The 144,179-nt window shown below is 39.8% G+C and overlaps 4 protein-coding genes across 6 annotated transcripts in view; 2 read left to right on the top strand and 2 right to left on the bottom strand.

Moving 5' to 3' along the window:
- The window catches only part of LOC139445076 (uncharacterized), an 18,952-nt gene extending 4,882 nt beyond the window's left edge, over positions 1-14,070 (top strand). The window contains exons 2-3 of the mRNA XM_071226161.1: positions 11,396-11,845; positions 13,781-14,070. Of these exons, the coding sequence (XP_071082262.1) occupies positions 11,396-11,845; positions 13,781-14,070 (740 nt within the window). The remainder of the gene's footprint in view (positions 1-11,395; positions 11,846-13,780) is intronic.
- A 16,590-nt stretch (positions 14,071-30,660) lies between these two features.
- On the bottom strand, positions 30,661-62,626 carry LOC139453962 (cystine/glutamate transporter-like). Of its 3 annotated transcripts, XM_071235417.1 has the most exons (12): positions 62,495-62,626; positions 58,356-58,514; positions 42,973-43,561; positions 41,769-41,894; positions 37,278-37,377; positions 36,759-36,803; positions 35,588-35,711; positions 34,307-34,410; positions 33,138-33,234; positions 32,214-32,363; positions 31,482-31,659; positions 30,661-30,945 (listed from the first exon to the last, which is right to left on the bottom strand). In XM_071235417.1, exons 3-12 carry the CDS (start codon positions 43,478-43,480, stop codon positions 30,893-30,895), a joined length of 1,485 nt encoding a protein of 494 aa, XP_071091518.1. In that variant the 5' UTR covers positions 43,481-43,561; positions 58,356-58,514; positions 62,495-62,626; the 3' UTR covers positions 30,661-30,892. The 3 variants fall into 3 exon arrangements, with proteins under 3 accessions (XP_071091518.1, XP_071091519.1, XP_071091520.1); XM_071235418.1 differs by lacking the exon at positions 58,356-58,514; XM_071235419.1 differs by lacking the exons at positions 58,356-58,514; positions 62,495-62,626 and adding an exon at positions 60,606-60,631.
- On the top strand, positions 62,439-72,339 carry LOC139453961 (2-hydroxyacylsphingosine 1-beta-galactosyltransferase-like). Its single transcript, XM_071235416.1, has 5 exons — positions 62,439-62,635; positions 65,787-66,634; positions 67,479-67,698; positions 69,139-69,358; positions 69,764-72,339. The coding sequence occupies exons 2-5, from the start codon at positions 65,804-65,806 to the stop codon at positions 70,041-70,043; spliced, it is 1,551 nt and encodes a 516-aa protein (XP_071091517.1). The 5' UTR covers positions 62,439-62,635; positions 65,787-65,803; the 3' UTR covers positions 70,044-72,339.
- An 11,014-nt stretch (positions 72,340-83,353) lies between these two features.
- LOC139445066 (uncharacterized) lies at positions 83,354-99,422 on the bottom strand. Its single transcript, XM_071226149.1, has 7 exons — positions 99,357-99,422; positions 95,747-95,783; positions 93,755-93,932; positions 89,290-89,495; positions 87,502-87,750; positions 84,843-85,709; positions 83,354-84,142 (listed from the first exon to the last, which is right to left on the bottom strand). The coding sequence occupies exons 1-7, from the start codon at positions 99,420-99,422 to the stop codon at positions 83,850-83,852; spliced, it is 1,896 nt and encodes a 631-aa protein (XP_071082250.1). The 3' UTR covers positions 83,354-83,849.
- Positions 99,423-144,179: the final 44,757 nt, after the last annotated feature.

Here is a 144,179-nt window from a genome sequence, read left to right as displayed (position 1 = left end):
TACGATCGCCTTGTGGAACGGGGCCTTGCACCTCAAAGTTTACAATAACGTCACAACACCCGATGACGAAATTTGTGACATTTTGTTGCAAGATCCTTCGGCAAAACAATGCCATGTGACGTCAGCCTAGCAACAAGGTTGCTGGGGTCATCGAGTGTGCATAAGCTCCTCTCAGTGATCTATCATCTCCACACGCAATGTCGTTGAATAAGCCAAGGGATGTTGAGAGCTTTCAATATTTTTCGTGAAACGTGTTCCGAGAGTACATAAGCACGCGTTTTGGTATTACACAATGTGTATGTATACAGCTGTATGTTTATTTAACGGGTGTTGTCTTCACGGGGAAGTAATAAATGATAATAGTTCATTGTGTGGCACTGGTTTTATGAAAGTAAATATTATTGATACTCTTAATTCTCAGTATCATTGGTTCTAAATGTAAACAAAATGCCTATATCTATCAATTTCACCACCCTAAGCAACGACAATAAAAAGAATATGTTTTGGGAAAATCCCGTTCAAAGGCAACTGTTATGAACTTTGGACCCTCCGGTGATATTAAATTGAGCATGGCTACAAAGCCGTCATGTTTGATGTGACGCCACAACCTTCCAACATTGTTTACAATCTTTGACTAAAAATTAGATTAATTTCAGTAAAATGTCTGTCGTCCGTCATTATGTCAACCATTAGCTGATTTTTAAGTGCCCGAAATCCAGTCACTCTCAAACAGAAATATTATTGAAAGATTTAAAGTTTAACAGGAAACTATTTCTTCCATAAATAATTGAGAAATTGAGGAATCGATTATTTTCAAGCTCGTTGGTACCGACGTTACAACGGACACAAGGTTTATTTGATAGAGTACCTGTATTTGGCAATGTATCTCTCTCATGTGCAATTATGTGGCCTTAATATGGATTTGGCCATGTTAGATGGTCTTGTAATAGCTCGAGGGGCGGTTGGGTAGCCTAGTGGTTAAAGCGTTCGCTCGTAACGCCGAAGACCCTGGTTCGATTCCCGACATGGGTACAATGTGTGAAGCCCATTTCTGGTGTCCCCCGCCGTGATATTGTTGGAATTTTGCTAAAAGCGGCTTAAAACCATACTCAATCAATGTAATAGCTCGGTAAGGGTGTGGTGTGGTGTAAGGGGCATCTAATCAATGTGTATCTCACAACAGACAGTCCAGTAACGTTTTGATAACGTCTGTAATGTTTTGGTCCAAGGCCATTTTCAAGTGTATACTTTCATTTGGTTCTTCAGTTTAGTTAGTCATGGGCTTCATGTGGGTTTTGTCAAAATGTTTGTTAAGTATCTTTTGTGTGATGAAGAAAATCATTGATCTGCAACCCATGCATCGTGGAATGTTTTAATGCACGGTTCGTTACAAGGACTCGAACCCTTCAGGGAAATTAATGGTGATTGATTGACTAGGTTTATGATGCAGTTTCGTATGAGAAAATGTATTCAGAATTGGTTATGTGTCAAAGTTGCATTCATAAGTGAGTAATAAACGATAGTGGTGATGATGTTGGTAATTGTTTCGCTAATACATGTGACGTAGGCCGTCTCGGTGCTAATGAACCCCCTGGGGTTTCTGTATTAGGGCTGCACCCCAGTGACCTGTACATGATCTTGTCGTATGATGTGATTAAACGACGCAGTGATAACGTGAGACATGTGTTTCTGTCAATGCCACCTTTTCAAAACAATCATTTCTTCAATGAACAGAGGGGGCGGTTGGGTAGCCCAGTGGTGAAAGCGTTGGCTCGTAACGCCGAAGACCTTCTGTCAATTTCGCCCATGGGTACAAAGTGTGAAGCCCATTTTCCGGTGTCCCCCGCCATAATATTGCTGGAATATTGCTAAAAGCGGCGTAAAACCATACTCAATCAATGTAATAGCTCGGTGACGGTGTGGTGTGGTGTAAGGGGCATCTAATCAATGTGTATCTCACAACAGGCACTTACAATGGACAAAGATCATCCTATTTCTGTACAAAAAGCCTTTTACTTGCACAGGAAGTTGTACAGAATGGAGATGTACGTTCGAAAGTGCTTTTTAAACTGCAAACCACTCGACTCTCATATCATCAGCAGCTTATACCGAGCAATCAAATTGTTGCTGTGTGTATCGGATTCACTATGGACATCTTTTCAAACATCCCGCCCAACACTCTGTCTTGCAATTCCACTGCAGCATTTTATTCAAGTTGAAAACAGCGACAGTGTAGATGACTACTGTAATTCCTACACTGCTATTGCATGCTGACCTCCCATTTATCATCTTTGCAACATTATATGAGCATGTGAAATATCTGCTTGAAATGATGTATTATTGCAGACCCAATTCGGTTTGGTAAAAGTGTATATTTGACTGAATAATAAGATATGTATGTTGGGGTTTAACTTTACAAGCCAATTATATCCCCCGTTGTGGGGTAATATAGATGATTCAAGGTTTCGTCCAAGTGGCTTTTTAAATGTGTAAAAAAGCCTCCTTAATAACGTCCAAAGAATGGAAACTTTATAGATACTTCGAAGGTCCTTTCTAATACAGCGGCATGACGTGAGCTAATTTCCAGTCAGATGAAATGGAGAAAGATTTATTAAAGATAATTGATAATGGTATTGCAGTTTTTCACATTTTTAAACGCATTTCTTTGTTGTTGTTTTTTATCATTCGTTATACCAACAATACTAACAGCACGGGTGACCTTTTCTCGGTCCGATACATGTCAGATACATGTAGTCGAACGGTTATAGCTGTATGTGACAATTATACATTCGAATGGAAGTAATCACGAATGCCATTAGCGTCCTCACATTCAGCAATCACTCAATTCCTGTGCATTTGCGAAATAAGATTGTTGATTTTAACAAACATAAACCATGTTTATGTAACCAAACCTTTCTTTCATATGAACCTTTATTGTTTTGAAAAAATAATAAAAATAATCAGTGTAGCGAACATTCTTTAGTGCTCAGAAACATCAGGTGCAACATTGTAACCTGGAAGTGTATAATTATCATCATTGCCGATGAAGATAGGATATGTCAAGATGGCCGTATTTGATGTAATTCGTGTACGTTCTGTAATCTTATTTCGTAAATGGTTACTGGTGATGAAATTATGTAAGTGGTGGACGGTGTTCCTCAACAAGTCCTCATTAGGGTCACCAACAAGAACGATATCACGAGAACCACCACGTGAGTTTTCTAGCATGTGTCCAAGGACAGGCCATTGTACAGTGGGGTATTCGGTGGGCATTGGTGACAGATAAGTGTAAATATCGAATCGGAAGAGTGATTTGAAACCACATGGTTTTAGAGTTAATACTTTCTTGGTAAGGTCTGCTTATAACACTAATTGTATCGACGAATTATACTGTCAGTGTGATTGTGTTAACAATGAAATGTTGTTGTGTGATGGAAGTATACAAAAAATGAAACATGTATAGTGGTACATGTGTCGTGCATCATAATAAGCATAAAGTATATACATGTTTGTAAGATTATACGTTAATCAGGGTCACACCCAACATGATTGTGAACAAGGGCATTTTGTTCAATGTGTGTGTTCTCCATATTGAGTATTTTTATTAGGCATATGGATATTTTGCAGCAACTCAATCCAATCAATTACTTTGAGAGCGTGTGGCAATATCAGCTACAGTTTCAATGCAAACTCTGTCGCCTTGTTTTACCGTTGCAAATCATGAGTTGATAATACGTTCAGTTTACCCACATTTAATACATTTAAGACACCCCTCATATGCAGGAGTATCATAGTTGTGTGTTGGACCTAATGTTTGCAGTGTTTCAGCTACTGTTTTAAGCCTAGTAACGTTTTGATAACGTTTGCATATTTTTTGTCCTGCAGTTTACTAATATTTGGTGGGTCGTGTTATGACATATTTCTGCAACAGGGAGATGGAACACAAATATAATTTTATTGCAAATTGTCACGTCTGGCTGACAACGCAGAAGAGAGTAGTCTTGAAAACCATGGTAATCATTCACCCCTGAAATTTGCACAAAGACTGGAAATCAACGGAATACTTTCGTAAAATATCGTGGTAACAGTGAGAGGGTGGGTGTGTAGGGCTAAAGGTTTTATGGTAGACATGTGGAGGACAATCCATATTTGACGTATCATTGACAAAAACGATGTCCAATCATATATCCTATTTTAACTTGTACCGAACGTGTCCGGGTTTTTTTCCCATTTGAAGATATTGACTTTGCATGTTTCCCCAAATTATGGGGTATGATGCCATCAGTAAAATATGTACACCGATAGATGTCATCACAGAGTAGATCACCACAAGGCAACCGTACACCACAATAGGACATCACCATAGGAAATCACATCACATCACATCAGTACATCAAAGTACATCACCACATGACATCACAGTGCATCACCACAGGACATCACGACAGGGCAACACAATGCATCACGACAGGGCAACACAAAGCATCACGACAGGGCAACACAATGCATCACGACAGGGCAACACAATGCATCACGACAGGGCAACACAGTGCATAACCACAGGACATCACGACAGGGCAACACAGTGCATCACCAGAGGACATCACCATATGACATCACAGTGCAGCACCACATGACGACACGACAGGATATCACAGTGCATCACCACATGACGTCACCAACGGGAATCACAATACATCACCACAGAACATCACAGTGCATCACCAAATGACATCGGTGAACTTTCTTCACTGTGTGGTGTCATTCATCAGTGTACATACTTTCCTTTGTGGTATCATTCAGCAATGTACATACTTTACTGTGTGGTGTCATCCATCAGTGTACATACTTTACTGTGTGGTGTCATTCATCAATGTACATACTTTACTGTGTGGTGTCATTCATCAGTGTACATACTTTACTGTGTGGTGTCATCCATCAGTGTACATACTTTACTGTGTGGTGTCATCCATTAATGTACATACTTTACTGTGTGGTGTCATTCATCAGTGTACATACTTTACTGTGTGGTGTCATTCATCAGTGTACATACTTTACTGTGTGGTGTCATCCATCAATGTACATACTTTACGGTGTGGTGTCATTCATCAGTGTACATACTTTACTGTGTGGTGTCATTCATCAATGTACATACTTTACTGTGTGGTGTCATTCATCAATGTACATACTTTACTGTGTGGTGTCATCCATCAGTGTACTTACTTTACTGTGTGGTGTCATCCTTCAGTGTACATACTTTACTGTGTGGTGTCATTCATCAATGTACATACTTTACTGTGTGGTGTCATTCATCAGTGTACATACTTTACTGTGTGGTGTCATTCATCAATGTACATACTTTACTGTGTGGTGTCATCCATCAATGTACATACTTTACTGTGTGGTGTCATCCATCAATGTACATACTTTACTGTGTGGTGTCATTCATCAATGTACATACTTTACTGTGTGGTGTCATCCATCAGTGTACATACTTTACTGTGTGGTGTCATTCATCAGTGTACATACTTTACTGTGTGGTGTCATCCATCACTGTACATACTTTACTGTGTGGTGTCATTCATCAATGTACATACTTTACTGTGTGGTGTCATTCATCAATGTACATACTTTACTGTGTGGTGTCATTCATCAATGTACATACTTTACTGTGTGGTGTCATTCATCAGTGTACATACTTTACTGTGTGGTGTCATTCATCAGTGTACATACTTTACTGTGTGGTGTCATCCATCAATGTACATACTTTACGGTGTGGTGTCATTCATCAGTGTACATACTTTACTGTGTGGTGTCATTCATCAATGTACATACTTTACTGTGTGGTGTCATTCATCAATGTACATACTTTACTGTGTGGTGTCATCCATCAGTGTACATACTTTACTGTGTGGTGTCATTCATCAATGTACATACTTTACTGTGTGGTGTCATCCATCAATGTACATACTTTACTGTGTGGTGTCATTCATCAATGTACATACTTTACTGTGTGGTGTCATCCATCAATGTACATACTTTACTGTGTGGTGTCATTCATCAATGTACATACTTTACTGTGTGGTGTCATCCATCAGTGTACATACTTTACTGTGTGGTGTCATTCATCAATGTACATACTTTACTGTGTGGTGTCATCCATCAGTGTACATACTTTACTGTGTGGTGTCATCCATCAATGTACATACTTTACTGTGTGGTGTCATTCATCAATGTACATACTTTACTGTGTGGTGTCATCCATCAATGTACATACTTTACTGTGTGGTGTCATTCATCAATGTACATACTTTACTGTGTGGTGTCATCCATCAATGTACATACTTTACTGTGTGGTGTCATTCATCAATGTACACACTTTACTGTGTGGTGTCATCCATCAGTGTACTTACTTTACTGTGTGGTGTCATCCTTCAGTGTACATACTTTACTGTGTGGTGTCATCCATCAATGTACATACTTTACTGTGTGGTGTCATTCATCAATGTACATACTTTACTGTGTGGTGTCATCCATCAGTGTACATACTTTACTGTGTGGTGTCATTCATCAATGTACATACTTTACTGTGTGGTGTCATCCATCAGTGTACATACTTTACTGTGTGGTGTCATTCATCAATGTACATACTTTACTGTGTGGTGTCATCCATCAATGTACTTACTTTACTGTGTGGTGTCATCCATCACTGTACATACTTTACTGTGTGGTGTCATTCATCAATGTACATACTTTACTGTGTGGTGTCATTCATCAATGTACATACTTTACTGTGTGGTGTCATTCATCAATGTACATACTTTACTGTGTGGTGTCATTCATCAGTGTACATACTTTACTGTGTGGTGTCATTCATCAGTGTACATACTTTACTGTGTGGTGTCATCCATCAATGTACATACTTTACTGTGTGGTGTCATTCATCAGTGTACATACTTTACTGTGTGGTGTCATCCATCAATGTACATACTTTACTGTGTGGTGTCATTCATCAGTGTACATACTTTACTGTGTGGTGTCATTCATCAATGTACATACTTTACTGTGTGGTGTCATCCATCAATGTACATACTTTACTGTGTGGTGTCATCCATCAATGTACATACTTTACTGTGTGGTGTCATTCATCAATGTACATACTTTACTGTGTGGTGTCATCCATCAGTGTACATACTTTACTGTGTGGTGTCATCCATCAGTGTACATACTTTACTGTGTGGTGTCATTCATCAATGTAGATACTTTACTGTGTGGTGTCATTCATCAGTGTACATACTTTACTGTGTGGTGTCATCCATCAGTGTACATACTTTACTGTGTAGTGTCATCCATCAGTGTACATACTTTATTGTGTGGTGTCATTCATCAATGTAAATACTTTACTGTGTGGTGTCATTCATCAATGTACATACTTTACTGTGTGGTGTCATCCATCAGTATACATACTTTACTGTGTGGTGTCATCCATCAGTGTACATACTTTACTGTGTGGTGTCATTCATCAATGTGCATACTTTACTGTGTGGTGTCATTCATCAATGTACATACTTTACTGTGTGGTGTCATCCATCAATGTACTTACTTTACTGTGTGGTGTCATTCATCAATGTACATACTTTACTGTGTGGTGTCATTCATCAATGTACATACTTTACTGTGTGGTGTCATTCATCAATGTACATACTTTACTGTGTGGTGTCATCCATCAATGTACATACTCTACTGTGTGGTGTCATTCATCAATGTACATACTTTACTGTGTGGTGTCATTCATCAGTGTACATACTTTACTGTGTGGTGTCATTCATCAATGTACATACTTTACTGTGTGGTGTCATTCATCAGTGTACATACTTTACTGTGTGGTGTCATCCATCAATGTACTTACTTTACTGTGTGGTGTCATTCATCAATGTACATACTTTACTGTGTGGTGTCATTCATCAATGTACATACTTTACTGTGTGGTGTCATCCATCAGTGTACATACTTTACTGTGTGGTGTCATTCATCAATGTACATACTTTACTGTGTGGTGTCATCCATCAATGTACTTACTTTACTGTGTGGTGTCATTCATCAATGTACATACTTTACTGTGTGGTGTCATTCATCAATGTACATACTTTACTGTGTGGTGTCATCCATCAGTGTACATACTTTACTGTGTGGTGTCATCCATCAGTGTACATACTTTACTGTGTGGTGTCATCCATCAGTGTACATACTTTACTGTGTGGTGTCATTCATCAATGTACATACTTTACTGTGTGGTGTCATCCATCAATGTACATACTTTACTGTGTGGTGTCATTCATCAATGTACATACTTTACTGTGTGGTGTCATCCATCAATGTACATACTTTACTGTGTGGTGTCATTCATCAATGTACATACTTTACTGTGTGGTGTCATCCATCAGTGTACTTACTTTACTGTGTGGTGTCATCCATCAGTGTACATACTTTACTGTGTGGTGTCATTCATCAATGTACATACTTTTCTGTGTGGTGTCATTCATCAGTGTACATACTTTACTGTGTGGTGTCATCCATCAATGTACATACTTTACTGTGTGGTGTCATTCATCAATGTACATACTTTACTGTGTGGTGTCATCCATCAGTGTACATACTTTACTGTGTGGTGTCATCCATCAATGTACATACTTTACTGTGTGGTGTCATTCATCAGTGTACATACTTTACTGTGTGGTGTCATCCATCAATGTACATACTTTACTGTGTGGTGTCATCCATCAATGTACATACTTTACTGTGTGGTGTCATTCATCAGTGTACATACTTTACTGTGTGGTGTCATCCATCAATGTACATACTTTACTGTGTGGTGTCATCCATCAATGTACATACTTTACTGTGTGGTGTCATTCATCAATGTACATACTTTACTGTGTGGTGTCATCCATCAGTGTACATACTTTACTGTGTGGTGTCATCCATCAATGTACATACTTTACTGTGTGGTGTCATTCATCAATGTACATACTTTACTGTGTGGTGTCATCCATCAGTGTACATACTTTACTGTGTGGTGTCATTCATCAATGTACATACTTTACTGTGTGGTGTCATCCATCAGTGTACATACTTTACTGTGTGGTGTCATCCATCAGTGTACATACTTTACTGTGTGGTGTCATCCATCAGTGTACATACTTTACTGTGTGGTGTCATTCATCAATGTACATACTTTACTGTGTGGTGTCATCCATCAATGTACATACTTTACTGTGTGGTGTCATTCATCAATGTACATACTTTACTGTGTGGTGTCATCCATCAATGTACATACTTTACTGTGTGGTGTCATTCATCAATGTACATACTTTACTGTGTGGTGTCATCCATCAGTGTACTTACTTTACTGTGTGGTGTCATCCATCAGTGTACATACTTTACTGTGTGGTGTCATTCATCAATGTACATACTTTTCTGTGTGGTGTCATTCATCAGTGTACATACTTTACTGTGTGGTGTCATCCATCAATGTACATACTTTACTGTGTGGTGTCATTCATCAATGTACATACTTTACTGTGTGGTGTCATCCATCAGTGTACATACTTTACTGTGTGGTGTCATCCATCAATGTACATACTTTACTGTGTGGTGTCATTCATCAGTGTACATACTTTACTGTGTGGTGTCATCCATCAATGTACATACTTTACTGTGTGGTGTCATCCATCAATGTACATACTTTACTGTGTGGTGTCATTCATCAGTGTACATACTTTACTGTGTGGTGTCATCCATCAATGTACATACTTTACTGTGTGGTGTCATCCATCAATGTACATACTTTACTGTGTGGTGTCATTCATCAATGTACATACTTTACTGTGTGGTGTCATCCATCAGTGTACATACTTTACTGTGTGGTGTCATCCATCAATGTACATACTTTACTGTGTGGTGTCATTCATCAATGTACATACTTTACTGTGTGGTGTCATCCATCAATGTACATACTTTACTGTGTGGTGTCATTCATCAATGTACATACTTTACTGTGTGGTGTCATTCATCAATGTACATACTTTACTGTGTAGTGTCATCCATCAATGTACATACTTTACTGTGTGGTGTCATTCATCAATGTACATACTTTACTGTGTGGTGTCATCCATCAGTGTACATACTTTACTGTGTGGTGTCATCCATCAATGTACATACTTTACTGTGTGGTGTCATTCATCAGTGTACATACTTTACTGTGTGGTGTCATCCATCAATGTACATACTTTACTGTGTGGTGTCATCCATCAATGTATATACTTTACTGTGTGGTGTCATCCATCAGTGTACATACTTTACTGTGTGGTGTCATTCATCAATGTACATACTTTACTGTGTGGTGTCATCCATCAATGTACATACTTTACTGTGTGGTGTCATTCATCAGTGTACATACTTTACTGTGTGGTGTCATTCATCAATGTACATACTTTACTGTGTGGTGTCATTCATCAATGTACTTACTTTACTGTGTGGTGTCATCCATCAATGTACATACTTTACTGTGTGGTGTCATTCATCAATGTACATACTTTACTGTGTGGTGTCATTCATCAATGTACATACTTTACTGTGTGGTGTCATCCATCAATGTACTTACTTTACTGTGTGGTGTCATTCATCAGTGTACATACTTTACTGTGTGGTGTCATTCATCAATGTACATACTTTACTGTGTGGTGTCATCCATCAATGTACATACTTTACTGTGTGGTGTCATCCATCAATGTACATACTTTACTGTGTGGTGTCATTCATCAATGTACATACTTTACTGTGTGGTGTCATTCATCAATGTACATACTTTACTGTGTGGTGTCATCCATCAATGTACATACTTTACTGTGTGGTGTCATTCATCAGTGTACATACTTAACTGTGTGGTGTCATCCATCAGTGTACATACTTTACTGTGTGGTGTCATCCATCAGTGTACATACTTTACTGTGTGGTGTCATCCATCAATGTACATACTTTACCGATGGTGCCATACTTTGAGGAGATTAAGAACAAAATGTTTCTTCGGTTTAGGGAGGCCTTTTTGACAAATACTGATGCTACACGTGACAATCCAATTATCATAATCACATTTTTGACAAGGCGGCCATGTAAGCATTTTCATGACCTAGGTCTGGTCTGGGTGGGATGTCCCAGCTCCTATTGTCTATACTACAAGTCACAATCGTACATCCGACTCTTCTTTTGTTCTTTTGGCTGAGCTTTCTTATGAATATAGAAAGGGTTTTGTCGCTTATATTTACCAATGCAGTATGACACAGTATGTATGTTTGTAGTGTAGTGTTTGTTCACGGCAGTTTTGTTTATATTTTAGGTACTCTCAGCAGTACTAAACAACATAACTTCTTCTTAGAACCTGCCGGCTTCAAAATCATCGGCCTCTGGTCAGTATACTTTGAACTGAAGGGATGTAAAAACCTACAGGTGGGCTTGTGGGGGCCGACCAAGTCAACATCCAATGGCTACAACATCGAACTGAATACCGAGACGGGTGGACAGTATTTCTCAGCTGTCAGGAAAATATGCTTCGGTTGCCCCGGGACACCAGAGGTTGAGGTGAACCAGGGCGGTTCCTTCTTCACGTGTGGCAGCACGACCTATCACCCCTACTGGGTCAGCTGGGACCAGGCCACTATCAAGATGGGCAAGGGGACAGTCATCGGTGAGGAGGTCGTGGTCAGTTGGACAGACCCTGATATTATTGAGATCAACTACTTCACTATCGGTGCATCAGACGGATCAACTCGTGCCTCAATCAATTTTGGTGAGTTCTGTAGGCTGTATAATCCCTAACGAATGTGATAAACATCTCACATATGTTTAGGCCAGTTTGACTGTTTCAAAGTCTCCCTGTTATTGCAAGATTTCTATTTCAAGATTTCTATTTCAGTTCGATTTAGAAAATTCGATATAACAATCTCTTCACTTAAGCCTATTCAAAGCACACAGGGGAACATATAAAAATAAAAAGCAGCACAGCTGATTGGTGAAGTCAATGTGCGCGTGCAAATAAAATAGTTAAAAGACACATGGGTGAATACACCGAGAACAACCAAGCTTAATTTCATTTTCATTTAGAACTGTTTCTTTATTTGCTTGTTGTTTTGTTCAGTCCTATATATGTTTTCCCATGGCCGCCTTCGTGGTCGAGTGGACTGAGGGAGAGGGAAGGTCGGAAATTCTATACCCGGTTGTGTCATAGCAAAGGAGGTTGTCCTGTCTGGCGCTCGGCATTAAGAGGAATAAATAGTCAGTGCTCAAAATAGCGTTTGCCCGTAGGCCCGTGACAGGTAGATCTCGTGGCGGGCTCGTAGTTCCAATGTGTATTTGTCCTTATGGCCTGCAGTTAATGTACGCGTCAATGCATTTCAAAAAATAAGCTGCAGCTGTTTGTTTTTGTTTTTTTTAAAATCAGGGCATGTCGTGTTTAGTCAGGTACTGCAGCTTCTGAAGTCTGTGGGTCCTGTTAGAAGCCTGGAAAAGCTCGGAGTCAGTATACTGTGGCTGAGGAGGGTATCCGTGTTAAACAACATCATGATATCTCGGTGGGCGAGCATTATAAAAACCAGCATCAGCTTGGAGTAGTACAAGCAGTAAAACTCACACACATGCGCACACATACACGCAGGCACGCACGCAGGCACGCACGCATGCACGCACGCACACACACACGAACACACACACGCACGCGAGAACACACATACAGACACGCAAGCGCGCGCACACACACACACAAACGCACGCAGGTGCGCACACACACACACACACACACATGCACGCACGCACACGGCGCTATATGACTTCAATAAACTTGAACCCCATTTCGCCTCACCTGATGGACGTTTTTATGCTTCCACTTGGCACCATTGACAAGATTTAGGTGAAGATACAGGTGAATTCCATAATACGAGCAGTGAAATAAATGAAAGAATGAGCGATGTAAATATTTATTTCTGACATTTTTTTCAATCAGAGTAGTACCATGTGTGCATATACCACCTATATAATAAACTATGATAAACTGGTTGCATCATACGTGAATCTTTGTATTTCAAGGTTACATTAACGTTTTAACAAGAAAACAGTTTCCTAGAATAATAAGATGAAGGCTCTAATTTTAGCCTAAACCCTATGGTTAAAAAGATGACTGTATTTGGAATAAGTTGGGAACTATAAGCTATATACATCTTCGTATCGTAGTTTACCACAATGCTATTTTACAGGAAGGCCGAAACACAATATTGTAGCAATAAATAACTTTGTAATTGGAAAACATGCAAAGGCAAATCAACTACTCGCATGAAAAAAACAGGGGAACATATTATACAAGTCAAAATAGGAAAACTTTACTGTAACCTTGGTCCAACAACTACTGAGCAAGAGGTATTTGAAATGTTGGAAGAAAGAGCACGATCGATTGTACCTCAAAAGTTGTGAAATGCTGTAAACACCAAATCAGACTAGAGCTGCTGGAATTTTGCTCGACATGAAGGGAAAACGACTTATTGTTTGGTCTTTTATGGCCACGACAATAGGTACATTCATGACAAAGTTGATATTATTCTCACATTACCCGTGGTCTTTGGTATATCTTTGGCTTTCTGACATGCGATGTACGTGTGCCTGAAGAAAGAGATGTCAAGCAGCGTTACAGGCAGGCCTTTCCACTCACTCACCCAACGGCAATTCTATTTTTCAGACGAGACGTGTGTTGCTAAGACAAGACCAGCATTGCCCCAATCAAGCATTAGATTTGTGTTCCAAATGTCTGACGCAGGGAAGACGATTAACTACAGTCCGCACGTCATCTTCCAGGCAACAGGGATGACAAAGTCTGATTGTAGCTACAAGTGTCTCTCCACCACTGCTTGCTTCGGGTTCAGCATCTCCACAACGGGCACCTGCAAGCTGACCGACAAGTGTGTTCCAATGCTTGCGGATGAAGCAGGCTCCAATGTCTACACCCTCAGGTCCTTTGGTATTTCGTAAGAGTTTGTTCATTTGGAAAAATCAGTAGCCTTAACATCTAGTAATCAGTTTCCTAAATATGGCTAATTAGAATTCTCCGGATCCAAAGTGAAAATCGCTGCTTAATATATCCTTTACTAAATTAAGCGGGACAAAGTTATTTCAATAATCATAAGAAATCGGTTGTGCTGTATCCGACAATAATCCTACGCATGTGTTTATGAATCATAAATAATGAATTAGTTATGACACCAGGTTTTCGCAGTAGCACCCGTCACAAACACATACAGCGGCAAGTCAAGTGTTTACATTAACAAATACGGAAGTATATGCGACAAGTCATAATAAGGAACTGCATTGGACATGAACTTTGGAGATGTTCTCCATACATCTACCATAATAAAAAAAGCGACAAAACCTTTTCGATAATCATGAGAAATCTTTGCTAGAGGCAGCCTGCATGTCCACTTCAGACTATATCATGACCATGCGTTTACGATGATACCGGGTGTTCGCGATAATGTGAGGGTATCATGTCCCACTGATGGCACCCGTAACAAACACATGCAAAGGCAAGTCAAAAGTGTTCAACTGAAAAAACATGTGAACAAGTAAAACAAGTCTGATATCATTTTGGTTTGAACTTGTGTCAAATTAAATCTGAAATAGAGTCTGAATCGTGCAATGCCCTCTGCTGTTAGCAGATATATTTTTTCTAATCATGGAAATGATTATCACTGTAATGCATCGTTTCATACCTTTTGTTACTTCACTTATTGGATTAATACTGTCAATAATTCTAGTAACTTGTTTTTTAAACAAAATACGACCCTACAAGTGTGATGTTCTTTCTTGTACTGCACTTACTGTCTTACATATTGTACTTGCATATATTGCATATTGTATTGCATATTGTACTTCTTGCATTTGCATTGCTTTGTGCATGTGTGCATGCGGCGTATAAATACACGTGTGAAACTGTAAAGGGCACCGATGAGTGCTTTGAAAAATGTATCATAACCTAGGAACAGCAATGTGTGTTTTCATTATGTTTGACGTTAAGCAAGTGATCATTGTTCCTTCAGCTATCACAGAACATGTACTACTCCAAATTCATCGATATCCCCGCAATGGTAAATACTGAATATATAAAACATGCTGCCATGGAAACGCAAAATATATTTATTTAGTATTCCAAACAATCAAATAAACCAGTTTACCACTAGACCTATTTATGTACCATGTTGGTCAAGAAATATTGTTCGGTTTTCAATATCTGCTCCGGAAGCACAAGTCAGAGTTGTTGTCATGGGAAGTTGAAGAATATTTTCAAAAAAAATCCCAAACCATCAAATGGTACCAGTTCCCGAATAAACCTATCTATGTGCAAAGTTTGGCAAAAGATTATTGTACGCTTTTCACGACATCTTGCACAGAGGGACGAAAGGATGGACTGAGAGTGTCCATTGCGGGGGATAATTATCCTAATCAAAGGTGGAGTAGTTATTATCCTTATCCTTAATATTACTGTGTGTTTTGTAAAGCAACCAGGAAACCATTATTGCAGAGGTTTAGGAATAGAAGTACTAACGGAAAATAACAAATGGTGACGATGGATGTGCAGGCCCTGTGATAAACACAGTTTAACCCTGATCCAGACGTTCAGGGCGGATAACAGAAACCCATACAATAATGTCAGTAGGCTAGCTTTATTGCTACTGTCAATCAATCATGCAAACGAATGATTTTGAACAAATCAGATGTGTTTCAAGATACAATCGGTAACTGAAAGAATCAAAACATATATCTAAATTAGAAACATATATAACCTCTATAACACTTTACGTGAAAAACATCAAATGTATCTATATATTCAACACGAAATATAACATTAAATGCACAAAGAACTTAGTTGAATGAACATTTATGCAAATTATGTGATAGTTATGACATTGGAGGTGAATTCAACTATATTTTCAAATGTACATATTTCAATGAACAAATGGAAATTTTTATGTTCCAAAACACAACTAAAAAAGATCAAATATGTACTCCAGTAACTGAAATAAGTTACGATATCTGTAAAACATTAAAACTGAAATTGTAAAATCTCCCGGTTAACCTCTCCATGTAAAATAATGTTTATACCTCAAATGCCGATGACTGGGCCTTTGGAGAAATAAAGTGCGGTTCTGTTATGTTCTGAAACAAAGTTACCAGAGATATTTTTCTTAGCTAAAAAGCAACTTCATCAATTATTAACCTGATCAAAATTGCTGACTAGAAAAACAAGTATTTTCAAAATTCATTTTGTAAACTTTTGGCACACAAACCTGTCTTTTTAACAGAAATCAGTACACCATGTAAATATAAGGCCAAAGCATTTGCATAAAAGGCCAGTCACATCTACAGATCAAGAAATGCCTTTGTGATAATGTAATCTGAATTAACTGGATTACTGTTGTCCTGGCAAATGTTTACTCAACATTTCTAATCAAGGTTCCTGGAAAACTGAATCCCTCCCCAGATCGAGGACACCAGTGTTTTCTTGCTGGATATATCCCTTGTCCTACTACTGGCTTATGTGTTGTACAAACACATAGACTGAAACCATTCAGTAAATTTATTAATGTTCTCATTGCACCGTGTTGTAATCTCATGTCTAAAATGGAAGCAACAATGGAGAAAAGGGAGAAGAAACAATGTTCAGTTATTTACTAAAATTAAGGCCAATATTTTCATAATCTGAACAGCTGTTCATTTGGATAATTCGAGTTTGAACTTTGGAAGTTTGATTAATGGGTTTCCATGGTGCAGGTAGATAAACCTGCGTCATAGATCTCAACGAGCCTTAATGAATACAATATCATAGAGTTTCATTCACATAATATGTAATGAATAGATTTCTGAACAATAAAGTCGGTTGCTTCACAGACGGTTTGTCCTTTTTTACTTCGAGAAGTGCAACAATTGTCGGAGTTTTCATCATTTCCTTTATAGAAAAAACGATACATATCTCATTATATTTGGTTGTATTACTGTTAACCACGTACAGAATATTCAAATATGTGTAAAAAAACTTTATACCCTTTTGAGATGAAACATTGCATCAATGTCAACAAACAAAGCTTTTCATTTTGTTTGATAGGCATCACTTAGAAGTTGGCGGATGACAAAGAAGACACAATTTTTGGATAATGTATCTTTAATACTGTAAAGGCGACGTGTCGGTACAGATCCTTACTTGACAATCTATACCGAAACATCACACCTTTGACTAAAGGTGTCTATTTTGGTCCTTAGCAAATGTTGAACAGTATAAAATACTATGGCTAATACTATATATATATAGTAATAATTAAATAAGTGGAGTTAGATTGAACACAGTTTTAAACGGCTAGCGCTTTCAACTCGTACCACGTACGAGTCTCATCAGGCCATAACTGAATAACGGACATGAAGTAGTAACATATAGTTACGTGACGTCATAACATTTAGGAAACTATGACGTCACAATACCAAGGTGACAATGGACAAATAACTTACGCCTTTACATTAACTAAGGCGCGTATTTATGAATGAAATGTTGCTCTTTTTGAAACAATGTAGGTTCATGATCAAAATTTAGCTTATATAGCGGGAAAACTAAAAAGTTGTCGTTTCCACATGCTTCTAAATGCTCACTGAGTGGAATCGTGCGGTTGTGTGGCTGCTTTATTTGTGAACGGTGAAGATTCATTCTTCTTTTTAATCTAAGTTCTGTCTTTCCGATGTACTTTTCATTGCATCCACTACAAACAATCAAGTAAATAACATTTCTAGTATCACAAGTCAAATTTTGTTTTACAGTAAATTTAGTGTCCTTGGTAATTTGGACTGAACAGCCTTCAATTATATTGCTGCAAGTAAGGCAACGTTTGTCACCGCACTTAGAAACCTGTGGAGTGATGACAACAGAATCAAATTTAGAACTTTTCAAAATCTTTCTAAGATTTTTGGCTTGTCTTTGGCTGTTGATAATTTTGTATTTGCTTAATATCTTCTCCATTTTAATACTTTGATTCAAAATAGGCAGGGATCGTTGAACCATGGATAATGTTTTTTCATGATTAGGGTTGAAGGTAGATACTAGAGTTAAATTATTCCCCATATTGTTTTCTTCAGACTTTTCTCTCAGTTTTAGTTGCTTGATACTTAGCGCCTTCTGTATGCTATCTTCAGTTAGCTTTGCGGGATAATTTTGACGCAGTAGGAAACTCTTAAGTTCAGCAAGGCGAGTAGTTTTAACATCATTCCCGGAAACAATGGTACAAATACGTCTTGCGAGACAGTAAGGGATATTTCGTTTTGTATGATACGGGTGACATGATCCAAAATCCAAATATTGGTGCGTATCAGTATCTTTATAAAAGATATCAGTTTGTACAAATCTCCCAGATATTAAATTGATTCTTACATCGAGAAAGGTTAAACTGGATTCGCTTTTTTCCATAGTGAAATTGAGTGACGCATTAAGTGAATTTAAAATTTCATGAACAGCGGTAAGTTGACTTTCACTGGTTTTTAATATGATAAAACAGTCGTCTAAAAACCTTTTCCATGAATATTCAATTTGTTCTTTCATAGATTCACCAAGAGTATCTCTCACCTTATCATAAAACATATTCTCTAAAAATCCCAACACAAGGGCTGCATAAGTAGGGGCTACCTTAGTACCCATGGCTACTCCTTTCTTTAGTGAATAATAAGATCCATTAAAATAAAACATGTTATTGGTAATAACCAACTTCAATGCATCAATGATAAACTCATCCCAAAATCTATCTGATATTTCATGGCAGTATTCTTTCAGCCAGTATCTGATAGCTTCCAGTCCGAGCTCAGTTTCAATATTACTATACAAACTAACAACATCAAAACTAACTAACATAGATCCTTCCGGTACCTCAGTAGGTAATTTACATAAAAAATCAATGTCATCCCTGAGAAAACTTTTTACATGTTTACATAAAGGCTTAAGAATAATATCTATGAAATTGCTAAGACGCTGAGTACAGCTCTCGGGTCCTCCCACAATTGGTCTAAATGGTAAATCTTCGGGATTTTCAATAGAAATGACTTCAAAATTTTTATCATTAATTTCCTTTTGAATATATTTACTTTTATGTACTTTGGGTAGGTCATACAAATTAGCGGTTTTAGGTTCAAAATTGGTAAGATAGTCCTTTTCTTTGTCTAGAATTTCGTCATCACACTAATCTAACAATTTCTTAACCTTATTCTGGACAGATTTTTCTTCTCTTTTACTAGAATTGCTATAATATTGATCATCATTTAAAATGGACATTATCTTTCTTTGATAAAATGATTTATTCATAATAACAATAGCACCCCCTTTATCGGCTTCTTTAATAACGATGTCTGTATTATTTTTAAGATTAGTAAGGCCTTTCAATTCATATTCAGATAGGTTTTGTTTTGTTTGTTTTACATGAATAGGAGCACTTTCAAGTCTATCACAAAAGTCTTCCAAATATTTTTCTCTCCCGCGTGGAGGTATAAAATTGGATTTATTTTTCACCAGACTTTCACCATATTTCCTATTGCCTGTGTCATCATCCCATTTGATGTCGTTGTCCTCTTCAGGTTCAAAATATTCAGCCAGTCTCACTTTTCGAGTAAAGTTCTTTAAGTCTGTTTTGATAGCCTCCGGATTGGGCGTAGGTGTAGGTGTAAACTTTAAACCTTTTTTCAGTAAACTGACTTCATTTACACTGAGGGGATGACAAGACAGGTTTATGATTTTAGGATCTTTTATGTGATTCCCTGCCTTTTCCACTTTGGGAGGCTTGGCTTTTCGTGGAAACTGCCTCTTCCTGAAAAATATTTCTTTATTGCATTGCCGATGTAGGTAACGTTGTCACCATCACACTTGTTTCCAAACGATTTGTTTTTATGATCACGTCCTGGTCCGTTGGGACCCCGTTGTCGGCCATATGTTTTAATATGTTTTAGTTTATCCCCACCTTTGTATCTATTACTAATGCGCCTTCGTATCTCTTTTTGAGAAAGGGGTTGCTGTGGTGAATGAACTGTTTCAGAATTCCCAACTGTAACTCCATCGATCGGCAAAGGTTTCCCCGCATTTAACAACCTTGACGTGCTGTTATTTGTCTTAGACATTTTTATCTGGGATCCTTGATTCCTCATCACAACGGGTTTATTAACAAATGCATGACGGGGTGTGATCTGTTTGCTTCTTATTTTTGAAAAAACTGTTCCCATATCTTTCTTGATATCTCAGCAACCAGTTTTCTTTTTGTCGCCACTTTTCAAATGCGTTTTCTTCATCTTTGTTGCCCTCATCTTTCCAGATTTTAAGAAGTTTGTCAAGTACATGCCCTGAATTTCTTCTATGTAGCAGTTCCCGCATATGTTCATCTGTGTCATCAAACTTACGGCGATAATTATCCGCGTTTATTTGCATCAGCTGAATGTTACTACGAAATCTCTGAACTGCTAGCTTGATACGAATATCTTTTGCTTCATCACTCTCGCCTTCTATTGGTCGAATGCGATATTTAAGAGGCAGCATAATGTGTTCTTCGTTCAACCACGTTTCATAAATGATGCAGTGGTTTCTCACATTTAGATAGTTCCAAAAAGCTTTACTCCGTGCATTACGGTTAGATTTCCATAGGTGTTCCATTAACTTCCTCTGTCTATATGCTTCCCTTTCTACCGTAAGATTCTGTATTTCTGCAATGTACGGATGTTGAATGGGCTCACCTTTATTGTCTGGAGGATGTCCAACTGAATCCCGTGAATTCGGCGTTTCCATACGGGTGCCTACGTGCTCACCCTTCATTGTCACTGCTAAATCTGTGATCAGCTCACTTGTGATGTTTTGCTTCATCTGTGATTCCTTTGCAACCGTCAATAAATCTTTCAACAGTTCGTTTGTTGTTTTAACCTTCCCAGAAAGCACAGTGATCTTCCCTTGGATTTCTTTCACTTCTTTAACGAGGCCGTCACAGTCGGACTTTTTAGTCAGACTTCTCAATGCTACTCCATCCATGAGAGCGTTCATGTATAAAACACACACACACACACACACACACACACACACACACACACACACACACACACACACACACACACACACACACACACAAAGGCCTATATTAATGCTTCTCCTGATATTGTACATCATACATGTAGATTGTAATGAAGTCCATAGAGCAGACATTAATGAGTAACACAAAATGAAATAAAATGGAAAGCAAGATACCAAATTCATTTTATATTCTTAAGTTGACACATAACTTACGTAAAGCGGTTTGTTTCAATGATGTAATTGTGAACTGATTTTATAATGTGTTCATTGTCTGAGGGAGATAACCCTTCATTGCCGTGGAGTATAGTATGTATGCTGAGCTGGTTAACAAAAAAGTATTTATCAATTCTAAACTTGGCTTAGCGTGGACAAGATAGAAAAAAGTGGGAAGCATCTTCTCTTTTTAGGCCACATGGACAGATGAGATTATCAATAAGAAATCTGTCAAATAAATGTGATTTTAAATCACTACAACCTAGCCTAAGTCTAGATAAAATCACTTGGCATTGCCGCTGGCCATAACTAGCAAAAGATGTAAAATTTGAAGTAAGCTTAGTTTCCCTAGAAATATATATATATATGTGTGTGAGAGAGAGAGAGAGAGAGAGAGAGAGAGAGAGAGAGAGAGAGAGAGAGAGAGTGTGCGTGTATATGTGTGTGACATGTACAATAGGTGACACCAAAATAAATGATTTTCTTCATCTTCTTGTAAAGTTTGCATTGACAGTGTGAATCATGTTTATAAAAATATTTTTTATTTGGTCTTTTAAGGCTTTGTCAAAAGGTACAATCGTGACAAGTTGATATTACAATCACTTCCCATGGTCTTGGCTTTAATGTGGATTCTCTGACACGTGGTATACGTGTAACTGAACAAGGGTGTTTAAAGCAGCGTACATTCAGCCACACCCACTCACTCACCCAAGGACAATACTATTTTCAGAGGAGCCCTGTACTGCTCAGAGCTGCAAAAGAAACTAACCATTTTAGTCCACTTGTCCTCATAATGATAAATGGCAATTTTCTACAAGTCAGTGTGATAAATTAAGCATTGGGCTGTTTGGCAAGAACTATAGGACTAGTGCAAATTTCTAACACTGTAGTCGACCAGCATTGTCCCCAGCGTGCAAGACCCTTGTGTTCCTAATGTCTGATGCAGGGGAGATCAACAACGTTGGCCACGTCTTCTTCCAGGCAGGGATTACCAAGAATGCCACAACAGGCACCTGCAAGCTGACCTTCAAGTTTGTTCGATCACTTGGGGATGAAGCAGGCTCCCCTGTCAACACCCTTGAGTCCTTCTTTGGTCCGTAAGATTTTGTTCATCAGGAAAGATCAGTATCCATACATTAACATCCCGTAATCAGTTTGATAATTATGGCAAAAATTTTAAATCTCCCCCCAAAATGGAAAATGTTTCTTTATTTATTCTTTATACTAATTAAAAGCGACAAAACCATTTCTATGATCATAAGAAATACCTTGTACCATTTCTGACTATATACCATAAGCATGTGTTAATAAATCACTATCAAATAGTGATCATTGCAGCTCTTTACAAATAGATAAGCACATCATGCTCTACCGATGGCACCCGTCACAAACACGTGCAAAGGCAAATGATAAGTGTTCAACTGAACTGACACAGGAACATATTCTACAAGTCATAACAAGAAATGGCATCAGGCATCAAGTGGAGACAGACAGAATCATAATATGGATATGTTTATGATTACGGAAAGAGTACAGTCACCATCATAAATAACTTGGAATTAGTAATCATTGTAATGCATTGTTTCATACATTACTTTATTTCAATTATCAAATTATTACTTTCAATTGATTTATTCACTTGTTTTATAAAGAAAATATTGTTTTTCATATCATACTTACTTTCTAATTTATTGTATATGTTACTATTGCATCTCTGTCGCTTTTAGCTTTTGTGCGTGTGGCGTATAACAAACATTTTATAACGGTAAAGGGAACTGTTTGACATAGGGAAGGACACCAATTCTTGTTCGGCTCTTACAGAATATATACAACTGTACTGTTGGTAAGGATAAATAGTGTTCAGACATGTATAAATATGCACTTGACATATCATGATAATCAATTTTGTGCATCAGGGATAGATAACATTATCCAAATCAAAAGAGGAGTAGTATCTTATCATTAATATTGCCGAGTGTGTTGTGCAACAAGGAAACCATTGCTGCAGAGGTTTCAGAAGAGATGTAACTAACAGAAAATGACAAACGGCGATGCGGATGAGCAGGCCATGTGATAAACACAGTTTAACCCTGATCCAGATGCTCAGGTGGGATAACAGAAACCCACACAATATTGTCAGTAGGCTAGCTTTATTACTGTCAATCAATAACATGAAGGCATGATTTTGAACAACACAGATGCATTCAAAAATACATTCGGATACTGTAAGAATCAAAACATGTATCTATATCAGAAACAGACATATAACATGTCATATAACTACTGTAGAAAATTACATTAAATGTATCAAATGTATAGATTCAACACAAAGTATAACAATAAAAACACTAATGACTATTATAGAGTATAGAGTTATTAATGTTGAAATGTATCAAATGTATATATATGTCACATAACCACAATAACACATCAATGAAATGCATCAAATGTATATATATGTCATATAACCAGTATAACACATTACTGAAATGCATCAAATGTATATGTATATGTCATATAACCACAATAACACATCAATGAAATGCATCAAATGTATATATATGTCATATAACCAGTATAACACATTACTGAAATGCATCAAATGTATATGTATATGTCATATAACACATCAATGAAATGCATCAAATGTATATGTATATGTCATATAACACATCAATGAAATGCATCAATGTATATATATATGTCATATAACCACAACAACACATTGATGACACGTATCAATTGTAAATATATGATATATAAACACAATAACACATTAGTGAAATGTATCCAATGTATATATGTGTCACATAACCACTATAACACATTGATGGCATGTATCAATTGTATATGTGTCATATAACCACAATAACACATTGATGACATGTATCAATTGTATATGTCATATAAAATTCATAACACATACATGAAATTATAAATTGTATATATATATGTCATTTAACCACTAAATCACATAACAAAAAATGTATACTAAATGTATCTATATATTCAACACGAAATATAACATTAAATGCACTAAGAACTATTCTGACTTGTAAAAGTATGATAGTCAGAAAATTACATTTTTATACATACATCAAACTTTGTACTGATATGCTCAATGTTAGTGTAATGTGTTCATGTGAGAAAAGAGGAAAGATATTTCTCTGATTATGCAAATTCTGGATACTTTCCTTAAACAGGCCAGGGCTTCATGACTGCCGAAGATGAGTAAGCAAGAGTCAATGTAAACTTCCTCGCGATTAAAATGCCATGTGCTTTTTTTTTAAATAGATTAGGTTGAAACAAAATTACCAGTGATATATTTCTTACCTATTACCCAACTTCATCAATAATTCAAGCTGATCAAAATTTCTGACTAAAAAAACGTCTTATTCACACAAAACAAATAAATAAAAGGCCAAAGCTTTTTCATGAAGTCAAACAGTTACATCTAAAACAAGGATAGCCTTTATGATGATCTTCTATACTCTGTCAAATTGACTGGAAAATACTGTTGTCCTGGCAAATGTTTACTCATCGTTTCTAAGCAAGGTTCCTGGAATAACTGATTGTCTCCCCAGATCGAGGACACCAGTTTTTCTAGCAGAACATATGTGATGACCTACTGATGGCTTATATATTGTACAAACACATCGATCGAAACATTTCAGTGAAGTTAATAATGTTCTCTATTGCACCTTGTTGTAATCTCATATTTGAAATGAAAGCAACAATGGATAAAGTTAAAGTGGAGAAAAAGAAGAAAAAACAAAGCTCAGTTATTTACCAAACTTAAGGCCGATTTTTCCCTAATCATAACAGCTGTTCATTGGGGCAATTCTAGTTTGAACTTTAGAAGTAGTACATACCAATACACCTGTGTCATGGACCTCATCGAGCCTTACTGTATTAAATATCATACAGTTAAATTCACATACCATATATTGCTGTGTATATGGCAAGTTTTTTCGTACTTAGAATATGGGGGCTTTCAAGAGGGGGTCGTCTTATACACAGGGTTGAAGAGTTTTGATGTTTATTTTGCCAACATACATATTACTGTGAGCACGGAGCACCGGAAACACCAGGTCAACAAATCCATACTGAAGTACACTAATTAATCATGGAATTACAATGTCTGGTTATAAAAAACATTCATTGTATATCTGGACTTATGTTTGTAACACATTTTATATTTTATTCAAACTTTCATTCAATATTGTTTACATTCATTTCGGCAAAAATTTATGTGAACTGATCTGAAGATCGCAGAACTGACCGTTATTTAAAGTAACCACGGTCAGATTGCCATAATTGACGCCTTGAATCGAACTTTAGCGGATAGTGAATATATATAAATCTCATAAATGCTATACATTTACTTGCTGAAAGTCATATTTGTTGTAGTTCAACTGGTATATGTCAACATAGAGTATTCCCTATCGCGAGCGCGGGAGCATCGACGGTGATTGGTAAAACTGTGCCATACAAAATAAATATCTGGCAATAGCGATCAGCTGCACCAAAGTGTGATGTTTATGGTTATTAATTTATTTCAAATCAAATATAAAATGTGGATATGTTTTAACAATAAAATCAGTTGTTTCTCAGACAGTTTTTCCATTTTTACCTTGTGTATTGCTACAATTGTCTTAGTCTTCCTTTTTTGTCTTGAGTAAGCCCCAATCAATAACACATTATGCTTGGTCATATTGCTTGAGTTAAAACACTAGGACTGGGACGAGTCAACATTTACTACCCGGGTACCCACCACCCTATTACCCGACCCTACCCGGTGTCAAATGTCAATAAAGCTTCTCTTGAGTTGAAAAGTAGAAGGAGGTAAAGTTCAGAAAGTGCTTGCTGCATGTACTGAGTGCAGGAACCATCACCAACAACAGGTCAGGCTGCCTGCACAACAAGGAGTATATATTTTACAATACTATAATAAGTTTGCATAACTTGCTAACACAAATAAGAAAAACACCCTGATCTAGTGTAAATATATAATCTAGTGTACAGAATATATCTTTCAGTATACATGTATAAGCATTCCAAGTTCTAGAGTGAATGAGTGAGTATGTTTTTACGCCGCTTTTGGCAATATTCCAGCAAAATGACGGCGGGGGCATCAGAAATGGGCTTTGCACAATGTACCAATGTCGGGAAAATCAAACTCAGATGTTTGGCGTGATGAGCGAATGCTTTAGCCACTAGGCTACCAGTTCTAGAACAGGAGGATTTTACAAGAACATATGTACAGGATGATAATGATAATGACAATAATGGACATACATTCACAAAAGTGCACTGAAACAAAATAACTCCCCAGGAAATCTGTTTTGTAAGACATTTAAGACTAATTATTCTCTGGATTTAACATTTTTAAATTCTGATAAACTGTTATTCAACACAAATTTATAAACTGTTATTCAACACAAGTTTTCTGTTGAGCCTTATATAGATGCAGTAACAGTAAGTAAACTCCGGTACGCTATTGCACAGCTTCACTGAAGCCCACATGAATTATGTATTGAAACAGGTGCATGAACACGTTCCTAGAGAAGAAACACTGTGCAAGGTCTGCAATCTGGGCTACGTTGAGACAAAGTACCATTTTCGCTAATCTCCAATCCAATAAAGATCTCTGCCAAATGTACTTCTTCCAGAAATTTCATGTCCACCCATCACTGGTAGAATTTAATATACTCATGTCTATTTCAAATGTCTCAAGACATTTTGCTACCTTTGTTTACCATGCAGTGAGTGGCAGAAACCTTATGTTATAATGATATGCACTCTACACAAAATGTATTACTTGACAGAGCTGTATATATATCATGAAATTCAAACTGACTCAAATTTGCAAGGATATGAACATTTTCAAATTCTTACAATAAATGGATGTCTGAAAAATATCATGTATTAATACACATTGTCAAATAGAATGTTCTTGACAAAATGAAAAACACAGCCTCTCCTGATACAAAGGCACAATATGAGGTATCAATGTTGAAAGTGGGAAGGCACCAAGTGTGAGTGAGTGTGGTTTTACGCCGCTTTTAGCAATATTCCAGCAATATCAGTGGGGAACACCACACACATTGTACCCATGTTGGGAATCGAACCCGGGTCTTCGGTGTGACGAGCAAATGCTTTAACCGCCTTGGTAAGGCACCAAGTAGCCAGGAACAGTGAGGCACCAGCTACTACGTATTGTCTGGATCACAGAACAGTCATTTTGTGCGTAAGGCTGTAGGTAATGACTGGCTGAAGTACATATCAATCAGTTTCATTCTGTGGGAGGGCCATAGTAAATGATGATCTGAAATATATGACATTGATCACAGTTTCATTCTGTGGGTGGGGCTCCAGTGTCGGAAATGAACTTGACATTACTGCAGTATAACATGTCCGTAAAGTATGCATTAAAACAATTCAATGCAGTCAATATATAAACAGCTGATTGGTACAAGTTTAAAAACTAAGAATTATTACTCTGAATGTTAAAAACTCACCCCGTTTCGGTATGTTTTAAGGACATAATCATATCATAGTACATACAAATTTTAGCTTCCTACAGTCAACGGTTTCTGAAATGTCAATACTGGGTTTCAAATTGGGAAGTTTAAGAGTTACTATTTCTTATAAATGCACACACGAAATATCTTTAAGTTACTTTTACACATACTGACCAGATAATTAATTACACATTGACATATGAAAAAACAGCTAACCAGAATGAAAGTTCCAATATGGCCGTCATGGTATACACGTTTTACATGTTTTGCAAGACTTATGCTGTGACCACACACATGAAGAGATCCATCACAGACATTCGGATTTCAAAGATGAAGTGACAAATGTAGACACAGCTGAACAGAGTGATGAACGACGGATGGTGACATGCTATGTGAACCTTCAGTAACAAATATAAACACAACAGAGTGATGAACGACGGATGGTGACATGCTATGTGAACCTCAAGTAACAAATATAGACACAACAGAGTGATGAACGACGGATGGCATAATGCTATGTGAACCTTCAGTTAAGGTACAATAATGAAAAGAAAAATATGCACATATATCTTGGTCATTGAAATACCAGCATCACCAATGATCTATTTGCTAGTGTTTCATAAACACATGCCCATGATATAGTTGGATTTCTTATGAATAATGAAAGGGCTTTGTCCAAAATTGGGAACTCCATTACTAGTAAAATAACAATCATAACTGATTTTAAAGCACCTCATACCCAACAAGTTCTTCTCAGTGGCATGTGACATACTGCCTTGAATCTTGCGTACTGTATTTAAACTTTGCACCACTTCATATTCTGGTTTAATTTGAAAACTACCCACTATGTCTAAATATCCAAGCTCGGCATCTTGCAGTTTCAACAAACACATTTCATGTATTTGATTTACCATAAAAAACAAATAACAATCATGAAACATAATCCGTAAAATGATTCATGAATAGATTTATTTTTAATTCATTACCCATAATCAGTGTCAGGACACTCATTCCATTATGAGACGGATGCCACACAGAATCTTCTGTGACATCAGGAACATTGCAGACGAAGTGGTCATCATTATTCGTGGCAACAAATGGATCTATGATACGTTGCAAAGGACATTTTGCAAACAATGAAACAGTAATTGTGCACTAGCCAATCAATTTGTAGAAAAATTATGATTTTTGTGAATTTTATACTCCATAATATCCCTGCGACTCACGTCACTGGTGTGCTCTTATGAATGTCCTGTCAATGATTACTCAACCATATTAGAAGTGATATATTAAACAGCACTGTATTAACAAATACAGTAAAAATGTGGCATACTGAAAAAAAGAAATGACACAACCAGAAATTTCTGGTGTATATCAACAAAAATAAAATAACAATATATAACATCACTGATTAAGTCACAATCAGCTACTATAAGAGAGACCAAAGGGACACAACTGGTTTGGAGACAGACACCTGTGTATCAACATGTAGCCTTGCACCAAGAATCGGTGTTTGGGACAGTTTGTCCATTATTACACTCTTATAAAAAATTAACAGACACAGCATCTCATTAATATACTCCACCAAAAAGATGGGCAACAATTTCATCAACATTGAAAACATTAAATCTTGTTAAGGTATGGGTACGATAAGAACACTTTTTGGGCCCGTCAGATCGGAATAATTTTAGAAATAAGAAACAGTAGAAAATATTCAGAAGTTATCCAATGTGTTCAAAGGGCAGTTCAGTCTTGGTGTTCAACATGCTCTGGATCTCAGGCTTTCAACGTAACCAAATGAAGCGGTGAGGTTAGATTTGTCAAAGATGCTGCTCATAGAGGTTTTCAGGAAATGTTTTTCTGACATTGAATACAAGAAAGTCTTTAATCCAAGAATATTTCCTGAGTAGATATAGCTATAGGTTAAAGCAATACAACATATTGCATACAGCTTATCGTGGGTCATGGACGTGTTCATAGCTAATTTTCTCTTGAAATATTGAAGGAAAATCCTATTTCTCTCATTTTAACACTACCTATGTCCTGAACAATGTCTAGGAAACAAAAATGGCTAGAAGTCAATCATAACAGCAAGCTTACAGTAATTTTATGATAATTTATTTGACATTTCCAGTGGGTCAAAGAGAGCTCTTATCATGCCTCTTCCCCTTTCTATGATTTTGAGCAAAAACAAACAAATCCTTCATGAGATGAAACACCCTGAGCCGCAGTCTCGGGTGAAATTGGTGCTGAGACTGTGCACGCTGTGATGGTTTGAGGGACATGGCCGAGGACCTGTCTGAGACTGTTGTAACCCTCACACATGTAACACTTCAGGACAAACATGTGGAGACAAGAGTTAGGTTCCAATACATGTATATACCAACATATCAGGCACTAACACTGGATGCTGATACTTAGGTATACTTTTTATGACTGTATCAGGCACTTATTCTGACTGTACTACTTATTCTGACTATACTACTTATTCTGATTGTGCTACTTATTCGTACTATAGTCCTTATTCTGACTATAGTCCTTATTCTGACTATAGTCCTTATTCTGACTGCACTGCTTATTCTGACTATCGTCCTTATTCTGACTATAGTCCTTATTCTTACTATAGTCCTTATTCTTACTATTGTCCTTATTCTGACGTTAGTCCTTATTCTGACTGTACTACTTATTCTGACTGTACTACTTATTCTGACTATAGTCCTTATTCTGACTATCGTCTATATTCTGACTGTACTACTTATTCTGACTGTACTACTTATTCTGACTATCGTCCTTATTCTGACTATCGTCTTTATTCTGACTGTACTACTTATTCTGACTTTAGTCCTTATTCTGACTGTAGTCCTTATTCTGACTAAACTCCAGTCTACTAAGTACATCCTAGAGGCCTATTGGTATGCAGATATAAACATGTATGTGTGCAGTTCAAATATTTTAAGTGTACATCTGTCCCCATAATATATCTTATACACTATGATGTCTTCACAACAAAAAATATCTTCTGGACGGCAATTGTGAACTTTTCTGAAATGAAAAAGAAGCCAAAAGTGTTAAGTGTTGTATTTTAGTCTCAACAAGGCAAATGTCAAATATAGGAAGTGGCGCCTCATTCAAAACTGGCAAGACATACAATTTCCTATTATCAGCAAATTGACTTGACACTGTTGAGAATTTGAAACTTATTGCTCAACCTATTACTACTAACTGCAGCCTTTTTGAATTCTTCATGCCTCTTAAGATACTACACAAGTGGACCCATGAACATCCGGGGTAGAATAGGTCTTCAGCAACCCATGCTTGCCGTAAAAGGCGACTATGCTTGTCGTAAGAGGCAACTAACGGGATCGGGTGGTCAGGCTCGCTGACTTGGTTGATGCATGTCATCAATCCCAATTGTGTGGATTGATGCTCATGATGTCAATCACTGGATTGTCTGGTCCAGACTCGATTATTTACAGACCGCTGTCATATAGCTGGAATATTGCTGAGTGCAGCGTTAAACAACAAACCAACCAACAAACCAACCAACCAACCAACTATACAAGTGAATCATAACCAACCTATAAATGTTGTTATGAATCTCGGCTTGTTTGTCCAGGTGACCAGGAAGAGGTACGCTGGCACGCCCAGGCACAGGATGAACAGAGCTGTTCCCATCTCGACTGGTCTCTGATACACAGCTAGTGCCAGGATGAAAGTGACCACAAACACTTGTAATACTGGCACAAACAACGGTACCTGAAATAAAGGGGAGATTACTCTCAGTGGAATTGGTTAGGTTGGCAGATAACTATCTCTACTAGGCATTGTCATATATTTGACATTTGTCATTTACTATGTCACAATATATTACACTGTGATGTATGAACAATAATCAAAATTGTTTAAGTCAAGAATCCAAAGTTGAAGCAAATACAATCATCTATTTCCCAACTGACAACTTATTATAAGATCAAAATTGTCATTTTTCAAAGAAATGAACACACCACTAGATTCCAATATGCATTAAGGGACTGATCATGTATTACAGAAGTCTGGGTTAGAGGTTTTTGATGCACCAATGTACTGAAAATAATGACCTTCTTATGTTTGTCATACTTTTGGTTGACCCTCCACATGTCCTTGTCCAATTTTTCATATCTTCCCCAACCCTGTGTCTATGTTTATATTTTTTTTATGACCCTTCCCTAGCGACTGTCACATGATTTGGGGACCCTCCACTGAGTCCCACCCCCTATAATGAATGACCGGTCCCTAAAGTATGATGTGCTTGATAAACAGGTGTAACTGACCCTGAATGGACGTGGTTCATCAGGCTTCACCCAGCGCAGGTACAGCAAGGCAATGACAACACTCATGCTCATTGTGTTGGAGAACAAGGTGATGTATCGCATCATTGTGGTGAACCCTCCAACAAACAGCATCACCAGAGACCACACTGCCTGTAACAGATGGATAGGAAACATAACAGAGACACCAAGCCTGTAACAGATGGATAGGACACATACCAGAGACACCAAGCCTGTAACAGATGGATAGGAAACATAACAGAGACACAATGCCTGTAACAGATGGATAGGAAACATAACAGAGACACCAAGCCTCTAACAGATGGATAGGACACATACCAGAGACACAATGTCTGTAACAGATGGATAGGAAACATAACAGAGACACAATGTCTGTAACAGATGGATAGGAAACATAACAGAGACACCAAGCCTGTAACAGATGGATAGGACACATACCAGAGACACAATGCCTGTAACAGATGGATAGGAAACATAACAGGGACACAATGCCTGTAACAGATGGATAGGAAACATAACAGAGACACAATGCCTGTAACATATGGATAGGAAACATAACAGAGACACAATGCCTGTAACAGATGGATAGGGAACATAACAGAGACACAATGCCTGTAACATATGGATAGGAAACATAACAGAGACACCAAGCCTGTAACAGATGGATAGGACACATACTAGAGACACAACCCCTGTAATACAGATAATTGGACCTTCAACATCATCCACTTATATGTCAGAAAGCATAACAAGGATGCAATATTTATACAGGAAATATCAATGATGCCACAGAAGCTGCTGTGGTTGCTGACTTTTGACACTGCTGAATTCATGTACAGGTGATACACAGGTCAACACCTGATTGACAGACAAAACTCTACGAGCTCACTCATAGCTTGTACATACCAGCATTACTATAGAGGGTCCAGGAGTCAGGTACTTCTGGTGGATCATCCCAAACAGAACTGAGGCATGCCCCACCCTGGAGCCAGCAAACAGCAGTCTGGAAGAACAACACATACTTACTATCACATTGACAATATAGTGCTCCTGTTTCTGGGATGACTCCTACCTAGTGCTTGTGTTACTGGGATGACTTCTACCTTGTGCTTCTGTTACTGGGACAAGATGATGCCTACCTTGTGCTTCTGTTACTGAGACAAGATAAATAATACCTTGTGCTTCTGTTACTGGGACAAGACGATGCCTACCTTGTGCTTCTGTTACTGTGACAAGATGATGCCTACCTTGTGCTTCTGTTACTGGGACAAGATGATGCCTACCTTGTGCTTCTGTTACTGGGACAAGATGATGTCTACCTGGTGCTTCTGTTACTGGGACAAGATGATGTCTACCTGGTGCTTCTGTTACTGGGACAAGATGATGCCTACCTTGTGCTTCTGTTACTGGGACAAGATGATGCCTACCTGGTGCTTCTGGTACAGGGACAAGATGATGCCTACCTGGTGCTTCTGTTACTGGGACAAGATGATGTCTACCTTGTGCTTCTGTTACTGGGACAAGATGATGTCTACCTGGTGCTTCTGTTACTGGGACAAGATGATGCCTACCTTGTGCTGCTGTTACTGAGACAAGATGACTCCTACCTAGTGCTTCTGTTACTGAGACAAGATGACTCCTACCCCGTGCTTCTGTTACTGGGACAAGATGATGTCTACCTGGTGCTTCTGTTACTGGGACAAGATGATGCCTACCTGGTGCTTCTGGTACAGGGACAAGATGATGCCTACCTTGTGCTTCTGGTACAGGGACAAGATGATGTCTACCTGGTGCTTCTGTTACTGGGACAAGATAATGCCTACCTGGTGCTTCTGTTACTGGGACAAGATGACTCCTACCCCGTGCTGCTGTTACTGAGACAAGATGACTCCTACCTAGTGCTTCTGTTACTGAGACAAGATGACTCCTACCCCGTGCTGCTGTTACTGAGACAAGATGATGCTTACCCCGTGCTGCTGTTACTGAGACAAGATGATGCCTACCTAGTGCTTCTGTTACTGGGACAAGATGATGCCTACCTTGGTGCTTGTATTCTCACCATTCCTGACACTCACCTGGAATGTCCAAGAATCCCTGCATTCAAAGCACCGACTGTGATGGTTCCAACTAGGAATGATATCACAGGCACCAATGGAGGATACAGCCTTTCAACAAACAACTGGAATCAAGATCAAACATATGTAACATCACTGGCCAACCATGGTGGTCTTGGGCACATTATATGTCAGTGAAGATTTACAAGACCTGAATTGAACGATGCCTCGTTTCTTGAGAGTGCTAATGCCTCCTTTTGGAACATAAAATGATCTATTCCTAGCTCTACGTATTATCTATCTTTTACAATAAAGATTGTCAATTACAAGATCAATTCAATCATGACAGATAATTTGCAATTATTCGTAAATGGTAAGCAATTCTAGAATGTCTTCAGATTCACTGAACCCCATACTATCAGTAAATGATTGAAATAGCCATTTGACAGTTATCTCATAGCAATAAAACTTTGGACAGATCTCAGCCAGTCATACCTCAAATCAGCCAGTCATACCTCAAATCAGCCAGTCATACCTCAAATCAGCCAGTCATACCTCAAATCACCTATCATGCCTGTCAACCATTGGCCAAAATTGTAAATCATATTACTGGTGTTATACTCAGTGTCTTGAGAGATTGTTGAGACTAGTATTTGTGTCTTGGAATAATCAGACCTGTGGGATACTCACAGATTTATCAAGGATTTCCTCTTACTATCTGGCGCAGACAAATTTGACAAAAATTGTTATATTTGATTTTTTTACAATCCATAATTTCTTAAATTCAGAGGTATTAGCACGGCCATCTATCAAAAGCACAAAACTAAGTTCTGAGGCCTTTTTCTCCTCAAAGATCCTGGGATGAGTGAAACAAGTGACTGTTACAAACAAAAACAAGTCATCAATATCACCCGCCCTTTTAAACATGTCACAACTTCACAAAAAAGTGTATTGTCATGTATCTCATTATACCAAAAATAGTTAATCCTAAAGTTTGTGACATTATAATTGATAAGACTACACCAAATGATTTCCTCTTTTCTTAAAAAACTTTCTATACACTCCAGTGATTTGAATTTTAACAGAGTATGAAACAACATGAAATGAATTGGGAATTCTGTGTTTCCAATTCAGCATTTTTCAACATTAACTGTCGGCGTGTTGTAGAATATCAGCCTCTGAGACTGCCAAGATAAACCCATGATAGGAAGGACACACTAGTCCTCCAGATTGATATTGTTTGCTATGACACACACTGGATACTATGAATGGGGTAGCGATCATTACGTGTCTCCTACATACCAGCCCAACTGCTCTGGAGGCAGCCATTTCTTCTGGAGATATCAGTGTGAAGTAAGCAGCGTTCACCAGCACTGTTTTCAGGATCACAATGAAGAACGCTGTGAACACCGACATAGGGAGAACTCTGAAACATGAGGAGAGTCATGAATATCATGTCAATGTCTTCCCACTGGTGAGGGGGCATGGGCCAGAAGACTCAAGCGCCGCACTTCGCTGTGCAGAGTACTGTCCCTTGGGCATGCCAGAAACCTATTAACGTGGGTTCAAAATCCAGGTTTGCCCTGATTTTTTCCAGGTGGTAAACATCTGAGACCTGCATCACTTCCTGGCGTTCCTCCCACATTAAGATAACATGTGAAGACACAACTGGAATACTTTTGAAAGCAGTGTTAAAACCTCGCTAACTCACCCAATAACTGATCCCCTCATTCACTCATTCAACCCCTCACTCACTCAACCCCTCACTCACTCAACCCCTCACTCACTCACCCCATCACTCATGCAACCCCTCACTCACTCAACCACTCACTCAACCACTCACTCACTCAACCCCTCACTCACTCACCCCATCACTCACTCACGCAACCCCTCACTCACTCAACCAATCACTCACTCAACCCCTCACTCACTCAACCACTCACTCACCCCATCACTCACTCAAACACTCACTCACTCACCCAATCACTAACTCTATTACCACTCACTCTCTCACCCCATCACTCCCTCAACCACTAACTCACTCAACCACTCACTCACCCCATCACTCACCACCTTACTCAACCCCTCACTCACTCACTCACTCCTACAGGGTGACTACAGCACAGTTTCCAGACTCACTTGCAGAAGGTGACCTCCCTCCAACTGACAGGGTGAGCAGGGTGTACACTGTTGGGGATCAGATGGTCCGATGGTCGTCTTTCACCACATGCACTCACAAGCATGAACAAATTGTGGACAAATGAGGAGCATTTACACACTTTACACTGTAAATAAATGTGAGACCATTTTCATATGACTGTGGTGTTATTGTTGTTGAAAACATATCACCAAATGATTATATCAAATGTAATTCTCTATGTTTCTATGTTAATTATCACTCATGAACAAGAGGTGTGGATCCCTGCACTCACTCAACCCCCCCGCCCCGCCCCCCCTCCCCTTATTGCCCTACCTTCCTGGGTTTTTCACCTCTTCAGACAAGGACAGCAGCACCTGCCTGGAACACAGACCACACACTTCACTCAGATTCCCTACGGTATCAAGATATCTTATTTCACATCACTTCCACATAAATATATTTAAATAATGAAAACCACTTCATGCATACCATTTAGAAATACCTACATGGAAAGGCATTTGTAAAAAAAGGGGAAATATACTTAATGAATCACTTTCAATGTGACCTTCACCTTATATGTAGGTCATTCATGACCTTTTCAGTCTAAAATTAATGCATTTTGATATAGACAGTAAACAAATTTAGACATAAAGATGATCTGAGCATTTCAATAGACCGATCAATTCCTTGAAATAAATAGCTCAGAGCTAGAAAGAAGTCTGGGATATCACTCAGATGCTATGGTTTCAGAAACAAAGTACCAAGGCAGTCAGGTTCTGTTAAGAAGCTCAAAACATGCCCGTTTAGATAAAGCTGCTTAGCAGCAATGTCCCCGTACTGAAGTCTACCTACCAGCCACCGTAGCCAAACAAGGCGAAGAAGATTGCCAGGGACAAGTCTCCGGTATCTGTGGTAGTATCTGCAAAGGGACTCTCAAAGTGTTCCGTGTTTCCTGCAATCACACATTGCTCTACTCCATCATCTCACTGTATTGTTTGGGGCAATGGTAGTGGTCAAAGTGTTCGCTCGTCATGACAAACACCCGGGTTCAATTCCCGACATGGGTACAATGTGTGAGGCCCATTTCTGGTATCCCCCGCCATGATATTGCTGGAATATTGCCAAAAGCGGCGTAAAACCATATTCACTCACTCAGTGTATTGTTCAACACGAGTGAAGATTATGGTCACAATGTTCATGGAATATAATACTGTCTCAGTGTACAAACACATATCATCCCACATTGGCCTCCACAGGAGATAGCGATTGGGTGAGAGCAAGTGATACTGTAAACAGGGAATTTTTTGCAACCGTTTTATTATTGCGAGTTTTGCGAACGAGACTCAATCGCAAAAATTAAAAACGCAAAAATAAGTATAAATAATACATACATACTTTATTCATTGCAACACGTCATCAAATGTTGAAATCATCAACCAAAACCACAAGTTACTCAATAAGTTAAAAACACAAATGAATGCAGAATGGTCACACAATACTTCACACATGCCAGTGTAAACAGACCAATTAGTGTCACTGTTACCCCATGCAATCCCTTCCGGTCAACTTTCCGGCCACCTCAGATTAACTAGCTTCGGAAGAAGCTGTCTATTGTTTGGTAATCGAGGGGTCATCTCAACACGGCAACTCGCAAAAATTTCTCGTCGCAGTTTGGCTTTGGTGTGGTATTCGCAATATTTTAACGGCGCAGAAATAAAGCTGTTTACAGTATCTCCTGGGAGATATTGCCACAATGAAATTGCATCACAATGCTTTGCTGATCATTGTGACATCATACATTGTCATCACTTATCTCTGCTAGTGATGCTGTAGCTGTATGTTTTACATTCAAGACACTCGATATCTCTATTTACAAACTGAAGATGTTGGAAGGATGGTTTGGATGATAAACAGAATCTTACCCACAATGTATTTTGACATTAAACATATCGACACTTGTCATAAAAGTTTATAAGCCTCAAAATTTTTAACTTTAATGGACTGGTGTTAAAATATTTAATATAAAGGACACGAGCGTGAGATTCTTTTTACTGACAACACAGTGACCTGGGAACAGTTTTATACCACGACAAACTACAGATATTAAACACAGAAAAATAGAATTTAGCTACTGCAATAACATCCTATGCTGGTTAAACTGGCAGTAAAACAACGTCTACAGTAGATATTAGTACAAAATGATATTCCCTGCTGCAATGTGGGAGTGGAGAGTGGGGGCACAAAGCCAAACACAGCATGCTCACCGAGCACCAACCAAACACAGCATGCTCGCTGAGCACCAACCAAACACAGCATGCTCGCTGAGCACCAACCAAACACAGCATGCTCGCCGAGCGCCAACCAAACACAGCATGCTCGCTGAGCACCAACCAAACACAGCATGCTCGCTGAGCACCAACCAAACACAGCATGCTCGCCGAGCGCCAACCAAACACAGCATGCTCGCTGAGCACCAACCAAACACAGCATGCTCGCCGAGCGCCAACCAAACACAGCATGCTCGCTGAGCACCAACCAAACACAGCATGCTCGCTGAGCACCAACCAAACACAGCATGCTCGCTGAGCACCAACCAAACACAGCATGCTCGCCGAGCACCAACCAAACACAGCATGCTCGCCGAGGGCCAACCAAACACAGCATGCTCGCCGAGGGCCAACCAAACACAGCATGCTCGCTGAGCACCAACCAAACACAGCATGCTCGCCGAGCGCCAACCAAACACAGCATGCTCGCCAAGCACCCACCAAACACAGCATGCTCACCGAGCGCCAACCAAACACAGCATGCTCACCAAGCACCAACCAAACACAGCATGTATACAGAGCGCCAACCAAACACAGCACACTCACCGAGCGCCAACCAAACACAGCATGTATGCAGAGCGCCAACCAAACACAGCATGCTCACCGAGCACCAACCAAACACAGCATGTAGGCAGAGCGCCAACCAAACACAGCATGCTCGCCGAGCACCAACCAAACACAGCATGCTCGCCCAGCACCAACCAAACACAGCATGCTCGCCGAGCACCAACCAAACACAGCATGTATGCAGAGCGCCAACCAAACACAGCATGCTCACCGAGCACCAACCAAACACAGCATGTAGGCAGAGCGCCAACCAAACACAGCATGCTCGCCGAGCACCAACCAAACACAGCATGCTCGCCGAGCACCAACCAAACACAGCATGCTCGCCGAGCACCAACCAAACACAACATGCTCGCCGAGCGCCAACCAAACACAGCATGCTTGCCGAGTACCAACCAAACACAGCATGCTCACCAAGCACCAACCAAACACAGCATGCTCGCCGAGTACCAACCAAACACAGCATGTACGCAGAGCACCAACCAAACACAGCATGCTCACCGAGCACCAACCAAACACAGCATGTAGGCAGAGCGCCAACCAAACACAGCATGCTCGCCCAGCACCAACCAAACACAGCATGCTCACAGAGCACCAACCAAACACAACATGCTCGCCGAGCACCAACCAAACACAGCATGCTCGCCGAGCACCAACCAAACACAGCATGCTCGCCGAGCGCCAACCAAACACAGCATGCTCGCCGAGCGCCAACCAAACACAGCATGCTCGCCGAGCGCCAACCAAACACAGCATGCTCGCCGAGCGCCAACCAAACACAGCATGCTCGCCGAGCACCAACCAAACACAGCATGCTCGCCGAGCACCAACCAAACACAGCATGCTCGCCGAGCGCCAACCAAACACAGCATGCTCGCCGAGCGCCAACCAAACACAGCATGCTCGCCGAGCGCCAACCAAACACAGCATGCTCGCCGAGCACCAACCAAACACAGCATGCTCACCAAGCACCAACCAAACACAGCATGCTCACCAAGCACCAACCAAACACAGCATGCTCACCAAGCACCAACCAAACACAGCATGTATACAGAGCGCCAACCAAACACAGCATGTTCACCAAGCACCAACCAAACACAGCATGCTCACCAAGCACCAACCAAACACAGCATGTACGCAGAGCGCCAACCAAACACAGCATGTAGGCAGAGCGCCAACCAAACACAGCATGCTCGCCGAGCACCAACCAAACACAGCATGCTCGCCGAGCACCAACCAAACACAGCATGCTCGCCGAGCACCAACCAAACACAGCATGCTCGCCGAGCACCAACCAAACACAGCATGCTCGCCGAGCACCAACCAAACACAGCATGCTCGCCGAGCACCAACCAAACACAGCATGCTCGCCGAGCACCAACCAAACACAGCATGCTCACCAAGCGCCAACCAAACACAGCATGCTCGCCAAGCACCAACCAAACACAGCATGCTCGCCGAGCACCAACCAAACACAGCATGCTCGCCGAGCACCAACCAAACACAGCATGCTCGCCGAGCACCAACCAAACACAGCATGCTCGCCGAGCACCAACCAAACACAGCATGCTCGCCGAGCACCAACCAAACACAGCATGCTCGCCGAGCACCAACCAAACACAGCATGCTCGCCGAGCACCAACCAAACACAGCATGCTCGCCGAGCACCAACCAAACACAGCATGCTCACCAAGCGCCAACCAAACACAGCATGCTCGCCGAGCACCAACCAAACACAGCATGCTCGCCGAGCACCAACCAAACACAGCATGCTCGCCGAGCACCAACCAAACACAGCATGCTCGCCGAGCACCAACCAAACACAGCATGCTCGCCGAGCACCAACCAAACACAGCATGCTCACCGAGCACCAACCAAACACAGCATGCTCACCAAGCACCAACCAAACACAGCATGCTCACCGAGCACCAACCAAACACAGCATGCTCACCAAGCACCAACCAAACACAGCATGCTCACCAAGCACCAACCAAACACAGCATGCTCACCGAGCACCAACCAAACACAGCATGCTCACCGAGCACCAACCAAACACAGCATGCTCACCAAGCACCAACCAAACACAGCATGCTCACCAAGCACCAACCAAACACAGCATGCTCGCCGAGCACCAACCAAACACAGCATGCTCGCCGAGAGCCAACCAAAGTAACATAACAAGTCAGCAAGTCATGTTTGTTTGTTTGATTGTTTGTTTGTTGTTAAACGTCTAACTCAACAATATTCCAGCTATATGACAGTGGGCAGTAAATAATCAAGTCTGGACCAGACAGTCCAGTGATTGACATCATGTGCATCAATTGGAAGTCATGTGTCAACTCCAGCAGGTAAAATACACGAATGTCTCAATTAAAAGTACCTCAGTCCTGAGGCCACCCATTCATCACAGCACTGACACATCACAGAAGCGATGATCATCTCTGCTTACCCTTAGCCACCATGGCAATACCTCCAGCGATGATGATGAGCAAGGCGAGCATCTTGGTGCTGGAGAGAATCGTCTGCACCCGGGTCACGTACTTCATGTACACACAGTTGAGAGTCACTAGGGACACTGTAACAGGAGTGGACATTATTGTAAACTCTGGCAGTGATCATGATGCCAGTAACCATGGTAACAGCTGTCAACATAACACAAACTAAACACATTGAACAGGATTATTTCTGTCACTAGCTAAAGGTGAATTAGTTTGTTCTTACTGTTTCATTTTGGAGGAACTAGACATGGTGCTGATAACATGTCCGAGTTTCATCAACACTTGTCATAAAAATTTAAAAGCCTCAGAATTTTTAATGTTCATTATGGGAAACAAACCATTTACCTTATCTTGTCCACCTAACCAAAGAGGTCAAGCTGATAAGGTATGTTATGTTCAATGTCTCTACACCCTGCTACATTTAACAAGTAAATGTAAATATTTTTGAATGAAAGTTGGATTAAAATTAATAAAATGGAGTCCAGACATACAATTAAACACTTTTTATTATCAATGGTGTAACGACAGGATTAACTTGCATAATTCAATACAGATTTTTTTATTTCCGATGAAAGATCATGCATGATGAGACATAGTTTTTTATGTTGTGGGTCCAGCTTAGCTACTGCACATAACATTTTGATACAGATTACAAGGACCAAGTTAATACCTAGTCTTATCTATGTGAGTGAGTGAGGTTTTCTTTTAGCAATATTCCAGCAATATCACCGCAGGGGACACCAGAGATGGGCTTCCATATTGTACCCATGTCGGGAATCGAGCCTGTGTCTTTTGTGCGACGAGCGAACGCTTTAACCACTAGGCTCCCTGACAGCCCTTGGCTTATCTATGAGATCGGCTTATCTACAATCATACACAGCATCGCTAAATATGTATTGTTAGCCAATAACTGTACAGCATGTACCCTTTGTTAAACATTACATGTTGCTAAGAAATGTTCAAATGGGCCCTGATTAAACGTAAACATAATACAAAACTGACATTGCCGAGGATAGTACCTGAGAGAGACAAAACCACCTGTGTGACATCCCAAGAAAAATAGGAAAGCATTCCCTGTTTAAAATACATCTGCAGCGGTTCAATATCAATTCTCATAAAGTCTGAGTGTTTGAAAACTCATTAATAGTCACCCACCTATAATCCATGCTGCAAAAAGTTTGATACCCCATTCCATTTCCGGAACATCACATCCTGGAAAGATAGCCTTCACAATGTACACCGCTGCAGTCTTGGACTGGAAGGCCCAGAAGGGTCCTGAGATCAGTACGATATAACCCCACAGGATCAGGAAGCCTGGCAGGGAGCCAAATGTGCTGTAGATGAAAGCGTATGGTCCACCTGCTTTAGGCATCATGGTGCCAAGTTCGGTAAAACACAAGGCCAAACTGAGATTTATTAAACCACCAACCATCCAGGCCACCAGAGACATCCCCACGGAGCCGGAATACTTGATGATCGTTGAAGGTGCTATGAAGACTGCTGAATGGCCTGTGATGGACACTAGGAGAGCTGTACAGTGAAACAAGTTCATGGACCGTTTCATCTGGACCTTGGACTCAACAATGACCTCAGGAGCATCTCCATCCCCAGGGCTTGCAACTCCGTCTTGGATGATGCTGTCTGTCTCTCTCATGTCTCCCATGGTGCAGATGCTGAGGTGATCTACGCTGTTTCAGCGAGGTTACTATGAACTTCTGTCAAGTTATTATTCTGGATTTGAAACCTGTAATAGATAAAACATGTATTTGAAACCTGTTAAAGACAAAATGTGTATTTGTAACCTGTAATAGATAAAACATGTATTTGAAACCTGTAATAGATAATACATGTATTTGAAACCTGTAATAGATACAACATGTATTTGAAACCTGTAACACACAAAACATGTACGAATACATGACATCTTCTGAAAGTTTGGTTCAAGAGCGAGTGAATGCACTTGAATTGCCTCAGTCAACAATGTCACGGCGACCTGTTGCCGAGCCTGGGTGACATAGACAAACATAGCATTTGAAAGATGATCTTGTCAATCTATCCTCTTGTCACTATACCCAAGGAATACTCCGCACCAGCTGTTGACACAAAGAGGGTGTCAGTAATGTATGTTTCCTGTACACATATGGACAGTGTTCCTGCCAGTTTGTGACACTGCCACTATGGGTAGACTGGCAACTCTAAACATTACCATTCCCCCAAAGTTTTTGTCAGGCCCAGCTTTAAAGAAATATATAAAAATATACATGTATGAAAATTACCAATGATTACTTTCTTTTACTTCTGAACTTAGTTAGATCTACACATCATCCACAATTTTCTCTTTTTTAATTAATATTTTGAGACAAAGTCACTAAAAATATATATCTAACCTAGAACCAAAGCGAAATATTATTCCCTTATAGATGAGGGAAACCCTAATGGTAACAGACAAGGTGACTTCGTTTGAAAATATATTTATATGGATATTATCGATGTTTTGTTCAACAACAAAGATTTAATAGGTACTTTATTTGCCGGTCCATTATATGGGACTGGCAGTTACATGAATTACCAGTCCACGTCTAATTTTGCTGGCAAAAAACCTGGTAATTACCGGTAAATGGGAACACTGATGGATAAAAGTATTTGGGAGTTTGGGGGCCTATCTATCCAGGATTAACAGGGTCTATTTATCCAGAATTTACCTGGGTGTCTCTGTTCAGGATATACTATGACCAAGGTATTTTGGAAAAAGGGGTTTTAAAATTAACTCAAAATGTGGTTTATGAAATTCTATCAGGCTCTAGGTTAAAATACGAAATGGACATGTGAAAGGTTACTGTACAGGGTGAGGCTTCAACCAAGAGGTCAAAATGTTATCGGTTCTTAATACAAATTCTTATCTGTAAAAGGGAATTAGGATCTGGTCTTGTAATATAAGTACAAGAGAGCAAATGAAAAGATGATATAGATAATCAGTCTTGAAGTGGCCAAATATTGTATGAATTATTGCTTGATTGGAATCTGATTAAGGATATCTTGGTAAATTGGTAAATACCATTTTGACATAGTATCTGGCTTTCATCCTAGGTTCATGAACTATGTTCGATTTACTGATGAATTTAGAGAGTTAACTGAGTTATTTTAGACAAGAAGAGTTTGATAGCACAAACTGAATCTGCCATTTGGGGATTGGAAATTAGCTTCTATTGAAATGAGCGTATGAGTCATTTCGGTATGACTTGGAACATTATTTTGGTGGGAGGAGCTAAAATTATCATCGCTAGTATTTTGTTAGTTGTCCGGGAGTGGTATGGGGATTCGGAAACTGACGGCTAAACAGAGAGGTTCTCGCTGTAGATTGCGATTCCGGGGCAGAAAAGTATTAGAGTGAACAGCTGATCAGAAAGGCTATCAGGCTCTTCTTCCTTTAGGTATGTGTTATACCAGCTACAAGAAAATATCTGAGGACCATGTGTGTATATTTATGATTAATTCCATCATAAATTAAAAGGACTTGAGCAAACCAGCTGGCTTGTGATTTTGAGAGCTACATCATCCCCAGAACAAAGGAGTGGTTGATAAGTACAAGTGACCAAAGGTAGAAGGGTATAGTACACGTCACCTAATTTACAATACCTGGGTCTGTCCATCCAGGGATTCACCTGGGTCTATCAATCAGGGATTAACCTTGGTCCATCTATCAAAGATTTACCAAGATCTGTTTGTCCAGGATTAACCTGGGTCTTTTTTTCCAGAATTTCCCTGGGTCTATCTATCCAGAATTTACCTGGGTCTATCTATCCAGAGATCTACTTGGGTCTATCACTCAAGGGTTAACCTGGGTCTAACCGTCCAGGACTTACCTGGGTCAATCTATCCAGGATTTACCTAGGTCTATCTGTCCAGTATTTACCTGGGTCTATCGATCCAAGATTTACCTGGGTCTGTCTATCCATGATTTACAGGGATCTATCTATCCCGATCCCGTTTGTTGCCTCTAACAACAAGCATAGTCGCCTTATACGTCAAGCATGGGTTGCCGAAGACCTATTCTACCCCGGATCTTCACGGGTCATCTTACTTGTAACAGAGCCTACCATAAGGAAAGGTTATAAATACATGTACATGTACTTTTTACATGAATTAATTCAATGCAACATTGAAGATATCTGAATTTAAGTAAACAAAAAAAAATGTAATTTAATCGACTCATTTAAAGAAGACTAATTAGTGCATATTTATTCAATGTTGACTAATTTACCAGTATTGCCTGAGCAAATACTTGTCATATCTGCTGCCCATGAAAAACTTAATACCGGTAACTTCTATTAACATCACATTATCAACTGTGCAATCAGTTGTGGTGATACACAACATTGATTCTGCAATTGCGCCTACATCTGTTACAGGAGTCGTAGCAGTTCGATCACAATAATGCCGCAAGCTAAGTACATTGCAGTTATATAAATGCATAATCCAATGCTTCATTCCAATATTTGATATTCACACTGTTTTGAAAAACTTAATAAAATGCAGTTTGCACGTAATTTCATATTCATTGCATTACTACAAAATTACCACACACATTTCAATGAAACAGACATTGATACATAATTCATGTTCATATGTTCACAATACACTGCTCCAAGCTTCAGTGATTCGTTTCATGTATATGCACGTGAAAACTTTGAATGGTGATCAATCTTTATAAAACTGATGCTGCATAAGAGCAAATAATATCAGTTCATTTTTATATAGATTGCATATTCACATTTGAAACTACATCCTCCTTGACTAGTGAAGATTATACGCCTGGTGAAAAATATACTCATCGACAAAAGAAACGTGAATACCATACATGTTTAATATTTGAAGAATTACTCATATTCAAGAGATATTAGATTGGTTCGAAGCGCAAACAAACATGCTGGTATGTTGTGTGAACCAACACTCATGAACGCATCACATGTGATGTTATAGATCCATGACTCGAGATGCACCATCTGTCTCGTGGAGGATTACAGTGTGAAGTTTGGAAATCACGTGCAGCATATTGTGATAAGAATAAAGACACTTGACTGATTGTTTGTTTTGTCATTAATTGGTACACATTGGAAACATCTCTTCTTAACGTACATACTTCTCTATGTTTCTATGGTTTGTGTTTCTTTTGGCATTGAGTATAGTTTACTTCTTGCTAAGACCCGTGAAGATCTGGGGTAGAATAGGTCTTCAGCAATCCATGCTAGCTTGTAAAAGGCGACTATGGTTGTTGTAAGAGGCGACTAACAGGATCAGGTGGTCAGGCTCACTGACTTGGATGCATGTCATCATATCCCAATTGCATGGATCAATGCTCATGATGTCAATCACTGAACTGTCTGCTCCAAACTCAGTTATGTACAGAGCATCATCATATACAGTTGTGCCTCGTTTATACGGACACTTGTGTCATGTCACAATTCGTCGGTATAAACAAATTTCCGTATAACTGAAACCAGCTTCTTACTGGAAGAGTTACTTCCCTTCAATTATGCAACTCATGACAGATGACAGAGCAAACAGATACATCCACTCAGTCTTTATTCAAGACATACACCTTTCAAAAAATCTGTCATGGAAGTTTCAACTTTACCACATTTTGAGGTTTGAATTTTAAACGATAATTCCAAATTGTCCAGATTGCCTGTGTTCTCGTAATATGTAATCAAGGTCTCTGTACAAGCACTTCCGGGAGATTAAGCCACTTCTGTTTGTCTTTTAAAATGGGATGGGATTACATGTACAATAAACAAGCTCATCTCAAACGTAACTCAGAGTCACTTGGTTAATTGACTTCTCACGAACCAAAGGATTTCCACCAGCGGAAGGATAACCACCAGCGGAAGTGTATTGTCTGGGTAAGTGAGACAATTTTGTCTGCATTTCAGTGTTTTGTGTATGAAAATGACCATCCGGTTCCGGAAACTGAATTTCCGTATATACGGGTAAATTTATATAGTAATTATTTCGTTTTGAATGAAAATCGGCAGGGAACTGAGGTTTCCGGATATCTGAAGTCCGTATAAGTGGGGCATGACTGTAGCTGGAATATTGCTGAGTGTGGCGTTAAAGAGCCTATGCATAGTCCAATCAAAATCACAATGAAATCAAAATATGAATCCTGCAGAATGGGTTGTGGAATCATGACTGCAATGATTTTAAAGCGGCACTGATCTCAAGCAATTCCCCAGGACTGGTTTTGCCTCTGTTATTGTTTTTTCCCCGTGAGTACCCGGATGATACGCAACATAACTGAGCATTTTGGATCACTGATTGGTTAACCGTGATCTATAAGGATTTCGAAAAAGGTCGCATGTCAATTAATTCCTTCAGCCTAAACAAACAAAAAGAAATGCGGAGCTCATCAGATGTCGTCATTTGGAAATACCTCAGATGGTTATAGTTTAATCATAAAAAAAGCATCCAGACTTTTTGGATTTCAGATTGCGTTGATAATACGATTACTACCCCCTTGTTGTCATCCACGTTTTCTGGTAAAACCCCTCACTTGTGTATTTGTCGTCATTCATTTGATGCTCAGTTAATGAATTTATTACAGGTCTAATTAGTGGTATCACCACTCAGATTACCTGACAAAGGTTCCCATTTGGCATTTATTGTGACCCGGGATATTATTCAATCTAAATACAGGTTTGAAGTGAGGTGAAATGTGTGTTAATAATATGCACATGGCAGCCCAGCAAGAGATGAATCATCAGTTGATTTACTTTTATGTGAATCAACGGATCGTTCCTTGTCACCAAAGGATTTACAGAAAATACGTTGATTGATTTATCACTGTTATCTTGCACAGTGGATATGTCAAAAGTGAGTGTTTACATGTCTAGATTTACTAAAACAAAGGGAATACACTCATATCATGGTGTGAAGTGACGATGTAAAAACAACATACTTTGGTCAAAGGGTTAACCCATATTACGTTGATTGATGGCTCATTGTTATCTAACTCAATGGATTGTTTAGGAAGCGGGGACGTTATGAAAATAGTTGTCACATGGGCTTTATCAGCCGACCTTTGAGACTTGACACCTATGTGAAACAACTGAAACAATCAAAGTGATCAGTTGAGAAACGAACACAGGTTATCAATATCCCGAAATGATATATATCTTTTAAAATATTTGATTGTTACAGAGACACGTGACATCGAATAAGTTTCTTTGTACAGCTGCAGACGAGTGGGATATTGTTCCTTTGTGTGGATATTCATGGATACATTCCTCCAACAAGGAAGCTGCCTAAAATTATACACATTTGGTAGGTTATAATTATGATACGTGCCTTTTGTTTTCCTTCATTTGCTGAAGCATTGAACTGATTCATTCTGTTCCTCTATGTCTTGGTTGGGAAAGACGTTGGGATAGACGTTGTTTTCACAAGTCTTATTTTTGTAAGCGTGTTTATATTACAGTCAATTTGTAAAATGTGATTCTCTCAGGCAATTTATAAAAATGTGTTAATATTTCAGTCATTTTGACTGAAAAATCTGTCCATTTCTTTAACAGATTGACTAAAATTGATTAAGACAATCAAAAGGGCCTAAAAACATCACAATAGATTATTATGTAGGTTGGATTAGAAGCAAAACAATATAGAGATGTACTTTTCATTGTGACATTTACAGTCTCTTGGTGATGATATTAAACATAAAAATCTTTGGAATTCGTTTTAAAATAATACAGATGAACATATTTTTCAGTCAATTTGTAAAATAACTGACTATTTAAGCCTTTAATATATTTCCTAACTGAAAATTTTGCACATTTTGACTCTAAAAATATAAACACAATAAAATAAGCAATACTTAGGAGAAATATTTTTGTGTGTTGCAAGTCAAAATAGCGTAAACGAAAATCGCACAATTACCAAGCAAGTGACTTAGCAAAACTTCGTCACCATTACCGATGCTACCCACAAAGATACCAACATTTCCTTATTATTTCCCAAACTGTATTTCATTTTGTTGATCAATGTGACCATACGCCGTTATACTTTCAATAAAAGTGACAAATGCGCTTACGAATTGCGCAGCACAGGTCGATAACTAGTCTACATTTCTACTGTATCATCTGGGTACTCACGGGAAAAAAACAATAACAAAGGCAACAACCAGTCCCGGGAATTGCTTTAGATCAGAGCCCCTTTAAGCTGTGCATCTGTTGTAATAACATATGAAAGGAAATATATCTTGGCAATCACCAGGTATAATTGCATTTGTCAAGAAACAGCCTTGAATGGCAGTCAATGGAATATATATGACACCATGCTGCATAGCAGCAGATTGCCTAAAAAACCATGCATTATGGAATTCAGAAATAGCGTGCACCTTAATGTCATATTGGCACAGGTCCCCTTGCAAAGTGGATCAGCTGTGAGATAGAAGCTGTTGTTTAAATTGATTGACTTGTCCCTGGTAACATATGTGCGTTTGTTATTTAACGGTGTACGGTGTAACGGTGTAACGGTGTACTAAGTAATATTCAAGCTACATGATGGCAGCCTGTAAATACTTGATTCTGATTCAGACTATCCTGCAATGGATATTATGCACAACAATCCAAGCCGGTGATGTATCATGACATTCATCAGCCAAGCCACCGTTCCTGATCACCTCTGGGGGAGATCCGTATAGATTCAGGGTACAATAGGTGTTCAGTAACCCATGCTTGCCGTAAGTGGCGACTGCCAGGATCGCTGACTTGGTTGATGCATGTCCAATAGCGTGAATTGATGCTAATATCAATCACTGGATTGTCTGGTTCAGATTTGATTATTTACAGACCGTCGTCAAATAGCTGGAATATTGCCAAGTGCGGCATTTAACAACAAACAAACAAGTTGCTGGGGACCATGAATCTCCACTGTCACCATGTTGCATCACTACAACATGAGTGAGTGAGTGAGTATGGTTTTACGCCGCTTTTAGCAATATTCCAGCAATATCACGGCGGGGGACACCAGAAATGAGCTTCACACAATGTACCCATGTCAGGAATCGAACCCGGGTCTTCGGCCTGACGAGCGAACGCTTTAACCACTAGGCTACCCGACCGCCCTCTACAACATAAGCTCAACTATAAGCTGAAGCATCTGTGTTGATAGCAGTCTGCTTGCAGTGTTCCCGCTGGCTTCATCTTCCCGAGGCAAGAGACTTAACTGACTTTAAAAGTCCAGTTTCCACCCTTGCCGAACTAGGCTGGAATTCCTAGGCTCAATCGTAGCGCCACCAGTGGGTATTACGAGTTATGTCCCGTCTATGCCTCTCCTATGGACCAATCAGATTCCACCACTCGTATCACTTGCATTTGCACATAACGGCGGTGCCCAGTCAAGATGATCTGATCAATAATCACGATCTATATTGTGATAAAAACGGGTCTTACATTGCGAAATGCATCAAATCATGTGAGCACTTTGATTAAAAACATGAAAAGATTTAGAAAATGTCTGTTGACAACTAGTTAGCGGTGCACATGCTTTGCAAATTTTCCAATCGACCGAAATCTGCATGACAGTTTACGAACCAGATTTCGATTTCAGAGCGCGATTTTGATTGGACTATGCATAGACTCGTTAGTCCAGCCAAAATGTAACTCCATAATACCAGCCAAGTTCGGCAAGGGTGGAAACTGGACTTTTATAGTCAGTCAACTCTCTTGCCTCGGGAAGATGGCTGGCTTTTGAAACTGCCAGTCCTGGCTGACTGGTAACTCTAATAATGACCCGTCCTCACTAATTTTTGTCAGTCCCAAATTTCAACAAATAAAAAGTAACTTCGGTAGATTAACACCTCCTTCACATAAAGTTCAGTCACAAGTTTCTCTCTCTCTCTATAAATTTCTTTTTTTAAACTAATATATACTTAACCTTGTAGCATAGTGAGGTGATATTTCCTTTCACTGAAAAAAGACAAGGGAAAACCCTGATGGTAACAGACAAGCTGACTGTCGATGTTTTGATCAACAACAAAGATTTATAAGGAACTCTATTTGCCGGTCCACAGGGACTGGCAGTCACATGAATTACCGGTCCAAGGCTAGTTAAATCAGTAAAAACTGGTAATTACCGGTAAACGAACATTATTTATTCCACTGCGAACATTAAAAAAATATTACAATAACATTTTTAAAAATTTCATTGGTATTTCTGTTCATTGTTGACTTTAGGAGGAATAATTTGCATGTACAAATATAGATTGTAAATTATTGCCAATGAAAACAGCTGTTTCCGCTGTGCTGGTAGCTTGAGGCCATACCCCCCTTCTGAAGGAGAACCTACATAAATATTTAGAAATTCTGTTCATTGTTGACTTTAGGAAGAATAATTTGCGTGTACAAATATAGATCGAAAATTATTGCCTATGAAAACAGCTGTTTCCGCTGTGCTGGTAGCTTGAGGTCATACCGCCCTTTTGGAAGCCGATTACGGAGCATGAAGTCATCACTTTCATTAGGACATTTAAATACAGTGAGCCCTCGCTATTGGGCTCTTCGATTGTATTGTTGTTCTTTGTTCATTTGCACATAACGCTTCTCATTGCATAATCAACAGTTTATTGCTGAATGGAGTTCTTATAATCTGTTTGAAAACATCCGCGGCAAGTCCCGGAAATACGATTGTTCTACTAGTTAACTTTTCACACTATACATCCTTATCTTAGAAGCGCATGCATGCAATAAAAGAGAACCACAAGTTTATTTTCTTAATTAGTGGGCAATCCAATTTGAGGCAATACTGTACTTGCTTCGAATATTATGAATTGTTTTCTCTCATAATGACAAAAAGAATCATTTTTTTCACTTTACTTGCCCTTTAATGTGTACAATGTCTACTTGTCCTCCTCAGGAAACCATGCTTTTGAATATCATTTACTTCAGTAAAGTTCCTGTATTCGAGGACTTCACTGGATGAGTAAATAACAAAGTACTGAAAGACCTACAATGAAATACAGTAACTTCTTTGATAGGCATTTAGAAGTTGGAGTACTAAGTAAGGATAAGAAATTTATTGATGAACAACTTCTTTATTACAATCAACTCATCAAAGACCCCAAATACCCCAATCAGCCATAATCCCGTAGTTTACATTACTGGCTTCATCCTTTGTTTAAGGCACTGACTTCACCCATGGTCATCATCACTGCCCTTGTGTGTACACAACAGGCTTCTCTACTCCAGTATACAATATCTACCCTACTGTATAAACATTGCCTCCTACGTGTATATATACTTGCTTACTGCACTCTGTAAATCACTTGCTTGATAACGGTGTTAGAACCTACACCGAAACGTCGCTCTTAATTGTAATAAAGAAGTTGTTCATCCATAATTTTCTTATCCTTACTTAATGAAATACAGGTACCCAACCAATGTTGTTATATTACTGCATTGTACAATGGTCTATACACTTAACCAGTAGGTACACTGGATCCTCGTTCAGCGCTAGAAACTAACAGCTTTAGTCCACTAGTCCTGATAATGGACAGCAAAACCCTTATAAAGGGCAAATTTCTACTGGTCCGATAAGACCTGTGAAGATCCGGGGTAGAATAGGTCTTCAGCAAACCATGCTTGCTGTAAAAGGCGACTATGCTTTTCGTAAGAGGTGACAAACGGAATCGGGTGGTCAGGTTCACTGACTTGGTGATGAATGTCATCGATTCCAATTGCGTGGATCGATGTGCATGATGTCAATCACTAGATTGTCTGGTCCAGACCCGATTTTTTACAGACAGCCATCAAATAACTTGAATATTGCTGAGTTTGGCGTTAAACAACAAACAAACTAGTCCTAATGATACTTTAACTATTGGGCAGTGTGGCAAGGACTATAGGACTAGTGTCAATGTCTAACGCTGCTTGTTGCATGAATTTATTGACCTAAAAAATGGAGGACATTCTCTTCACAGTTTGATATGTAAGGATATCACCTTTTTGTTTTTATCATATAATAATTTCATACTTTAAAGTATAAACTGTATCTTTCATGCTGATTGGAAGAATGGGTAGTCACCTGATGTGTTATTTGGAGTTCACACACCTCTGAACAAACAGAAAAGTTCACACGATGTGAATTTTTGGGGGTGAAATTGATAGTGTGAACTTTTGGCGGAATACTTTCTAGGGTTTCCCCTGACTCTAGGTGTTTACAGTCAACTCGTTTTTCTATTCTATTTTTCATTTTTAACCCCTGCATTTATCAGTTTGATCTGCAAACACCCTGGGCTGAATTGTTTGGGATATCTGTATCTTCAAACACAGGAGTCCATCAGCAGGTCCACAACACTAAAATCTGTATCTTCAAACACAGGAGTCCATCAGCGGGTCCACAACACTAAAATATTTGTGACATAACGATTACAGCAGCAAAATAATCATGATAATAATAACAGGACAGACATGGCCAGGCAGCATCTCGGAGGCGTCAGAGAGCCAACCTGCCTAGCCGCTGTCTGTTGGTGCACTCCACTTACCCAAAGCATTCTAACTTTTTCTTCCAGTCAAATCATTGACAAGATGCCAGGTAACCAATACGATACCCCTCGGTATGCAGTATCCAGCACCACAAAGTTAAGCTTCAGTGGCCAACCAGCTATTCTCTAGTGTTAATTACAAGCCGCTGACCCACACATGAATCTGTGCTGCTTGCTATGGTTATAATAGATCAGCTGCTGTTCTAATTTGTATCAGGAGCCTTCTGAATATTCATAAAGATATATTTAACTTACTTAACTCTGAGAACATATAATGTATTAAGTCCCTGATGAAACCTACGAGGGCTGGTCAAAAGGTTCTAACTTTCAACTATGGGCCATAACAACATGAACTAATCATTGCAATACAGTGTTTGAGTAGTTCATTGTGTATTTGGTCTGTTGAGGCTGTTTGTATATTAGTGTTTGTTTGTTTGTTCGTTTGTTGTTTAATGCCAAACTCAGCAATATTCCAGCTATATAATGGCAGTCTGTAAAGAATTGAGTCTGGACCAGACAATCCAGTGATTGATGTCATGCACATCGATCCACGCAATTGGAATTCATCACCAAGTCAGTGAGTCTGACCATCCGATCCCGTTAGTCGCCTCTTACGACAAGCAGAGTCGCCTTTTACAGCAAGCATGGGTTGCTGAAGACCTATTCTATCCCAGATCTTCACAGGTTTTGTATATTAGTGACAGCAAGTCAGTGCCGAAGTTTCTAAATTCTGGTCTAAAAAGAACAAACATTGCCTGAAAAAAAATTAGAGCTAATTGAGGAGGATTTTGTCAAATTCAAAAAGAGATTAGTAAGGGTGATGAAACATGGGTCTACCACTATGATCCTGGGTGTGTCAATCCACGGAATGGCACCATTTCACTTCTCCGGCACCAAAAAAGTTCAACTCTTCAACTTCAGTGAAGAAGGTTATGATCACTGTATTCTCGGGGTGCAACGGGTGTGATCCTTGTTGATTACTAGAAAGTCAAAAGACTGGTGCCTACTATGCTGAATATCTTCATCGCCTGAGAGATTCTATCAAAGAAAAGTGGCGAGGAATGCTGACTGCTGGTGCTCTACTATTTCATGACAATGCCTCTCCTCACACATCTCGACTTGCAAAGGTTGCTGTGCGACAATGTGGAAGAGCTTCCTCACCCTCCATACTCACCAGACCTGGCACCAAGTGATTTTGACCCGTTTCCTAAACTGAAAGAACTCCTACATGGAAAGCACTATGATGACAAGCTGACATGAAAGCTGTCGTGAATGGGGTTTTCAGGGTGGCTTCAAAAACCTCTTCCTGACTGGAATTGAAAAGCTTCACTATCGATATGAGAAGTGCATTCAAAGGCAGGGAGATTATGATGAAAAATAAAATATAAAAAAATATCACAATTGTTGGTTTTGTTAGTTAGGTGTAGAACATGTTGACCAGCCCTCGTATACCCTACAAAGTGCCTACGACATACACCCTTTGTGTTAAGAAGGACATGTCCCACATCCTTATAAAGCATTGTGAATGAGGTTGCAATTATATAACACTATACATGATACAAGTTAAATACTACCATATTTGACGTAATAAGCGCCCCACTCTAATAAGCGCCCACGGCGACATTTGCTAAGATATTGGCTAGTGAACAATCTCAATTAGCACTCCTTCCAATTGATCAATGTACACAAGACTTATTTATTCGCATATAATACGCACTCGTGTGTTTAGGCACCCTTAATTATGAGCATTTAATTCTGGAAAAATATATCTGTCGTACATAAACATTTCAGGCTGTCAGCATAAACCACGAAATTTATCTTTCAACTCTGTATTTTTCTCCAAAATAACATTCTAATAAGAACCCCCTATTTCTAATTTTGGGAGCGCCCTGGGCGCTTTTTACGTCGAATATGGTAATACATGAAATATCTTATAAAATGAATACAATAGGGTAGAGATTGCATGGTTATACCATTCAGATTGTACTGATGTGACACATGATACAGTATTAGCATTAGGGCTTCAACTCGGGGCCGGGTCGGTTTTACTGGGACTCAAGTCCGTTATCAAGGACTCGAGTACTCAATAAGGGGAGATCACTCTGTTTCAATGTTCAATTGTTCATCAATATATTGATTAAAGCTATTGTTTGAATAATGTATTCTTTGTAAAAAGTAGATGTACATTAGAACAATTGAGAATGTCACATAAAATAGACGTAATTATTGTTTTTCCTTCCTGACATAAGCATAAGAAATTGAATGTATCAAGGCGATCATTGCTTCTTTGCTCCGACATCAAATGCCAAGTGTATTCCCTTACACAGATTAACAACTGATTAGCTGATATATATGTGTTATTTCAGTGCTTACAAATCAAGCGACAGGTCGACAGTTTGGTACAGTTTGAAAACGTGACCAACTCATGAATGAATGAACTTATAGTACTACATTTCCATATTTAGCGGCCTTAGTCTTGCAGCCCAGCAGCTGTGTATACGTGTATATCTTGATGCACATTATCGATTTTCTTCCTGTGAATTATTGTTCGTGCTTGTTGGCAGGTGTCGAAAGAAACGCTGATCGTCAGAAAAAAACAAACTTGGTTTGTGTTCAATATGTATTGTAGTATTTGTAGACGTGGCGTAATGTTTTTGAAGGTCGTGATTAAGATAAGTGCAGTTACAAGCAAACATTAACACTGAACACTTCCATACACTTTGACAGATAAACAAGTTCCGTGGACGCTTTCTATTTACATTTACAGTGCAGTTCGGTTATACTTATAACATGTTTTAATATGTTTAGATGTCAATTTTGATCTAATGAATCAATATTCTTAAAGGACGTCCTATTTCGGGTACTCGAGTACGAGCCAAGTTTCAGCCCTCGGGTACTCGAGTCTAAAAATTTGGACTCGTGGAAGCCCTAATTAGCATTTGATTTTAAATGATGAATTGATTATAAATTTAACATCTGCTGTAAACATTAGGCTTGCATGATAAACTTTCTGGTGTGATGGTGTTTGTGGATCAGTCTGTTAATTGGGGCTGGTACAAGTCCAAATTTACTACCCGGGTACCCGACCATGGGCGGTTACAGCTTTTTTTAAAAGGGGGGGGGGGGGGGGGGTGCTCAATTAAGATCTATTTATTGTCTTTGGTGGTAATTTATACAGAAATAAAGATTTTTTTCGAAATAAAAAGGGGGGGTGCGCACACACCCCCTCTGTATCCGCCCATGCCGACACCCTAGATCTATTACCCAACCCTAGATCCATGACAAGTTGCAGTAAATCTTTAGGCTTAACATATCCTGCTATATCTGGAATTTTCTGAATCATGACAAGTTTCACTATATAAATTTATAACTTATTGTAGTTTTTTTTTATTTTTATGTGTAGGTTAGTCATGAACTGGTGTCTAAAATATGGTTTGAAAGTCAAACGGCCTTGTCAAATTTAATGCAGAGAATAGGGTAACACGACAAAGGGGGCGACATCTGCCCGCTTCCCCCTCTAAAAGTTATAGCCTATATGATGCACTGGCGCTCAATCCTTTTAATTATATATAGGCCTATTTTTGAGAGGGGATAAAGGCGGAAGTTTGATTAAACGAATCTACTTATAATAAATGAGTCCTTATTTAGGCCTAGTAGTATCACACGGAAGAGCCGGAGTTAACTTATCTGGCTATATTTTTCTTCCTCGACTTATCAATAAGCATAGATAAGAAAACTGACGCTGCAAAAGACATCCTGTACCGGCTAGATCTACCTGTAGGGCTAGAATGAGACACTTAAAGTAATAACTTTTCATTTCAATTCCAACATCACCAGCTGATCGCCGTCATCGATGACAATGTAGATAGGAGATACGATCAAACTGCCATCGGTTTAAAATAGCTGATATGTATCGATAGGGCGATAGGGATCATGTGGACATGGCGTTACTGAGTGGTTTTAGCATGGTTCTGTATAACATAATGTATTGTTAATCACTTACTGTCACCATCCCCGCCTCGAAGCATAAGTTACATGCGTCCCTCGGGCACAACCGCAAGTTCTGTCGCCCCGCTGTCAACAGCTTGTTTATCACTTCTCGGTGAACTTGCCCGGATTAGAGTTACCTCCCTTGGAAGTTACGCGTCAGAATACGCGTCAGCTAGAATAATAGAAGGAATGTAAGGAATCAAATTTATCATCCAAAACTGGTTCCAATAAGAGATAAGGTTTGGGTGAAATCAAGCGATATCTACATTGTAGATATTGTTTTTATAAATTACTGATTTTTTTCGCGTATTTCGATTTAAGAATGATATTGGATGATAAATAAAATCTCACCCTCGTGTCCTTTGATTTAAAATATATCAACATGTTGATAAAAGTGGAATAACGTCATGCTCTCCTTGTAAATGTACATACTTAATTAATGTCCCGTTTCTGTTTATCAGCATGCATGTACTAAAACCCACTGCAGATATCGTCATTTGATTAGGGCGTTGTTTCACTGCTGTCTGCGAGAGAGAGAGAGAGAGAGAGAGGGGGGGGGGGGGGGGGGGGTACCTTAAATTAATTATGATTTCGGTTGATAAAGAGAAACTAACCCAGGTGTCTTTTGATATTTCTCTTTCTTTCTTTGTTGGTTAACGCCGCACTCGGCAATATTCCAGCTATATGACGGCGGTCTGTGATCATTCGAGTCTTGATCAGACATTCATTGGGGTACGATGACATGCATCAACTAAGTCAGCGAGCCTGTACACCCGATCCTGTTAGTCGCCTCTTTCAACAAGCATGGCTTGCTGAAGATATATCCTAACCTGGATCTTCACGTGTGGTCTTTATATACCAAATATACTCACCGCCAAAAGAAACGCGAACTATAACAACATAGAGAATTGTGTACATTGAGAAGAAATGTTTCCAATGTGTACCAATTAATGACAAACTAACAATCAGTCAAGTGTTACCACAGCGTCTCTCTATGTATTCTTATCGCGATTTGCTGCACGTGATTTCCAAACTTTACACGATAATCCTCCACAAGACAATTTAAGTGGTGCATCTTGAGTCATGGATCTCTGACGTCACATTTGATGCATTCATGGGGGTCGGTTCACACAACATACCATGCAGTATGTTTGTTTGGGCATCGAACCAATTTTATTATCTCATGAATCTGAATAATTGTTCAGCCATTAACCAACATGTATGGTATTCGCGTTTCTTTTGTCGGTGAGCATGTGTCAACACCCATGCAGCAAGTCTCAGGGTCCTTGACTTTTATCGACTCGCAATCGTGTTGAAATATTTGATATCAAATTGAAAGACACAAGGGTGATCGAGATTCTCAAGTTATACCCCATGTATTGGGCTATATATACTGAACAACAAAAGTTCCTGTGACATTGAATAAGATTTAATGCAAAGTTATGTTTTTTACCAAATCTGAAACAATTTCGGTTTGCAACAGATAAAAGACTCCTGTAAGTGTTCAAATGGTTTAATTTGCCATACTGACTTCAGAAAACGCGTGATTTCATAAAAAACAAAAACAACCATGAACATGCCATGCCCAGCCTCTGTTATCAACGGGATACACCCGACTCGCCTAAAAAGATTTTGACCCGACTCGCCTAAAACTTTTGAGCGTACTACGGTCGGTTTTGGTATTTTAGAATAAGTATGTAACTATCAGAAATACATAGTAATGCATTTTATACACATAATGTACCTAAATGTTAAATATATTTTTTAGGCGAGTCGGGTCAGATTTTTTTAGGCGAGTCGGATTTTAGGCGAGTCGGGTGCAACTCTTATCAACAGTATGCATATAGAAAACAGGTCTACACCAGGAAAACATCTTTTGTAAAACAATTGTTACTTGAACCAAGTTGTATCCATAGATTCTCTATAAGCGTATCCCCAAATCATATTACCTTTATATTTACAGTATATGAATACGATTTGGGTTTAATAAATGGTGGTTAGGGAAGATATCAGGATATGAATTGTCTGAGAACTCTATAAATGTGAAAACATGCCTTTTCGAGCAGTAATGAAATGGTCTCACTGGCTTTGAATCAAATTAACACTGACGTAAATATGACACCTATAAATACTTGAAATTGTGAAATTACTGACACCTCGATGGCTTCGTTATCTGGGTTATATAACCTGCCCTTAACTACAAAGAAATTCAAAGGGGTCATTCTTCGCCGTACCTACAATCTTACAATGACTTGTGACTTACCTGTTAATATTTAGGCTCCAGCCACCTATTTTCCCGAGAGGATCTGACTGAACGATCTCGGAGACAACTGCCTATTCATTACTGTGTTCCGGCTCACGAACACCGCCCGCCACCCCCCCCCCCCCCCCTCCCAAACAATATAACGGAACAATGCACACCTGAATAAACCATTATAGATTATAGGCGTTCTTGGAAAACCGGATGTCAGATTATAACTGACAACAACAAGTAATAGAAAACAGGTGTATGTGTATGCTACTTGTATATGATATGATACAGTCCTATGTATAACTAGAAGCAGTTTTGTCACTGATGCGTCAAATTTGGAAATGTCTTCCACATGTCTTCCAAAATATATTTTGTGAGCTTTGAATGTTGTAACATTTATCAAACAACTTTGAAATCTTGGTAGAAAGAGCATGCTCGGTTGTGTCTCAAAACATTGAGCGACTGGCCTTGACTGCTGTTCGACGCACAAGGAAGTCGACAATTGGAACGTTGAAGACATCTCTCGTCATACACGTACAGTCACACGGAGAGTGTTTTTTACCACTCTGAATGAATCTTTATGCACAGATCTAAATATGAAACAGATGAGGCGGTCTCACTCGTCTCTTTTCTAGTTCATGTGGGTAAATCAGTGGAAATGAATTGGCTATTTGATGGTTAATTATTGGTGGTTATAATTTATTGAACGATAACCATTATATATATGTGCCATACATTTTAATTACTGCTGCACCATATGTCCGGAGATATCCATTGTCCTACATCAATAGCAGCCACGTGGAACACATGTCTACACACATGCACCATTCAGAGCTTAAATCATGAATGTAAGCTGAATTAAATCCATTTCACTATGATATCAATCAATTAGTCTGAACCGGCTGACAACAAGATCACAACCAAATTGGTCGTTATTACAGAGCATTCAGCCATTACAGAAAGTATGCAATGCTAATATGGTATAACCGATGCGTCCAGTAGTTTAGTTCAAACTAATTTAATTATTTGATTTACACTCCCTCTCTCACGTGTCATCTGCTTGTCGACCGCCTCCGTGGTCTAGTGGTTGAGCATCCACCCGGAGAGCGGAAGGTCTAGGGTTCGATTCCCAGCCGCGTCATACCAATAGACGTTAAAAGGTGATATTTGTTGTTACCCTGCCTGACGCTCACCTCACTTCATTTTTTTGCTTGTTTCCAATTTGTACCCTGACCCGTGAAGATCAAGGGTAGAATAGGTGTTCAGCAACCCATACTTGCCGTAAGAGGCGACTAACGGTATCGGGTGGTAAGGCTCGCTGACTTGGTTGATGCATGTCATCGTATCCCTATTGCGTGGGTCGATGCTCACGATGTCAATCACTGGATTGTCTGGTCCAGACTCGATTATCATCTTTCAACTAATTCCAGTTATGGTCGATGGAGTGATCGAGTACGGTTTCAAGCCGCTGTTCTCACTATTCCAGCAATATCATAGCCAGATATTGGCTTACACATTGTTCCCATGCAGGAAACAAACCCGGTCCTTCTATATGACGAGCAAACGCTTTAACAATAAGGCTACCCCACCGCCCATATCCGGGTGAATTAAACCCTCACATATGTTGCTGACCAAACACTATATCAGTGTTGTTAAATTATAACTCAAAGTGATATAAATTAATAAAAATAATACCAACCGGATAAAATATTATGACACAACCATGTGCGGGTTGGTATGGATCGAGGCCCCACGTGTTCGGAAAGTAAACATATATGACCCCGACCACCCGACTGCCTTATAAGGAAATCATAAGTGTTGGTCCGGCGTGAGCAGAGTGTGTACGTGTCATAGATATATAGTGTGCAGTGACTCCAAGAATACAGTTTAGATTCTCCTACCTTGTTTAGACGTACAGTTCCGCGGCTTGTATATATAAACCTACTGAGGTGACCCACTCTAGTGTGCACTGACTGAGGACGCTCGATCGGTCTTGACTGACGAGTGCACAACGCGGAAGTAGAGTGTGAGCTGCGTGAAAGGTAATCTCTCGTAAAACAACACATGCTGTTTGTGTTAATACAACCACTCCTACAGATATAACCTGTAGCCATTCTCGGAAATAATAATGATTGATCTTTGTACGAGGAAACCATCTGCGTTAGGCGGATGTTGAGCGTTGTCAAACGGGTTGCTGTAGTGTTGGTGTCGCAGGTCAGGGTACATATCGACCCAGGGTGACTCACTCAATATCGGTTGGACACTACATCGTGTAGTATATCTTATATATCTGATTATAGACGTGATTGAATTTGTATTGCCTTTTTTATGAATGGACCACAAACCCGGACGTTGCGAGGCACATACATATCTATGAGACAAGTGCCTTCTTTATGTTCAATTCATGGTCAACTCGTGTCCTTCCGGGACATGCCGAATCCAGGTTACGGAAAGGGGCGAGTGGTGACGAATGCTCTTGTAAACATTTGATTGTGGAAGCTTGCGAATCGATGCGTAGGTCTATATTAAATACGTGGAAGATGTAATGTCCGTATTGTTTACAGTAAAATATGTATTTCGCAATGTGACCTTCTCTTACAAGGAAATCGACCCCTGAAGATCCGGGGTAGAACAGGTGGTCAGCAAGCCATGCTTGTCTCCACCGTGAAGATCCGGGGTAGAACAGGTGGTCAGCAACCCATGCTTGTCTCCACCGTGAAGATCCGGGGTAGAACAGGTGTTCAGCAACCCATGCTTGTCTCCACCGTGAAGATCCGGGGTAGAACAGGTGTTCAGCAAGCCATGCTTGTCTCCACCGTGAAGATCCAGGGTAGAACAGGTGTTCAGCAAGCCATGCTTGTCTCCACCGTGAAGATCCGGGGTAGAACAGGTGTTCAGCAACCCATGCTTGTCTCCACCGTGAAGATCCGGGGTAGAACAGGTGTTCAGCAAGCCATGCTTGTCTCCACCGTGAAGATCCGGGGTAGAACAGGTGTTCAGCAAGCCATGCTTGTCTCCACCGTGAAGATCCGGGGTAGAACAGGTGTTCAGCAACCCATGCTTGTCGTAAGAGGCGACTAACGGGATTGGCTGGTCAGGCTCGCTGACTTGGTTGATGCATGTCATCGATCCCAATAACGTGGATCGATGCTCATGATGTCAATCACTGGATTGTCTGTTCCAGACTCGATTATTTACAGACCGCCGTTATATAGCTGGAATATTACTAGGTGTGGCGTTAAACAACATACCAACCAACCAGCCTAGTGGTAGAGCGTCCGCCCGGAGAGAGAAAGGTCCGCGTTCAATCTCATTAAAATCGGATGTTAGTTCTCGCTACGGCTAAACAAAGATCTGAGGATATCCCATAAGGGGTCACGTCAGAACGACCTTTCATCCGACCAATCAAAGCGTCGCTTACCAGATCATGAAAGTGACAGTCGGAATGTGATTTCTGATCATGCAGCCTCGAAAACTTTAAAACGGGGTATTCCGAACGATAGTTACGGGCTTAACAACTGAATCTTTACAATCTAGACCCTATATTAGCCATTCGAGAATGTTCTTTCGTTCAGGTTTCAAATTTTTAAGAGAGAATTTGTCAAAATATGTTTCGAAGCGTAATCGCAGATTTGCAATTAGTGCCGTAAAGCACGAGAAAGCTGCCATCTGATTGGCTAATGTCGACTTCTTGTCAGTTATTCCATTGGTCGGTCAGAGTTCGTGAAAGGTCGGTTTGGCGTGACCGGTAATGGGATGTCCTCAGATCTTTGTTTAGCGGCACCGAGAACTGAGATCTGAGTTCAATTTAAGGGGTTAGAACAAGGACTGGTCGGCTCGGGGTCAGTACACTGTGTTTGAGTGGGGTATCCATGTTAAACTGCGGCATGGTATCTCCGTGGGCTAGCACTTTTAAACCGGCATTAGTCCGGACTAGTACAACACACACACACACACACACACACACACACACACACACACACACACCTATACGTAGCTATATCAGTGCAGTAATCTTGGAAGCTACGCTAAACCCCATTTCACCTCACCTCACCTGCGTTTTTAGTGTTTCGTCCTTGTGAGATGGCGTGAAAATGTCTCCCACTTATGCCCATCAAGTGTGTTTGTGATTTGGTAATTTCAGCTGTTTATGTCACTTATGAGAATATCAAGTTTGTCAGATTACTCTGTTCGCCAAGAAGTGAATAGGACAAGAGGGTAATGTGGGTGGTAATCGCTAGGCTCACATTGCAGCTTGGATTGTATACCCCACATGGAGCTGAGAATGAAAATCGAGCGCACATTGACCCGGGAAATACATTGCATACATTGCGTGTGGCGTTCCACAAGCGGTCTATAAAGAATCGAGCCTGGACCGGAAAATCCTGTGATTGACGTCAAGACCATATCGATCTAGGCAACTGTTATACGATCACTTGCATCGATCATCCCGTTAGTCGCCTCTTACTGAAAACCATTGTGGCAAAGAGATTTGAAAGTAGAAGTGTTATTACACTCAAGTGGAAGATTGATTTAATATTTTCATATCATTTAAGCATTTCACCAATTGACATTGATTTTTTATCTATAGGCACACATGTATTTTTATACAATCCAAAATGCAACATACGTATTTACATATACTTTTAACCGTGATGAAACGAAATGTACGCGGCGCCGTTCTACTATTTATTCCTGATTCTACGATATCAATTATTCATTTATTGATATCACAAAGTTGATGTTTGATATGACAAATTCTAATTTATATTCTGGAATAATTATTGATAACATAAGATAATTGTGAATATAAAAAATACGAAACTTGGATATCATAAAAATGATTTGTGACATCCAAACGTTTTAACTATTTTTTTCAATATCAATCCAATTTAGTTATCAATAAATACATTTTTAGATGTCCAATAATCGAATTTGGGATATCAATAATTATTCGATTTTTTATTTGATAAAACTGTATACAGTGAATTTTAGAGAAAGAAATCTAAATTATTTTGAATTTATTTTATCTACATAGGTTATATTGGCATCTAAAATACAATCTATAATATCTATAAAAACATTCATTAATATCTAAAATCGGATTTGTGATATCAATTAATGAATTATTAATATAAGAAAATAGGGAATAAATATTAAAACGGCGCCACATAGATATGTACTTTTTTTCAGGCAGAAGAACCTGCATCATGCTGCAAACTAGCCTCATCCTCATCCTCCTGTCTCCGATCTGCCTGCACGGAGCTAACATTCTCATGTTCCCTGGCCCCTTCAGCCATTTTGGGGTCATGTCTCACATTGCTCAGGAGCTGAGCAAAGAAGGTCACAAGATTACATTTATTGCATCAAAAGGCCAGTGGGTGAAAAAAGCAGACCATTTCGATCTGTGGACGTACGGTAGTGAATATTCCGATTATGAAAAGGCGATGGAAGATTTTTTTGCGGACACTCTGGCAGGAAAGAGTCAGTATGACAGTGATAAGATGGCCCGCGGACAAGCGGCTGTTGAAAAGATGATCAGTGAATTTTTCGAATCTGTACCCAGATTTCGAGCCGCGGCAGCGAAAGAGAAATTCGACCTGGCGGTGGTGGATGGTTTTATTGTTCACGGTATGCATTTGATAAAGTCTCTAAATATCCCATTAATTGTATTCGCATGCGGAGCATTTGACGCCGTTCAACATGGCCGGCTGTCACAGACACCGTCCCCGTTGGCGTATGTACCTGTTGGTTTCACACCTTTACAGATGACGGATAGGATGTCCTTCCTGGACCGGTTGACCAATACTGGGATGTACTTCATCACTCAGCTCGCACTTAAGTACTACTTTTCAAACATAAATGGTTACGTCAAGACCTATTTACCGGATGTGCAGCATCTGTCGTATGAAGACGTTATGGCGGACGCGGAGTTGTGGTTGGCAAATACTGACTTCACCCTGGAGTTCCCGCGACCTCTAACCCCAAACGTTGTGTATGTGGGCGGTTTAACCACGAAGGACCCAAAGCCTCTGCCGAAGGTAATTATATTATGTTTGTTTGTTGTTTTACGCCGCACCCAGCAATATTCCAGCTATATGACGGCGGTCTGTAAATAATCGAGTCTGGATCAGACAATCCAGTGATTGATATCATGAGCATCGATCCACGTGATTGGGATCGATGACATGCATCAAACCAAGTCAGCGAGCCTGACCAGCCGATCCCGTTAGTCGCCTCTTACGACAAGCATGGGTTGCTGAAGACCAATTCTACCCCGTGTCTTCACGGGTGTAATTTATTATAACATGGTGGGCCTGTTTTTTAATGTTTTAGTCTTCAAGACCATAAAAAACCATACTTTAGTCTTTGTTTTTCGTTTGTTTGTTATTTAACGCCGCACTCTGCAATATTACAGCTATTTGACGGAAGTCTTTAAATAATCGTCATGAGCATCGATCTAAGCTCGTCCATGCCCGGGGAAAATTTACTGCTCAATACCACACCACGACACATACAAATTGGCGTCAATAGGCTAAAGTGTTAATAATCGAACATATACCGGTAATAAATATCTCTTTTTCCATCCTCGAATATCCAGTATATTACATCCTCATTCTTTTACGATAAATAACCCAGACTCATTCCTTGCCGTGGCTTTCTTTAGTTCTAACACCGATTAGTGGGCACGATTCTAAAAATAACCACCCAATCAAATAACTCGAATGGGCTAGAGACTTTCTGTGCTAAGTCACTGATTCGGTTTCGAAACGTAGTTATGACGACGAATAGGTCCAGGGCAGTTATTGTTATCATAATACCCCGGATAACCGAGGATGACTATTCTAGCTCTGTCATGACGTGTGTTTTCCTGCCTTCTGCTAGGATCTGGAGAGTTTCGTCGCAGGATCTGGAGACGCTGGCGTCATCGTCTTCAGCCTCGGCACCACCGTCAAGGATCTAGAAGCAGCAACTGCTCAGGCCTTTGTTGACGCCTTTAAGTCTATACCACAGCGCGTTATCTGGCGTTACGGGGGGAACAATTTCCCCACAGTGTCGGACAACGTCAGGATCATGAAGTGGATACCACAGAATGATCTACTTGGTAAGTTCTAACACGAGGCAACACCTAACCTCAAGCTTTGGGTACAGCTAAGTTAAGGCAAAGGTTTATCTGGCGAGAGTGAATGACCCCAATCCCATATGATGAAGGGGCACCTAGAACTGGAACACCTCTCTTCCCCTCGCAGTTCACAGGGGCCAATTCGTCCCCGGATTTCCCACGGAATGGTTCAAGAAGTCGAAAGGATGTATTTCTCTTTTCCTTCTGTAGATGTGAAGATGGTAACAGTGTGTATAATCATAGTTTTCGATTAAGGTTACACACAACCAAATGTTTTCCCATAGACTTCTATAGTAACGTTATATTTTTTTTAAATAACTAAGCATTCAGCAGCTATTACCTTTACGTGTATGCACAGTTTGGCCTTAGAGCAGCAATAAAAAAATAAAAAAATGACTAGCTCAGCTAGCTCTTTAGTACCGGAAGCTAAACACACCACCCCCAGATTCGCACCAAATGTCAATTACTTCAAAATAGCTGTGGTCACATTCAGAATAAGTCATCATGTTGAAAAAGACAGTACTAAATATAGAAAAACATGGTCAGTTTTAATAACTGGATGGATGTACATTTGAAAGACATAAAAATCGTACAGAATATCCTCCAATCACAGCCTGCAGATATCTCTCGGTCTGCACTGAAGGCTCCCTACGAAAACCACACTGTCCAAACTGGTTCTGATTTGGTGTAGTAGAACCTTACGAGCTTTCATGTTCTGGGTTCTGCCCCTCACGTCTGTTCATCGGCACGACAAGTTCCAAAGGATGTCGGTTATTTGAGAAATAAACGACGAGTGGGAGTTGTTTATCTTACAATAAAAACACTGCAGGAAGAAGCCCCTCATGGTTTATTCTCCCTGCAGTGTTTTATTGTCCGACCACGAGTCGTTTATTGCTTATATGAGATATCAACATTATTTACAGCCTCTTTGAGGATGATGTTAAAATGTACAAGCTTTAAAAATAGTTGCCCGTATTTAAATAATGATGACTCCATCAATAGAATCCAATCCGGCAATGTCGGACAAATCCATTTTATCCTCACAAAAATCTCGTCCATTAGCTGTACCTGTTCTCTTTGTCATATCATCCCGCTTTGGGATCATTCGTCCATCGCAATATCTGCTTTGCCCAGCAACTCACTAGACACACGCCTCTAAAAGATAACGTCGTCCAATATACCACGTCATTAAGTTGCGAACGCATGTTCGAATTTCCAGAAACAACGTCACGATACAACAATGTTTTATCGTGAAACAAACCACACTTCGTTCTTCATTGTTCTTTGCGATTTATTGCTTAGCTATCTTATGTAAAGTGTTATATAGAGAACCTCAAGTGAGGTTATTTAACCTCGTATTGTATTTGAACACTTAAATTAGTTCTAAGCATCATGTTATACGTTTATGCCCTTTCCTGACAGGTCACCCAAAAGTCCGATTGTTCTTGAACCACGGTGGCATCAGCGGAGTTATGGAGGCGATATACAATGGTGTTCCCATGGTGAACATTCCGATATTCGGCGACCAGTTCGACGTCGTTGCTAGGATCGTTGCTAAGGGCATGGGTGTGAAAATTGATGTCACGAATATCACAAAATCGAACCTTTTGTCCTCTGTACAGCAGGTGCTTGGCGATGGGAGGTAAGTGTGTGTGTGTGTGTGTGTGTGTGTGTGTGTGTGTGTGTGTGTGTGTGTGTCTCGAAATATTCCAGTTGTATGATGGCGGCCTGTGAATACAGTAATATTGGATCAGACAATCCAGTGGTCGATATAATGAGCATATGGACCTGCCGGCGGGGTTCGATGACACACTATCAACCACATGATCCAATAAACCGCCTCTTCTTTCCCTGAAATTATATTAAAGATAATAAGTGCTGTCGTACCTCATAATCCTCAGCGATCCTTATCACGTAGTCACATACATTTTAACTGATATGTCAGATTATATGAAATTGTGAAAAAGATGTCGGCCATAATAAAGTCACCTCACAATCCCTAGCGACCTGTATCACTCAGTCACATATCTTTTAACTGATATTTCAGATTTTATGAAACTTCGAAAAAGATGTCGGCCATAATGAAGTCACGTGACCAGCATCCCATGAGGAGAGCTGTCCACTGGATCAACCATATCATCGACCACGGCGGGCAGCATCTGCGTCCGGCGTCCCGGGAGCTGAACGTCATCCAGTATTTCCTCCTTGATGTTGCTGCGTGTGTTGTTGGTGTCGTCGTTCTGTTCCTGTGGATACTGAAATGGTTATGTTGCTGTTGCCTGCGACGCTGTTGTAAAACGAAAAGTAGTAAATCAAAATTAGAATAGAATTTAGGAATTTATTGTTGCGTACTTAACGAAACAGTGTTAGTATGGAAACCCGGCATCGCCATGATAACCTCAAGGGAACAATAATCTGTAGCACTGTGAAACGAATAGGAGTGTGTGCTGCAATATGATCAGTTAAAGACCGCAACCCCAAAATGTACAGTAGTTTGTACTTTACTAAGAAAGTGTTACATTTGTTACATTTGACCACTTTCTAAAGTGCATTCATTTTGTGTGTTCATAGCTTTCGGCCATTGGAGCTGTGGCAATTTACACATGTCAGAGGGGTACACAAAGTACGCGATCTAGACTACCAGTTGTCGGACTTTCATTTTTATGGAAGCCTCAGTGGCTGAGTGGGTTAGATCGCTGACTTTGTTTGCTGGCGATTAGGTGCCTCACTCTGGCAAGTGTGTTTCCATCCCGGATGGGACTCAACACCCGGGTTAAAAAATGGGTACAAAAATTGTACTTTACTGAGAAAATGTTATCCCAAATATATCATTTGTTACATTTGACCACTTTCTAAAAGGCATTGTGTATTCACAGTGATTTAATGGGATTCGAAGCTCGGAAATCTGAACTATTCACAGCGCATAAATAATTTTCCTGTGATCACCATTTTCTTTCTTCAATCCCAAACTTGAAGAACGTGCCATTCGGCTTGTCGACATTGATATACTACGCAAATGAAATATTAGGTGTGATCGATATTTATCAGAAGAACTTCGATTTGGTTGTGACTGGACGTATATGTCTTCGGATCCCAATTGAGTCCATGCTCTGTAATGCTCATGATTTTAGTTGCTGGATTGTCTGATCCAGATTCGATTATTTACAAACCACCGTCGTATCTGGCTGGAATAGTTCCCACCGCGGCGTCAACAACAAACAACCAGGGCCCCGTTCCACAAAACGATCTTAGCGCTAAGGCGATCGTAACTTCTATACTTAACATAGACTTACGACGATCGTATAGCACCCAGGGCCCCGTTCCACAAACCGATCTTAGCGCTAAGGCGATCGTAACTTCTATACGTAACATAGACTTACGACGATCGTATAGCACCCAGGGCCCCGTTCCACAAACCGATCTTAGCGCTAAGGCGATCGTAACTTTTATAACTTCGTCGTTGTACAAAACAGGGCGGTCGGGTAGCCTAGTGGTTTAAGCGTTCGCTCGTCACGCCGAAGACGCGGGTTCGATTCCCGACATGGGTACAATGTGTGAAGCCCATTTTTGGTGTCCCCCGCCGTGATATTGCTGGAATATTGCTAAAAGCGGCGTAAAACCGTGCTCACTCACTCACTCACACGTTGTACAAAACAACCTTAGCGCTACGACTTCGAAAGGTATGGTATTGCAGTTACGATCCAATTAGCCCTAAGATCACTTTGTACAACGGCACCCTGAGCCCCGTCACATACAACTATTTTATCGCTATGGTGAGCGTAATTTCTATAACTTTACATAGACTTACGGCGATCGTAGCACTATGATCGTTTTGTGGAACGGGACCGAGGGCCCCGTTACACAAAGCGGTCGTAGCGCTATGGCAGTCGTAAGTCTATACTAAAGTATGGGAGTTACGATGATCTTAGTGCTCCGATCGCTCTGTGGAACGGAACCCAGGCGAATATTGTTATCACAGAAACAAGTTACGTCACCCATTTTAATATATACTTCAGTGTGAAAGGCTGAGTCTTCTTAAGCTGAGAAAAATGATATTTTCATTGCAGTGAACATGACACTTGGACGGAACAATTGTCATTCAAGAGCTACCTCCCCGCAAATAGTCTTCCTTTATCTGTCCAGCCCGTACACAAACTGTTGACTTTTTACGTTTGTTTTACATTGACAAGGCAACATAGTGACAGATAGTTATTGTTGGAGTTAGTGACGCTTCGTACTGTTTGCTATTTTCGTTATAAACTGTTCATTTCACAAATTTTGTTTCTTGACCAGTGTGTATTCCTTTACTTCCAACAGCGGTCTCGTAGCTCTTTAAAACTATTTTTGTAAGGTTCACTTTGTATATAATCATATCCAAATGTATGCTAAAGAATTGTAGTAATTTCAAATATTTTTTATAACGTTTGTTTATATTTTTAAGATTTTACAAATTCGGAACTACTTCTTAACTCGCAATTACAAGCGGTGGTGAAATGTCCCTGCGTGTTAGGTAGGGAGAATTTATGTTTCAAGGTTTTACATTTGAAATGAATAATAGTAATTTTCTACTACACAAAAAGTACATGTATATAATAAATAACATATTCCATGTGTCTCGTGAAATATCCTTTCCACCGTCACTCGATGAACACGTTATTTCACTCGAAACATGAAAAATCCTTTGAGTATCATGACGTCATCATGTCATTCTGATGATGTGAGTTCATGTCGACAGGGAGAGCTTCAGACAATGACTGATAACCCTTGTGTTTTACAATGTCTTTTAAGAGTATGTGATTTCAGATTTGCTGGTTTTATTGCGTATTCGATGCTCGGAAATTAAAACTTCTGACGAAGGCCGTCGGTTCAAAATGGAAATTCCGGGCATTGACTACTCAATAAAACACATGTTTCGTTAATCCAGACACTTGTTAATCCGGAAGGTTGTACCGATAACAGTACAACCCTGTTTAATCAGTATTTCATAATCATAATAATAATAATAATAATAATGATTGTGTTTGTGGAAGCTTTAACGGATGTATTCCGCATACAAATATCCACTATTTATTAAGCTATACCTCAAGGTGCGGGATCTGTTTCTGATGAAGTTTATTTTTCTATGTTCTATGACGGGGTAAACAGATCGCGTCCATTTTTCCTTTTTGTAATGTTTGTCTTTGTCAGGTCCCATGAGAGTTATTGAATAAGATATCATTGTGCTGGCCCTGTGTATCATTTGTATACACACAAACAATGAACACATCAGGGCGCATCATTAACTGAGTATTTTTGTCTACATGTCATGTGATTTTGGAAAGTGTTTTTTCATTTTTATTTAGAATTTATTACACATTACGCTGTAAAATAAAAAAAGACTTTTCGAGTGGATGTCCGAATTTTTTTTCTTATAGACAGAAACGCGCAGGTCATAGAAAACAAAACTATGCAAATTTGATCTATATATAGATTGTTTGTTTGCGGCCGGGGCGTTTCAGACGTGGCGGTGAAGGGTCTGCTTCTGTTTTTGCAGGTACTACGTTTATAACGAATACGCTTATGACGAACCTATTTATCACCCCCGGCCATTGGTTGTTTAAATGCTGTATGTATGCTTATAACGAACTACGGTTATTACTAACTAAAATTAGTGGTCCCTTTGAGTTCGTTTGCACACAGATATCTAGTTCACATGCACGTCGCTGTATAAATGCAATAATCTTGAACGCACCTTCTCGAGGCAAGGGAGTTAACTGACTATAAAAGTCCAGTTTCCACCCTTGCTTAACTAGGCTGGTATTATGGAGTTACATTTTGGCTGGACTAACGAGTCTATGCATAGTCCAATCACAATCACGCAACAAAATCGAAATCCGGTTCGTAAACTGGCATGCAGATTTCGGATCACTGCAGTATTTACAAAGCATGTGCACTGCCAACTCGGTGTCAACAGACATTTTCCAAATTTTTCCATGTTTTTAATCAAGGTGCTCACGTGATTTGATGCACTTCGCGATGTAAGACCCGTTTTATCACAATACAGATCTTGATTATCGATCAGATCGTCTTGACCGGGCGCCGCCATTTTGTTTGAAGCAAATGCAAGTGATACGAGAGGAAGAATCTGATTGGTTCAGAGGAGAAGCATAGAAGGGACATAACTCGTAATATTCACTGATGGCGCTACGGTCGAGCCCAGGAATTACAGCTTAGTTCGGCAAGGGTGGAAACTGGACTTTCACTTATCTCTCTTGCCTCGGGAAGATGTCTTGAACGTGACGTTACACCCCTTTTCACCTTACCTGACTAGTGACCGATTTCCTGTCATAGTGCAGATGTTGAAGAACATATTTACATGTATAATGTCATGGCTTATCTTTCACAACTTGGAAATCCTTGTGAGATAAATTGAAATATAAGCGACAAAACCCTTTCCATATTCAATAGAATCTCTGCCAAAAGCTGAATCGACCGTAAGTTTACGACTATATTACGAGAATGTGTTTACAATATAAATCACTATCAAATAGTGATGATACCAAGTGTTCGCGAAAAGAAGAGCATATCCTGCCCCATCGCTGGCACTCCTCGCAAACACCTGCAAGGCAAGTCAATTATTCACCCGAAAGAGCACGGGAACATATGGTACATCATCTTTGTCACTGATGCGTCAAATTTGGAATTGTCCTCCACACGTTGACCATAAAACTTCCTGAAAGTTTTACCCAGGCTATTAATGCTGTAATGTTGAATAGTGTAAGAAATACAGACACAAAGGTTTAGCCTGATGCCGTTCACCAGCGTATCAACCACCCGGTTATTTCCATGAGGCAGATTGGTACACTTCTACCCTCACGAAGTTAGGATTGTCAAAATATTTAACAAATACTCATACGTTCATTGTAACAATGCCTACACACACTAAACGTAGCCAGCGTGGACGTCTTTCATGTAACCATGAACAACCACCACTACCTCCAGACTACAATATTTGATAATAAATAAATAAACGTTATCTTCAGTCATAATCTTTAGACGAAAGACGTGCTTAAACAATTCCAAGTCCACAATTTACCACAAAGCTATTACGTTACGTGACATGAAATGTATTAATACCGCATTGGTACCTTTTCGGTTTTCGTCTATTCCGAAATGACACACACGGAGAAGACCTCGCTATGCCCGGTCTTGGTCACTGCTAGGGCGTTTGCCTTTGAACCTGACAATGTAATTCTTGTTCCCGTCTCTACACAGCCGGCCGATTGTTCTCTGACAAAAGGGAACCAAAAGCGAGATAATTACTGACTGACTTGCTCACTTCCACCTTTTAGCGCAGTGTCTTCTTGCTTCGCTTAACCGTGAAAGTCATTTCTAAATACTTCCTGGTATTATGAGTAACAAAGTAGAAATACTTGATGTATGAAAAAGGTTTTGCAGGCAAGATATATCAACATACAAACCTTGATGGCCACAAGTTACTGTAATGTACTCAGGGCAACATTGTCTTTGGAGTCCGGGATCTTGTTAAAGAACAGTATGTGTTTTTATCGTATGATTGATGAAGATTTATTTTTAGCGCTAAAGCATTTATCCATACGCCTATGGCTTAAACTCATGTATGCCATGCCACGATGACATAAATATGCAAATTATATATCCGGAACCGGCACTTTTTTCACTGGTGAATATATAAGACATCCGGAACCGGCACATTTTTCACTTGTGAATATATTGGACATCCGGAACTGGCACTTTTTTCACTGGTGAATATATTAGATATTTGTCACTGGTCGACGTGAACTGGTGTATATATATACGACATGGACTCCTTGGATCAGGTAGGTGTTGGCGAAACGTTTTATAGATAGAAGGGAAGTGGTACAGTATTAACAGTGTTGCCAAATCGCTATTATAGGTTATCAGATGGTAACAGACCGATGTATCAAAGTTGATTTTGTTTGTTGTTTAACGCCGCACTCAGCACTATTCCAGCTATATGACGACGGTCTGTAAATAATCGAGTCTGGACCAGACAATCCAGTGATTGATATCATGAGCATCGATCCACGCAATTGGAATACGATGAGACGCAGTAGATGTAACTGTATAAGTTGGTGTTGTGGTAGTAGTATTAGTATTAGTAGTAGGTGGTGTTATAGTAGGTGTAGTTGTAGTCGTTTGTGTTTTAGCAGTAGTAGTAGTAGTTGTAGTACTTGTGGGTTGTGTACAAGTTGCAGTTAATTCTAGGATTTTTGTCGCTGTTTCTGAATTTTGAAGAAGAGGTCTCTGGTTCAAATGTTCTAAACCAAATAAAAAACAGCTGACTAAAATCAGTATGAAGTGAACGCTAAATATTCCCGACATATACCTTCACAGAAATTACCTCAGGTGCAAGAAAAAATCCATACAAGTCTCCTAAACCCCATTCTGGCGGTGAAGAGGAGCCCCAAACAGGGATTGGGCGTCATGTAGGTAAACAGAGTGAATGGTCACTCAGGAAAACCATTTCAGGATGCGACTGCGGGTAGCCTATATTACGTCTTTCTTGCCCATATGCATAGATAGTATTAAGCTTCAATATGCCCATGAAATAGTTTCAATTATAAGCATGTACTTTTAAAAAAACCCGTGTAAAACAGGTGTAAAACAAGTCCGTGCCTTGGCTACTGTTGATGCTGAAGGACTCCAGAAAGTGCTGGTTCGCCTTTGTCCCTCCGATAACCCGATGTCCCTTCAATCAGTCCAATCCAAAAATGATCTTGCCTAGGTTAACAAAACCGTTCATTTGAATACATCACACACAAATCACATTTAATTAATTTAAAAATATGCTACTGAACACCGGACCAACCAGCCTAGAAAATGATATATTGAATATATCATTATGGAAACTTTTCATTTACCTTTGTAGCAAATTTTGAATTATTTAAATATAAAATGTAAACACCAGAGAATAACCCAGATAGGATCCCTTGCGCGGAAAAAGCAAAACAGCGGTGAGGATTATACGAGCGTTTCCTTCGTTTACGTTGTATATATACTTACTGTGGTAGCGAATACTGCCGACTGAAGCCTCTGTGATTGTAGAGGACTGTAGAGAACTGATAATCAGTTTAGGACTTCCGTTTGAGACTTGGACATGATCAAAAACGTACGCCACTATGACAAGTGAGTGAGTATGCTTTTACGCCGCTTTTAGCAATATAGTGAGTGAGTATTATTTTACGCCGTTTTTAGCACTATTCCAGCTATATAACACGGCGTTGGACACCAGAAATGAGCTCCACACATCACACCCATGTGGGACATCGACTCGGGCTTTCGGCGTCATTGTCACTGTGACAGTTATCTGATGGCACGAGGGTAGAGTGATCCCCACACAGACAGAATTGCGTGACAGAGAAATCGTTTCTTGTGGACATGACATGATGTCATAAAGACATATCAATCAAAACCTGCGTCAGTTGACCAAACTACTTCTATCTGACAAGTCAGTAAAATAATCGGGTGTCTGTGACCTTTCGAAACTGGAAAAGTTGAAGTACGTGCAATGATGATCAATAACCCAAAAGAACGTCCCCGATTTACGCTTACATGAAACGTTATTCTATATGGAAATAGTATATTAGAAAACATACATGTCGTTTTCCCAAAGACCGCTGCCTGTAAAAGCTAAGATAAGATCATCCACAGTTTCACTATTGTCTATCTACGCCAGGAGTTTTTTCATCGTCCTCGCATATAACCTTTGCTTCATTCCATGTTTTCTTTCCTCATAAATGGAGAATGAGTTTCACAAGGGACAACTGGTGGCAGACAGCATCGATGTACTTGAGTCGTTTTAATTCTAAATCCCACTAACAATAGGTTGTAGAACAAAAGACGGGACACAAAATTTAATGCAAAGGATCATCATTTTTAAATTTGTTGCTGTTGTTCTATGCCGCAGTCAGCAATAGCCCAGGTATATGACGGTTGAATTTTTTTTATCGTTTCTAATTTCTTAATTAATGTTAAGAAATAATCTAACAAACTCTTCTTGGAACATCGCAGAAATCCGTTTTCTCGCCCAACATAACATTTCATTTTTCTCAAGTTACATATTTATGTATCACATTTCATGCACACATCTCTCCTTCATCTATTCCTTGATAACCTTGAGTCCGGACGTGATGAGAGTCATCCGGACTCAGCACCCTGAAGTCTATGATTTGCTCAAACAGAGCTTATTTAGCCTATTGTTTGCCTGACTTTGTTTTAGGCAAAGGAGCAACACAATCAATGATCTGAAAGGTTCTTCAAAAGCTGGAATGGGTTCCAAAAGGTGTGGCTGGGATTTTCTGATTAGGTTTGCCAACCATTTGACACAGATGGCATGGTTTGCAAAATTCGGCCACATCATACTGCAAATTAGCCGAGGAAATGGGACAACATTTTGTCACATATATTGTTCACACCCAATCATTATATGCAGGTACAAGAGCAAGTCTACACCTTTAACAGGTAGAGTTTCTACAAAAATCACCTTGACCAGCCAAGGCACCAAATCTGTCTTTCAGAGTAAACCCAGGAGTCGATAGTTCGTATAATGATGTGTGGTTTTGGCAGATTTCGTCCTCAGGTAACAACACACTACATATATAAGGCATTTATTGATTCTATCGATGCAATGCTTCATAATTAGGGTCTTTATAAGGTTGGGACGTCCGCTTGATTGGACGATGTTGTTGTATCCACAATGAAAACATAATAATTGAGTGAACCGGAATCTAATAGAATAAAAGCATCATTAAAAGAGGCATTCATTTACTCAAATAGTCATGATAACACATTATAAAAGTTGAGCACATGTATTCGAAAAATATCCATAAGCCTTTCATTGTTTCTCTGTCCTACATCTCACTGACCACAAAGGGGCTGTTTCCCAGATGTATTCACAACTAAAAGATAAACAGTCATGTAAAGGTGCTTGGCTAATATTTTACTTGGTCCAACTCGGTTTGTAAATATTATTTATGACTTGGAAATATCTGGAAATAAGTAGATTCGTTTAAGTCATTATCCCCGTTTCAGACCTTCAGTCACATTTGTAAGTAAACCCTTTCGAACATTTTGTACAAATATATTAAAAACGGGCAGGATAAACGCGGATAAACATAGAACTAGTTGTTTTCTGAGCCATAATCTTTTTTTCCGTATTTCGGTATAATTTTGTCATTGTAACATTCGCGTTGTTGTCAGTGGACGCTTGGAATATACAAGACTTCTTGTACAAAGACCCTTTGTATAAATAACGTTTCTTTCGTAGTAGCCTGGGGACAGTCAACATCTGCTGAGAGATTTTTGCAGGTACTCTGTCTTGGGGCTCGGCAGTGAAGGTTTCTGTGTAGATACACTGTGCGGCTCCAGGCAACACACAAACACGTTTTATGTAAAATTGGCGGGTGATATCGCTAGGTCAGTACATGCATACTCTGTTGGTGCCATCACTGATTTTCAGTGATCGATTCCTATAATTTTCACCTCAGTTTTACCTTTAACGCCCAATGGAATCTATTTCGTCGGATTGTCGAGACTGGTTATTCTCAGGCGTTGACGTTTTATAGTTTTGTTAATGGACCCAAAGAGACAAGTTAAGTGTGCCGCTATGCTTCATTGTGTGGTATTCGGTGCTCGCGTGGATACTCGGTTGAAAACAAATAGGATGGGTACCCGTATGAAATCAGTATTTGCAGATTGGGAATTGATTTCAGTATCAATATAAGCATTTAGGTAAAATACACAACTTCATACACTGTCTTTCTGCATTGGACAGATGAGAATCATTTTATAGTTAACAAACCGCAAATGCAATCACTAAAAGGTGAACAGGGAGGGGCTTTAATGTTTGGTATCATTGCTCTTCTGCCAAACTGTCTGTCTCATTATTTTGTTCTGTCCATAGTAGTGGCGGGTGACCTTTAAATGCTGAATAAAACCCGTCCATCTGTCTGTATTTGTCATCATTTTTATAATATTAATATGTATTAAAATAAATGTATTTCTTCGCAATGTAGTTTTGTAGTGACTGCTGTGTTAAATATGACAGTGGATAAAAAGTTCAGGAGCAAGAGTAATCATTTAAAAACACAACCGTAATTATATACGTGAGTGAGTGAGTGAGTGAGTGAGTGAGTGAGTGAGAGTGGATTTACGTCCCCTCTAACCTAGCGGGCCACATAAATCGACTTCACACAATGTGCCGAACGGCCTACACCTTATCCATTGAGCTATGCCATCGCCAATATTGTTTAGAATATCAATGTTTATATTAATTCTGCAACGGATTATATATAACATGTATATACGATGAAATGCATGGGTCCGTCTCACGTAGCTGTTGGGTGCTGGGTCTGTTCTGGTGAAAGGGCCACTGGTGAACTCATGTCAGCCTGGTATCAATTACTGTCATTAATCAACAGATGTGAATTTAAAATCAATAATTCAAATACTCTTACTTTTGAGTTAACACATTTTATACATGTAATAAATTAATATATTTTGAGTGAACGAATTTATTCAAACAAAGTATATGTACAAGATGGTCACAGACTTACATAGCAGAGCAATATTGAAAACGCACAAGTGCCTCGCTGTATTCCAAACGAATGTGGATGACAGAATTTGGTCTACTTAGGCTACAAATTGAGCATCACGTTGTGAAACAGAGACATAATCCACTGGTGCTGTTGTTTGAGAACATGCAGTTCTACCATCAACACTCTGAACATGCTCGTGACCTTCTACAACTCTGCATGCTTTTGACCGGAACAAAGACAATTTCTTGCTGGGGAGAAATGTGCAGTCTGGTACTTTGATGCCATCTCACATCTCACCGGGTAGTGATCTGAATGAATTGTAAATGGAAGTATTTTGTTTGCTGTTGAACCTTGCACTCAGCAATATTCCAATATTATTGTACTTAATCGAGCCTGGACCAGACATTCCAGTGATTGATTTCATGTACATCGTGCATGCAATTGGGATACGGTGACATGCATAGACCAAGTCAGCGAGTCTGACCACCCGATCCCGTCAGTCGCCTCATACGACAAGCACAGTCGCCTCTTACGACAAGCATGGGTTGCTCAAGACCTATTTCAACCCGGATCTTTACTGGTCGTGGAACATGTATTAATGTGTACATGAATATTATGTCAATAACAAATTGTATATGACCTATATTTCACATCCGGGTTTATATGTCATACAGACTATAATCGGTACATCAAAGAAGCCGTCACAACATACTGATTATCTGTCGGCATATCAAAGAAAGCGTTTACATGGGATGATCCCGGTTAAATCATATACACGTTATTGACATATTACCACCCATTCGTGACCAACTCGTGTTATTCCGGGACGAGCCGAATAGCAACTCGTGCCCCTGTCATAGCCATTTTTGCGACCGGGTTCCGTCTTAGCGCAAACGGGCATACCTAAAACAATTGTCAACTTGTTGCGTAATGGTTCACATACATTTCCCAGTATATTATATATGTTTCAGATGCAATTTAAAGCACATCTGGACATGCGGAATTATACAGTATGTTTGAGCACATTTAATTGTGTCTTGGGTGTATTTTTAGATGCATGACATATGTAAAATCAAAAATTATTTCTGAGGGATTCTTTGACGAAGAAATTGAAATCATACGCGCATTCTGATTGGTTTGTCGTATTTTCGCACATAACATTCATTGAGTGGTGACGAATGATTACTACCAATACTAAACTGTGTTCCTGTCAAATATAAACGAGGAGACAGGCGAGATACATTTCCTCGCCGGGGCAATGATTGGACAATAGTTTCGAGCTTTAAATATTAATATCATAACTATAAAGTGAACATAAAGCGCGATCCGCAACTGCTTGTCTGTCATTTATCGCAGACATATGAAACAGTACACAATTTTGTTTTCAGTACATTTTACCTGGAAATATCATGCTTATTTTGTAAAAGGCATCAATTATCAAAGAATCCCGTTTTACAGTGACCAAAAGATGTGTAGGTTGTCTCCCCTTTGGTCTGTGAACTTCTCCATAGTACGACTTTGTTGCATTTTTTGGATATCGTCAAAATGAATAGAGATGTTTAAAACACTACCTGCTGTAATTTATAATATAAGAATTATAAAGAGATAATTCATCAAGATCTTGTTAGTTTAAAATTACTTGAACTGTCGTGAAAGTCGCGTAACGTTGATGCTAGCCGCTGTCGGCTGAAATGTGGCTAATGGGACTATATCATATCGTACCAATATATCATTTTATAACATGCCACATTAATTTTTTTTTAAGAACGCCGAGAAACGATGTTATAACCATGTTGTAACCATACACTCCATTTACATATAGCCAGGTGTTGAAGTATTAAAACGTTTCACGTTTCATATATTATATATAAATATCCGTTCAATTATATATCTTATTTAATAAATATGCTTATATTTACAGTTTTTTAGTGTGTAATCTACTCTTGCATAAACAACAACTTGAACTCTGTTGTTTTGAGAAAGTTCTAAACCAAAATCGGCACAGAATATTGATGGGCCCAACCATCAATGATATCTGCACTTCATTATCTTTACAAAAAATAAAACATTCAGGGATAGTTTTAATTATCCTACATCCACAAAATAACAAATTGTATGAAGAAATGTCATAATGCATGTACTGAATATCATGAACTGTATAGTCATCAGGGGCCATATATCATCAGATATACATGTTGTACCCAACGGTACGAGGCATGTCTACGTGAGTGAGTGAGTGAGTTGGGTTTAACGCCGCTTTTAACAGTATTCCAGTTATATCGCGGCGTGTCAGCTTAATGTGGGAGGAAAGCCCGAAGTGATGCAGGTCTCAGACGTTTACCATGAGCACGGGTATGGTGCTGACAAACCTAGAAACATAGTCGGGGCGAACCGGGATTCGAACCCACAGTCTTAGGTTTCTGACGTGCCCAAGGGACGCAACTCCGTACAGCGAATTGCGGCGACTTAGACGACTGGGCTACCCGTGCCCCCAGATAGTCAGGGAAATCGACATTCGAATGTATTGTCCACATGAAAGAACATGCTTAACTTCATTCCCTGGTCCATTTAGCTCAATGATGTGTTCTCTGTAAGGTTTTAGGAAAATAAGTTCGATGCTATTCCAAATAGTTATTGGGGCGTTGGGGTAGCCTAGTGGCTAAAGCGTTCGCTCGTAACGGTGAAGACCCGGGTTCGATTCCCCACATGGGTACAATGTGTGGAGCCCATTTCTGGTGACCCCTGCAGTGATGTTGCTAGAATATTGATAAACCCCATGCTAACACCGATACTCGTTAATAGTTACACACAGATCGTCGACATATGTATAGAAACCGAGTTGGTCTGTCTACGGGTCGTTTGCTGACATAGAAAATAAGACAAATATACTTCTTCTTGTTGAGCGTGCTTGTTATTTCCATTTCTGACGTGCCCAAGGGACGCATCTCTGCACGGCGAATTGCGGCGCCATAGACGACTGGGCCAAATATGGCCCCATATATAATTACTAAATTACTAAATTCGAATTATATAAACTAACTCCGGGTGTGGGTGGGGGGTGGGGGCGTATACTCCTGAAAATTGGATTTCACCCAGAAATTATAAAAGTTATGAAAACCTTACAAAGCAGAAAACAGTCGCCGAAACACTGTAAACTTAAGGTAAAAAAGACAATCAATCCACTGGCTTCGATGATGCACGTGCAGCAGTGAAAAACCGCTAAACACCATTTTTTCGGGTACCCGTCAAAATGTTCGTGCAGAAATGGTATAAACTGCCATGGATCTTTGCCAAGACACCACAGAATAAGCATAGAATATATGCCACGTTTAGTTGTACAACGTAGAGAATTAAGGCAGTTGAGCAAATGGGTGCCAAACACGCCTATATTGCAAGAAACGTCAACTGTACACGTGCAACCACCGTCAGACTGTTTGAACGTTGCAGAGAGATGTATTAAAGTCACGTGTTACCATAGTTCTTCCAGCCTTTAGGTATCACTCAATGGATTCCTTCAACATTAATTTTGTCGAAATTACTGCAACGTATAAATATTCATATATTTCGATTCGTTATCTTCTTTTTGGGGTCTCTGCTTGAGAAAAACTGACAGAGTCGTATCATATCACTTAGAAGAAAGAAACTGAACGTGATGACGATGAAGATTATCCCCGAGTAGCCCATGGCCTGTGCTGAGGGTCTGCCGTCCGGCTCTGACTCCAGCTTTCTTCTGGTGGCTGACAGCTTGGACTTGTCTAACTTCAGTAGCAGGAGAATGGCGTCCACAATACGCTGTATCTCTGTCACATTTCTTGTTCCAATACATACCACACACGGACACGTCTCGTCTGAAAATAAACAACACAGTTGGTATTTTAGCAACATACAGAAGGGGTTAATTGTAAACAGCATTTTCGAATATATATTTTGTTTCTACGTGGTGTCTGGATGACAATACTGTACACCAGTGCTTATCACCGAGTTCCAATGGCGACGGGATGTATACTCACCAACAAAAGAAACGCGATTACCATAAATGTTGGTAAATATATCAATAATTACTTAAATTCAACACGTTAGATTGGTTCGATGCACAAACGAACATACTGGTATGATGTGTTTACCGACTCTCATGAATGCATCACATGTGACGTCATAGATCCATGACCGTTTGCCTCGTGCAGGAGTGGCGTGTAGAGTTTGGAAATCACGTGCAGTATATCGTGATAAGATCAAACCCTTGACTGACTGTTAGTTTTGTTATTAAATGGAATACATTGAAAACATCTCTTCTTAACATACATACTTCTCTACATGTTTCTATGGTTCGCGTTTCTTTTGGCGGTGAGTATATTAAATAATAAAGCGGTAGATGCTATAAAACTGTCAATGCCAAAGGTGTGTTAAAATCATATGAATCTTAGAAATCCGTTTCATTCAATCATCATTTCAAAATTAACGACTTGTTTTTGATTATAATTGAATCCATCTCAGTTGTTGTTTTTATAGATAATAATCTGCGTTGTTGTTTATGACATTTCAGCTTACTTCCTGGCAGATATGACCAGAACCTTCCATCTGTTGTCGAGCTTGTTCCTGTTGATGAGGTTGATGAAGTTGTGATGCTTTGTGCTGTTACTGATGCTGCTGTTGGGGTTGGGGTATTAGAGGAGACAAGTTCTGTTGTCGAGTTTGGAGTATAGACGCTTGCGCTGTTAACAGGAGTATTCCCCGAAGTCCCAGGGTCAGCAGAAGAAATGGTATAACTTGGGTTAGTAGTGATTGACAATGCAGTCGTTACGTTTGACGGCGTATTTGATGTTGTGGACGTATGAAGTGCCGTTACGGTGGGAGTGGTAGCACTTGTTACAGGTGTGGTGGCTGTGGCTCCTGATGTGGCGGTTGTCGTAGTTGATATTGTAGTAGATGTCGCCGTTGTCGTAGTTGTTATTGTAGTAGTAGTCGTGGTTGAGGTATTTGGTGTCGAAACTTCCAATGGTGTGATATTAGTGGTTGTAGCTGTGGTAGTGATTGGTGTTGTGGCAGTCGTTGGTGTAGTAGTTGTACTAGTAGGAGTAGAAACTGCTGTGGTGGTAGTAGTACTTGTAGTAGTAGTTGGTGCTGTAATAGTAGTAGTTGTTGGTGTAGTAGTAGCTGTTGTTGGTGTTGTAGTAGTAGATGTTGTAGTTGTTGGTGTAGTAGTAGTAGATGTTGTAGTTGTTGGTGTAGTAGTAGTAGATGTTGTAGTTGTTGGTGTAGTAGTAGTAGTAGATGTTGTAGTTGGTGTAGTAGTAGTAGTAGTAGTAGTAGTAGTAGTAGTTGTGGTAGTCGGAGCTTGGGTTGTATACAAGTCGCAGTCGATAATTGGACCTGAGTTACTGTTTTGGAAGTTTGATGAGGAGGTCTTTGATTCAACTGTTTAAAAAGAAACAGTATCCAGTGAATGAATGGTATTGTTTTCAGACATACACTTTTGTTAAAATTTACCTAAGACGCAAGGAAGAATCAAAATACGACCCCCAAAACCCATTGCGGCTGTGAAGAAAAGGCACAAACAGGGATCGGGTGGCCATATAGCTAAGCAGAAGACCACTCAATAAAACCATTTGAGGATGCGGCTGCGGGTTAGCTCACTGCTTGTCTACAGCTGTAGATAGCACCTCGCGCCCGTTACATTTTGCACATTTAAATTTGGGTCAAATTAATAAACAGCTATAATTAAGAATATCTCTGAAATCATTTTGCAGGCGGCACAACATTGTCCACAAGCAGTTTTGCAAAATCTCATAATCTCTGCCTTATTTCATATCTTATACGTCCAAAAGCATGTCTAAAGAAACTCAATATTACTACAGAACACTAATTTCCAAAAGCATAAAAAGTAAACAACATTGTCGAAAATGGAAAGTCATACTGGAAAACAAGATGTGTTTGGAAATCTGGCCTCTTTGTAACTATGTACCGTTCCGATGTTCAGGTGATACTGATTTCCACTTGTTTCAGAATAAACGTTTGCGCCACACTTCACCTACCAATACCAGCCTTGTTTGTTTTTTCTAGTTTTTTTGTTTGTTGTTTAACGCCGCTCTCATCAATATTCCAACTATATTACAGCGGTCTGTAAATAATCGAGTCTTGACCAGACGATCCAGTGATTGACATCATTAGCATCGATCCACGCAATAAGGATACGGTAACGTGCATCAACCAAGTCAGCGCGCCTGACCACCCGATCCCGTTAGTCGCCTCTTACGACAATCATAGTCGCCTTTTACGACAAGCATAGTCGCCTTTTACGACAAGCATAGTCGCCTTTTACGACAAGCATAGTCACCTTTCATGACAAGCATAGTCGCCTTTTACGACAAGCATAGTCGCCTTTTACGACAAGCATAGTCACATTTTATGACAAGCATAGTCGCCTTTTACGACAAGCATAGTCGCATTTTACGACAAGCATAGTCGCCTTTTACGACAAGCATAGTCACCTTTTATGACAAGCATAGTCGCCTTTTACGACAAGCATAGTCGCCTTTTACGACAAGCATAGTCGCCTTTTACGACAAGCATGGGTTGCTGAAGACCTATTCTACCCCCGATGTTCACGGGGTACCAGCCTTTTAAAAAGTGGGAGAAACAGATAATAATACCCTGAGTACTTGTTCGACTGAAGCAGAAACATTGGATTTTCACAAAAAAAACAGATGTTAGACTACAATTTATCAAACAACACGTTGTGCCCGGAGTCCCACAAAGATCCCCCCGCCCCCGTTTAAATGTGATCCTGATACTCTACAATCGATTACTATTCAGTTATAGAAACATGAAAAGATCCTACAGCTGGAGTCAATATTACAAACTGTGCGGCAATTTCAAGCTTAAGATCGGATGGTTTTGCAAGCAACTTCTGGTCTTCCTTTCATGTATAATTTAATTGTTTAAGTGATTCACTTTGTCCATTTGATAGCCATGATAAAATTAACGTGTATTGTCAAATGTTTCAGGAACTAGAAATGTATTTATAAATTGCAACAAAAACAAAATATAATATATTAATAACGCTGGGGAATAACCAGTGTCCATGATCCGACGAAACAGATTACATTGGGCGTAAATGGCAAAATGGTGGTGAAAAGTAAATGAATGAATAACTGAAAATCATGGCAAACGAATGGCCACATGTTTAAAAACGTATATATGTACACACATGAAAAACAAGTCCGTGTCTTGGCTACATCTGATCCTGAAGGATTTATACACTTCCACGGATCTTTGTCAAAGTACAGTGTACAGGAGTCTGGGGCGGTGAAGGCGTACATCCAGCATGCGCGTGTCCCGTCGAGTTGGGTGCTGCACAGGGTCTCGCAATCTGGAGCTGAAGACACCGTGTGACTGGCAGTATAGGAATGGCTTGTTCCTGAACAGGATCCGCTGAAGGCTGCATACGTACAGGGACCTAGTGAAACATAGGAAAGGTACGTAGAAAAGCATTTGTCACTTAAGAAAGAGACATCTGTTCAAGAATTTCTACTTCGATTCTTTAATTTCAAAATTCGTCTCCTAGTAAAACTGTGAAACCAGGATTCGAACCCAAATTCATAGGTTTCTGGCGTGTCCAAGGGACTTTGCCACCCGTACCCCCAGAAACTGGGATGTAAAAAAACACATCGACTGTAGGGAGTGGCTGTGCTTGGACAAACATTACCATAGTTACTGTTCACGTTCTGACGTGGAACGAAAAACTGCTACTTGGAATGATACATACCTACTGTGAAATATGACACAAGTTCTTTGAAAATGAAAGTTGGGTGTGGCACCTGCTTGATGCCTTCGTTCAATGAAAACAAATTGCATGTTTTGCAGTACTAGCTAAACAAAACATTCTGTCTCAACAAAACCCAGCCCGCTCCCTAAAGGAACAGTAACTGGTCGCCCTCTAAAAGACAAACGTAGGAACCTTCACATATGTTTGTACTAAAATGACAATGTATTTACAAACAATGTTCTCTTGAGTAACAAATTGTTTAAATTTTGTAAACTACCACTGACGATTGTCCTATCACCCAACTGCTGAATACAAGCAAAACATATCATGTTCATGTTTGCAGTACCATATGCGTCAATATGTGTCTAATAGCATAGCATAGCATAGCATAGCATAGCCTAGCATAGCATAGTATGGAATAGTGAGTGAGTGAGTGAGTATGGTTTTACGCTGCTTTTAGCAATATTCCAGCAATATCACGGCGGGGGACACCAGAAATGGGCTTCACACATTGTACCCATGTCGGGAATTGAACCCGGGTCTTCGGCGTGACGAGCGAACGCTTTAACCACTGGGCTACCCGACCGCCCCAGCATAGCATAGCATAGCATAGCACAGCATAGCATAGTGAGTGAGTTGGGTTTAACGCCGCTTTTAACAGTATTCCAGTTATATCGCGGCGTGTCAGCTTAATGTGGGAGGAAAGCCCGAAGTGATGCAGGTCTCAGACGTTTACCACTTCGGTGAAACCCACGAGCATGGGTATGGTGCTGACAAACCTAGAAACATAATCGGGCCGGACCGGGATTCGAACCGACAATCATAGGTTTCTGGTGTGGCCAAGGGACGCAACTCTGCACAGCGAATCGCGGCGCCCCCCCACAACTGGGCCACCCGTGCCCCCTAGTATAGTATAGTATAGTATAGTATAGTATAGTATAGTATAGTATAGTATAGTATAGTATAGTATAGTATAGTATAGTATAAATGTAATAGCCAATACAATGGAATGGTAGACGATTGTTGAGTCAGGCTATGCTAGAACAAGTATAAGTGAGTGAGTATAACTTTGCTGCTTTAATTTCAGTGATATCCCGACAGTGGTCACTGGACATGGACCTCCCATATTGCGGTATCGAACCCGGAACACCTGCGTTACGAGCAAACGCTTTAACCACTACGTCTTCCCCTCCCCCTGGCACTACCATATATTGTGACCAATCTATTTACCTGTGGCCTCCTCACACAGGAACTGATAGCTGCTACTGTCGCACACCTCGCTCTTCCATTCCAGGGTGTCTCGTTCAGCGAACACACAGGGTTTGTCGCTGCCCTGGGGATCCCCGTCTTGCCAGAAAGTGTAAGAAGCTGGTTCGCAGTGGTCCCATCGAAAACCCGATGTCCCTTGATTCAGTCCAATCCAAAAATGACCTTGCCTAGTTTAACAAAACCGTTCTTGCTTTAAATGATAAGTCTTACACAAATTATATTTTACTACATTGAACAAACATGCCACAATACAATCTTACAGGACTGAACAGGATCCACTGAATATGTCAATAAGGAAATGTTTAATCTACTTCGTGGTGTAAGGCACACGTTGAATGTTCTAAGCAATGATTCTTATTTGTCAGTACACTTCAATAAAACTTATACTGATATGTTAACACCTTGTTAGATAAAGTGAGTGAGTGAGTATGGCTTTACGCTGCTTTTAGCAATATTCGAGCAATATCACGGCGGGGGACACCACAAATGGACTTCACACATTGTACCCATGTAGGGAATCGAGCCCGGGTCTTCGGCGTGACGAGCGAACGCTTTAACCACTAGGCTACCCGACCGCCCCTGTTAGATAAAGAAGCGCATACAGAATATATAATAAGGCCTGAAGTAATAATATATCAAAAACGTCAATAGTCGTAATCCCGAAATATCCTGCTACCAGCGTTTAGCATAATACTGCCTATTTGTTTAGATACTAGTTTACTACAAACACCCAGAGGACTTCTACGGTTATTTATGTCCTCGACATGAATGGAAAGTTGACTCTTCGCTATCCCTCGAGCTCTTGTCATAGTCTTGTGGAGAGTGGAGAGTTTCACTCTCAGTCTTAATGCACATATCTTAATATGTAACCACGTTTTGTAACATAGCCCCATGGATCGAGGAATGAAGTCTGTACGCAGGTTTGTCATGTGGGATAGTGGTGTACAGAGTTGAAAAATCAAATGTTTTGACAGAACTGAACCTGGTTCTTTCATGAGAGTGTAAAAAGTCAAGCAAATTCATCGGGTTTTTGAGGCAAGTTTGATTCCAATATTTAACAGAAAATGTACGAAGTCAAAATGTACCCTTACATGTGATCCCTCATATATATAACCTCATTATATGTTTAAATAAATCTACCTTAACATGTAAACAATATATGTTGATATCGAAATCTGCTCAACATTTATGTAATTCTAAATGACATTTTTTTGCTATGTATTGCCGTAAATTTGCTTTGGCGCGAACCTAAATGAAATATAATCTATGGTGAATTCGCAGCTTTTGTTGTATCGCTTCTATTTTGCGTAACGTTTTTATAGAAATATTGTATTCTGCAACAAAGGCAAGTAACTAGTTCACGCGTTTATATACAACAGGAATCTATTTATAGTGTGTCACAATAATCCGCATCGTGCTTGTGGTCGTAGAAATGACACAATTCGTCCAAGCTTTCACAAAAGTAATATTAGTTTTAAGAGTAATGAGTTTTGTATATGAACGAATAAATTGTAAAATTTTATATCTTTGGTAGTTATGACAGTAAGACTTTTTTATTTCAACACCTGGCCATAAATAATGGAGTACTAGTATATGGGTACAAGATGGTTATAACATCCAAAGTATTGCGGTTTTCAGGGTTCTTTAAAGCAAATAATAATATGGTATATTATAAAACGATGATAACACTTATCCATCCCTATTTGACTAGAACCATATGATTCCGTATTTTTTAAGAGAAAAATTGACTTGCTTTGGCATGCCCATGTACCACCGGTGGGACGAGATACGCTCACCTTTTCGCAATCACTTGCAATTGGTATCATCACAGTATGATAGTGATTCATAAAAAAACATGCTCATAATATAGCCGGAATCGTACAATCGACTCTGCTTTGGCAGACTTTATTGTTTGTGGAAAGGCTTTTGTCTAAGGATGATACACCGAATGTAACATATTGTGGAACCTAAAGTCAGTGCATCACTGCGATGACGCAAGCTTTCGTGAGTGAAGTCACGTTCATTACACAGTTGACCTTGTTGACCATGTTCCGACTGTCCACGTTAGTAGACCGCTGTTGCCATGGTTATTTAGTGATAATATTCTTAAATTCGGTAAATGCCGAAATTTGTCATTGTCACCTAGTGGTAACGGGGAATAAAAACATGGAATAATGGCAATGATAACGGGGAATACTGATAACAGGGAATTATGATAACAATGAATAATGATAACAGGGAATAATGAAATCGAAAAATAATAATAACAGGGAATTATGATAACAATGAATAATGTTAACAGGGAATAATGAAATCGGAGAATAATAATAACAGGGAATTATGATAACAATGAATAATGTTAACAGGGAATAATGATACCAAGGAATTATGATAACAGGGAATAATGAAATCGGAGAATAATAATAATAGGGAATTATGATAACAATGAAAAATGTTAACAGGGAATAATGATACCAAGGAATTATGATAATAGGGAATAATGAAATCGGAGAATAATAATAACAGTGAATTATGTTAACAATGAATAATGTTAACAGGGAATAATGAAATCGGAGAATAATAATAACAGGGAATTATGATAACAATGAAAAATGTTAACAGGGAATAATGATACCAAGGAATTATGATAACAGGGAATAATGAAATCGGAGAATAATAATAACAGTGAATTATGATAACAATGAATAATGTTAACAGGGAATAATGATACCAAGGAATTATGATAACAGGAAATAATGAAATCGAAGAATAATAATAACAGGGAATTATGATAACAATGAAAAATGTTAACAGGGAATTATGATAACAATGAATAATGTTAACAGGGAATAATGAAATCGGAGAATAATAATAACAGGGAATTATGATAACAATGAAAAATGTTAACAGGGAATAATGATACCAAGGAATTATGATAACAGGGAATAATGAAATCGGAGAATAATAATAACAGTGAATTATGATAACAATGAATAAGGTTAACAGGGAATAATGATACCAAGGAATTATGATAACAGGAAATAATGAAATCGAAGAATAATAATAACAGGGAATTATGATAACAATGAAAAATTTTAACAGGGAATATTGATACCAAGGAATAATGATAACAGGGAATAATGAACACGGAGAATAATAATAACAGGGAACTATGATAACAATGAATAATGTTAACAGGGAATAATGATACCAAGGAATTATGATAACAGGGAATAATGAAATCGGAGAATAATAATAACAGGGAATTATAATAACAGTGAATAATTATAACAGGAAATTAGGATAACTGAGAATAATGAACACGATAATGATGACAGGGAATTAGGATAACGGGGACTAATTAAACAGGGAGTTATGATAATAGAAAATAAGGATAACAAGGAATAACACGGAATAATACGGATCATATTTTCAAGTGATAAACGTACACCAGAGCTGGGACAGCATGAATCAGTTGTAGCACTAGACTGTAGCATTCATCGGTAGTTAGGTTGAACTGAAGACCGTTTGTGTTGACATATCGCTTCTAGTTCACGAAAACAGTCACTACAAAGGGATTTTGGTATAAATATGAAAAATACAAAAACAATTTCATTCATAATCATTCGTCAATGCAGAAGGCATTACTATCATTACCTTGACGCACACGTAAGCCATGTCCCCTTTGTGTAGCACCTACAGTACATATGTGTTTTGACGATCATGTTAATTTTTATTAACGCTCATCCCTTCGACAAATTCAGGTGCAACGTTAAAACGTGTGCATTTTATATTTCTATTCCCATCACACAGACACTTTTGCAGAAGTACAGATATGATAACTTGATTTATTATGAACTTTTTTATCAAATACCACATTTATCTAAAAAAACATTTCAATCGAATGAAATCACCCGTTTGCTGGAATACGTTCAATTTTATTCCATGATAGCACTATGATTTTTTATGGTTTTAGAAAAGTATGTTTTAAATAGAACGTTTGGCTTTCCTGGTACAATAACATGTTTATCTATCTTGTGACCTGAAAATCTTTCATCCGAAGGTGTAGAACTCAAAACTCTGGATAACTCGGTATACGTTCTGTGGCTGTAGGTCAAGGTCTTTCTGAGAGTAGCGGACTGGAGAGAACAGATAATCAGGTCTACCGTTTGTGACTTTGACATGTTAGAAAATGGAACCTATATGATAAGTGAGTAAGTAGTGTTTCACGTCTCTCAGCAGTACATATCACGGGGGATTCCAGGAATGTGCTTCAGACAAGTTACCCATGTGGGAATCGAACATGGGACTTCTGTGTACATGCCATTACCATATATATCTGATAGCGTATATGCCTTAAGAACATTCACGCTTTATGTTTTTTGAAAGGTTATTCAAAAGAGAAATAGTTTATCAGAAAACATACATATCGTTATCCCAAAGATTTTCGGATGAAAAAGTCTTAAGAGCATCCACGGTTTGTTGGTTGTCTATCTGCGCCAGGCGTCTTCCATCGCCCTCGCATATAGTCCTTGCTTCATTCCAGGTTTTTTCATTCGTATAGATGTAGAATGTCTTGCCCGTCAGAGTGTCACACGAAACACCTGTAAAATAGAGGGACTAAACATGTTAAACATGTTATAACTAGACTGAATCAGATTTCCACTTGCATTTTTATGACTTCCTTATTTCAATGAACAAAGAAATTGGGCCATAATAATAAGACTCTTTCTTTCTTGTTTGTTTGTTGTTAACGCCACACTCAGCAATATTCCAGCCATATGACGGCGGTCTGTAAAATAATCGAGTCTGAACCAGACAATTCAGTGACTGACATCATGAGCATCTATCCACGCAATTGGGATACGATGACATGTATTCTACCATGAATTTCGAAATTACTCATTTCTGATTGGTAAACCAGAGGCTATTGAATCACAATAAACCCCCTCTGATTGAAACAGCTGGGTTGACGACCGCATCACCGCGGAAGCTAATATTCATAGAAGACTATTTTCAGTCATTGTCGGAAGGCATATTTAAATAATTATATCTACAATTACAGGTTACAAAATGCAGTTACTACAATATTCATAAGATGTGTGTAATACATTTCGTGCAAAAACACGGTTGAAATCTACAAAGCTAATGTATTTTAGGTTTGGGGGACAACAGAGAACTTAAAATTTGGCGTTTTTCTATAAACAACTGTGACGTCATACCTTATGCGTCACAATGGGCGATATGACGTCATAATGGTGACGCGCAGTGAGGAACGAAGCTTTGCAAAGCTTGCTTATATTTCTTTAGAGATGCTCACTTCATGTTTGCTTACCATGTTGCCGTGCTTATTTGCTTTCAGTACCTGTCATATGAAGTATCACCGTGTAAACAAACTGCTTGAGCATATACAGCGCCATATTATGTTCACTGGCTGTTGTCGGTGATTCCGTAATTCAGATCGACAACCCACTCCAATTTTGTTTTTTAATAACTTGACTCAACCCATGCCGGTTCACTCAATATATTTGCTGACTCCAAAGAGTTCGCGTTTTATTTAGTCATGGTAGAATGGAGATTTAACCGCGCTCAATTGAATTTGGAACCGAACGCGCAGCATGAGCTTTCAAATGTTAAATTTTGCGCGGTTAAATCTACGGGTAACCTAGCTCTACATTGAAAACACAGTATGTTTATCTCCTTATCAACCACTTCAGCGAGCCTGACCACCCGATCACGTCAGTCACCTTTTACGACAAGCATGGGTTGATGAAGATCTATTCTACCCCGGATCTTCACGGGTCCATAATAATAAGAATTTCGAAAGAATCGTCTGTCGATACAACATGTCTGTTTCATTTTCCACCCTGGAATGGTGACATGCTCTAATCAAATGGGTATCACGCCTTGCACGTCGATAGCGTACGGAACAGTATCCATACTAAGACAAATATTAAGCATAAACTGTGCATAGTTGCGTCCCTTTTTCGTGCCAGTATCCGTTCATCGTGGGGTTCATATGAAGTATTCCGCCTTGGTTTTTCATCAGCACCCATAAGCTTTCTTGTGGGTTGTGGCAGTACATAGTTGCGTCCCTTTGTCGTGCCAGGGTCGGCTTTTCGTGGGACCGATTACTAGATATTTCTCTTCGGTTTGTACCAAACACGTTTCTGTAGTATTAGTTTCGTTAATTCCATGTCATATGAAAAATGAAAACGAACAATACGACCAGACCAACGTCTACAGGCACAAGTACTTGTCTGCAGATCAAATTCCTCAGCATTCCAGCGTTCCTTAAGCTTTGGCCCAAAGTTGTTACAAATGTGTTACCTGGCAGGTCGTATATGAAATACCTTTTCAATGTTGCATGAAGTATTAAGTGGGTAAAGGATACGTATCTGGTCACAAAACAACTCACATGAAATAACAGCTAGGAGTATAACTGATGTTGCAATCTGAAATAAGAGAAAAAAGTATTTGCTCTGAATAATGTTACGAAGTGATTCCCAGATTCAAACGCAGAATTTTACACAGATATTTTTTTAATACAGAACTAAGTTGTGACATCAGCAAATAGCCGTACACGATTAATGAATATTTAACAAATATTGAAACACGCAGTTTAAGATTTACAATCACAGGAGGCAAGACACTGGGTGAAATATGGGCAGGGGCTATAAACAGCAGGCCATATAATATGTCAACGAACTATGTCCAGAATTCAGTCTCTGTCAATTGTCTTGAATGATCTTTAAGAATTCAAAATAGTGTTGAGAGCTGATAAGTATTCGGTGTTTTCAGATAGGCACCCCGCCCACACTAGGTATGTAGATAAGATGCATGTCAGGTTTTCTGTCCCCGTCACAGATCTTGTTTGTTTGTTTATTTGTCACTGGGTGTTCTGGTCCAACTCGATTATGTACAGACCACCGTCATGTAGCTGGAATATTGCTGAGTGCGGCGTTTAATAATAAATAAAAAAACCCCATAAACATCAAGAGCATCGAGCTACCCAATCAAGTCAACTTGACCACCCGAACAGATTAGTCCCCTCTTACCAGAAGCATGGATTACTGAAGTTAAATGTCACTCCGGTTTAATTTGTTTAACATTTTATCAAATAATGTAACAACGACCAGCTACGTTAAATGCCTTTCGAACTGTTTACTTTCTTGTTACTGTCTTTGCAATACCATACCTATTTTGCACATCGTTGGTCTGTGATTCTACACTATTATTTAGTGTGAACGTTATAATTATATGGAAGGGTGTCCGTCGACATTGAAATTAGCCAATTGATGTTATGACCTCAGCCCGTGTCGTCACGGTATGTCAATTAGCGGCTTACGAGATGATCGGGGCAGATCGTGCAGTTGCCAAAACACAACCAATAAATATTTCTTTTAAATTCGAAATATGAAATGCTGGACTACCTCATTGATAATATCTATGTAACATTTTGGGTTAGACATTTATGAATCAGAATTTCTGCTCGAATTGACAATGTCAAAACATGGTAATTTGGCCAAATAGTTCATTTTAAGCTTCAAGCATATCGTTGATCTGATTTCGCTCAACAACAATCAAAAAGTTTTCTTCCGGTTATTGACCCTCCTATGAGACCGCCTTGTGTGTTTCATATTTAGATCTATGCATAAAGATTCAGAGTGACAACACACTCTCCACAAGACTGTATGACAAGAGGGATGACTTCAACTTACCAATAGGGGACGGTCGGGTAGCCCAGTGGTTAAAGCGTTCGCTCGTCACGCCGAAGACCCGGGTTCGAATCACGACATGGGTACAATGTGTGAAGCCCATTTCTGGTGTCCCCCGCCGTGATATTGCTCGAATATTGCTAAAAGTGGCGTAAAACCAAACTCACTCACTCACACAACTAACCAATAGCTAACTGTCCCTTTATGTCGAGCAATACTCCGGCAGCTCATGCTCTTGGTGTCTAACATTTCACTATTTTCCAGGTACAACCGAGCATGCTCATTCTACCAGGATTTCAAAGAACGTCAATCAACCGCTTGCTCAGAGGTTGTTTCATGAAGGTTACAACATTTAAGGCCTAAGCAATGCTTTCATAATGTTTTTGGTAGACCTGTGGAGTATGGAATACTGTATGGGACATTTTCGCGATCTCGCATTCTTATGAATATCGCATATTTAGCGAGAATGCGAGATTGCGATAATGTCCCTTACATAATTCCAAAGTGGAGGACATTTCCAAATTTGACGCATCAGTGACAAAAAATGATAAACGATGCAATTCCCTATTTAGACTTGCACTATATGTTCCCGTGTTCTTTACAAGTGATGAATTGACTTGTCTTTGCATGTATTTGTGAAGGGTGGCACTGGCCGTGGTGGGGAAAAATACGCTTATCTTTTCGGGTATCATCACTTTTTGATAGTGATTCATAAACACATGTTTGATGATACAGTCAGAATCGCACAATCTGCTCCAGTGGATGAATGTTTGTTACATGACGTTTACTGTTTTGTTCAGTGTTTCCTTCCCCACAAAGTGAAGCAATAATAAGCACGTAAATATATACTGATGGTATGATGACATCTCTAGCCTTTGTCTCTGTGACCTTGGTCCCAATTTCAGAAGATCACGATGATGTCTCTTTGCTGCGAGGAAAAGTTTGTTTTCTTATCAATATATTTTACCATTTTTTTTATAATCTTTAGGATTACAAATCTTTTTTTTTCTTACTATTTCACTTACGACATGTTTGACGTCCCGTTTGACAAGCTTACATTTATAGCTTGTAAGCGAAAAACAATTGACAAATATTCAAAAACGCATGAGTGTGATCACACACACAGACACATACATACATACATACATACATACATACATACATACATACATACATACATACATACATACATACATTATCAAAAGCTAGCATTGCCTCTACATGTACTTGTCGCGGACCACCCGCTAACCCTGTCTTCACAACTGTCTGCTGAGTTCGGTGCCAGGTCACAACTCAACTTATCCTGATTTACGACTAGAAGAGCTTGGTGCCAAGGTTGTGTCGGTCATTTAAAATGTTTGAAAATGAAATGTTAATTTTGTTGTAGCCAGTGACACGAGGGGCATTATATTGAAATAAAATTCTATATAGTATTATTCTCAGTCGTCATAAAGGGATTTTAACCAAAAACTAATTTGCCCGGAAAAACCTTTAAAAAACAGCTTGTGCATCAGACCATAGACAAAATATATATCTGCTGCAAAATTGACAATGTTGCAAGGTGTTTAACTCTAAAACAATATTTAGTCTCATGGTTTTAATTTTAAATTTTTTTTTTTCAGCTGTATCCCAAACAATATCTAGTCTCTACGGTGGCCCATAAGGGACATGGAGTCTGCTTTTCAGTATTTTAATATTTCACTTACTTTTATGGTAACCTTTTGCAAATTAACACAATTTGACATACAAATATGTGATAAATCATGTATAAAAAAACCCGAAAACATGGAAAATGTACTTTCAAGTAGCTATTGAGTCGCTGAAATGTGAAGCGAAAATGTCAAAAACTAAAATGGAAAATGTCAAAAACTAAAATGAAACCACAGAAAACTATTTCCACCGCGGTGATAATATTATTACTGCGGTGGAAATAGTTTTCTGAATTTTCATTCTAGTTTTTGACATTTTCGCTTTTGTTTTTGACATTTTCATTTTAGTTTTTGACATTTTCGTTTCACCTTTCAGCGATTCACTATCTTCTTTACACATGATTTATCACATATTTGTATGACAAATCGTGTTAATTTGCAAAAGGTTACGATAACAGTAAGTGAAATATCAAAATATTGAAAAACAGACTCCATGTCCCTTATGGGCCACCGTAAGTCTCCATACAAAGACCGAGCAATATAAAATGGTTGGTCCCTAACTCAAAGACAAAACACAATAGCTATTTGAGACATAACTATAAATAAATAATGTACCTATTCATTATGGTTCTGTAAATCATATCACTCCAACTTATTTTACCTTGTTTCTGTTGTCGAGAAGCCTCGCCATAGTGCTCCAAAAGTCCCAGAATCCAGCACGTTCCATCGGCTGAGGAATGAAAAGTTCAGAAGAACCTCAGGTGTTACAACTGCCAAGCTTTGAGTCTGTAGCCTCAATCCTATGACACTATAGCCTATTGTATACGTACAATACTTGCATCAGAGCGATCAGATCAACCCGGATCGATGTAGCGATCCCCTCAATGTATAATAAATGACGAGAGACAAACGACGAAGAAGGAGCTGACAAATAAAACAGTACCTCTTTGCAATCTTGCCCAGTTTGGTCATCCCACCGACAAGATCGCGAGTATCATCCGATACAATCAATGAATGTTTCAGAGGAATGGGAATTTTACTTGTGTAACCACCGAATCAATGTTTGTCATGCAGCATAAAAACCTGAAACGTGGATGATCTTGCAACATGCATTATTTGTGTTTTCAATGTAAAACTAGGTTACTCGTAGATTTAACCGCGCTTAATTGAAGTTGGAACCGAACGCGCAGCCTATTGGCTGTAGTGTAGCCTTTCGGTTCAGGCGTTCGCTCGTCACGCCGAAGACCCGGGTTCGATTCCCCATGTGGGGTACAATATGTGAAGCCCATTTCTGGTGTCCCCCACCGTGATATTGCTTGAATATTGCTACAAGCGGCGAAAAACCATACACACTCACTCGATCACTGATAAGGGCTGAGAGTGAGAGTTAGACAGGTCAGAAATTATTGCCACGATACAGCCAGCATAGATCGCGCATCAACAGGAATTATCTCCACGAGTCAGACAGCATAGATAGAGCATCAACAGGAATTATCTCCACGGGTCAGCCAGCATAGATCGCGCATCAACAAGAATTATCTCCACGAGTCAGACAGCATAGATAGAGCATCAACAGGAATTATCTCCACGGGTCAGCCAGCATAGATCGCGCATCAACAAGAATTATCTCCACGAGTCAGCCAGCATAGATAGAGCATCAACAGGAATTATCTCCACGAGTCAGACAGCATAGATAGAGCATCAACGGGAATTATCTCTACGAGTCAGCCAGCATAGATCGCGCATCAACGGGAATTATCTCCACGAGTCAGCCAGCATAGATCGCGCATCAACAGGAATTATCTACATGAGACAGCCAGCATAGATCGCACATCAACAGGAATTATCTCCACGAGACAGGCAGGATAGAACGCGCATCAACGGGAATTATCTACATGAGACAGCCAGCATGTTTCCAATTGTGTCCTCCGGATGGTGGAAGTAGTTGGCATATTCCCGTGAGCTGCTTTATCAGCAGTTCGGTTAAGTCTCAGTGTGCACATGGATTCCCAAAGTATAGTAACACTTAATAAGGCCAGTGCCTTTCATATAACCCAACTGACGTCGGTCGTCACTGTCAGCGGAGACAGTGGATCTGTTGTCTACGGTCAACCTTTCGTATCTCATCGGTATCAGTAGCTCGATGTTTCTGGTAATTTCCGATGTGTGCGCCATTCCTGTTTTGGGTCTACACGTGTTATATAGTGTTACTATTTCTTGATGTCACTTTACTTTCCACCACCAACTCAAGTATGTCCGAACTAGCGAAAATACATGTTACTTCTAGGGCATGGTCACGGAGAGACTGGCTGTAAACATTACCGCTTAACCCTCAGAGTCTACTCAGTGTCAAAATGGAGTTTTATAAATCCTTTCATTGACTCATATATTTTAGCATATTTTTTTAAACTTAAATTTTATGTGATTAAGTGTAAGAAAAAGGCCTGTTTGTGGATATGTAAGGTAAGAACATGTTAAGTCTGACAACAGATAATGCCTGGACATATTCTATTACTTACTTATTTTACTTAAATTAAATGTATAAGAAAGGTCAGGACCGTTTTAGGTAATCCAACACGAGAACTCGCTCAACCAAACACGTGTGTCATAATTGTGGAGGAACGAACAAAAGCCTTTTCATTGCATTTTTTCTTTTCCAATATTATTTCAGACGCAGTCATTACGGATAAATGTATTTTAATCACGATCCCTCGCTGAGTGGGTCTCCGGGCGATTATACCGAATGATAGAATAATATGTGAAGCTAATTTTCTATGATCATTGCACAATTCAAGTGTTGAAGGCAATTTACTCTGGACCCCACTCACTATATTCGTTGTTGTCCCTCGTAGGCCCGCGACAAAGAACAACATGCTGTTCTTTAGTTTTTTTATTTTAAATATCCGTTGTTGATCGGTAAGTAAACACGGTTTCCATTATACGGCATCCTACTTTGTCCAGAATACAGTCTTCAGTCAATGTTGCTTAGTGACATGGCAGGCATGGATAAACATCTATCTACCTGTGTCTTGGTGCCATTAGACAATAAAACCGCATGTGTATTGTGTTAAATGAGAGTAAACGTCTTTACGAATCTTCAAAATATTTATGAGGTCACACGGTAAAAAAGAGAGTTAACGTGGGGTAAACATTATTTCAGTTATATCACGGCGTGTCAGTTTAATGACACAGGGCTTATATGTGTAGCACGGCTACAACCAATAATCATTCGACCCCGTTCATCGGATCCTGGAGTGCCTCAGGTAGGCAACTCTGCATATGGAATCGCGTTCGACCACGTGCTTATCCATGCCCTACAAATAAGGAAGTAAGACTGACAACTCGTTTGTTTGTAACTATGGCATACACGATATTTTTATCAAAATACCATCGTGGGTGGCACAGTAACTGAAATGTATTATTGACATATCGCTCAAAGTTCATAAAATGCTCACATTGTTGATCTGAGTGTGTCCGCGCTGGCCAGATCGATATTATCTGTAGTCGTGTGATTAAGTGCGTGTCACTCATGGGGCACTTGTGTTGCTTATGTCGTTCAAGGCCAGCCCTGACTGCACTGTTTGGCTCTCGCTCGAAGACATACACTATTACTTTATTTACAGCAGAAATGTCATTCCCTTTTTTTTAAACAACTGGTGTCATCACTGACTTAGACTGGTCCATTCTTATGATTTTCACAGCTCCTTTTGCCCTTTACGCAACATAGGATGTGCATCTGCTGATGACCTAGGCTGGTCATTCTCTTGCATTGACAATTCATAGTAAGCTATTGTCGTTGATACGTATAACATATATTCAATAGTTAACGATCGTGGAGGATTTGGACACAAGCAAAAATGGAATACCGATACAGATCGAATTGACTGTATATCAGTGAAATTTCTCATAGGGTGTAGAGATTCTATATACAATCGGGCGCATTTTAACTCAAGAAAGCATTATCTAGACCTACAGAAACAAAACGTGTTGACTTTGGAGTTCAAGTTAACCCACTATGTGACCGAAATCCAGACTCCATTGCGATCTCAATAATGTAATGGGTATTTACACTGAATAGATAACCAGACAGGGTGTGGATGGACGTGGAGCTTCAAAGGAACACCAAGCAGAGTTTCGGGAGCTTTTGGACCTTTTTTGTTCCTTATAAAACGCAAGCCTCTCCACTATAGAGAAGGGGGGGGGGGGGGGGGGATGATTGCTCAACTTGTATGACAATCGTTGCCCAGATCCACGGCTCAATGTAGAGTATAATATACAACCAAGACTATCTGCTAGGCTCCAGAAGGTGTTGTATATAAATTGCCCTCTCACAGAACGAACTTTGCTGCTCCAGGATCAACTTAGGTACCAAAGGAGACACGATTCAGAGTAGGGTCTAGTCTTAGAAAGCAAGCTTCTAAGCGAGGTCATCATCAATCCATGAGAGTTCAGTAAAGACACAGTAAGGATCTGTAGGGGTTTAGGTTGAAAAGTTTGTAGTTGTTCCCACTGACAAGGCCTCAAATAACATAACCAGTATATGTTTGATCAACGAATAACGGTATAAGTGACACATCATAATCCACTAAAAAGGCCAGTATGTTAACTGAGGAAGACATCTGTCAAATCAATGCATCAGTACTACCATTCCTCTTTTGGACTTGATGCTAAGGGTCCATACAACCCTACAAAGAGATATCGCTGAGTCAAGCAATGTGCCACCTTATCCCTGTTTCAAAGACTAACCATAATCCTTGAAACAACCAAGGAAGGACTTGCTTTATATTTACAGGGTATTTGAAACAATTAATACCATGTGAATTCTCAAAACCAAAAGGATTTACTTGATTTTTTGCAGTCTTAGAAAAGAACGAAGTTCAATTCTGTTAACACATTTGAATTTTCAACTCTGACACTACTGTCCCACTAACAATCAAATAGCCACTAACCTTCCTCTGATTTATTCACCTGAACTAGAAATAAAGGAGACCAGTAAGACCGCTTCATCTGTTTCCCATTTAGATCTATGCATAAAGATTCTGAGTGACAAAACACTGGAGTGTATGACAAGAGGGGTGACTTCAACTTTCCAAAAGCAAATTGCCCCTTCATGTCAAGCAATATTCCAGCAGCTCCAGCCTTTGGCGTTTACATTCGCAGACCTTTGATATACAATCGACCATGCTCTTTCGCCTTACGACTCTTGCTCAGGAGCCTTTGGGTCAAGATTACATTCGAGGCATCGGTAAAGCTTTCGAAAGTTTTTATGGCAGACATGTGGAGGACGTTTCCACATTTGACGCATCAGTTGACTTGCCTTTGCATGTGTTGCGACGGGTGCCACCGGTGGGGCAGGATACGCTCACCTTTTCGCGAACACCCTGAATCATCACTATTTGATAGTGATTCAGAAACACATGCTCATGATAAAGTCGAAATCGTACGGTCGACTGTGCTTTCAGTGGAATTTTATTGTGAATATTGAAACGGTTTTGTTGCTATTATTTATAGACACAATCAGGAGGTTAATGGTTCGGGATTTTATATAGAAACAAAAAGGATCTCCTTGTGTGGGGTTTCTATACATACATAAGAATCTCTGGTTTCTATGTAGACACAGACAGTATAATAATGGGTGGTTATGTCAATATTTATCGTGTTATATGTCTTACTTACAGGGATGTTAGTATGTCAAACACATGGTATGAAACCTACACTTACCTCAGAAATATTGCTTTCGAAAATAACAGCGACAAGAACCATTTCAGGCGAACACACGATTTGGCTTTGCATGTGTTTGTTACGGTTTTCACGAGTGAGGCAGGATACGCTCACAAACAAGCAGACTTGGTATTATCACTATCGATGCATAAACAAGCACTGCTAAACTAATAAACATAGTCTGAGTAGTAAAATGGACTTTTAGCGAACGTCTCTATGGACAGTGTTTATTTTGCTTTTATTCTACGCAGAAGATGATGTCCGTATTATTAAACGGCGTTTATTCAAAATATATAAGCATGCTTTCAGTTTTGAAAATATTTATTAACTAGTGCGTGGTCATCTGATACTTGTTAACGTCCAGATATGATCTATTTGCACGTAGAAATGTTATATGGGCTGAACGTTACGTATTGGAGAAAATACGCTTACGAGGTTTTGGTAGACAGCGCATGCCCTTGGGAGGTTTTTCCTTCTCCCCAGGGTATGCTCTGTCTACCATAACCGAGGGAAAGTGTCTTTCCATACTTATGAACCGTCTAAATTAATTAAATGTTATAACGAGCATCTATAAATGAGACGCTTCCTTGAAGACGTGATATCATAACTTGCACGTGAAATTCGCTGACTTGCCAGGCGTTCAAGAGCACTTGGATGTGTCAACAACAAAACCTAACTAAAAAACTTTTAAATGAAAGTGAAATCTTCGGTTTCTAAATGTTTGTGTTGCAATATTCCACTTCTTTTAACTTTTCAAAACGAAAATTCGCAAATTTTAAAGGTGTTTTTTGCTTTACAAGATTTTCGACGTTAAACAATCCAACTGTTACATAGAGGTAGTTGTGACATAACGGCTAGCAGTTACTGCACGTGCAAATTGTGCAGCATTGATAAGCACTTGTTTAAAAGCACGTGTTTTGAAACCTCGCTGTCCTTTCACAGACTCTGAAGTGATGTCGCTTTTAAATGTCCATGCGGAACTGTACACATGACATTCAATTTTAATTGAATTAAAAGTTTGAATTGCTACTTGTTGTCATTTTTTCAGTTACTTTGTTAAACCTGGGATTTGAGGTTTTACATTAAAAGTAAAACCTCCCGAACGAAAATAAAACCTCATAATAGGTTTGACTTTGAAAGTAAAACCTCTGAATAGGTTTTACTTTGAAAGTTAAACCTCACAATAGGTTTTAATGCCTATAGAAAGAACTCTCTTACTTAATAGAGATCCCAATGAAAAGGTTTATAAGATCATAACACGTCTTCCTTGTATGTGGCCGCCTCCGTGGTCTAGTGGTAGAGCGTCTGCCCGGAGAGCGGAAGGCCCGAGGTTCAATCCCCGACCGCGTCATACCAAATGACGTTAAAAGATGGTACTTGTTGTTACCTTTTCTGGCGCTCGGCATTAAGGGACTAAAACAAGGACTGGTCGGCTCGGAGTCAGTATACTGTGTCTGAGTGGGATATACATGTTAAATTGCGGCATGGTATCTCAGTGGGCTAGCACTATAAATCGGCATCAGTCCGGACTAGTACAAGCAGCCACACACACGTGCATGCACGTCGCTATATAAGTGCAATAATCTTGGACGCGACGTTAAACCCCATTTCACCTCACCTCACCTTCCTTGTATGTTCTAAAATTGTCTAAAAGGATTAAGATGAGGATATCACGCGGTCAGTGCGCCTACGTATGATATCGTTAACATGGATGCTATTCTCATCTCCAGCTTGATGTTGACGGCCGTTGCCATCCATGAAAATCAGGGGTGGCGTGGTAGCCTAGTGGTTAAAGCGTTCGCTCGTCACGCCGAAGACCCGGGTTCGATTTCCCACTTGGGTACAATGTGTGAAGCCCATTTCTGGTGTCCCCCGCTGTGATAATGCTGGAATATTCCTAAAAGTGGCGTAAATCCATATTCACTCACTCACTCCATGGAGATCTAGTGATGACCACCTTGTTGCGACAGGGAAACAATAACAGGTTTGATGGTACTTACCTATAACGGACACCAGTCATGTCACATCGTCTATAGATTCCTGTGTCCAAACATGAATGTCACAACACACTATCAAACTTCTACCCTAAACTCAGCCATGGTATGGGTGGCGTATGATTCTATGTTCCGCCATTCGTAAACAACTATCGACTGTATGGACTATATAACGGCAGAAAGCATATTTGCTATATTGCTATATTGATGTATTCTCAGTACTCGTACTGTCGTATTATAGACAGATGGGTGGTACCGGCCCTCGGTTTTGTCTCTTAGAAACTAATCGTGGTTCATTATCCGCTGTCATGAACGTTTCCCATGGCCCGTTTCTTGTACGGTGTCCTAGAAATAACACTTGATGAAGATGTATTGAATTGCCACGGCTATTTCGGTCATACACGTCATACATACTTAACCCATTCTTTCTTTCCTTGGTCTTTTTTTATGTTGCTTGGGGGCACGGGTGGCCCAGTCGTCTAAGGCGCCGCGATTCGCTGTGCAGAGTTGCGTCCCTTGGGCACGCCAGAAACCTATGATTGTGGGTTCGAATCCCGGTTCGCCCAGATTATGTTTCTAGGTTTGTCAGCACCATACCCGTGCTCGTGGGTTTCACCGAAGTGGTAAACGTCTGAGACCTGCATCACATCGGGCTTTCCTCCCACATTAAGCTGACACGCCGTGATATAACTGTAATAATGTTAAAAGCGGCGTTAAACCCAACTCACTCACTCACTCATACATTGTCTGATATTGCCACACATTGCCATGCATTGTCAAACATTGTCAAACATTGTCACACATGGCATACATGTCATACATGCCATGCATAGCATACAATGCCCGGTCTCCGTGGTCTGGTGATAAAGCGTCCGCCCGCAGAGCGGAAGGTCGGGGATTCGATACCCAGCCGCTTCATACGCTACTTGTTGTTACCCTGTCTGGCGCTCGGCATTAAGGGGTTAAAACAAGGACTGATCTGCTCGGTATACTCGGGATATTCATTCATTAGTGCAGCATATTAACTCAGTGTGATAGCACTAAAAAATCGTATTGAACGCGACGATGAACATACAACTCATACATGTCATACAGTGTCATACAAGTCATACATGTCATATACATCACACATTGTCATACATTGTCATATATTGTCATACACATCTTACATTGTCAAACATTGTCGCATGACATACATGCCAAACACACTATACATGCCACACATGTGATGAGGAAGGACGTGTGATCTCACACAAGTGATATTGCCTTGCATGTGCACAGCCTGAATAATCAATATAACCAGAACACGATACATCAATCTTACATTGTCATACATTGTCATACACATCATACATTGTCATACATGTACACATCACACATTGTCATACATTGTGATACAAGTCACCCATGTCATACAAGTCATACATGTCATACATTGTCACAAGTCATACATGTCATACATTGTCAGATGTCACATATGCCAAACACGTTATACATGTCATACATTGTCATACATATGGCACATGTCATACATTGTCACATGTCATACATGTCATACATTGTCATGCATATCTTACATTGTCAAACATTGTCACATGTCATACACGCCTAACACGTTATACATGTCGTACATTGTCATACATGTGGCACATGGTATACATTGTCTCATGTCATACATGTCATACATTGTCATGCACATCTTACATTGTCAAACATTGTCACATGTCATACATGCCTAACACGTTATACATGTCATACATTGTCATACATGTGGAACATAGTATACATTGTCAAATGTACCTCATTGTCATACACGTGGCACATGGCATACATTATCACATGTCATACATGCCATACACGTGATGAGGAAGGACTCGTGATCTCACACAGGTGATATTGCCTTGCATGTGCACAGCCTGATCAATGTTACCAGAACGCGATAAATCAATGATATTCAAAACGTTATACAAGCAGTTTTCTGCTATCCTTCCTCAGTCATTATGGTAAAGTTTAACACAAGTTTTAAAAACTTGTAAATCCATATACCACTTGAATTTTTGTAAGACATCCATGCATTTGAATTAATTCTACCCCAGTGGTGTTTGCTCATGCGGTGTTTATGTGAATCAATTTGAAGACAATAATGTAAAGAGCGTTCTTCACGTAACAACATGTTCATTTCCTATGTTCAATGATTTTAATGAAATTACTCTTCTACAATGATCAATATTTCGTCAGCATGATCGAATAATAAAGGAGTTGCAAATTGCTTTGTGCATATGTTACATGTTGTTGATCCGTTACCCTTCTTGCGTATTGTGGGGGCACGGGTGCCCCAGTCGTCTGAGGCGCCGCGATTCGCTGTGCAGAGTTGCGTCCCTTGGGCACGCCAGAAACCTATGATTGTGGGTTCGAATCCCGGTTCGCCCAGATTATGTTTCTAGGTTTGTCAGCACCATACTCGTGCTCGTGGGCTTTCCTCCCACATTAAGCTGACACGCCGCGATATAACTGGAATAATGTTAAAAGCGGCGTTAAACCCAACTCACTCACTCTTACGTATTGTTGCTGTGTTGTGTTTGTTTATGTTGAGTACAAGCGTATAAGGAGGATAAGGAGATTGATGATGTGCCAAGAATGAATTTGAAACATGGTACCCTTGCGGGCAATATAATAAGTATAACATGTAAATAAAAGCGACATATTCCATATTCATAAGAAATGTCTGCTAACAGCAGAGTCGATTGTACGATTCAACGTCAACGCCTGAGAACAATCAGCTTCGATAATAAACAGAAATAGACTCCATTGGGAGCAAAGGGCAGAACAGCGGTGAAAATCATTGAGTAGATCCCTGAAAATATGTGATGACACCAGGTGTTCGCGAACACGGGTCTTCAGTGTGACTTGCAAACGATCTACCCTACTGTCTCACATGTTGATGAGTAATAATCCCTAAATATGAGAAGCAATTGTATGTCCGTCTTTTGAGAAGACAAACTGGAGGCACAAAGGTATAGATATACGGAGAGGTATTCCAGAAAATGTTAATATTTTTTCGTCAAATTTAATTTACAATAAAATAATTTTCCTCACTCTTCACTCAACATACACATTTTAAAGAATATATAAAAATAAAGTGACAAAATATTTTCCATACCCAATAGAAATGCATAAAGTAGAGTCGATTGTACGAATTCCGACTTTATCATGAGCATGTGTTTATGAATCACTATCACATAGGGATGACACCAGGTGTTCACGAAAAGGTGAGCGTATGCTGCTCCACCCGTGGCACCCGTCACAAACACAGGGAAAGGCAAGTCAATTTGATCACCTGAAAAATACGGGATCATATGATACAAGTCAAAATAGGGAAATGTATCGGACATACTTTTTGTCACTGATGCGTCAAGTTTGGAAATGTCTTCCACATGTCTACCATAAAACCTTTCGGAAGCTTTACTGAGGCCTTAATTGTTGTAACTTTGATCAAACAACTTCTGTGCAAGTGTCGTATGGGAGAAAGAGCATATGCTCGATTGTATCACAAGTTGTGAAATGTAAACACCAAAGGATGGAGCTGCAGGAATATTGCTCGACATGAAGGGAAAGTTGACTCTTGGAAAGTTGAAGTCATCCCTCTTGTCATACAGCCTTGTGGAGTGTTTTGTCACTCTGAATATTTATGCATTGATCTACATATGAAACAGATGAGGTGGTCTCACTGGTCTCCTTTGTTTCTAGTTCAGGTGGGTAAATCAGTGGAAGGCAATTGGCTATTTGATTGTATTACCTAAAGCTCAGGTTAAACTTCTTGGACAAATTACCTTGTTTTGCCTTCGCCAATCCGAACAGAAAATCCGATTCATTTGCATAAAGAAACCTTTTCAGTGAGCAGGGTAGATGGGAAATAAGTGTCCTTTCAGTAACCAATCATAAACGAGTATCTGTAAGGTAAAATAAGGTATAATATGTGCCAAAATATTACAAGAAGTGACACAACCATGATCTACAGATCAATACTTATAACAGAGAACGCCGACAGTGCCACTTACTCCCTAAGGATGGCCATTAATGGCTTAAATGTTGCACAGTGGACCATTTGTACCGTTGGCGTGGGCATCTGGTCGTGCTTTCAGGCAAGGAAAATGTTTAAGCGCACCGTTATAGAATAGAGGACTTTGAACTTACTATCCGTGTACATTTCAAACAGTTTGGTGAAAATTCCATTAATAGAGAGTCTTCAAAACCACCCACCATGGCCGAAACAGCCACAATACCGAATCCACAATAAATGGATCCCATTAGCATTGCATAGAAACATCCGACTGTACAATACTGTAGAAAAGGTCGTTCTATGCTTTGTAATATTGGCACTTAGTACTTCGGAGTAAATCCTACAGGAGGATATTGTTGCTTTGTAACGAGTGGTTTAACTAGACGTAACTAAAACCAGGTTCCATGAGAAGAGGGCTAGCAGGAAAGGCATCATTATCCAAGAATGTTCCATGTAATGGTGTTGCTTGTACTGAAGTGTATGTATGATGACGATAAGGATCTAATAAGGTGTGCTTGATCTTCACTAGAATTCCTACTGATTGATACCGATCATTGTGTGTGGCCATGCATGTCCTTGTCCATGTTGGGTTAAGCTTAATTTTCGAGTATGTTTTTGAAGCATCACTTTCCATGAAGACAGAGCTGACTTATTGATCTCATTGTGTTGCAAAACGACTATATTTCCTAACGTTTTTCTCTACTTATATGCAGCAAACTCTCTGCGCTTGTATACAGCAGTCGTAATTCAAAGTTAACATGCCGTTTTTTATTAGTTTCATCTAATTTGTTAGTGTCACGGGATTTTGTGGTTCATTGATCACTTGATTGTCTGGTTTCTTCACAGGCTGACGTAGCATGACAGGAGTACTGCTGTGTTGCGTCAGGCATTAAATACTTTTTGATGCAACTTGTACGAATGGTGGGTGCTACAGGTAGGGCAAGCCATGCTAACCCTTTTCGTCAACGCCTAGTGTCATCACTGACTTTCTGTGGTCCATTTCCAAGTTGAATATGTTTCTTCAGAAAATCTTGCCTGTTTTTTCTTGCATTGACAATTTATATTCAACTGAGGCATCGCCTAGCATCTGTACCGATTTCTTGAAAGAATAAAGAAGTCGAAATTCATTTCGACTCAATATGAATTGATACTACAGTTTTTTAATGCCATATTTGATTATAATGTAAGCTACCTGCTTGTGCTGAATTGATATATTAGTCCATCTTATGTATTATATGATAATAATCTTGATGTTACTGTGTCTTCAATTGGGTAATTAGATCACGAGAGTTGATTTACAAAGAGCACAATAAAGCTTTCAAATAGTTTTATGGTAGATATCTGAAACAAAAATGATGTCTAATCACTTCCCTATTTTGATTCGCACCTGGTGTCACCACTCTTTAACAGTAGTTCATGAACACATACTTATATAGTCGGAATAGTTCAATGATTTCCCCCCCGTTTTTTTCGACACAGAGCGGTCTCTTTATAACTTGATCAAATATCATTTCACGAATGTTTGTTTTCAAGGATGGTCGCTTTCTGGTCTGCTAAAATATTTTTCTGATTTTTTTGTTTTTGCGGACGCTTTCATTTTAACTTGCTCACATAATTTACTCGGGTGTTTGTTCTTAAGGATGGGCTCTTTCAGGCTGGGTCTTCAAAAGTCAAATACCCACAGTCCCTTCAGATGGTCCTACTGTGAGGAACTGACCTGTAACAAAACATGACTTGACACTGTTATTAGCTTGCATCACGTGTGTCTTTACTTCCGGTCGCCCACAACAATGAAAACCGATGTCGCTTAGGGTATTGATGCCATCTTTGTCAACTGGAGCTGACATTTATATGATGGCTCGAACCTTGTCAAGGTCTGGCTGGAGGCCATCTTATATGTATAAGTCCCACATATTTAACCTCTGTCTGCCAAATGGAGCATTTGTTATAGATCAGCTTCAAGTTGTACTTTGTTGCTTTTCCAATCACTTGGTTCAGAATTTCACCATGATGAGCCATGTCGACCCCTGCAATCAGAACGTCATCCATGATGGCTGCTGCACCCCTGATGCCCTCGTGCATCTGATCCATGATTCTCTGGTATATCTCGAGAGCTGACGGATTCCGAATTGAGACGAAGCCAACGATGGGCGTGTTAAAGGTGGTCAGGTATGAGGACTCCTCATCGAGTTTGATTTGTACAAAGCCTGACTTTGCATCTGAGGTCGAGAACACTTTGGCCTGGGGAATGTTTGCTACCACTTCCTCAACTGTCTTAAGCGAGTGGTGTTCTCTATTCAAGTCCTTAGAGTCAATACAGATCCTGATTTTCTCCTTCCTGACTGAGACTACCATTGAGCTAACCCATTCAGTTACCCGGGTTATGTATCCGTTCTCCTCCATTTGATGTAGTTCAACAATCCTTTCCTTGAGCACCACAGGTTGTCTGCGTGGTGGATGAACTACACCTTTATCCAACGGTTCTATTTTGATGCGATACTCTCCAAGGAGAGTGTCTGTGGTTTTGATGAGTTCTGGGAAGTCATCAAACTGGTGTACAGAATCTGTGGTCATGTTGACTCGAATTACTAGTCCTAGTTCCTCGGCCGTATCTCAACAGATGACATTTTCTTGGTCCAGATCTACAATTAGAAAGTGTGTATCAACTGTTTTCTTGACATAGGTTACAGGAAGTTTGACAGTTCCTAAGGGGCTAATCTTGTGATTCGAGTAGGATTTCAGGATCGTTGGTGACTGTTTCAGGTCACCTACAACTTCAGTGTGGCCATACACTGATTTCACAATGAATTACACTTTGTTCCTGTGTCAATTCTGAATTCTATTTGCTTTTTTCCTATTTTCAAAGTTTCGGTCCACCTGTCACCTTTAGCTCCAATTTTGTTCACACTCTCTGTTGCGAAGGTGTAAATGTGGATTATGTCTTCGAATTTTGAATAATCGTCTGAGTCATCAGTCTCATATTCCTGAAGTGTGTTGACTTGTTGTGATTTTCTCTTTTTGTAGGCTCCAATCCAGTGATTTGGTTTCTTGCAGTATTTGCAACTGGTTCCAATAGCAGGGCACTTGCCTTACTTGTGTGATGTAGACTAATTTAGCCCGCATTTATCACAAACTTCACCCTGTTTGCTGTTTTGCTTGTTTTTCTTCTTGCCTATCGCCCTGTCTTTCTTTATAGTTGACCCTTTCACTTGCCTGCCTGCTTCCCGTAGTGAAGCTACTTTCACTTCACGTCCTCTGATTAATTTGAGCTGGTTCTTCGAGACTTCAAACTGTCGGCCGATTTCTATGGCCTTTACAAGTGTAATCCTCTGACCTTGGTCTAAAAGTCTTTCTTGTACTTTGGAATGTGCAACACCTGCTGTGATCGTATCTGTCAACATATCACCTGGGTCAGTGCATTCAAGGTCCATGAGTATTAATCTAAGATCTTTTTCAAAGTTATCAAAATGTTCTATATCCTGCTGCTTCCTCTGTTTCAGTTGAAACCTGGCGATTCTCATGTTGTTCTTTCTGGGTCTGACATAATCTTAAATTTTGTTAGTATCGTGTCAGGCTTATCTTCCCCGTCTTCCCAGACAAGAGTTTTGTAGATCCCCCTGCCTTGTCTACCGATCCACATTCCCAGCCAACCGGTCTTACCTTTATCACTTGCCTTAGACAGTGGCCCTTTAAAGATAAACGTGATCTGCTGTTGAAAGCCCTGGAATTCTTGGAACATATCACTTGCGTCCGGATCGGTTATTCAAACTGGAGACTTGCCGCCATTTGTTTTTGCCCGGTTCAGAACGTCGGCAAATTAGGACTAGTCAGCGCTCTCAGAGTCAATTGGCGATACAACAGATACACACGAGACGCCTGTTGTTCTAAGGGTCAGATTCGTTCTGTTCGGACAGTTGTCTGTGCATATTTCAGCGGGATTCGCCGTCTTCTGACACCTTGTACCAAAATATGTGTGTCTTTACTTCCGGTCGCTTACAACAATGAAAACCGATGTCGCTTTAGGCATTGGCAATAAACTTATTACCTTAAATGACCCACCCAACCTACTGGACATACACTGGCCAACAGGACATCTGTGGGGCCAGACAGGGGAGTATAAGTTCACCCTGGAGAGCACTGGTGGTCCAGTGGTCTAAAATGCAGATTCGACTCTTAGATTGGAATGAATTATGATTATTGGGTCGTCAGGATTTCACTGAGCATATGTTTTCACTGAGCATCTACGGTAACCTTCGTCATATGGGGTGTTCCTGCAGGATAAAAGTAAGTAGTTGTATGATGCTTAATTAATACGTGTCAATTCTTAATGCGTTTGCAGCTGTATTATTCTGTATTAAATATCTGCCTATTTACACACGACTGTGAAACGTATTCATACGCTTTCCCTAGTTTATGGCGGAATTTCCCATAATCCCATCAAATGAGGTTTTAAAAAATTATCGACGGCAAATAAGAATGTAGTACCCAATGTTATGAAACTCGCTATAAAAGCTCGTTTAGTATTCTATGTATATACAACGTGTGTGGCACATTCTTGGAATATTCAGTTCTATGCAACAAACGTCTTCACGTCGATCCTTAACGTTAACTCCGAAACCCAAGATCGAGAATAACTTGAGTTGATTTGTGTATGCAAACCTTTTTATAGTATCTGTATGTTATAGATTGGGGTTGCTATTTCTATATAGGTCTTACAGGTCCATGGTACATCTGTAGGGTCCTGCACGAGTACCACCAACGGGTACACCGGATGTACTCAAGGAGCTGGTGGTTCTGTGACGATTCGGCTGGAATATGAGCCAGCGTGTCAGACAGCCTGTGAAAAAGCTGTGTATGTGGAAGTGGGTGACTGCTGGGCCGATTTCCGCGAGTGAAGTTGTTCGATGGGCACATTGTACTTCAACCATGACCCGTACTTCTGCGATAGAAGAAACGGAAGTGATTGGATTTCTGAAAGTAAAGCAGTTTTCATCTCCAGCCCTGACAGTGCGACGATGCTTTGATTGTACGTATTATTTCACATTCAGATTGGCCTCCTCCTCGTTGTAAGAGACGATTAATTGGATCGGGCGGTCCTACTCTGTTACCTGGTTAAATGAATATCATCGTTTCCTAATCGATGCTCATGATGTCAATCAGTGGATTGTGTGGTCCAAGCACGATTAGTCAAGCAAACTAAATATTATTCTTACTCCCGTTGCGATTCTTATTCTGACAGCTAAAGGTGGTTACAATACGACCGGCCGGTCTGATCCTCACGGCTGTTGGATTTCTCAAATATATTTTGTGTTTTAAATGTACTTTTATGCACATCATGTGCGAACACATCTGACATATAAATGCAATTGATTGTTTATACACGCATCGACCATAACATCCGCGTGTTGACATTTATGTCACGATTTTGTACACACGACCTTAAGATCTTCATCCGCGTGTTTACATTAACTTCGATATTGACAGTTCTCTATTTTTCTCAACCTTCTGTTTTCAGAAAAATAATCTATTTTTGAAAAAAGAGTTGTTGTTCAATACTTGTCAGTAGTGTCTTGAGGGAATTTAGGGACGATGACATCACATAACAGCTCCAGCGTTTGCTGTCTACGTGTCACCGCTATTGAGGTACAACAGAGCCTACTGTTATAAGGTTAAAAATGCATCTCAGAAACTAATGATAACAAATAGAACCATTATAGCTGCAATGAGGAGTTGCATTAGATATAGTTTGTGACATAACTTTTAGTTGGAAAGGAATCAATAGAGAAAAGACATTTCACATTTATCACAAGTGTATTCTGGACATTTCACATTTATCATTGGATTGGTCTCTGGCTATCGTCCATGAGTTAATGAAACAAATGGGGAGTTTCAAGGCATAATTCATTTGCAGCTTCCGGACGCGTGTCACAAAATCAATAGAGAGATGAGCAATATGGCACGTAGGCTCTGGTATTTTTCCGATTACGACACACATGAGTTCATGGTCAATCTAACTTGTAACGAATCAAATGGAGGTATTGAGATATGTGACAAGGACAGGCCAGGCTCGAACACTATAAAATGATACCCTCAACATTAGGAGAGGAGAGCGCGGTTTGCAATCGATCGAGTCGAATCCCGATCGTTCTAAGTTTTCCCCAGTTAGTGACGAGTCTGGCCAGTCTGATCCTGTCCTGTACTGATAGATGGGCGGAGAGTAAGTAAAACTATGTGAGTATAAAACTGGTGTTGCGTTTCTTTATTATGCGTGTGTTAATGCTGATAGAGAAAACTTGGAGTAAGTGTCATTAGACCAATCACTCCTTGACGGAGCCGAGCCGTGGTGGACAAGGCGAGGGCAATGTCATGGCTTAATTGACCACCAGGACCGGGAACGGCAATACATTTAGTAACTGTAGCAGGGTCGCACTGGACGCCCAAAGGCAGTTACGACAATATTCTTTGTTCGGAGATTCCAAACGTTACATCATTCAATGCCTCAATAAGGATTAAAAAGAGTTTATGGTAGACATGTGGAGGACATTTCCAAATTGGAAGCATCAGTGACAATGTTGCCCATTGCAAATCCCTATTTTGACTTGTTCAATATGTTCCCCTTTTTTTCAGGTGGACAATTGACTTGATGTTTCATGTGTTTGTGACGGGTGCCACATATCTCTAGATTTCTACTAACGGAAAAAATAACTTTTCTCCATATGAGGAAAGTTTAAATTTATAAATGTATCTGTTTAATACATATTCATGAACACATCTCGACTTTAAGGTCCAGCAGCAGGAGAGCTTATCTAACCTCGCTATCAGCCTGCTACTCCGCCATGTCGGCAAAGGGTCAAGTAGTCAACACAATACAAAGTCATTTTGTCAGGAATAGATTGAAACAACACTTGTGATATTGTTATGGAGAGGGTAAAATGTTACAAATTCACATATAATGAAACTCTTCAAATACAAGTAGTTCCCCCGGCCATAACCATACACGTGTGGGTTTCAGGGCTGTACATGTTGTCAGAAGGTTTTAAAAAAAACTGTTGTACAAACTCGATAAAGTACATAAAATATATAAAATTCTGAAAATCACCCAAAACTTTAAAAAACTTATTATTGTATTGTTCAGTTCCGGCAGATTCTGAATGAACAAAACTTCATAACCCTAAGTTTACTTAGAAACTGGCTATTTATTATTCTGAGTGTGGCGGATGTCGGGGCGGGGATTATTCGTATGTAATAGAACCATACTTATATGAATAATTTTCTTAAAATAAACACATTTGTTCCTGACAATATAGTCATTAGATACACAAACAAGGTTCAAAATATACACAGACATGTTGAGGAGTGTACCTACACGTTAAGCATGTTTAAAGTGTCACGCCATGTCCATGACCTTTACACCATACTCCATACAAGCCATTGATAAATTAAAACCTTTTAGCAATTTAATGCAGTGCGTCGACGAAGTCTGGGTTAACAAGTACTCAGCATACACAGAAAACTGCAGTGGACTGTGTTATTGTAATGTGGGTTTCCCCGCCAGGTTATCTCCAATTAGTTACACGTCCCAGTTGTTACCCCCCTTCTATATTCCCATTTGTCACACTCCTCTATATTCCCATTTGTTACACTCCTCTATATTCCCATTTGTCACACTCCTCTATATTCCCATTTGTCACACACCTCTATATTCCCAGTTGTTACACTCCTCTATATTCCCATTTGTTACAATCCTCTATATTCCCAGTTGTTACACTCCTCAATATTCCCAGTTGTTACACTCCTCTATATTCCCATTTGTCACACACCTCTATATTCCCAGTTGTTACACTCCTCTATATTCCCATTTGTCACACTCCTCTATATTCCCATTTGTCACACTCTTCTATATTCCCAGTTGTTACACTCCTCTATATTCCCAGTTGTTACACTCCTCTATATTCCCAGTTGTTACACTCCTCTATATTCCCAGTTGTCACACTCCTCTATATTCCCAGTTGTTACACTCCTCTATATTCCCAGTTGTTACATTCCTCTATATTCCCATTTGTCACACTTCTCTATATTCCCATTTGTCACACTCCTCTATATTCCCAGTTGTCACACTCCTCTATATTCCCAGTTGTTACACTCCTCTATATTCCCAGTTGTTACACTCCTCTATATTCCCAGTTGTTACACTCCTCTATATTCCCAGTTGTCACACTCCTCTATATTCCCAGTTGTTACACTCCTCTATATTCCCAGTTGTTACATTCCTCTATATTCCCATTTGTCACACTTCTCTATATTCCCATTTGTCACACTCCTCTATATTCCCAGTTGTCACACTCCTCTATATTCCCAGTTGTTACACTCCTCTATATTCCCAGTTGTTACATTCCTCTATATTCCCAGTTGTTACACTCCTCTATATTCCCAGTTGTTACATTCCTCTATATTCCCAGTTGTTACACTCCTCTATATTCCCAGTTGTTACACTCTGCTATATTCCCAGTTGTTACACTCCTCTATATTCCCAGTTGTTATACTCCTCTATATTCCCAGTTGTTACACTCCTCTATATTCCCAGTTGTTACACTCCTCTATATTCCCAGTTGTTATACTCCTCTATATTCCCAGTTGTTACACTCCTCTTTATTCCCAGTTGTTACATTCCTCTATATTCCCAGTTGTTACACTCCTCTATATTCCAAGTTGTTACACTCCTCTATATTCCCAGTTGTTACACACCTCTATATTCCCAGTTGTTACCCTCCTCTATATTCCCAGTTGTTACACACCTCTATATTCCCAGTTGTTACACTCCTCTATATTCCCAGTTGTTACACACCTCTATATTCCCAGTTGTTACACACCTCTATATTCCCAGTTGTTACACTCCTCTATATTCCCAGTTGTTACACACCTCTATATTCCCAGTTGTTACACTCCTCTATAACTATATTCCCAGTTGTTACACTCCTCTATATTCCCAGCTGTTACACTCCTCTATATTCCCAGTTGTTACACTCCTCTATATTCCCAGTTGTTACACTCTGCTATATTCCCAGTTGTTACACTCCTCTATATTCCCAGTTGTTACACTCCTCTATATTCCCAGTTGTTACACTCCTCTATATTCCCAGTTGTTACACTCCTCTATATTCCCAGTTGTTACACTCCTCTATATTCCCAGTTGTTACCCTCCTCTATATTCCCAGTTGTTACACACCTCTATATTCCCAGTTGTTACACTCCTCTATATTCCCAGTTGTTACACACCTCTATATTCCCAGTTGTTACACACCTCTATATTCCCAGTTGTTACACTCCTCTATATTCCCAGTTGTTACACTCCTCTATATTCCCAGTTGTTATACTCCTCTATATTCCCAGTTGTTACACTCTGCTATATTCCCAGTTGTTACACTCCTCTATATTCCCAGTTGTTACACTCCTCTATATTCCCAGTTGTTACACTCCTCTTTATTCCCAGTTGTTACACTCCTCTATATTCCCAGTTGTTATACTCCTCTATATTCCCAGTTGTTATACTCCTCTATATTCCCAGTTGTTACACTCCTCTATATTCCCAGTTGTTACACTCCTCTTTATTCCCAGTTGTTATACTCCTCTATATTCCCAGTTGTCACACTCCTCTTTATTCCCAGTTGTTATACTCCTCTATATTCCCAGTTGTTACACTCCTCTATATTCCCAGTTGTTACACTCCTCTATATTCCCAGTTGTCACACTCCTCTATATTCCCAGTTGTTACACTCCTCTATATTCCCAGTTGTTACACCCCTCTATATTCCCAGTTGTTACACTCCTCTATATTCCCAGTTGTTATACTCCTCTATATTCCCAGTTGTTACACAGCCTGGGAGGAGGCCAGGAGGGGATTAGTAAGGACAACACCTACTGAGTAACTGGAGTGCATATGATTACGACGGAGATCAGCTGAAGTGTTATGATATGACTAAAAGGCAACAATCCGTGTGGTATTTTAAACTGTGATGAAAGGGTTTATTCTACAAAATTGAACCAAATTCAACACTCAGTACTCTCCCTGTTTCTGGCAAAAAGCAGGCCAAAGATCGTTTGACTGTAATGTTGGCATGCAATGCCACAGTCACCGAAAAGCTTAAACCATTCGTCATACACAAATACAACAGGCTACGTTGTTTTTGGTAGCCTATGATATTTGACCCCACATCAATTTGCCACTGGTACGTAAATCAAAAGGCATGGATGACCGCATTAATATTCAAAGCCTGGCTACAGATCTTGGATCGGCAAATGCGATTGGAACTACGTCACCTGGTATTGCTGCTGGACAACGCCCTGTCCCATGCTACTGTCGACATGACTAATGTCAAATGTCACTTTCTGACACCCAACACCACATCGCACATTAAGCCGCCAGATGCCGGAATAATAAAGAACTTGAAGCTGTATTATAAAAAAAAACCCAGCAAATGATATTACACCTAGACAATGTTGATGCCGAAGTATCTAGAAGTCAAGCGACCTTTGCTTTTTATCCGTACTGCTTGGAAAGAAGTAAAACTAGAGACAATAATCAACTGTTGGCGCCACACCCGCATTCTCCCCGATGCGCCTGTCACAGCTGAACCTGACATCGCCGACCAATGAGATTGAAACAACGTTCGACAACGTGTACGGCCACACGGCATTGAGCGAAGGCTTTTTTACCGCCGATGACAATATGCTTTGTGAAGTGAGTGAGTGAGTATGGTTTTACGCCGCTTTTAGCAATATTCCAGCAATATCACGGCGGGGGACACCAGAAATGGGCTTCACACATTGTACCCATGTCGGGAATCGAACCCGGGTCTTCGGCGTGACGAGCCAACGCTTTAACCACTTGGCTACCCGACCGCCCCTCCTATGTGAAGAAAACATGACTAAAGACACTACGTTGACATCGTTTGTGGGCAGACTGACGCTAACACAGAAGATGAAGTTGATGACAGTGAGCATCCAATTATCCCACCACCAGCAGCTATCAAGGCACATATCGCTCAAGTTGTATGCTTCGTTGAAAACCACTCGGATGTGTTACGGCCTTACTGCGAAACTGCAGGCGTCTTTAAGAAATGTGTCATCAAGAAGTGAGAAACAGAAAAGACTGAAAGACTATTTTCAGTAGATCGAATCAAGTAGTCACGACAGTAGCACTTGCACGTACACATATATTTAGATTTAGATTTTCGATCACAAATCACCTAATGTCGTTTATCGGCAGTTATTAAGCAATTGTATGAGCAGCTGTTTGGCCAGTTGAGATCCTTCCGGACTGAGTTGCACATTGGAGTAAGTACCCAAACGCTATGTTCCATATGTCGACCCGAAAATGAAAAATACGAAATCATTTCTTTCTTTTGGGTAAGTTCTTTACTCGAACTGCAGTCATCTATAATGAAAAGGCTTGGTTCTCTTTTGAATTTGTCATGGCACACTGGTAAGCAGTCTTGCAAATGTTCACCTGGACTAACATTGTATACCCCAAGATCCTTCATTACCCATGTTCTTGATAGATATGTTTTTTGACGTTTATAAATGGGCATAGAATAATAATATGAGCGACAAAATTGTCATAATTACCTTGTAAAATATCAAGAATAAAATCTGTTTTACCCCAACCCATTTGCCCGCAGAATATAGCACAGTGAGGTTCTTTCAGTAAAGGATTATTAATAGATAGCATACTTTGAGATTAGGAATTCAGCCAATGATACATCTGCAAGAGACATATCTGTTGCGAACGTGTTAACTTCCGGACTGCGCCTAAAAGAAGGGAGTCTTTTAACCTCATCCGCTTGCATCCTGGCATACCTTGACTATATAGCTGATCAGGCATACCCTATATAGGCCATTTTACTTTAGTAATCTTAGGGTTGTAGAATGCCTCGGATAGTCTGGAATATGGCGTTGAGGCATCTTCGAGCAAGATTAAAATACCCTTTAAGAATCTAGCCGGCACATTCAGATTGACGTTTCCCATTGCATCACTTTTGTCCTTGGTGATCTTGCGATGGCGAAGCACATGATCATGAAAATAGCTAGACTTCCAGTATACTGGTTACGATTTTGTCTAGCTGACTCATGATATGTTACCATATCATATATACTTCAGTGATGATACCGTATCGTCAATGGAATAGCTGGCTCCTGCGTAACTAATGGCTTTGATTACTCTGTTGTAGTCATTAAAAGGTGAGTTCATATTCTAACCTCTCACCAAGGGATGCTTGGTAAAAGAGCATTTGACTCTCTACTAACTCAAAGTCCAGTGGAATATAGCATCCGTATCATCACCACAAGCAGAACCTACACGCAGTCTGTTTGGATTCTGGGCGCTTGTCGTATCAATACCTTGATAATGTAAGTTATCCCGTTCTTTTGCTGTTCTCCAGAGATCCATATAAAAGTAGTAAACATTACTGTCATCAATATTCATTACCTCATTCCCACTGGTTTTCTGTACGATTGCACGGTGTTCTGAACAAACTCCATGTTATCATCAATAGATGCCAAACTAATTGTAAAAGATAGTCGAGTAGTTCCGTTCCAGGTATGTAACCATCACATCATAAACACCAAAATTACGAAAGGGAACCTGCGCCCACTTGCACAAAGCGCTCTCAGCGCTAAGATGATCTTAACTCCCATACTTTAACATAGGCTTACACCAGTCTTAGCGCTAAGATCGTTTTGTTCAAGTGGGCCCTGAACTGACTGATGCTGATTAATGGTACTTGTAATATAAGTTATAGACTGTTGGATTGCTTTGACTCCTAATGGATCGTGCAGTCAACATTGTGGATTTAGCTTGCTACCGTATTGTGAAGACATTATTATGTTAAACATAAGTTTATAACGTCTGATATAAAATGGATAATATTGATCTACAGCTGAAGCAGCAGGAGGAGAGACGGATGAAAGAAGCTTCATAGGACTGCGGTGAGAATTAATCTCGAACTAAATGTTCAATCTGCTGTGAATGATTATTATGATGCCTTAAAGGCAGATAAGAAATATGTTACTCCTATTGGTCGCAGTTTACAATAGCTAGTAAATATAAATTGTCAATGCAAGAGAATAACCAGCCTAAATTTTCTGCCGAAACAGATTCCACTTGGCGTAAAGGGCAAACAGCTGTGGATCTTCTATGAATGGACCATTAAAAACCAGTGATGCCACCGGGTGTTCGCGAAAAGGGTAATTGATTTTGTTGAAACTTATTAAAATGGTATGTTTATTTGCTGTGTACAACTGCAAAGATTTTGCTGCTAATAAGCCAAGAAAAATGTTAAGAAATATATTCATTTTGCAAGGAATGTTGCGACTGAATGGTTCTCCAGATATTGATCTTATGCATTGTCGTAGCAGACGATGACAGCCAAGAAGAAAAAGGTTCTGAATAGACCACTAAGGTTCTGCAAACAGTGCACAGAGATCTTGGAATAGCAGCGGCCGCCATAGGTAAAGATCATTTGAAAGACATACAACATGATAAAGAGCTGCAGATGAAGTTGTTTTAAAACATTGAATACCATTAATGATTCTCCATCAAAGTCAACATGTTTGCAATACAGTACAGTGATTACGAGGCCTTGACAAGACGATGCGGGGATCGCTCATCAATTATATAGCCAAGCTAGATGAACTCGACAAGCATATAACTTATGAGAAAACAAAACTTTCACAGGTAGAAGATGAATTCAGTAGACTCTGTATTGCAGAAAGATTGTGTAATTTAGAAGACAAAAGATCAGTCCGCTTGGAAGTAGCTTCCACTAATAGTGAAGCACTTCGGTCACAAATCAATTGATTTCAAGAAACTATTGATCATGTTCTCAATAATGATACTCCACTGGCTGAAAGAATTAAAACATTGTTCAGAGGGATGACCATTACTAGTATTTTAAGGTGAGGTGAAGTGAAATGGGGTTTAAAGCTGCGTCCAAGATTATTGCACTTATATTGCGATGTGCACGAACGTGCATGTGTGTTTTTGTGGCTGCTTGTACTAGTCCGGACTGATGCCGATTTATAGTGCTAGCTCACTGACATACCATGCTGCAGTTTAACATGAATACCCCACTCAGACACAGTATACTGACTCCGAGTCCTTGTTTTAGCCCCTTAATGCCGAATGCCAGACAGGGTAACAACAAGTACCCTCTTTTAACGTCTTTTGGTATGACGCAGCCGGGGCTCGAACCCCGGATCTTCCACTCACCGGGCGGATGCTCTACCGTAATTGAAAGTAAATGCGTATGTACAATGATGTGCTTTAGTATACAGGAAATACATGTGCATAATACTTTTGCAAACAATTACTTCAGTTCATTTTCTCAATACAGCAACGACAGGCAGCTAAACTACATATAATACAACAATTACTGCTACCTTGTTGTCATCCATGTATAATCATGCACCTGTGTCTTTTTCGTCAATGACTTGATGCTAAATAATTAATTTATTTAATATTATCATTATTATTTATTATCAATTAGTGATGGTGATGTTCAGATTACCTGACAAAGGTTCACATTTAGGCATTTCACGTGTCTGGGGTAATAAATGTTCATATGTCAAATTAAATTGTTTTATTCATTGCAAACTGAAAGGCCATAGGCCCATAGTTCAACGTATTTACAAGGTATGGGTGTTTCTTCTGACTAACAATGCATGATGTATGTACAATGCAATATTTTGTAATGAAGTAATATTTGAGGTTGACATGACAAACAAATTAATATTTGGGTAAGTTATAAACTTCTTTGGAATATACTTGTTTTTTTAATTAACGATAGAGTTTACACACAAGCATGAAATGATACTCATTTTCTACAACATTAAGGTTACAAGATGTACAGATATTGGTAGACTTTTTAAATATACCTTTATATATCTTTAAATCATAATATCCTGCTCTGAACTGCGCTAGCGATACTCGAATTGTTTTTTATTGTAACATATATTAGATATTCTTCGAGTATAAATTGTTGTTTGAAGAAAGAATAGGTATATGTACAATTGCTATTTCTTAGTTTTTCTATCCACATTTGCTGAAAACAATCTTTAGCTCTTTGGAGTAATAATGACATAAACATCTTGACATTTCAAACACCCTGATCCATCCATGCGTATCCAAGGCCTAAACTGAAAAGGGTGGTTTTGATATTTGTTGCCTTATTAATTTATTTTGCGTGAGTGAATGGCATTTTGATCCAGATAGAACAGCATGTTAGAGGCTTTTACTGGGTATCGAGTGGGTAGAAGAGTCGTTAGTTTTAACCAATAATTTATACAGCGCTTAAGCGAAAATGTATACAATGGATATCTGCCACAGTCCCCAAATACAATACCATTTGGGGTGGAGGATCGAACCCCAATTACACGTTTACACGCATGAAGATGAACTTTTCTATACACTCATATTTTCTATAACCCCATATTTCTGATCCATAAAGTAAAAGTAAAATTGGCATTATCTTTGTATGAAACATTTGAAAGTATAAATTTGATATGTCAATATGTTGATTGATTCATCACTGTTATCTTGCACAGAGGATTTGTCAGAGGTGAGTGTTAAAATGTGTAGGTTTACTGAAGTAGACGGACACTCCTTGGGCGTAAAGTGCTTATGCTACGCAACATACCTTGTTCAAAGGATTAGCCGATAATATGTTCATTGATTGCTCATTGCTATCTCATTCAATGATGATTTAAAGAACCGTGGACATCATGAACATAGTGGTCAGGTGGGCTATCTCAGCTGACCAGTGACACTTTGGTGGTCAGTTGAGAAACGAACACGGGTCATAATATCCCGAAACAATCTGTATATTTGAAAATATTAGATTGGACAGTGACACATGACAAGGTTTTTCGACAGCTACAGATGTATGGGATATTCCTATATGTGGATTTTGACAGATATATTCCTCGATATGCCCTTATACTATCATTAAAAGCATAGGTCGAGATATAGTCGAAGGGTCATCCACGTGAAACATACCAATGACAAAGGTAACAACTGTGAGAGATCAGTGCCCCTTTAAGTTATAACACCACGACCCTTTTAGGGTATGTCGTTCTGTCTCCTGCTCACTTGAGTATTTCCGTGAAAATACCCACAGGGAATAACAGGATATATTTGCATTTCTGGTGATTTTACTCATCCAGTGTTGACTTATGTGTGGATGGCTGGTCCCATAAAACAGAACCAACACAATAAGACTAGTTTGAGTGCTACACGAATACCGCATGGTCTGTATAGAGAGAGCCTTAACATTGCGAGACAGCAGCGAAGAGCTAACAACTGAATTCATAGGGGCACGGGTGGTCCAGTCGTCAAAGGCGAGGCGATTCCCTGTGCAGAGTTGCGTCCCTTGGGCACGCCAGAAACCTATTATTTTGGGCTCGAATCCTGGTTCCCCGATTATGTTTCTAGGTTTGTCAGCACCATACTCATGCTCGTGGGTTTCACTGACGTCTTAAACGAAGAAGAAAACAGTCTACGTCATTCTGACTTTAACCACAGCACAGGCAACAGTGTCACCCACATCTGTCATGAATAATCAAGAATGCAACAATATACAGACACAGCCTGTGACTCAACAGTCGCTCATACATGTGGTAGTCTCAGGACCTGCACATATCCCAACATACAGTGAGCGCCTACAATCAATACCAGGTAGAACCAAGACGCCAACTGGACCTTTTCCATCCCTAACTGCACAAGCTGGACCTTTATTAACAGAGACAAAGGGTAGACATTGTCGTTCATCAAAACCATCGTAGGCAGAGACCAATGTGCAGCAACACGTGATGTACCACAGGAATTCTGTACCACTCTTCCAAAGGTAAGGACATCACGCTTCTATAAAGGTGACATCAACAAATCCAATACAGTGGTATCCTTGAAACAATATTTGGAACAAAGACAAGTTACTATAACTTTTTTGAGATTCTTCAACCTCCACAGAGAGAGGATTTGCATCAGAGCCAGTAACTGTCTTAACGAGGGATACAGAAAGACTTGAAGATGCTTCATGTTGGCAGTGGACAATATCGTCAAGCCATGGCTTTCTAGGGAACAATTCTGGCAAAAGATCAGCAACAGAGAAGGAACACATGAGCATCAAACAATAAACTTAATATGATGTGCTGGAACGCAAGGGGAATAATGTCGAGTATGCCTTACCTCAACAAGTGTTTATCTGAGCATTGTATGTGCATATTGCAGATCATCAACTTTGACAGTAGAACTTGTCTTTTATGGATATCCTGTATGAAACTACTCTAATGTTGCTAGCCCATCTCAAGAGCAACAACACCACACTCACAGTGCGTGCTGAAGTGGAGGCACCACCACACTGTGCCATAAAAGACTCCAAAAGTATATATTTGATCTGTCACTGGACTGCGATAGTGGTCGGATAACAGGGCTAGAGCTGTATCTACCAAGATACTAGCTATAAGTTGTTCTCAGTGTACTTACCGCCCTCAAACAGTTCACCAGAAGTGTTCATGCATCTCCAACAACTGCAGGACATTTATGAAGCATACGCCTTCACAGGACAAGTGGTCCTCCTTGGTGACTTCTACGCAGGACTATGTGGACCAAGGTATTGCAAGAAACCTGACCACAGAGGTAAATCCCTCGCCGATTTTGTCAAAAAAGAGTCTGGTAGTTGTCAATATGCGGAATGATTGTATGGGTCCAATTATTAAGATGTACTTATGGACAAATCGGAACCACGTTTTAATGATGAATTCAAGTGGACATTGACAAAGAAGTTGAGAAAATGCGTCAAACAATCCAAGCAGAAGGCAACAAGGCTGAACTATTTGCTTCACAATAGTGCAATTTTCGCTTGTGCCCCTCACTTAAAAACAACAGGGCAGCAGGTGCAGACAAAACCACCTATGGACACTTGACGTATGGGGAAAAATATTTATAAAGATATCTTGCTTTACTATTCAATCTCACATTACAATCATGATATATCTCAAGAGATTGGCAGAATGGGGTTATAGTGCCCAGATTTAAAGGCGGAGATAAATCGTAAATGTCACCAGACTCTTATAAAGGCGTGACACTCCTTCCAGTTATATTTAAACCGTTTGAACTTGTGCTATCAAACAGACTCCCACAGATCACAGATTCTGACTTCTTTCAATACAATCAACAGTATTGTTTCTAAAAAGGAATGTCATCAATCCACACATCATTTCAGGTACAAGAAACAGCTTACCATTACTCAGAGCGTTCTGATGTAGTTCATGTAGCCTTCCTTGATAGTTCTACGGCTTTCGACACTGTCTAACAGACTGGCCTTCTGAAATTCTACTATAGGGAACAGCCGTCGTGAATGAGGGTCAGTATGTCCTGCTTCACCGGTAGCAGCCGTCGTGAATGAGTGTGTGTGTATGTCCTGCTTCACCGGTAGCAGTCGTCGTAAATGAGGGTGTGTCCTGTTCCATCGGTAGCAGCCGTCGTGAATGAGGGTCAGTATATCCTGCTTCACCGGTAGCATCCGTCGTGAATGAGGGTCAGTATGTCCTGCTTCACTGGAAGCAGCCGTCGTGAATGAGGGTGTGTCCTGCTGCACCGGAAGCAGCCGTCGTGATTGAGGGTTTGTCCTGCTGCACCGGAAGCAGCCGTCGTGAATGAGGGTCAGTATGTCCTGCTTCACCGGTAGCATCCGTCGTGAATGAGGGTCAGTATGTCCTGCTTCACCGGAAGCAGCCGTCGTGACTGAGGATGCGTGTATGTCCTGCTCAACCGGTAGCAGACGTCGTTAATGAGGGTGTGTCCTGCTCCACCGGTAGCAGCCGTCGTGAATGAGGGTGTATGTCCTGCTCAACCGGTAGCAGCCGTCGTTAATGAGGGTGTGTGTCCTACTCCACCGGTAGCAGCCGTCGTTAATGAGGGTGTATGTCCTGCTCAACCGGTAGCAGCCGTCGTGAAGGAGGGTGTGTGTATGTCCTGCTTCACCGGAAGCAGCCATCGTGAATGAGGGTGTGTGTCCTGCTCCACCGGAAGCAGCCGTCGTGAATGAGGGTCAATATGTCCTGCTCCACCTGTAGCAGCCGTCGTGACTGAGGATGCGTGTATGTCCTGCTTCACCGGTAGCAGCCGTCGTGAATGAGGGTGTGTGTAGGTCCTGCTTCACTGGCAGCAGCCGTCGTGAATGAGGGTCAGTATGTCCTGCTTCACCGGTAGCAGCCGTCGTGAATGAGGGTCAGTATGTCCTGCTTCACCGGTAGCAGCCGTTGTGAATGAGGGTCAGTATGTCCTGCTTCACCGGTAGCAGCCGTCGTGAATGAGGGTCAGTATGTCCTGCTTCACCGGTAGCAGCCGTCGTGAATGAGGGTCAGTATGTCCTGCTTCACCGGTAGCAGCCGTCGTGAATGAGGGTCAGTATGTCCTGCTTCACCGGTAGCAGCCGTCGTGAATGAGGGTGTGTGTATATCCTGCTTCATCGGTAGCAGTCGTCGTGAATGAGGGTGTGTCCTGCTCCACCGGTAGCAGCCGTCGTGAATGAGGGTCAGTATGTCCTGCTGCACCGGTAGCATCCGTCGTGAATGAGGGTGAGTGTAGGTCCTGCTTCACCGGTAGCAGCCGTCGTGACTGAGGATGCGTGTATGTCCTGCTCAACCGGTAGCAGCCGTCGTTAATGAGGGTGTGTGTCCTGCTCCACCGGTAGCAGCCGTCGTGAATGATGGTCAGTATGTCCTGCTTCACGGGAAGCAGCCGTCGTGAATGAGGGTGTGTGTATGTCCTGCTTCACCAGCAGCATCCGTCGTCAATGAGGGTGTGTGTATTTCCTGCTTCACCAGTAACAGCCGTCGTGAATGAGGGTCAGTATGTCCTTCTTTACCGGAAGCAGCCGTCGTGAATGAGGGTCAGTATGTCCTGCTCCACCGGTAGCAGCCGTCGTTAATGAGGGTGTATGTCCTGCTTCACCGGTAGCAGCCGTCGTGAATGAGGATCAGTATATCCTGCTTCACTGGAATCAGCCGTCGTGAATGAGGGTCAGTATATCCTGCTCCACCGGAAGCAGCCATCGTGAATGAGGGTGTGTCCTGCTTCACAGGAAGCAGCCGTCGTGAATGAGGGTGTGTGTAGGTCCTGCTTCACCGGAAGCAGCCGTCGTGACTGAGGGTCAGTATGTCCTGATCCACCGGTAGCAGTCGTCGTGAATGAGGGTGTGTCCTGCTTCACCGGAAGCAGCCGTCGTGAATGAGGGTGTGTGTAGGTCCTGCTTCACCGGTAGCAGCCGTCGTGAATGAGGGTGTGTGTAGGTCCTGCTTCACCGGAAGCAGCCGTCGTGACTGAGGATGCGTGTATGTCCTGATCCACCGGTAGCAGCCGTCGTGAATGAGGGTCGGTATGTTCTGCTTCACCGGTAGCAACGGTCGTGAATGAAGGTATGTATATGTTCTGCTTCACCCGTAACAGCCGTCGTGAATGAGGGTGTGTGTCCTGCTCCACCGGTAGAAGCCGCCGTAAATGAGGGTCAATATGTCCTGCTTCACCGGTAACAGCCATCGTGAATGAGGGTGTGTGTAGGTCCTGCTTCACCGGAAGCAGCCGTCGTGAATGAGGGCGTGAGTATGCCTGCTCTAACAGCCGTCGTGAATGAGGGTGTGTGTATGTCCTGCTTCACCGGAAGCAGCCGTCGTTAATGAGGGTCAGTATGTCCTGCTTCACGGGAAGCAGCCGTCGTGAATGAGGGTGTGTGTATATCCTGCTTAAACCAGCAGCACCTGTCGTGAATGAGGGTGTGTGTATGTCCTGCTTCACCAGCAGCACCTGTCGTGAATGAGGGTGTGTTATCCGCCGAAACAGATTAACATATGGCGTAAAGTTCAAAATAACTGTGAACATTATATGAATGAGCCACTGAAAATCAGTGATGACAACAGGTATGCATGTCCTACCCTTGAGGTAGCGCCCGCCATTCAGACAATTTACAGGTTGGTGCATGATACTGCAACCTTTCGATAGAGCGGTGTTATCCTCGCCACAAACAATAGGGGCGAATTAGGGTATTTGTGGGTATTTGTTTTTTAACAAATCTGTATACTCCTAAAAATGAATGATATTACGTTTTCGGAGATATTGATGTTGATCTGTGGTATTGTCGAATATAAGTTTAAAACATCTGTCACTTTGATTAAGGTCGGACAGGTTTAAAGACGTCCAACAAAAAGACGTAGTATCAGGTCGAACTTTCTGATTGGTCAGTCATGTTGCTTGGCTGACAATTGCGAGAGCTTCATTACACGAATAATGTAATTAGACATAACAGTTTGAATTCTTAAACTTTTATTGACTGTAAATATTTTATATCACAAGACATGAAGATGAGTTATTTGTTTCATTCTTTCAACTTTTTGGATTGGTAAACAGTAATATCCATTGTCTTGATTGCAATAAATAAACTGACCAATTTTAGTGGCAGATATATATGTGATGTCACTTTGTTGTGACATAGTAGTAAGCGATGACGTCATAATGATATGCAAATCATTGTGGCGTAATTATATTTTAGAGCTATCTTCTGTAAAACCCTGTTTTTGGATGGTAAATTAATTTAACAATGAGATGCTAAACAAAGAATCATAAGCACAAACTAAGCAAATCCAAACGCTATGTCTTTACTTACCTCAGCGACTGCTTGCCAAGCTCCAACTAGCGCCAAGACCAAGTCAACTATGCCTACAGATAACCAGAGGTTGACTGAATATTGACATCAGATCCCGAGACATTGTATCCCTTTCTCATGACGTTACAACATCGTTAAAAACGTGTATCTCAACGCCCCAAGTCTCAAGATAATAATGGAAAGCTAATTAGTTCACAAACATTCCCCGTCGTCTCCATGCTTGAAGACACTATTGTGCAGTGCTTGGATTCTTTGTGCTTAAAAGCTTCATGTGTTTTTATGTTTTCACTGCATAACAAAGTTTGGTTATGGTACACGTCAGGGGATTGGCACGGGCTGACAGGTGTATGTTTTAAAAGCCATACTTGCAATCAATACCTATCGTACCATAGCGTGTCAGCACAAACATTTGAATTTGTCTATGAATTATTATGAAAACAAATAAACGACAACGTACGTTCTTGTATTTGGTGTTTACCAAATCTGGAAGCAACTGCTAACGAAGTAAAAACAATTAAATTTGTTTTTCATGGTAAGACCCTCAGCTGTATAACGTCGATATATCCAGGCGATATAATTGAGTTTGATCATAAATGTAACATGATTGAAAAGCGAAATCAACACTTTTCAGATACAACAAAAGTAAATAAGTGTGTACTTATTAGCATTATCATACTGTTATACTTCACTGGCGAAATTCGGAATACTGTTTTCGGAGCTGTGGAAATCAATCTATAAAAGTATGTATGTATGACATTATAAAAGTATGACATGTTTCTGTGAACGGCAATTTATTAGCCAGGTTCTACCTTTGTTAGTTTCTTTTTAAACTGATTCATTTGATTAATGCTATATCCTTCGTTTAATTGAATCCTTAAATTGATTGATTTGACTAATGATGTATTATCACAGCTTATCGCGCTATCGCATGCATACATTCATTATCAATTAGCGAAGTCGATCGCCTTAAAGTTTCATGGCAGCATTTTTATTCACGATCATATTCGTTATTTGTCCTGAGTGATGAAAGCCCGGGTGTTGAAGATATAGCAAAGAGATATTGGCGCATAGTCTTCAATTATGTTTGTTGACGAAAAAATTCATCGATTGATATTTGTTTGAAGTTGATGCAATCTTGTGGCCTTATGTTACATGAAGATGAACAGTTTTCAATCTTTCATATTTGTATCTATGATAATAAATTAAATATATTAACTTTATTAGGTACAATAAATTTACTAAAAACTACCTGTGCATCTCTTTTTTTACGAGCGTGTGTCAAGGAGAATTGCTCACCGCTGTGTGAGCTGCTAATTTGCGCTTTTCAAAACTGTTGTTGTCTCAAATGCCAGCTTCGAGATAAAGGTATCCAATTCTTTAGTAAAGTCAGTAATTGGGACCGAGTCCAATGGTTCAAGATAGCGCAATGTTTTGTTATCTGACTCGAATTCGAGATAGCGGTCCGATTTATGTATATATTAATTCAATTTCAACTCTCAAAGAATTGATGATAATGTTGATTCTCAACTACATGCTAATGATACAGTAGGAATCTTATGGTTGGGGAAAAGGTTTTGTCGCTGTCATTTACCATCATCTAGTGTAATTATATACGCATGCATGGCTTCACGTGCATGTATATGTGCTCATGCATGTTAGGAACAACAATATAAATTTCTTTCAAGAACAGAACATGACCTTGCTCAGTTATAACACACGGTGTTCGTCGGTAATATTTGTGACCAACCATGAGGCAAGGGAACTTATGGGTGCAAAATCACATTATGACTTATGTTAATTTATAACTATAGTAACCAATTTCATTGCAGCGATATCTACAATGTAGATATACATCTCACCCAAGCGATATCTCCTGTGGGAGCCACTTGTGGATGATAAATGCCATTGCGGCAAAGTACTACAGCACAGTTTGCTGCTGCTGTGCATTGAACGTTTCCATTGTGGCTGATACATAATAACAATGTCGAGATCACTGAAAGGGGAGACATACTGCGTCAGTTAATTACTGGTAATCGATTTGTATGTGATGTATGCGGTTTACAATATTGGCATACCTTGGGAATAATAATACTTCTATTATTTCATGGCAGCATTTTTATTCACGATCATATTCGTTATTTGTCCTGAGTGATGAAAGCCCGGGTGTTGAAGATATAGCAGAGAGATATTGGCACATAGTCTTCAATTATGTTAGTTGACGAAATAAGTCATCGATTGATGGTTGTTTGAAGTTAATGCCACTGCCTTCTGTGGGTGAATCTAAGTTAGACAATGTTGCAAGTGATGTCTGGTTTGGACTTTATTCCAGAATCCATAGCCTGTATCACGTCGAATTTCTTCTGCTTCGTTTTCTTCACTAAATTGCTCGCGATCACCAATCTGTGACATAGTGCAAACTGTTATAGCAACTGCGGTTGACCTGCCCCTCTTTTGGACTCATTGCACGAGCAGGATACACATATCTATTGGGTGTTTTAGTGTTGCTAAGATTTCAATTTTGTTTCGATATGATCTGATTATTCATTTTTAGATTTTTTTTTATAATATCTGTGGCTGATCTGTTTGTATACGTTCGAGAGGCTGGCCTCGCTTCTGCATCGCATAAAGAGATCTAATCCAGACAACTGATCTGACTGCAATTCTTCAATTTTCCTTTCATTTGAGTATGAGTATGGCTTTTTTGTGAATTTTCGTTGGAATTTTGTATAGCCATCTGCCGATCTTACTTGCGTCCGATTAGACTTGACCCGCTGGTGTGTCTGCCTTTTTCCTCCATGAAATATCTACGTGAGACGGGATCCAACAAAACTCCAGCTGTTTGCCTTCATCCGATAGTCTTGTATATTGGTGTAAAACATTAGTGACTTTATTTGAGAATGAGTTTCTGCTGCTGATGGCTTGAAGTAGGCTCACTTTGCGAGTCTGATAGGATGAATCCTAATGTTCCGGTAGTTCCAGTATGAGCATCCTGTAATCGCGTTACATCCGAAGTTCATTTTGATTTAATCGCCATCCTGACGAAAACATCAATCTTTCCTTAATCTTGTTAATTCAATGGTATGGTGTTGTGAATTGCATCACGCAGCTTTGATCATCCGCGGCGCTTCATCAGACATTGATCAGCACATTTTGATGTAACCGGGAAGTGCCGCCATGTTTTTACTCATGTCTACTCACGTGGTTATATTTGTCAATAACGATTACCATGTACAATAAGATTAAAAGGTAAGTACAGTATTGACTGAACAATTGCTTGAAATTGCACTGTACATTTACAGCGTAGTTTGATGGTTGCGTGAGGAAAGGTACTAGATACACTCTTTAAAAAAAAACCGCACAGGTAGTATGTAGTGCATTGAACCTGACTACACAAAAAATCCTGAATATAAATTGAATATATGTTATTGGAAAATGTTGGTGGCCTGATATTCGACAAAGCGATTTGTCTTAAACGGCATTGTTTTCACACTTGTTAAAAATGTCATGGATAAAAACAGTAAAGCAAAATACACGTGCAAGTTATGGCATTCGTAACTCGTGGTAGTGGCTATAGAAACGCAGATCTCAACCCAATCGAACACCTCTGGGATGAACTCGATCGACGTGTACGTCAACGTCAAAACACACCGCAGACACTTCCACAACTGGCCAACGGGTTACAAGCAGAATAGCGCAGAATTCCGCAGGACAGAATTCGTAAACTTATCCAGTCAGTGCCGAAGAGATGCAGAGCCGTGATTGCTGCCCGGGGCGGTCACACGGGATGCAGAGTTCAGCGCAACCTTGTGGCCTTATGTGACATGACAATGAACAGTTTTCAATGCCTTTGTACAACGCCAACATGAGACTATCGAGCTCCAAAATTTTATATTTGTATCTATGATATTAAATTAAATATATTGACTTTATTAGGTACAATAAATTTACTAAAAACTACCTGTGCATCTCTTTTCTTTACGAGTGTGTGTCAAGGAGAATTGCTCACCGCTGTGTGAGCTGCTAATTTGCGCTTTTCAAAACTGTTGTTGTCTCAAATGCCAGCTTCGAGATAAAGGTATCCAATTCTTTAGTAAAGTCAATAATTGGGCCCGAGTCCAATGGTTCAAGATAGCGCAATGTATTTTTATCTCGAATTCGAGATAAGCGGTCCGATTTATGTATATTTTAATTCAATTTCAACTCTCAAAGAATTGATGATAATGTTGATTCTCAACTACATGCTAATGATACAGTGGGAATCTTATGGTTGGGGAAAAGGTTTTGTCGCTGTCATTTACAATCATCCAGTGTAATTATATACGCATGCATGACTTCACGTGCATGTATATGTGCTCATGCGTGTTAGGAACAACAATATAAATTTCTTTCAAGAACAGAACATGACCTTGCTCAGTTATAACACACGGTGTTCGTCGGTAATATTTGTGACCAACCATGAGGCAAGGGACCTTATGTGTGAAAAATCACATTATGACTTTTCTTAATTTAGAACTACAGTATGTTCGGAACACCAAAATACAACTAACAATCTTCATTTCATATTTATTACAGATATACATGAGCTCAAACATTTGGACTTATTTTCATTCTTATAAGTTTTTATATAAAATTGAAGTTTTCAGACAGTGGACAGTGGACATGTAAGCTGAAAGGTTTGGAAAAAAATGTCGTTACATTACGCTCTAACGAGCGAGAAATGAGAATATTTTGGTACAGTCCGCACACCTGGTGATCTTTAATGAAGGAAATTGACGTCATAAGTCTTTATGACGTCTCAGCATCCGTAAGGTCCCTTTTCTCCTGAAGGGTCACGTTTCTTGTTCTTGGTTTCATGTTGGTATTGTATTCACCCGTTACAGTCTTTCATAAATGGTCATCACATCCTCAGGGATAGATATAGAAGATAGTTTGATTTGATTTTATGGCCTAAAAAACTTTAAGACAAACGTCTATTAAAGAAAAAATCTGATGCATAACTCTGAAAGGGGAGACATACTGCGTCAGTGAATTACTGGTAATCGATTTGTATGTGATGTATGCGGTTTACAATATTGGCATACCTTGGGAATAATAATACTTCTAATTTAAACAATAGAGTATTTCTACCTACTGCGGACCTTGTTCATACCCCCCACCTGGTTGCAGCAGGGGCTCTTGGTATACAGGCGTGCGACTGTCTAATGGATACTCGCAAACTCAAACTACCCAATATGGATAAATAAAAGCGATGAAAATATTTCCATAATCTTATGAAAACTCCACTGTTCGAATCCGACTATTTCATAAGCATGTGCCTATGAATCACTATCAAATAGTGACCCGGGGTTGAATAGGTCTTCAGCAACCCATGCTTGCCGTAAAAAGCGACTATGCTTGTCGTAAGAGGCGCCTATCGGGATCGGGTGGTCAGTCTCGCTGATGTGGTTGATGCATGTCATCGATCCCAATTGCGTTGATCGATGCTTATGATATCATTTGGTCCACACTCGATTATTTACAGACCGCCAACACATAGCTGGAATATTGCTGAGTGCGGCGTTAAACAACATACAAACAAATCTGATTATCAAAAACCCTGGGTGTTGCGATACTTTTGACGAGGTGTATAGCTTACGCAATTCTCTTTGTATGTACATCTGTACGTAATTTACATTTGTTTTATTATCTTGTTCTTGTCAATCCCATTCTCGAATTGAGATCAGTTGGTGTATTTTCGACTATACTACTTTATATATTTTTAATTCTAAGATGCTTCGCTGAAAGATCAAAGGCGCCGACTGTACTTTAGCGCAGAATAAACGCTGTTCAAATTACCTCCAGCGTGATCTAACGCATCCTTGGTTACATAGTTCTTTGATCACTGTGAAGCAAGATGGCGCATCCACATCAATATTATGGAATAATATGGAATGGTTTCTTTGAACTTGTCAAATCTTTAAATATTTAAATCATTGTGTATGTGCCGAATCAGGCATACAGTTGTCAGAGGTGGGCGTTTGGGCTCTGGGTATTACGTCTTCCTCTTGACATAGGAATGAGCAGCCTTTGAAAAGTTTTCTAACCACATGTACATTTGTTCTGTATATAGGGCATTTAGCAAAATACTGCGGTCAAACAACGGTGACGACCGCTCCGCCATATTTCGTCCTACTGTGACCCATCATAACGCCGGGGGCACGACTGGCACAGTCATCTTAGGCGCTGCGATTCGCTGTGCAGAGTTGCGTCCCTTGGGCACGCCAGAAATCTATGATTGTGGGTTCGAATCCCGGTTCGCCCCGATTATGTTTCTAGGTTTGTCAGCACCATACCCGTGCTCGTGGGTTTCACTGAAACCTGCATCATTTCGAGCTTTCCTCCTACATTAAGCTGACACGCCGTGATATAACTGTAATACTGTTGAAAGCGACGTTAAACCAACTCACTCACCCACCCACCCACATCACGCCACATCACGCCACATCGCGCCACATCACACCGTCGATTCACGTCGCTTACGGTATCATGTTATGTGACTTGCATTTTCTGCTATCTGCTAAACTGACGCAAACTATTATAAATTGTCTTCCTATTGCTGCATTGGGTTATGGATAATCACACACTGAGCGGCTAATAAAATGTGTCTTCGTTAAATCATTAACTACTAATTTTAAGCGTGTTATGTTTAAAGGATACTTTATCTCCCAGTATAAGGGGACAGGAAATGGGATGGAACAACCCGTCAGTTAGCCCTATTCGAGTATTTTCAGGTTAAGGCATCGTTTGTAACAGGTAAACGCATCTATACTGAAACACAAGATTAGTCTTAAATTCGATATCTTAGAAAAGTAATAAAGTTTCCTGTAAAGTGTTTATTGTCTCTTTCTTTCAAGCCACATTCAAAGAAAAATTATGTATAGCCTGCCTGTAAGTGATGCCAGCTCTGCATGTGTGCTGACTGCACCAATTACTCAATTAACCGGACTTGTATATACTTGGAATGACGAGAGCTATGATTCCGTAACTTCGCAGGACAGCAGTGACACTTAATTATCAATATGTTGAATAGTTCCAAATCGCCTTATGCAGACATCTCTCTGTCGATATGTATAGGCGGCATATCAATCGATATACATCTGGCAAAGTCATTTTTTGGTATCTTTTTTCACTCAAGTCTTGATTTGGAACTCACGCCCTTATTGCTTAATCAATCGCTTCACAGAAGAGTCAGATTTAGTAATCAGAGTTCTTTAAGTAATCGATGAAGAATTTCCAACGCATAACAACAAATGTTATGAGAGGAATTGGAGCTATACGAAATCATTTAAGAGCTTTTATCGACCGCGAAAACGGCAATAGAGGTCTTGACATAACATGGATAGGCACCCATTATGGGCATGTGTAGATATCCCCTGGTACTCAGGGACGTTGCTGATGAATATTTAATGCTCAATTATATCATCGAAACACATTCATTTACATGTGTCTAAAATTAAACATTACTCGTCCAACAACGAGCTACAGAATCAGTAATAAGCGTGTTCATCTGATCCGTGTGGCATGTATGCGTTGTCACGATTTACACATATTGATTGTGATGTTATTAAAGTATTATATAACGTTAACCTAGCAGTGTGATGCCCGTGCCTTATGATATATGGAGGCACGGAACTAATTTTATGATCAATTTGTAAAATAATTCGAAATAAGTACTACTGTGTGGATTAAGGGACAATACAAACACAGTTCGTCAATACACCTTGCTCATATTAAGATGGTACCACAGGTAGTTTATCAATATAAATTGCTTGTTATAGGGAATAAGATAGAAATGTAAGAGGGTAGTATACCTGATCTATATTGAACCACGTGTATATTTACATATACTGAACCGCAAAAGAAACGTCACCGTGGAGAGATACTAGTATTTGCAAATTTACTGCCACAATAACATTCTGCTGTGGCATTATTTCCTGGTTTTCAAGAATCGTAATCTAGCTGCTTAACCTTATGTCCCAGCTTAGTTTGTATAATGTTAGGTTTTGTATGTTCGGTTGTTCGGCTGAGATGATTTGAAATAATGTGTTGAACTACAGGTTCTTTCAGTGAAAGGTATATCGTTCCACAGCTGGATTGGCGATGGGCCATAATATGAAGGTGTTAGTCTGGTGCGGGGAATTGTGATATTTTCAGAATTTCTAAGGGTATGTGTAATTTTAGAACAACCGAATTTGGTAAGATATCGTTTAAATAAGATGGGGCGATGTTGTGATATACTCTTCATATAAAGTAAGGGATATTAGTTTCTAAAATGTTTTTCTGGCTTCATTTAATGTATACGAATCATAGGGCTGTGCAAGTAGCATATACCAAAAATAACGTCCATCTACCTAATCTAGTTTATCGTTACTGACACTGTGGTTACCCCACAAAGGTACTTGTACAGGTAAAATGATGACAGTGTTAAAATTTTCCTGTTGTCATACATGTAAGAAACGGCCTATAGCCTGAGGTAATTACCTAACACCTGTCCCGAGGTGATGACCTCACACCGACTGCATTGCTCGGAACGATGATGTAATAGTAAAAGGCTATGACACGGGGTGGGTAGTGGAAGGTTGTTTTTGTTTAAACAAAAGGTTTTTGTTGTTCTTCAGATGATTTCTTCAGCCAGCATCTTACCGAACTGATGATGTATCTGAATCTGTACTATCAACCAAAGGTATATAAACTGCCAGGACATCTGTCTTGTACTGATGTCTTATTCGGGAGAATGTTCTCCTTGAGTTGACACTTCTGTGTCAGATAGTCGACACTGCAAGATGTCAGATAGTCCAGCATAGTCGCCTTCATACTATTCCTGTCTGACACATCAGTGCCTGGTTTATCTGACGTTAGGACAACTGGCGTTATGACAATGACTCAGGGATTTACAAAATAGACAAGGGATTATTAAAACACTGTCTTTATAATACATTAGTGCCCACGTGCTTGACAACAATATAAGTGACTATACTTAAATGTCGCATCATAATACAATATAGAAGTTGCCATCCATAAAATACACTGTCTGTACTGATAATAAATAAACATTTTGTAGGTGATATTATCAGTCATGCGTTACTTAAGAAAACGATTAATTGCATTAAAGTACAAGTCACTCTGTATATTGTTCAGTTTATCACCAGAGCAAGACTGTTTGACAACGGTATAGGGATCTATACCGAAAAATTGCTGTGTCAGTGTAATAAAACACGTAATGAGGGACATCGACCTTTTGTTCCATATACTAGTGTGGCTACATTTCTTCAACAATAGCATTACATTTGCCATTTTCCACTCACCAAGAAACACATTGTCTCTAATGATAAACTAACGACGGCAACAATGATGACCTATACGTTTCGGTGCGACATAAAGGCACATGGAGTATGCTGATCGATCTTGTGACATCCGTGAATGTGGCAGAAATGTTAAAAGGAAATACACTTCCGGTCGTTTTGTTGAAGAATATTTTGTGAGATACACCCCTTTTTGTGGTTTTGTCGATGATCATCTAATGAAATATAGCCTGTTTCATTATAAAATTTTCGAAAACTCACTCTTTAAACAGAAGCATAATGATTCTTAAGGCAACTGTACTTTTTCTAAAAGTAGTTCTTGGCCCATAGCACAAGTTTTCCAGAGGTAATCAGAGTCATTGAATATTGGTAACAATAGAGTTATACAAACAATGTTGGATGTTTCTATTCAAATGATATTTAAGTCTTCATGGACTTTCTTTTGTCTTTACTTCATTAATATACCATTGCCCGTGACTATCACTTTGCAACGTAGGTAAAGGTGTTCAAGAGAATCTGAACCATGACACCCACGAAACGATCGGGCATAGGGGTTATTGATTTCTTCCTGGTAAATGATATGGATCCTGTTTCGTTAAAGTACTCTCGGACATGCTAGAAAATGCTTTCTGGCTTCATTTAATGAATACGAGTCATAGGGCTATGAAACTAGCATAGAGGTGATGACCCCACGCCGGCCCGTGCATTCTCACAGGTACAAATTTAACCCGAGTTGGGGGTGGTCTCACAATATTGCTGTTATTGTCCTTAATTGACACGTGCGTTGATGGGGTAGCAATTTAGGGTATGTTCTGTATTATATTTGCTTGGAGAAAAGATGGAATAGTTAAAAACTATGACCCGGGATGAGTATTGGAAAGTTGAAATTATTTTAATCAAGAAGTTCCACAGATGATTTCTTGAGGTAGCATTTATCTCCGCTGATGACGTATATGAATCTGTACTATCGCCCAAAGGTATGATAACTGGTTCAAGAAGGCTGATAGCTAGCAAAGACTGTGTTGACCCTCCATTTGACATGTATGGGTTTGAATGTTGTGTTATGTCTTGCCACGAACCCTGTACAATTAGCCAAGATGGGCACAACAGGGTTGAGCTCGCAATGTCGTACGGAAGACAACGTGGCCGTGTTGTGCCGCCAGCACATGTCTTGTACTTAACTGGTTTCTGATTCAGCCGAATGTTCTCCATAAGTTGAAGATTCGTTTCAGATGGTAAGTAGTAAGCAATGTCATATATTCCTGCATGGTCGCCTTCCGACTACTCATGGTTGGCACGATAGTATCTGATTCCAGACGTTATATTAACTGGCGTTATCCATTAAAATGACACTGGGTATGTTTAAAAGGGGCTCTCTGAAGACATCACCATTCATTCTCCTATGATAATCACTAGGTTCTTTTTCGCCTCGAAAACTGGCCAGCAATAAGCCACAGATGAGGGGTTCCGGCGACAATAGCCACGTGTAGTCACATGTCATCAAGGTAAATGATCTGGAAGCCCTGATTGCGACAGTTATGAATGGTGCAGAGATAATGTGACCTCATAGAAAGGATAAAATACTTTTCTCGTAAAACTTCTCAGTCATCGCCAAGCACAGTGTTTCGAAATCCTATCTCGTGGAGAGCAATAGTTAGTGCAGTCAGGGAAACATTAATCGTGTCTTTAACCTCCTCCCGAATTTTACTAAAAGTCGGAGGTACCTTCCGCTCATACACCTTGTACACTGCACTCCTAATCACTGTATCAAAGCTGTCTAATATCCATTTACGCCCCGGTTTTGGTTTTGAGACTACCCCTATACCTTTTTTGTTTTACTTATCATACCGTAGACTTGATGGTTTGAACTGAAAACCCAATAGCTAGGGCAGTTCAGTAATTCACCCCATCTGAACTGATAAATGGCTTCCCTCTATGTCGCGTACCATGGATATGTCTATCGCTATGCAAGTGTAATGTAGCATGCATCATGGGAGCAGTGTTGACAAGACAAACGCACTGTCATTTTGTTATTTTAGAAGATGTACAACAAGAATTTTCTCCGTATGAGTCTTTTGTGTGGATAAGGTATTTTATGAAGACGGTTTATTATCATTATAACGAAGTCACGTGCGCATAATTCTACAGTCAGTTTTGGACTGCCATCATTGGACTTCCTGTTTGCGTTTGAATTTTTCTCCTGTAAACTTGTCGATAGACTCCTTGTGACTGAAATACTTCAAACCACAGGTAGGTCAATCGGTAGTTACTCGATATTTTCAATAGCAACAGTCTGTGAAAAATTCTATCCTTTTAAACGGGCAAAAAACATTTTTCAAGCATTCCGGACAGTACTTTAGTATTAATATGGGCGAAATAAGAAACAAGTTATCACGTTACATGCGACATATTAGAGATAGGGAATGGTATGGGAATAGCACCGCTTACTGACCATGTTCCAGTATCTTAAACAGGACATATTCCAGGACCTGTATCTCTCATTGTGCTGGTCAGATAGAGTTTGGTAAACGCATTTAAGGCGTTTATACCTTTATTAACTGCCATGTTAATCATCCTCACGTGTCAAGTCACACGTACCAGGTATACAAACGGTGGTATACCAGCTGGGCAGCTATTCGGCTTCATAGTAAAACT

Source organism: Haliotis cracherodii, unplaced genomic scaffold, assembly GCF_022045235.1.
Source record: "Haliotis cracherodii isolate W230 unplaced genomic scaffold, xgHalCrac1.p SCAF_10, whole genome shotgun sequence".
NCBI lineage: Eukaryota > Metazoa > Mollusca > Gastropoda > Lepetellida > Haliotidae > Haliotis > Haliotis cracherodii.
Note: the sequence above shows the minus strand (reverse complement) of the source record. Positions and strands in the feature narration are given on the sequence as shown.

Excerpts from the sequence above, each read along its gene's own strand:
- LOC139453962 (XM_071235417.1), bottom strand. The coding sequence starts at position 43,480 with ATGGGAGACATGAGAGAGACAGACAGCATCATCCAAGACGGAGTTGCA. Across the intron at positions 34,411-35,587 it reads CCTCCAGAGCAGTTGGGCTG|TTGTTTGTTGAAAGGCTGTA; the intron begins GTATGTAGGAGA and ends TCTTGATTCCAG. Across the intron at positions 33,235-34,306 it reads GGGATTCTTGGACATTCCAG|ACTGCTGTTTGCTGGCTCCA; the intron begins GTGAGTGTCAGG and ends TTGTTCTTCCAG.
- LOC139453961 (XM_071235416.1), top strand. The coding sequence starts at position 65,804 with ATGCTGCAAACTAGCCTCATCCTCATCCTCCTGTCTCCGATCTGCCTG. Across the intron at positions 66,635-67,478 it reads ACCCAAAGCCTCTGCCGAAG|GATCTGGAGAGTTTCGTCGC; the intron begins GTAATTATATTA and ends GCCTTCTGCTAG. Across the intron at positions 69,359-69,763 it reads CAGGTGCTTGGCGATGGGAG|ATTTTATGAAACTTCGAAAA; the intron begins GTAAGTGTGTGT and ends CTGATATTTCAG.
- LOC139445066 (XM_071226149.1), bottom strand. The coding sequence starts at position 99,422 with ATGGAACGTGCTGGATTCTGGGACTTTTGGAGCACTATGGCGAGGCTT. Across the intron at positions 87,751-89,289 it reads CCTGTGTGAGGAGGCCACAG|GTCCCTGTACGTATGCAGCC; the intron begins GTAAATAGATTG and ends ATGTTTCACTAG. Across the intron at positions 85,710-87,501 it reads GACACGGACTTGTTTTTCAT|TTGAATCAAAGACCTCCTCA; the intron begins GTGTGTACATAT and ends CTTTTTAAACAG.